Source organism: Artibeus jamaicensis, unplaced genomic scaffold (genome assembly GCF_021234435.1).
Source record: "Artibeus jamaicensis isolate MK-2021 breed Jamaican fruit bat unplaced genomic scaffold, CSHL_Jam_final contig_354, whole genome shotgun sequence".
Classification (NCBI taxonomy): domain Eukaryota; kingdom Metazoa; phylum Chordata; class Mammalia; order Chiroptera; family Phyllostomidae; genus Artibeus; species Artibeus jamaicensis.
Genome location: NW_026521803.1, coordinates 35,387,960 through 35,530,960, shown reverse-complemented (window position 1 = coordinate 35,530,960; position 143,001 = coordinate 35,387,960). Strand labels below are relative to the sequence as shown.

The 143,001-nt window shown below is 46.0% G+C and overlaps 3 protein-coding genes and 1 pseudogene across 7 annotated transcripts in view; 3 read left to right on the top strand and 1 right to left on the bottom strand.

The window, feature by feature from the left end:
• Positions 1–2,368, top strand: part of NARS1 (asparaginyl-tRNA synthetase 1) — a 14,101-nt gene extending 11,733 nt beyond the window's left edge. For both annotated transcript variants that reach the window (XM_053664370.1, XM_053664369.1), the window contains exons 13-15: positions 937–1,068; positions 1,285–1,416; positions 1,902–2,368. In XM_053664370.1, the coding sequence (XP_053520345.1) occupies positions 937–1,068; positions 1,285–1,416; positions 1,902–2,033 (396 nt within the window). In that variant the 3' untranslated portion in view covers positions 2,034–2,368. The remainder of the gene's footprint in view (positions 1–936; positions 1,069–1,284; positions 1,417–1,901) is intronic.
• An 8,472-nt stretch (positions 2,369–10,840) lies between these two features.
• On the top strand, positions 10,841–42,335 carry FECH (ferrochelatase). Its single transcript, XM_037151971.2, has 11 exons — positions 10,841–11,082; positions 16,106–16,235; positions 21,727–21,846; positions 22,619–22,767; positions 26,954–27,088; positions 30,186–30,292; positions 34,419–34,517; positions 36,247–36,354; positions 36,750–36,914; positions 40,294–40,353; positions 40,845–42,335. Exons 1-11 carry the CDS (start codon positions 11,016–11,018, stop codon positions 40,977–40,979), a joined length of 1,275 nt encoding a protein of 424 aa, XP_037007866.2. The 5' UTR covers positions 10,841–11,015; the 3' UTR covers positions 40,980–42,335.
• A 29,165-nt stretch (positions 42,336–71,500) lies between these two features.
• LOC119054133 (pre-rRNA-processing protein TSR2 homolog) lies at positions 71,501–72,581 on the top strand (annotated as a pseudogene).
• A 16,893-nt stretch (positions 72,582–89,474) lies between these two features.
• Positions 89,475–134,327, bottom strand: ONECUT2 (one cut homeobox 2). 4 transcript variants are annotated; one of them, XR_005083448.2, is made up of 4 exons: positions 132,774–134,327; positions 97,873–98,064; positions 95,901–96,013; positions 93,248–93,335 (listed from the first exon to the last, which is right to left on the bottom strand). XR_005083448.2 is itself a non-coding variant. In XM_037151938.2 (2 exons), the coding sequence occupies exons 1-2, from the start codon at positions 133,999–134,001 to the stop codon at positions 93,049–93,051; spliced, it is 1,515 nt and encodes a 504-aa protein (XP_037007833.1). In that variant the 5' UTR covers positions 134,002–134,327; the 3' UTR covers positions 89,475–93,048. The 4 variants fall into 4 exon arrangements, 2 of the variants coding, with proteins under 2 accessions (XP_037007833.1, XP_053520203.1); XR_005083449.2 differs by lacking the exon at positions 95,901–96,013 and having other exon boundaries at positions 93,245–93,335; XM_037151938.2 differs by lacking the exons at positions 95,901–96,013; positions 97,873–98,064 and having other exon boundaries at positions 89,475–93,335.
• Positions 134,328–143,001: the final 8,674 nt, after the last annotated feature.

The window sequence follows — 143,001 nt, the reverse complement described above, 5'->3', positions numbered from 1 at the left end:
GTGGTCTTCAGACTTTTGGAAATGTGCAGTAAGACCCCTTCCCCCCATTAGCCCTTTTGCAGAACTTCAGGATGTAAAGCAGATCAAAGCTGAGAGACCAGAGGTCCCCACTCACCACTCAGCTCCTCCCGATACTTAGAGGGCGCCGGGTTTCAGGGACGGGGGCTTGCAAACAGCGGGGCCAGGAGATTGCTAAGCCCCAGTTCAGTTCCTACACTAAACAAATCAATGAGTTCAGTTCTTTCATCGGCTCTTACTGGGACAGAGTTTCTCGTTTTCACTGGAATTTATGTGTGGTTTACTGAAGGATGTTTTGAGAGAAACAGATTCATCATCATTTAACAGTTCTTGGCTAACTATTCCTGGTGTGGTTACACTTAAAATTTGATATTGGTTATATGTCTTATGGTGGTGTCTTATTACCAAAGAAGGCATTTAGATTTATTATAATAGGAAAGAAGTGCAGATAGTAGGAGAGTTTAAAGATTGTTGTTATGAATAACATATGAGATCAATGATATTGTGGAGAATTCACTGATTAGCTTATGCCTTACGGGACTAAGTGGGCCGCGTTTGCTTCCGAGCTGGATAAAACTGGCTGCTGAAAAAATAACTGAGCAGTATCTAAGCACAGTAATAATGACATGGGTGATTCTTTTGGTTTTGGGGGCTTTCTATTCCTCAAGCAGCGTGGCACGTGAGGTGTATTGTGGAAGGAGGCAGATCTTTTTACAGTTCATTTAATAACTGTGAGTTTTTTTAATACATGTGTGTGTTTTTGAAAGAAGCGTCCATTCCACCGTGTGTGTGGGTTCTCGAGCCCACTCGCTCCTGTGCTGCATGAGGAAGATGAAGGGCAGCTACCGGGTGGAGGAGCTGCTTCTCTCTTGTTGCCTTTTGAGCTGTAAATGTTAACGAACTCCTGTTTATCCTCAGGACATCCCAGAAGCTCCTGAGAGACTGATGACGGACACCATTAATGAGCCCATCTTGCTGTGTCGGTTCCCTGTGGAGATCAAGTCCTTCTACATGCAGCGATGTCCGGAGGATTCCCGCCTCACCGAGTCTGTCAGTTGTGATTCCAACAGTACTGAGGGTGTTTTGTCCTCTGACAGGGTTTAACATACCTGGCTAAACTGTAGGATTTGAGTAGTATTTCAGTTCTGCATGATCATAGTACTCCTTTTGCTCTAGGGGCATTATTGTGATTTCGGTTTAGGTGCTAGAGCAGTGCCATGACTGGTAGCCTGGCCGAAACTGCATTTGCTTTTCTTGTTTCCAAAGGTCGACGTGCTGATGCCCAATGTCGGTGAGATTGTGGGAGGCTCGATGCGTATCTGGGACAGTGAAGAGATGCTGGCGGGTTATAAAAGGGAAGGAATTGACCCCACTCCCTACTACTGGTACACAGACCAGGTAGAAACATACATTCGTTTCGGTGTTAGGATTTTGTAGAAAGTAAAACTTAAAAGGAGTGGGACTTTCGACATTTAAAGAGCTGTATTCAGTTTCATGGTTATAATAGTGTCTCGTGAATATTGCTCATTTTGGTTTTGGCTAACAATATGTTAACTTCATTTGAAACACTATTTAACTGCTGGCCTTGCTCGTTGCTACTGAGTTTTTAAACATTTGTCATCAGATCTAACCAGTATCTAGTGCTGTCTTTCATTTGCCTCTTCTAACTGTAAACATTGGCTTAGCTTAAGAGTTTGAAACCCCCCCTTTCCAAGGTGGCACTTAATCCCTGGTTTATTTTTCATATCAAGTTGTTTCTTTACACCTGTGTAAATTAAGCGTTGACTTCTAAACTACAATAAGCTAGCTCATTTCGCAGTAGAAAATTTTAAGTATTTTAGAAAAGATTGTAAACTAAACACAGTCCTCTCTTTTTTAAACAGAGGAAATACGGCACCTGTCCTCATGGAGGGTATGGCTTGGGCTTGGAGCGATTCCTCACCTGGATTCTGAATCGGTATCACATCCGAGACGTGTGCTTGTACCCTCGCTTCGTCCAGCGCTGCAAGCCGTAACCGATCCCTCCCGACGCGCGACGGCGAGAACACGGCTCGTGGTTCAGGAGAGCAGCAGACTGCCTTGTTACCCAGAACAAAAAGCTAGGATCTCCCCTCTCCAGCCCATGGGGCTACACCTGGTTCCATTTTCTCTCTTTGTTTTCTGTTCCTGCCACCACAAAAAGCAGTCCAAACACTGGAACGTAAAGTGGCACTGCGGTTGTTGTTTTAAGAAAAAAATACCCACTACAAAAATTTGGGAGAAACACGTGGCATGTAGCTGCCATGACAAATACATTTCAGCGTTTTATAGAATTATAGGTTCTAATCTTCATACCATATATAATATATATATATAATATATATAATATATATATTATATATATATATAACTAAACAGTTTTTAATTATGGTCTAACACATTCCAGTTACTTGAACTCTGTCCTTTTAAGTTTAACTGAAATTCCTTAATTGATATCATTTTATCGTATCAGTGAGTTAAACATCTTGGGGAGATGGACACAATGGTGTAAAAATTTGCTAGTATTAGAACGGTAGAATTCAGCAGTGGAAACGGGAATCAAATCAATAGTCTCACATCAATTATTAATCTTTTCTAAATCTGTATAGCTGCTTATAATTCTGAGGCATACAAATTGCTGTAGAAGAATTTGTAATTTGAAGAGCAGAATTTTTCTTCAGTACTTCCGTGAACAGCATCCTTCCCAGCATTAATTTAGGCTAAAGGCAGACTGACCTTCCTTCTTTCCTGGTAGCTCCAAAATAATTAAGAGTAAATGTGTTGCAAAGAACTTCTTATTGACAACCGTAAGTGACGGTCATCCCCACTGTGACCTCTGAATCGTACATCCTTATTCACCCTCAGTGGACTTACTGAATGGCTTCATTTCAGAGCTGGTTAATATCCCCCCAAATGCATGTCATGTGTTCTCAGGCTGTACTCCCAGCAATCAATAAATGGAGACACGAGAAAACTCTTACTGGCTTAAGTTTTTTAAAGCTGAACATCTCTTTCTCACATTAATTCATGTATTCATGTTTTTTATCTTTATTTTTCATGATGTAATTTTTATGACTGAAATTAGATATTAAATTTAGTAGGTATTACTAACATTACATGGTAATGAAAAAGAATGGTTTTTAATAATCAGATGTAGGTCCACCCTGGCCCACGTGGCTTGGTTGGAGCATCACCTGGTAGCTGAAGGGTTGTGGGTTTGATTCCTGGTCAGGGCACGTACCTAGGTTGAGAGTTCAATCCCCAGGTCAGGTGCATGTGATCCTGCATATACGGGAAGCAACCAACTGATGCTTCTCTTGCATCAGTGTTCCTGCCTCTGCCTCAGCAGGGATGAAATGTCCTCAGATGAAGGTGAAAAATAATAAAAATTAGATGTGGGTCCTAGCCATATCTTTTTGTAATTTTTTCGTGTTATTTTTAACACATTATATTCTATTTTGCAATTAAGCAAAATGATAGATGGAAGTTGAGCATTGGTCATATTTTTGGCCTGTGTCATTAAATAAAAAGTAAGAATGTAAATGAGCTCCAATTGGATTTGGGTCAATTGGATCCGAATGGTAGGCCATCCATTTGATCAGAATTTAAGTGAAGGTGTTAAGTTCAATTATCCTAAATTTTAATTGTGGAAATAAGTTGAGAGTTTTATTTATTTATTTATTCTTTTTTAAAATATATATTTTATTGATTATGCCATTACAGTTGTTCCATTTCACCCCTTTATTCCCCTCCACCCTGCACACCATTCCCCCCTTTAGTTTATGACCATGTGTCTCAAGTTAGATTCTATATTTCCCATACTATTCTTGCTCTCCCCCCTATCTATTTTCTACCTACCATCTATGCTACTTATTCTCTGTACCTTCTCCCCCCTTCTCCTCCCACTCCCCTGTTGCTAACCCTCCATGTGATCGTCATTTCTTTGGTTCTGCTCCTGATCTAGCTATCCTCTTAGTTTGCTTTTGTTTTAGGTGTGGTTGTTAATAACTGTGAGTTTGCTGTCCTTTTACTGTTCATCTTTTTTATCTTCTTTTTCTTAGATTAAGTCCCTTTAACATTTTATATAATAAGGGCTTGGTGATGATGAACTCCTTGAATTTGGTCTTATCTGTGAAGCACTTTATCTGCCCTTCCATTCTAAATTAAAGCTTTGCTGGATAGATCAATCTTGGATATAGGTCTTTGGATTTCATGACTTGGAATACTCTCCAGCCCCTTTTTGCCTGTAAAGTCTCTTGAGAAATCCACTGACAGTCTGATGGGAACTCCTTTGTAGGTGACTGTCCCCTTATCTCTTGCTGCTTCTAGGATTCTCTCCTTCATTTTAATCTTGGCTAATATAATTATGATGTGCCTTGGTGTGTTCCTTCTGGGGTCCAACTTCTTTGGGAGTCTCTGAGCTTCCTGGATTTCCTGGAAGTCTATTTCCTTTGCCAGATTGAGGAAGTTCTCCTTTATGATTTGTTCAAATAAGTTTTTCGCTGGTTGCTGTTCCTCTTCCCCTTCTGGTACCCCTACAATTCAGATGTTGGGACATTTAAAGATGTCCTGAAGGTTCCTAAGCCTCTCCTCCTTTTTTTGAATTCTTGTTTCTTCATCCTTTTCTGTTTGGTCATTTTTTTCCTCCTTCTGGTCCACTCCTTTGATTTGAGTCCCAGTTTCCTTTCCATTACTATTGTTTTCCTGTGCATTTCCCTTCATTTCAATTAGTTTAGCCTTCATATGTTCCTCTAATTTGTGACTAAAATCAAACAGTTCTGTGAGCATCCTGATCACTAGTGTTTTGAACTGTGCATCTGAAAGTTTGGCTATTTCTTCATTGATTAGATTTATCAGCTCTGGGGCTCTGAGTTGTTCTTGAGTCATGTTTTGATCTGTTTATGCCATTTACGTTAGAGGAGCGGAGCCTTAGATGTTCACCAGGGCGGGTCCACCCAGGTCGCTGGTTTGTGATGCTGTATGTGGGGGCGGGGTCAGAGAGGGACAATGGCAGTCCACTGAGGGCAGTCAGCCCTCAGTGGGTCTACCCACTACTCCACACCTGGGATCTGCCCACAGCTGCCAGTGCGCCCGGGTCACATTCCCGGGTTGGTCCGGTGGATCTTTCCTGCCCAACCCCGCTCTGCTGCTGGCTCTGCCCCTTTTACCAGTTTGGCTGAAGGGTTCATTGTTGTCAGACTTCCGTATAGTTCAATTTTCTGTGGTTTGGCTGCGTTTTTGTTGCTAAATCTTTGTTGTTTTTAAACTTGGTTGTGCGAGAAGGTACAGTGCCTCCACCTATGCCTCCATCTTGGTGGAAGTCTGAGAGTTTTAAATAGGGAGAGCATGGGATTCAGTGGGGTCAGGGAGTCAAGGTCACGGTAACATCAGACCAAGGACCCATGCCTGCCGAGCAGCAGAATGCTCACTCACACAGGTGGGCGTTTGTTCCCTTCACTGAGTGGTGGTCGCGATCCAGGTGTCACAACCCCTTTCTGCCCCCCCTGCCCCCATCCCTGCCGAGTATCCAGCACACCCGATCACTGGTTCTGAGTCCCTGCCCTTGTGGCACTGCCCTCTCGCTGGACTGTTATTTCTCAACTCTTGCCTCCCTGAAAGCTGTTCCTGGTGTGGCTCTCAAAGCTGATGCTCACACCCAGACCCCCTGCGTCTTGGGTGCTTGTGCAGCAGACCTGCTCCGAGTTTTAGAGGCGGATGGGAGGCTAACACTGTAGCAATTCAAGCGACAGTGTCCTGTGGCCACAGCCACATCATCCCGGTTTTCTCCATGATGCTTCTTTCTGTTCATCTGGGTCTCCATTCGTTCTTCACGTTAGCCACTTTCCTCAGATACCCGGTGGTGTTGGGTGTGTGCCGAGAATTCCAAATGGGAGGTGAAAGTGCTCAAAGCGCATGGGTAGATGTGTACCTTTTGTCTGCTGGGGTGCCCGATATCAATGACCTTAGTCTAGGTCTTTCTTCTTGGGCTGGTTGGATTCCAGACCCTTCCCATCTCCTTGTGGGGGAAAGGAGAAGAGGGCTGAGTTTCTGCACCTTCAGTAAGTCGGCTAGTTCTTTTCATTGGGTCTCTGATCTGAGCTGTGCCTGCCACCTTCAGTCCAGAGCCCTCTGTTTCCTCTCCAGGACCCGAATGTCCAGTCTGCTGCTGGGTGGGTGGGACCGCTGCTTGCCACAGTGGGGAGAATCTAGGCAACCTGACCACTTCGACAAGCTTTCAACTCATCTCATTCCAGCATCTCTTTTCTTTCATCCCCAGTTCCAGAGGTATTGGTGCTACCTACCATCCTGAACCATGTAGCGATTCCGTCATGTAAATGTGGATGGTTCCTGTACTAGAATGGTCAACTTCATGCTCAGTTTTCTTGGGTCTGCTAAAAGCATGAATATTTATCCATCTCCCTTCCAGCTTCCCAAATGCTGTGGTTCGCTTCCCTCCCTGCCATACTTTTAAGTTTGTGGTTGAAAACACCACCAACAACAACAAAACCTCTACTGGCATTTTAGTGGGATTTGGGGGAGGGAGTCAAAGTATATTTGTTTCAGAATCCCTGTCTTCACCCAAAGGTCTTTACTCTGTACTTGAAGGCAAATCAAAAGGGAGTGGACATAAGCAAAAGGAAAAAAAAGGAAGGACAAATTAGCAAGGAGAGAGATGAGTTCCTGGAAATTGTTTTGGAAAAAGATGAATTAGCGAATGAATGAATGAATGAATGAATGGTGAGCTTCAATCCTTTTTACCTAGATGACTCCTAAAACTTCTGTGGGGTAGCTATACCTGGTCCTCCTGAAGCATGAAACCCTCAGGTAAAAACAATACAAAAGGACAGATTTTAGAGGGAGCGTGGCCATGTTGACACCTTGACATGGGACTTCACAACTGGAAAACAATAATTTCTATGATTTGAAGCCACCCGGTTTGCTGTACGTTATTCTGGCAGCCTTGGGAAACTACTGCAAGTCTCAAGTGTGTGCCAGCCCTTGCTGGTTCCTCGGCTGCAAAGCCCCTCCAAAGGGCCTCCCTCACCTGCCACAGCTCCCTCCTTGCTCTGGTGCCACCTTTGCAGAAAGGCCAGGTCCAACCACACCGCCGAAACTAGCCATTCCTGCCTCTCTGCATTCTTTGGCCTCTTTTATTTTTACCCATGGTTCCTAGCCATACTCGACTTTACATTGCATATCTTTTGTTTACTGTCTGCCTTGCATTCTAGAATGTAAGCATCATGAAAGTAGAGACAGTGTCGTAAGTCATGGCTGTAGGCCAGTGCCTACCACGTGCCTGGCTTAGGTAGGCTCTCCGTACACAGTGTATTTGTTCCCTTAATGAATGAGCTACTTGAGAGTCCGGGTTACTTTTTAATTGTGTCGCCTTTACGTTGATTTGCTCACAGTAGATTCTCAGTAAATATGTGCAGATGCACCTTAATAAACCCATCGCCACTGGGGGGCTTAAAGGCTCTGCAAGGTTAAGGAGTCAAAATGTGTGTCACACTGGCTTGGGTTGGGTGGCCTCTTGGCTGTAAGACGATTGTGGGGGCAATCGATCAGATTTCTCTGAGTAATCATCTGTTTGCCTCGCCCGGCCGCTGTGTCTCTTGCCTGGAACACCACCCCCACTTGCCCGCTGTTTTTCTGATTAAGGAAACAGAATTGAGTAATCTAAATGTAGTTTGTGTAGCTCAGAGGTGCCAATCATGGCAAATAATGAATTAAGCAATTCCCCCCCTTCCCTGAAGCACTGAGCTGAAACCAACAAATTCATTTCATTTAGGACCACAGGCCGAACTGGCAGTTCTGTCTGTGGCAGGAAGAGTGCTCTCTCTTAGTTAATGAAGTCACCGGCTCCTGCAAACCTCCCGCAGGGAGGGGCTGCTTATCTGTGCCGGCCCAGACGCTGCTTCCCTCTGTTTGTGAAGAAGCAGTTACAAATGCGTAAGCCAGGAAAAAATGCACTTACATAGCATAAATATGTAAATAAAACACATATATACATATGAATCTCATATAGTTTTGTAAATGTCTTTAGCCTTTCAAGGGCCTTTCTAATTTTCTTAGTAAACCCATACTTAGAATTCACAATTTCTGGGATAAGGGATGTTTTCTAATCAGTTTTGAAAAGAAACGATACAAAGCACACTTTATTGGCTTTTATTTCTTTTTTTTTTTTTGGCTTTTATTTCTGAAGAACATAAAAATGTACTTGTTGGAAAGCTGTTCTATTTGATATTTGTAAGAAATAAGCCTTAGATTAGAAATACCCATTGTTATAGTACTTTCTGTTGGGAAAAAAATAACAAAGTTCTGTTTCCATTTATAATCTCTGACTCTTTATATGTGAACAAGGAGGCTTTGTTTATTTTTGTATTTGGAATATTTGTAAAACTCTTTCTGAATAATGATTCATCTACATTGTTGCTCGTATCAGTACTTCATTCCTTTTTTTTTTAATTTTATTTTTCGATTACGATTTATATTCAGTATTATTCTGTGTTAGTTTCAGGTGCACAGCATAGTGGTCAGACAATCATACACCTCACAGAGTGTTCCCATCAGTATTTCCTGCGCCCACCTAGCACACCCTACACAGCTACTACACTGTTATTGGCTATATTCCCCATGCTGGACGTTACATCCCCAAGAACCAGGAGGTTTTATATACGAGGAACTTTGAGTTTTTTTTAGTCAGTAACAATGAAGATACAAGATGTGAATAAAACGTATGAAATGGTGCTACTTCATTTTTAAGATGTCATTATATTGATATATTTAATAAAGCATGTTTTGCCAGCTCCTTTTTCCTTTCTGGGCAGATACAAATTTACCCCTTCCCAGCTGTCGATGATGTGAGACCTGGCACCTTTATGCCTTGTCACTAATCATCAGCATTAGCCTGGGAGGGGCCAGAAGACCCCTGGTTATCTCCACCCAGCAGGACAGGGCACAGCACCCGGACTGGGAGGGGTGACTTATCCAGCGCTCCCAGAGGTCGCTGAGAAGAGCCTGGTAGCCCAGACACCTGAAACCTTTGGCCTTTTCTAGAAAGTTTTCTGGCCTTGTCTACACTTTTTCTAGCCCAGCACTTCAGAATGTTAAGTGTTTTTTGTGTAGTTTATCTAAAAGAAATAGATTTAGGCTTTAGGTAGAGAAGTATATTATCTATAAAGATTATCTTAATGTTTGTTATGAAAGTAGAGTTAGCAAAACGTATATGTAGGGAAGCAGTCTGATGCTTGGAGCAAGTTTTACCGTGTTTTTCAAGAAACATCCCTTGGCCCTGATTGGTGTGGCTCAGTGGCTTGGGTGTCACTGGTTCGATTCCTGATCAGGACACATGCCTGGGTTGTGGGCCAGGCCCTGGTTGGGGGCTTGCAAGAGGCAACTGATTAATGTTTCTCTCTCTCTCTTTTTCCCTCCCTTCCCCTCTCTCAAATAAATAAATACAAATCTTTAAAAAAAGAAATATTTCTTGCTTGAATTTGAAGATCATGCAGGTAACATGAAAAGCAATCCCTTTAGGCATTTTACCTTGGGTTCATAACCGGAGGAGGGCTAACTTAATAAACTAGTAATAAACTAAGTCAATCAAAAGCACAAGTTTTAGCTCCAGCAAATTGGCTTTCTACCCAATCTAGACTTCATCTTTGTGGACTGTTGCACATGGCTTGCCCCCTTCCTTTGCCCAAATGTTACGGAGGACTTCTCTGATGCATCTATTTCAAATTACGTTAGCCTCCCCTCCCCATCTCCCTTACATTGCCTCATTTTTTTGTTCTAATGCTCATCAGCACCCAAATAATACACATTGTGACCACTTTGCCCCTCCCCTAACCCCAGTGTAAATAAACCCCATCTATTCTGTTCACCACTGTTGCTCCAGTGCCACACAGCAGGTGCTCAGTACTTATTCAATGAGTGAACGATGCCTGAGACTTTTCTGTCCTAAGGGTTGGTCTTGTTCTCCTCAGTGCACTGAACATCTGGGCAGGTCAGGGGTGTGGAGGTGTGGGAATTAGGAATGAGCGAGGGGCCTGTGGCCTGCGGGGACACCATTCCTGTAAGAAATGTGCTTGTACCCTGGCTGATGTAACTCCGTGGATTGAGCACGAGTCTGTGAAGCAAAGAGTCGCTGGTTTAATTCCCAATCGGGGCACATGCCTGGGTTGCAGGCCAGGTCCCCCATAGGGGACACGTGAGAGGCAACCACACATTGATGTTTCTCTCCCACTCATTCTCCTTCCCTTCCTCTCTCTCTTATAAATAAATGAAATTAAAAAAAATGCACTTGCTACACTGGCTTTCACTTCTCCTAATGCTCTCATGTTATTAGTGTAATGTTTGCTTTCTGGTCTCACCTGTCAAACTTGACTACACAGAGGCACTACAGAGAAATAGAATAATTATGTCATTTGTCTCTAGTAAAAAATAATTCCTTTTCCTATTCGGAAAACAAAGCAAAACAAACAAAATAAGTTCGGCACAGCTGTGTTGTAATTAAGCAAGCTAACTAGAGAACTGAGCCCACGTCCTTAATATCTAAGTAATAGTAAGGGAAAATGTCTAGAAATCCTTTGCTGAATTGTGGCTGCGGGTCCTGACTTAGGCAGGTTAGCACAGGCAACCAGGACATTTGCCCAGCGCGACATGGGCTGTAGTGGGACTTTAATGCATGGATTTGTTTTGGTGGCGGAGAGGAGGCCACTAGCGCAGTAACCGGCCATTTCTGGCCCCGGGGGCGGTGCTGGGCCGGGGCGGGCACCCAGAGGGGGCGTGTCTTTGCCCGGCCCCTCCCCAAGCCCCAACAGCAAATGAGTGGGCGCGCCACGGGGTCGCGTAAGAGACCACGCTGGAGATAGCGGTTCCATGGGGTTTGTAGGGTCGCTCAGTGGCTCGGAGCCGTCGTGACCCCTGCTGAACACGCCGCGGCAGCAGGAATCCAGGCCCGGGCGCAGGCTGCCCCGGGAATGCTTTCCTCCGGCATAAACATGGCTGCGGCCCTGCGAACCGCGGGCGCTGTGCTCCGCGATCGAAGTAAGTAGAGCTGTCGCTGCAGTCGCTGATGCTGGGGTCCCCGTGACAACGGGGACCGAGAGCAGCTCCTTTCCCCAGCCCCCATGCCCCCAGCCCCCATGCCCCGGCCTGGGGGCTTCCGGGAGCGGCAGCATACTGCCCAGGAAGTTGCGCCTGGTCGGACGAGGGACAGAGAAGGAACTGGAAAGGGACCTTTCCTGGGAGGGTCTGGAGTAGGGACATTGGTCACCCGAGGATACTGGTCACCCGAGGATACTGGTCACCCGAGGATACTGGGAGGCCGCGCGGGGAGGGGGCATGCTGTCCCACCGGTCAGCTGGATGGCTGTCAGCAATGGCTGTATTTATCAGAGTCTTGGTTTTTAATCTGCAAAGTCAGAATAATGATAGGCACAGGATTGTTGTGAGTATTACGGAGGGACGACGCGTTAGGTAAGGACCTGCCACCGGGAGGATTGTAATGAAGGCGTTGTCCGCCCAGCACAAAAGCGTCCAGAGGCTTTGGTTCGAAGTTAATATAACAAAGATTTACCTAAGGATCTTAGAGTTTGCAAAGGGGAAACACAACTAGGCAATACGCAGAGTGTTCCGAAGGAGAAAGAAGTCAAAGAGTTTTTATAGTAAAAGCACTTTTGGAAAAAAAAAAAATCAGTCCTGCATTCTTAGCTGGTGGATTGGCCTAAAATGGGAATCTTCCAGATGTCCAGTGCTTTGAGTAATGCAATCTTTTCTTCCTGAGGTCATTCTGATGATTCACTGAAGGTTCGATGTATGTCCAGACATCGATGCATAAGGGACTAATGTGCATCCAGGTATTGACACAGGATTGGGAAGATCAGAAATTTAAGTTCCCAAGCTAATTAAGTCAAGAACAGAATCGTTTCCTTATGCCTCAACTTACTTTCTTTTAATAACTTAGCAGCTTGACTGTAGTGACTCCATTTTATTTCTTCACTCTTATTCTTCAACGCATCATCATCACCATTGGCATCTACCCTTGGCTTGCTTCCCTGGTGGTGGAGGGAAACTACCTGGAGACAAAAGGCATGATCTTTAAAGAGGAGGAAGCACAGTGGCAGTAAGGGGGCTGAAAGGAGTTCAAATTAATCTTTTCTCTCATGGACCCTTCTTGTGGCAAACAAAGTTGGACAGTCTGTAGACCCAGGTCATGGAACAACATGAGGAACTTTAAATGGTGTACTGTTCGGGTTGTAAGTACCTAAGTGGAAGGATTCAGAAACTAACAAGTAGATTTGATGTCCACTTGTATTAAGGACCCTGATTTTAGGATGGAGTTGGAATACTTGAATCATCTTGTTTGGTATGAAGGATTTAGTGTTATCTGCTTAGAAAAAATTCAGTAGCACTTCTGAAAACAAATCGGAAAGTAAGAGTGGAAAAGCAAAGTTTTACATTCCATGCTTTAGGCATATGGCTCCCTGGGGTGTATTACCTGCCATATATATAATATATATATTATATATATCATATATATAGTATATATATGATATATATATAATTAGAAAGTTGGTACAATAATGAATTATTGTTTTTCTTTGTGACTCTTTCCAAATTTTCTACATGAGCATGTATGTATTTAGTAGTTAGAAGAAAAAAAAACTAGAATAAAGAGTATCAGATTTCAGCTCCATACCAGAAAATAACAATTGTTTTTTGACACTTCCCCTCCCTAAGTGCTTATCAATAGTCACAATATAGAACCGTATTTCTGTTAGTTATTTAAATGATATATACAGGGTCTGGTTCAGAAGTAAGGCCTGCTTGGGTGGGGTTGGTCGGGTAATAATATGGGCCCGATAATTTATGGCTTTAATATGAACATTTCACCTAAAATGTCATATGGTGTACTTGAATGTGATATTGTTATGAGTTTGCTTATGCTTATGATTTTGTAATGAAAATGAGCATTATTTGTGCTGAACCTTGTATTTTTATAAGTCCCTTTTGAAATAATCCTCAACTCCTATGTGGCAGAAAGGGATTGTTCTTTAGCTGTGAGCTGAGTATATTGAAGTGCTGTGTACCTTGCTTTTTCTATGCTCTTCTACCCCACCCCAATCATTAAAAAATTAAATATCATTAAATAATTAAAAATCATTAAAATAATATTAAATAATTTGGTTTTAGAGGACCAGTTGATAGCCAGGAACTTCTGTAAGTCACAGGTATAGTTTGGAATGTTTTACCTGTTGGGTTTGTCCAGGAGTAATGAAGTTTTTTGTTTCTTCCATCATTTTCTCTTCTGCAAATCCCTCAGTTTGATAGCCTTTATTGTTTGTAGATCTTTCAAAGGTAGACCAGTTGTCCATGTCAAGAGTAGAATTACCTGGTCTTAGTTCTACTATTGAGTAAAGCACATCCTCAAAGAACATTGTTTTGTCCAACATCATTTTGTTACAACGTCGATGAGATGCCTTGGGGAGTTAATTCTTGTTTATATCAGTTAGTCTATGGTAAAATTGGTTTCATCATACGTTGTTTTACTTAAAGTTGTAGAACCTATTGATGACATTAAGTGAGGACTTGCTGTGTTCTTACCTCTTGTTAAACCATATGCGGTTTGCTGGGCACTCTTGATGGGGCTGGACATAGATTTTTTTCCCTAATCTTCACCACAGCTCTGCAGGACTAACCTTATCACCCTTTTACAGATGAGAAAAGTGAGACGTGGAGTAGCTCAGTGGGTGCCCAAGCAGTGCCACGCAGCTTGTTGGCCCTCCCAGGGGTTTCCGCTCGGATCTGTCTGGCTCCAGGACATGTACTCTCTGTACCGCACAGTGCTGCTTGGGCCTTTGGGTTACTCTTCAGCTGTGGGCTAAGTCTCAGTCGGCCCTCTGAATGATCTCTTCAAACTCTGTTAGCTAGATGAACACTAATCTTTTGGTAGGAGACACTCAGTGTTTTTCCAGACTCTTCAGATCATTAGGGGAGAGGTGTGTTCTAGAGACATCTTTGGGGGGTGAGTGTAGTAACTCTAAATCCTGGGCAGACAGGACCCATGATCAGTAACCTCACCATCCTCTGAGGATTCGTTCAACTGCAGAGAAGAGAATTTTGTAAGTAGTGGGCAGTGCAATAGTTCGGCAGTTTGAGTAGCTTCCTGCTGCCGAACTGTTCTCGGTTTCAGTTGGAGAGCCTCATCTCACCCTTAGCCCTTTTTCAGGTTTACGGGAGCAAATTTTATTTTATTACTAGCAGTCCTATTACGGGGTGCCAAAGTTCTGTTCTCATACTCCGTGGGATCTGCTATCGTCTCATTCACACAAGGGACTGCAGACGTTGAGGCGTGGTTGAGGATCTGGTTAGAGCTCCTCAAGCAGGTCGGATTGAGCATCTCTGAAACAAGGCTGTGTGGGTTGCTGGGAGACTTCGCTGGAGCAGAACTGAACTTCTTTATGTTGGCCTTGGCACTTCCACTTCAGGTTAGGGTTATTCTATTCGGCACAAGCTCCTGAAATTGGCTCTGTTGGGAATGGGCACGATATGGATAGTTGGAAATCTAAGTGGCCTGGGGACGCCATTCTCCTGTACTTTGTGGGCATTCTAGGAGATAAACATCAGCAGGTGTTGTCCCTGTGCTCTAGACACTTAACAAATGAAACTAATGCCAACGTTAATCACATGCGGCAGAGCCGGTGCAGAATGCTTTACTGATTGTATCTGCTCTAACCCTCACGAGGGTCCCGATAACAGTGTGTCATCATCCTACATGGGGTTTGGTGGGTGGCGGTGGGAACTAAGGCTCAGAAGTGTTACAGCCCGATCCCAGTCACATTAAGTAAGTGGCAGAACTGGGTTCTGAGTCAGATCTGCTGGTCATCGGCCCAAGTTCCTTACTAGGACACCTAGTAAGGAGGAGGAAGGAAGGAGACTGACCTACAGGCTGGCCTCAAACCTGTGGGTTTGAGAATATGGACAGGAGATCAAGTGTGCAGTGTGCGGCTGCAGCTGAGCGTGGCCCATGGACTCCTCAGTTCCAGTGGCCTCTCCAGGCTCACCACTAACTCTTGTGGGGCCCAGGGCAAGAGTGCAAGTGGAGAGACATATAGCCTCTGGAGGGCAGCAAGTTAACAAACTGTGAAATATGTTCTGTTTTCCCACGCTGATAAACAGACCTTCACAAGGACCTGGAAGGGTGCAATCTCGAACTCTTCAGAGTTCCTGCAGAATGTGGAGGCCCTGGGAGACTTGTGTCTGGCCTGCAGGCTTCCCTGCCTCTCTTCCCACTGCTGGCGCATCCCCTGTGTGCTTCTCCAGCTTGTATGCTCAAGCTCCATTCTTGTCCCTGTGAGCAGCCACTCGTTGGGTACCTGTCAGGGCAAGAATGGCGTACGCTGGCTGCACACTCAGCCCTTAGGAGGATGGATCCAGGAGAGAGGCCTGTGCAGACCTTGGAAGTGGGCGTGGGGCTTTGGGGCAGGGATTCTGGGGTCCTGGGACTCTGGTCAGGAATAGGGGGAATCTGGGGGTCCACGATTCCTTGGCCCTGTAGACTGTGTACCCCATTGGATGGGGCACAGCTGGGGGAGCACCAGAGTGGGACTCTGAAGGACAGGCTCCCTGTTGTCAGGGTCCAGGGGCCGCACTGGGGCCCTCAGCACTGCTGCTCTTTTGGAGAAGGTGTGCAGGCTGATGGCAGACCTGCGCGGCTGGTGGAAAAGCAGCCAGGTTCCACTCCTTCGGCCAGTGGCTCTTGCCCTTTCTGCAGGCTTCTCACCTTTCATCTGAGCAGCACTCGGTCATCAGTCACTTTCATAAGGTGCAGTGATTCTCATGAGGCTCCGGGCAGGTCCCGATAAGCCATCCTAGGGGGCACCGCCATGTCCCCTCAGAGAGGCCTTCACCCACCTGCAGAGAAGCTGGGGGTGGGGGAGGCAGGGGTCTCACCTCTGCCATAGCATCTCCTTAGAGTTCAAATGCAGGAGTTCTGCTCTGCAGGAGTTCTGCTGAGAAGAAATCACGTTCCAGCTGCACTTCATGCTCCAACTTTAATTTTGTCATAGTGGTGCCCGGCAGCTTGAGGGCCCGTCCGCCGTGGAGGTGCCAGTCGGGTGCAGCAGCCACAGCGGCAGCCGCCACACAAACAGCCAAACGTGCCAGAAGCCCGGAACCTCAAGTTCAACCAGGGAACAGGTATGTGTCCAGTCCGAGGTACTGTTAAGGTGTCTCTTGACGGATGCTAGCACCCGTGGAGACCAGCGCCGGGAGGAGTGGGCTGGGAAAATTGGTAATACGGGCAGCGGGATGTCGTTTTTGTGCCTTCCTTTCAATAGCCGTTAAACTATGCAACAGGTTTCACCACCCCACCTCCCATGTAGGGCTTTCAAAGTTTTTTTTTTCATTTTTACAGATTTTCAAATAATTGATTGATTGGTTTTCCAGCTTTGTTGAGGGACAGTTGACAAATACAAAAGTCCCACAGGCTTTTGTCAGAGGACACAGAGTTGACTCCCAGCAGTCTGCAGGTCATGTGGTACTTAGCTCTGGGACATGTCACATAACACAAGTTACATGTATGCTAGAAATGTATTTAATGAACCCAGTATAATTACCCCTGTGAAATGTATGTCCCATGCAGGATAAAGAATAATGAATCTACCGAGAAGTCCTGTAGTGAACTCTACCATTGCTTTTCATCTGTCAACACAGTGACCATAATTACAGATGACGTAATATGATTGATAATTTATTGAAGAAATAGAGTACGTGTTTCATACCTCGCCCCTGTGTTTGTGGGTGGCTGTCAGCAGGTCTGCCGTTGTTGCTGGGTGTCCTCTTTCGTGACAGGAGTCATGGCTGTTCTCAAGTCTTTCCCTGGCAGGGAGGCAGCAGCAGACTCTGAAGACAATTATTGGAATGAGTGCATAGCTAGAGCAGTGCACTTGAACCCTAAGCACAGTGAGAGAAAGTAGTGGTGAACTATTTAACCCCTTGATCTCCCTGGTAGACCAGGTGTTCTATGAAAGTTACACGGCTATGAAAATAAAATAGTCGTGCTGTGTGTTTACTGTTCTTCATTGTGTGACCAGGGGCACACTGCTTGAGAACTAGTAGACTGAGGTTTGCAAGGGATAGGCCATTAGGGGTGGGGCCCCGAATCACCTCCTTTCACTTCCTCACTTCCTTGAAGATTGACTCAGGCACAGAGGACAGGACGCACAGACGCTGGCTCCGGCCTGGCGTGCTGAGCAGGGCACCGCGCGGCCTTGTCCCCCATGGTCCCTCTCCTCAGCCACAGTACCCAGTGCTCTAAGTCCTTAGGGTGTGTGGTGTAACCTGAAGAACCGATTTGATGTGGACCCCTGGAAAAAATTACTTCATTCTCATATTACTTCAGTGGCAAAAGTCAACAATAGAAATAGCCTTAATATTAAATTATTCACATTTAATAAAAATCTTAAAATATAGAAATTCTTGATCAAACATAGTATAGGTGAATAAGGTAGGACTCTAAATTTGCAGACTAAATGTATATAATCATATGATATTAAATGGCTATGTCATTTATACAAAAGAAACAGGTTTATTTTAGGAAATGCAGACAGGCAAAAAAAAGGTTAAAAAAAGCAGTAATCTCATCATCTAGTATTTGTCTCTGTATCTATATCTATTAATAGTCACTCAGTATATGTATGTTTACCAAAATGTGACAATACTGTTCATGTTAGTTTCATAACTTCCGCTCTTTATTTAGTAATACGTCACCATATAAATATAAACATGACACATTAAAGTATCGCCAATTCAATTCCCAGTCAGGGTTGCAGGCCATGTCACCAGTAGGGGGTGCCCTAGAGGCAACCACACATTGATGTTTCGCTCCCCCTCTCTCTCTGTCCTTTTCCCTCTCTCTAAAAATAATTAGATTAAAAAAAAACCAAAATACTATACATTATTCTAATAATGTAAGGGTAGTAAATCATAATTTATTTGTCCAGTCCTACACAGTGGGGCATGTAGATTATTTCTAGTGTTTGGATATTGGAAAGGATGAAATGGTGAGTGTCTGTGGATTTTCTGGTCGCAGACACTGTGAAGCCGTTGTGCTGCCTCCTGCCCGGATGAGAGTTGACAAGACCAGATGAAACGCTCGCCTAGACCGGGGGCAGCTGGCTTGTCTGTAGAGGACTCGGGAGTAAATTTTAGGCTTGGTGGGCATCAGCTCTGTTGTTGTCATGTGAGAGCAGCCACAAACGATGCCTAAGTAAATGAGCTGTGTTCCAATAAAGCTTTATTTAAAAAACAAGTGTGGGGCAGGCTGCCAGCTTGGTGTGTGGGCTGTGGTTTGCCAAACCCTGCTCTAGAGGCGGAGTGGACCCTCCGGCCAGTCGCACCCTGCGGGCCGACCACAGGACATGGGGTTGAATTCCAGGTATTGCTGAGCTGAGTTTTTGTGAGGTACCATTCATAATTCAAAGGAAAAAAAACTAACATTTTGAGAGTCTCAGAATATAAAAATGGCAAACCATTGACACCTTTCAGAGTGAGGAGTGTTAGATATGTTTCGCTGCAGGCACTTTTCCATTCAAACAAAGGGACGCTCGCTGGCTTTTCAGACCTTGGTCTCAGATGTGCTCCGTCTGGAGGGGCGCAGGGACAGAGACCCTCGACTAAAGCTTTGTGCTTCACACCCTGGAAAGGGCGTGTCGGATTAAGGCTTACTAATGCGCCGTTTGTCATGCACAACACAGTTCGGAATTAAGTGCGTGTGTATTAGGTATTTTCATCTCTCGCATGTGTAAGATCAACATGCTTTGCAAAACACGGGTGTGCAGGGCAGGGTAGCATCCCATTTAAAGACACTCTGGTTCGGAGCTCAGGTGTAGATGAAAACCAGCTTTGAATCCCATTTGCCCATCGACGCCCTCTGGGGCTTAGGTGGGTCTGCTCGCCGGGGGGTTTCTTAACCACTAATCTGTCAACTGGCAGCGATCCACGGGAAGATGCACTTAATTTATTGTGAATCACAGATTTTGAAAGTGAAAGACAGTATCCCTGGAGAATATCCCTGGGGATCTCAGCAGAAAGATTAGAGGAATATTTCAATTTCACAATAAAATGAATCTGGATTTTCAGGTATCAAGAAAAGAAAACTAAACACCTGTGTTAATTCATTGTGAGGACTTCTGGTCAGAGGGGGTGGAAAAGTTGTAGAACAATGACATCTGCAGTGTAGTCATGTGATTTAATAAGAAGGTTACGCCCCCTTTGTCTAACAGAGTGGTCTCAACTGAGGGTGGGGGCATTTTCCCCCCAGGACGTATGTGGCCACATCTGCAGACATTCTTGGTTGTTGCACCTGGGGAGGGGCGTGTGCCCTTGCCGTCTGCTGAGTAGAGAGCAGCCATGCTCCCGAACCTCCGAGGTGCCCAGGACGGCCCTCCACAACCAAGGCCTGTCCGGCCTGAAACGTCAGTAGTGCCGTGGCCTGCGACGATGATGTGAAAAGTGAGTTAGTGCATCTTTGTAATGGGGTGTAAGTGAGAAAAGGCCTGACTTCATTGTGATGCACCATTTTCCTTTCCCAGGAGTTGGTTCTGATTTTGAAAATTTAGTCTGCGAATTTAGACTTCTACCTCACTCATCTATAATGTGCTTGATCAAGAAGCAGCTTCCACCTGTTCAGATTTGACATGCTTTGCTGCCTGCCGTTGCCAAGTGTTGGCAACAGCTGTTTAACAGTTGCAAATAACACATCATCATGGCGTCATTCACTTTAGAGCACATCGAGGACAGTTTTCCCAACAAGAGCCGTCTCAGCAGGGAGTGTTCAGGCGGCAGCTAGCGGTGGTGTAACGTAGGAGGTGTGGAAAGTGTGTTCGTGGTAACGGTGTTTCGGGTGAACCTCAGACCTGTGTTTCTCAGCTGCTCTGTGAGAAGTGGCTGGAGAGTATATCCATACAGTAGAATATTATCCAGCATGAAAAGGACAGAAGTACTGGTTGATGCTGCGATGCAGATGAATCTTAAAAATTTTATGCTAAGTGGCCCTGGCTGGTGTAGCTCAGTGGATTGAGCGCGGACTTGTGAACCAAAGGATCAGAATTCGATTCCCAGTCAGGGCACATGCCTGGGTTGCAGGCCAATTCCCAGTGGGGGACACATGAGAGGCAACTATACATTGATATTTCTCTCCCTCTCTCCTTTCCTTCCCCTCCACAGATAAATAAATAAAATCTTTTATGCTATGCTAAAAATTTGTATGCTAAGTGAAAGAAGCCAGACACAGAAAGTCACATATTATATGATTCTGTTCCTATGAAATGTCCTAAATAGACCACAGACCCAGAAAGTAGATCAGTGGTTGTCAGGCATGGGGGGGAGGGAGGAGGAAAATGGGGAGCGGCTCTAATAGATACAGGTTTTCTTTTTGGGGTGATGAAAGTGTCCGAGAATTAGATAACTTGTGATGGTCACGCGACCTTGCGAATACATGAAAAACCACTGAACTGTACAGTTTAAAATGGCAAGTTTTGTAGTCTGTGAATTTTATCTAAATTGTTTTAAATAGAGGAAAAAGAATGGAAGATACACTGTGGTGTTCCCTTTAGTTTTCCCACTGCAGGCTCTCGCACTGTCACCGTGTGGCTACCCAGTCATGGGGACACACAGGCCTCCAGGTCAGGGCCCCGCCCGGGCTCTGACCTCGTAGTTCCCCGTCTCTGGTCGAGGTCTTTCGGAGGCTCCCAGGAGCCCGTGGTGGCACTGAGTCCTGTTCCCGTTCCACCTGGCCCCTGGCAGGGGCAAGAACAGAGAATTCTGTCTGGCCTGGCTCACTTTGGGCTCTGCGGGCTCCCGACTTGCTCTGCACTATAGAAGTTTACATTTTGCCTAGGCCTTCTGTTTTCTGATCTCTCAGATGCTGCTTGACTGAAAACTTTTATTCCAGAGTTTTGTTTTCTTTTTAGCTTCTTCTTTCTCATTCAGTGCTTAAGTCATTATTAGCCTGAAACCACTTTGAGTAAGTTAGATAGTTTCTTACAGGAATTACCTAAAGGAGTCAAGGTAGATGCTGGGTTAGGAAGCAGGGTAGCAAGAAATAATTTAAGTCAGTAATAATTTAATTGGATAATGAAATACAGAGAAGGTAAGACAAAGGCTGGAGAGACAAGGGCTGGTATGCAGTTACAGGGAAACCCAAGGCTTCTCTGTGTAGGAAAGAACTCACTGTGCTAAGTGACTAAGTGCATCATCCATTTAATTCTCAAAACAACCTTCAGAGGCAGGTGGTAGCCTCTCTAGTTTACAGGTGAAGAAACTGAAGTTTGAAGAGATCAGATAACCTGTGTATTCATGAGGCTTTCCCATCACTGGGTGCTTCTGCCTCAGAATGACTTTAGGGCCATACCTTGACCCTCATTCCACAAAGAATGGGGTCTTTGTTCAGGGCTGCCAGTTTAACAGAGAGACATTTTGAGGCCACTGAAGACCCCTGCCAAGGACAGAGCTGCGGCCACCCGGACCTGGAGGCCTCGTGAGCTCCTTAGCAGGTGGCCACGGGGTGGCAGTGAACTGGCCTGTAGGTTTTCACCGTCGCATAGAACAGGTTCGATGAGGGTTTGCTAGCCACGCCAAGATCGTGCCGTAGAGGAAGATGAAAAGTGTTGCATTTCATCTTACGCAGGAAGCCGAAAACCGGAATACTGATGCTCAACATGGGCGGCCCGGAAACCCTGGGAGACGTGCACGACTTCCTTCTGAGGCTCTTCCTGGACCGAGACCTAATAACGCTCCCCATCCAAAAGTAAGGTGCCCGTGAACGCCAGCGTGTCCTCACAACTTGTCCAGTGCCTTTGGCCTTCCTGTATCTCAGTTCCGTGGTTTCAGAAGCTTACTGCACATCCGGTAGTGGCTAGAGCAGCACTATGATTTCTAGTGGGTGTAAGGAGGATACGACACTAGAGGGATTGCAGGAGAGATGCAGCGAGTTGGCCTGTGTTCTGCTCGAGCCCTCGCTCCCTCGGCTCTTGAGATGGCAGTTGTTCCGACCCGGCTGAGGTGCCTTTGAAGGTCTATAGAGATGTATTTGTACTTGGCACGTAACAGCTGGTTGACACTCAATTTGTGCTGTGGATATAAAATTTATACTCAGCGTATGATAAAATGCTAGTAGGATGTAAGTGTTTGCGGTGAAAAGCAAGTGTCGCCTTTACCTGGGACTGCAGCCTCCCAGGTACCCACGCTGGAGGTGGGCACTGCCACACCCACCAGCAGTCCGTGCGTGCCCAGGCACAGCTGTGCACACACGCATATATCCCCCCTCCCCATTTTTGCACAAATGCGAACGCAGCCATGTGCGTTCTTGGGTACGGTACGATTTTTTTCAAATTTATTGTACCTTGGAGAGTGTTCCATAACAGCTGACTCTTGTCGCTGACCTGCAGCTGCTGTTCTTAAAGGCTTGATCTCGTTAGGTCCGTTTTAAGATTTTGCTTATCTTTTTTACTGAGTAGAAAATGTTTCTGAGGTTGCTAAGGTGGAATAAAATCCACTGACCTGCATGTTGGATGATTTAGTAAGCTGGCTCCAATCATCGCGAAACGCCGGACCCCCAAAATCCAGGAGCAGTACCGCAGGATCGGAGGCGGGTCCCCCATCAGGATGTGGACGTCCAAGCAGGGAGAAGGCATGGTGAAGCTGCTGGACGAGATGTCCCCGCACACAGGTACGTGCTCTGATTCCCATCCCACGAGGCGTGCTCTTTCCAAGTAGCCACAAAGTTCAGAGCTCTGCGGGGGCCAAATGCAATTCTGGGTCCCGGCAGCTCTCGATCTGTGGAGGTCCCCAGGTGACGCACGGTCACTAGTTCTCGAGGCGTTTTCTTTTGTCCTTGGCCGGATTCCCCTTTCTGCTACTTCCTTATGTTACAAATGAAAAGGCTAAAGATTTGGAGCATTCATTTCAAACAGCAGTTCCAGGCATGTGTTAAGTCGTATTATAAGGAGGAGACGGCACGTCCTGAGTAAAAGATGCACATGTCCCTGCTCTGGGAGGAACTCTTTGGGGAACGGATGGAGGCTGCTGCTGTTCCTGTCCTTTCTGTGCGGGTAGCCGCTTAGGAGGTCAACATTCAGACCCGGATTAGCTCGTGGTTGCTGCGGCTGTGAGACTGGGCGGCTTTCAGCGACTGGTTTTAACTCCCGGCCCTGCCGCCGTTGGGAGGCATCTGTGTGCCTCGTTGGACGTGGCACCGAAACGAGGACTGCACCCCTCTGGCACCCGTCCCCTGGACACCTCTAACACGGAAAAATAAGGTGCAGAGCGAAAAGCTGAGTACACACGTCAACCCTAAGTGCCCTGTTTGGTCGCATTTGAGGCACCGCTGATTATAGGACATGAAACTGCTGTTTTCATGTAACAGCGAGCTACACACACAAAAACTCTGCTGGTTAATTTTTAAAAACTTAAAAATTTTACTTTAGGGAAAGAGAGGAAGGAGAAGAGAGGGGTGGGAAGAGTCAGTCATTGGTTGATTCCTGTCTGTGCCCTGACCGGGGATTGAACCCACAACCTTGACATAAAGACGATGTTCTAACCTCCTGAGCTACCCAGCCAGGACCTCTGCTGGTCGATGTTAAGACAGTATCAATTGTAGGTACAGACCAGTATGAGAAATGTTAATGCTAAAAGGGGCATCTTAGGCCACACGAAACACATTAACTGCAGATTCATTTGGGGGCTTCAGGCTCAGGACAGGAGCGTGACACCGTGGGGACCCCCCCAAGGAGAGCAGCCCTGCTGAAAGGCGGGACCCCCGCCTTTCACTCACACTGCACACAGACGGGGACAAAGGGCTGGAGCCCTCGGCCAGTCGTCTCACTTGGAAAATTGCTCAGTTGAGCCTCTGACTATTAGGTTTGCTTCCTGCCCTTCCTTGCGGCTCAGAGGCATTTCTTACACAGTTGAGCGACACGTGCCACAATGTAGCTTTTAAAAGGCTGTGTGGAGGAAACCTGGCTGATCTCTGCTCAGGCCGATCCCTGCTTGGCAGAGAACAAACCCTGTGGTCACTGAGTCGGACCTGCAGTGGCTCTGCTTCCCCAGTGGAAACAGGCGGCGGGAAGATGGCACTTTTCCTGCCGACGAGTAGTCGTGCCCGTTCCCATAAAGGGCCTTGGTAGAGCTGTCAGGTGGGAAAAGGGAGTAGAGAGAGGATATCCTTCTCACCCCTTCCGCTCTCCGGGGGGAGGCTGCTGGGTCGTCCACACCACACAGGCCAGCAGGCGCCTCGGCCTCCCAGGCTGGCCCGGAAAGAGTCCCGGGGAACGAGACGTCCCCACTCCGGGCTGCAGGACGGCAGGCGGGTCACCCACCCGCTGCGCCTCATCTCAAAAATGGCGATGGTGACAGAACCCAAGCCGTAGGTCGTTGTGAATATTTAATAGGGTGGTCCCGAAAGGCATTGGCGTGGTGCGTGGTGCGTGACAAAAATTCGGTAAATGGGAGCTTTGATTATTGTTTGTCTTATGTCTGACGTAAACAAAAAGCATTGTGCTTTGTATCACACACCTCTTTCTCAAAGAGTCAGGTACAGATCAGACGTCTGAACTATTGTGCATGCTGAGTTCATGGGCTGGAAATCAATGAAGTTGTCTTGTTTTAAAATCCAGTTTCTCCGTTCCTTTTCTCCATTTTCCTAGTTCTCACCAAAGCGTGTTCACTGGGCAGCCAGTCCAAGGGCAGACTGGCCAGGCCAGCGAGTTCAGCATTGTGGTCTCGCTCTGGCAGATGTGGTGCTGTTAGCACCCAGGGGGCCCCTCCCCGCCCTGCAGCCCTTCCCAGCAGGGAACCTTCCAGAACCTTCGTGTTGTTTGCTCAGGATAAGCCCAGTCACAGAGGGCGCATTGTCACTTTTCTCAGTGTGTTTCTGCAGGCCATCTTCAACGGAACAGTTTAGCAAAGCCTTATCTGTCCTTCCCAGAGTGTTGTGCCCTCTCGCACTTCAAAACGCGGTCACCACCCTGCCTTTATCTTCAGGGGCAGCCTCTCCAGCTCTGTTAGTTGTCAGTATTGAGGAACTCCCGAACACCAGGCAGTCAGTCTGCAACTTTTCAAAGGTGGAGGGAAAACATGAGAACCTGTCGCACCTGCAGCATCCGGGGTCCTGCTGTGTCGGTCTGATAATAGTGTCGCCTCAAAATAGTCGAGAAAGCCAGCACCACTTTGGCTCACCAAGCGCTCCCTAAACATGGACTCGATGGTGTTGTGGTGTCGGTTTCAGGATGAGCCACATCATCTTGGAACAATCAGTCATTTGAAGTTTGTTCACAGGGCCGTTTCCTCAGGTACATTTTAACTTCAGTTCACCGTATTTTATGCCAGGTGTATAAGGTTGGTGGTGTAGGAGGGACAGACAGCTGGAAATGATTTCATTTATACCCTTTCCTCCATCTCTCTGTGGTCCCCAACCAGAGATTGCGGAGTTAGACGGTCCCTCCCACATTTAGACTTGCTTGTCTCCTTTCCCTGTTCTGTTCCTGTCCTGGGTAACGTGCTCTGTTGCTTCAGGGTTTCCTGGGTCACGTTACTGAGGACTGTTCTGTGTGTGTGTATGTGTATCTGTAGAGATAGACAATAAGTGCATTTATCTTTTCCTTCACTTTAACCTAGGTCTTTCTTGTGTGGCAGATCAGTGTTATATTCTTAGTTGCAGCCCCTGCTAATGGTGGGACAGTGACATTAACTTGGGTAATTCACTGTCACTTCATGTTGATGTAGTGTATTCCTGATTCATCCCTGAGTGTGTAGGTATAATCCTATGATAGCACAAGGAAGCAAGACTCGGTAGATTTAGGAAATGGAGTTTCATGATTTTCTGTATGCCAGAGAAGTATGTGGTTGTAAATGCTTTTCAAGTGCAGGAATAAACCCAGGCTGCTGTGGCTCAGTTGGCTGGAGCATTGTCCCAAAAGGCTGCAGGTTCGCTCTCTGGTTGGGGCACATGTGGGAGGCAACCAGTGGGTGTTTCAGCCTTACACTGATGTTTCTTTCTCGCTGGCCCCAACTCCTCTCTCTAAAATCAATAAACATATTAAAAATAATTTTAAAAGGGGGACACAGGAGCAGACAGGAGGGATTGTCAAAGCCTCGTGGGCGGGAACACAGACGCAGCTGACAGGGGTCCTTTAAGGTGCCAAGAACAATTATTTAAAAGCCACTCGGTACCACTAATTGAAGCATCGCTGTTGGGTGTTTTTTATGTATTAAACAAGAGGAGTCATTTCAGTCACTTGTTATCAATGAACTTGCATGGAGTGTCCCAGAACTTTTATATAAGCTAAGTGACCGGGGGCCTGAGGGCACAGGAAGGAGGAACTTGGGCGGTGGAAGAGGATGGGGGCGGAGAAGGAAGGACCGTGGGCTCTGGGGTGGGCGGCTCCACCGTCTGCTGGGTGTGACTTTGGGCAGGTCCATTAACCTTGGAGGGTCTCTGTTTCCCTGTCTGAAAATCGGGGTTTAAACAAAAGGGAATAAAAGGCCAAGTGTCTACCGGGGTGCCCGGCACGTGAGGGGAGGTTCCTAGTTCTTATCTCCCTTCTCATGAGTCTCTCTTCTCAGTAAAGAGCAGAGAAGTAGGCACAGAAACTTGAGTTTTAAAAGTCAGCTGTGCTAAGTGAAGTCGTGTGTATGTGAGGGGGGAGGTTGGTCCCGGACAACAGTGATTGAAGGTCCGTGTACCAGCTGATGACCGGATACGGTCCGGGGAATAGTCTCAACTTCCTCACATTGCCCACACCACATGGAATCAGGTGAACTGTTCCTGTGTTCTGGACATTGTGTTACATTTGGTAGCTCAGAGGAATCTGTATAAAGATGAATACTTTCTCCTTTCCACACATGCTTCCTCATAGCCCCGCACAAATACTATATTGGATTTCGGTACGTCCACCCTTTAACAGAAGAAGCGATTGAAGAGATGGAGAGAGACGGGCTGGAGAGGGCGATCGCTTTCACGCAGTACCCGCAGTACAGCTGCTCCACCACAGGTAAGGGCTCCGCTTTGCAGCGGAGGCTGGAAGGGCCCTGGCAGAAGTGACCGGGGAAGGCGAACGAGGAAGGACAGCGTAAGTCCTCCATGATTTGAGCAGCAAACCCAGCCTGTGTGCTTTCTGCTCGAGAGTGCAGGTCAGTCCGTTTGAAATCTCGTGGCCCATCTGTCCCTTGAGTGATTGGCCAATCTGCTGAGATTCCAAGTGGCGATGGAAGGTGGGGCTGCTAGTGTTCGGGACCCCGGTGCAGCCGTTTAATGCAGGGATTTCCAACCGGCGGGCTGTGGGAAGTTTTAAAACACGCAGAACCTGACTGTTTAGTCAGGGGCACCGACCTCTTTTCCCTTAGATTGCCAGATAAAAAAAATGACAACAGCTAACGTGACAGTAGCCCTCTGGTGTGAACAAATCAAAGTTTTACCTGTCAGCTGGGCAAAAAAAAGTAGTATATTTTTTAGTGTGCTGCAGAATTTTTAGTAATTAATTTATGTATGCCATGAGATGAAAAAGCAGGTACAATGAATGAGTAGATCAAGAATGAACCTTAAAAATAGGTTGTGTGATAAACCTATTTTTATGGCTCCCCTAGTATTCCTATTAATGTAGCAAAGGTGATCACTGTTTGCATTTGGAAAGCAGAGGTGCCCAGATAACATTGGAAATACTGGTATTTTTTTTGTTATGCTTCACTTACGGGTTGGTTACTAATCGGACCGAAGCCCGGTTTGAGGTTCCCTCTGCAAACGTAGTATTCTCGATTTGGGGACATATTACTGTGTGTTATTTATCTTCTACGTACTTAACCGGAGCAGGAGAATAACCTGCGTTTGCCCACCCCTGTCTCATCGATGGTAGGGGAAGCCTCTACGGTCCCCCCCAAGTACGTGTGTTTGTGTTCTGTTTCAGGGACTGGGTCAGCACACTGTCGCCCCAGATTGTTTTTGGATATTAGTGTCTGTTATTTATAGCTAGGGGAGCAACAGAAGGGCCTGCGGTGCCCAGGGCACCCAGGGAAAGGCCCGAGTCCTCAGACACCTGTGAGAGTCTGAATTGTGATTTCTTTTGGAAATGTACCTCTAAAACTTCCAAGTGTCTGGTACTGTGTTATTGGACAGTGAATCAGATTTTATGAACTTGCACTTTTTTCCCAAATTTTTGAGGGAAAAATAAGGGTACGCATTATATATACATTGGTATAATAATCCCGTGTATAATGCGCACAAACACGCAGGTGTGCATTATACACAGCAAAATATGGTCTGCTTGTGCTTTGCTTTAAAAAATATGTCTCCATGTGTAAATGGCTGCTCTCACAATTAGAGGAGATTGTCACTTACGTGACAGAGGATTGATGCTGGGTCTCGTTTCACAGCTGGTTCTGTCTGTGTGTCTAAACCGCCAGCATCTGTGCAGCTCTTGTCCAGCACACGTCACATGCAAGGACGTGTCCCCACAGAGACAGGAGAGCCTCTGGGAATCACAGTCCTTCTCTGAGCCTGCTGAGTGTCGCTTATCTGCTGCGCGTTTTCGACACGCATTGTGGCAGAGCCTGTGCTCAGTCCCCAGGGACTGCTTTCGTTACGTTTTCCTCTTAATTACGTCCAGTAGTTCATGGGATGTTTCTGAGTGACCCCGAATAGCTAATGTGGCTTCCAGAAGTCCCTTTGTACATCTGCAAATGATGCTCACCTGTAGATCTGGTGGTGACTGCAATTTCTGGAGAGATTGTGAACCTGGGATGGACTCCGTTTGGACCCCTCTCATTCACTGTATTCTACTCACCAAAGTGGAACTCACTTATTTCCTGGAAGTTGAGTCTTAGCCTCAGAGCACTCCTTTGATTGACATGTGGCTCTGCCCTGACTTTAAGTTGGAAACCCAACTGACAAATAGTTCTCACCGTTAGAGAAACCAGCAGATTGGTGTCGGGAAGCGTTCAGTGCTTGGGAACGTTTGCAGTGAGTGAAGACTGAGGGAGAGGCCGTGTGTTCACACCCATCTCATCCCATCACGGCCGGGCCCCGGTCCAGCTGCCCTCAGCCAGGGTCACACTGCACTGGGTTGGGACCATTTGCCTTTCTTTAGGTTTTAAAATCTCATGGTTCCCATCTCTTGTGTAGAAATGCAAGGTGGGTTTTTTGTTTTTTGTTTTTTAAGATTTTATTTATCTTTAGAGGGGACGGGAAGGAGAGAGGGAGAGAAACATCAATGTATGGTTGCCTCTCGTGTGTCCCCTGTTGGGAACTGGACTGCAATCCAGGCATGTGCCCTGACTGGGAATCAAATTGTGATACTCTGGTTCTCAGACTCACACTCAGTCCACGGAGCTACACCAGCCAGGGCAGAAATGCAAGTTTTGTTAGATTACCTATAAGGTTTTAATATCCAGTTAACTTATTCTAGGAAATGATGGTAATTTTGTAAGAGCAGATGAAAATAGAGAGTGCTCGTAGGAACCTCAATAAGCTGCTGTTTTTATGAACAAGCCAGTAAAAAGGATGGTTAGAAAGCTTTCATTATAATGTGGGAAGTAAGTCATCTCATAATATTAACTAAAAATACCCAAAGGACTTGGGATGCAAAATTGCATATACACTAAAATTACAACTTTGTAAAACAAGACACCTAAAAATAACAATGGGAAAGAGCGATGCTAGAATAAAACAATGACTGTGTTACTTTGTGGGAATGATGGGCAGTTTCTCCTTCTTTCCCGCCCCCTGCACATCCATAATGGGGTTGGTTACCTTCACAGTGGGGAAAAGAAGTTCAACATGCTTTTAATTGTAACATTTGGTCCCTGCAAATAACGACTTCTTGCATTTCATACATCCACTGTGGCCATGTTTCTCACTAGAAATGACCTCAATAATCTTTGAAAGGCTGTTGAAATGGATTGCTTTTTAGGGATCTTCATTTGCAGCGTGGTTAAATCTATATGCATTTTCTGGTATTGAAGTGAGTGTAATTAGACTGATTCAGTACAGAGGCAGTTGCTTCTTTTGAACTTACAGTGACTGCCTTCACTAGTCTTGTTTTTTTATTTTCACCATAGTCAATATGCAGGTGCTAAGTGGCCCCCTGTACATTGCAGGCAGCAGTTTAAATGCCATTTACAGATACTACAATGGAGTGGGAAAGAAGCCCAGGATGAAGTGGAGCACGATCGACAGGTGGCCCACACATCCCCTCCTCATTCAGGTAGGCCCGCCACCACCCGCAGCCCCTCCCCCGGCTTCGGGTGGAGCGCAGGTTCTTACCCCTGTCTCTGAGCCTCACCCTTCTCTTGCATAAGTTGTATGCTGGGGATTTTAAAAGAAGGGGAGGGGGGTTAGAGTCTTGATTTATTATGACAAGAGAAAGTAAATCGAACCTTTCGTCTGACTAAAGTTAGACTCTCTCCTTTCCTTCGGGTTGATACTGTTGGTCACACACCACAGCAGAATCGCACTCTGAGTGCTGGGCTCCCAGTGACCAGAAGAGCGTCAGAGGTGATGCTAGGGTGCGTTCATAGAGCGAATGACGGACGGACAGATCCTCTATGCTCTAAATCCTTTAAAGTGTCACGAGTTTTTAAAACTTAAAGGTAATATATCTACATGTTCTGAGACATGAAAATAAATTTAACATTTCCGTTGAGAAAGTTTCATATATTAGAAGAAATTTCAAAATTCTTCTACACAATTATGTTTATATTAATAGATGCTTGATATTAGGAGAATCTGTGAAAACTACGATTCTAAAGCCAATGGCTTTTTGTTAAAGATTTTATTTATTTACTTTTAGAGCGAGGGGAAGGGAGGGAGAGAGAGAGGGGGAGAAACATTGATATGCGAGAGGAACAGTGATTGGTTGCCTCTTACGTGTGCCCCCACCCAGGACCAGGCCCACAACCCAGGCCTGTGCCCTGACGGGGAATCAAACCTGTGACCTTTCGCTTTGCAGGAAGACGCTCAACCAGCTGGGTCACTCTGGTCAGGGCACCAATGGCTTTGTTTTTGTTTTTGATTTTATTTTTCAGTTGTAGCTTACATTTAACATTATTCTGTATTAGTTTCAGGTGTACAGCATAGTAGTTTCACACTCACATACTTGACAAAGTGGTCTCCCCAATATTTCAGGTGCCCACTGGCACCGTGCACAGTTACTGCGATGGTATTGATATAGTCCCATGCCGCGCTTTGCGTCTCTGGGGCTGTTGCGTGACCACCAGTGTGCATTTTTAACCCCTGCCCCTTTCCTCAGCCCCTCCCCTCTGGCAACCGTCAGTCTGTTCTTCGGTATCTATGAGTCAGTTTCTGTTTCATTTGTTTGTTTATTTTGTACCTTAGATTCCACATATAAGTGAAATCATAAGATATTCGTCTTTCTCTGCCTGACCTATTTCACGTAGCGTAACACCCCCTAGGTCCATCCATGTGGTCATAAATGGATGGATAACCTTTGTTCCCTTTCAATAAGAGAGTGTTGTTGGTAACCGCCCTAAATCATACAGATAGAGTTCTTTTCTGTTGGTAGAGTTTCTGCCTTAGGTTGAGATAGGAGAAATAGTAGGTGATTCAGATTTCATCCAGTTTATGTTTCATTCCTCAGACAATCTCTGTGGAAATACCAGTTTAACACTTTTTAAGAGCCTGGAGTCACCTAAAATCTGTAACCACTAGATGGTGCTAGACATCATTGAAAGCAGCCAGCCCCCTCCCCCGCCCCCCTTTGGCTGACAGTGTTCTTGGGCGTGTAGGTGATGTCAAGGGTTAACCCTTAGGTTGAAATCCAGTTTTAAGTAAGAAGCAAAAAGTAGGTGCCTTCCCTTAGGGATGCGTGTGGTTCGGGTCTGGGTGTCCCCCTCCCACTCATTTGTTCTGGGACTGGTCCTGAAGCCCCCCGGCTTGCCAGCCCTTTTGCTCTTGCCCTGGACTGGAAGTGAGGGCCGTTTCAGGTCAGCGCTGACATGTGGTAGCACAGAACTGCGGGTCTGCGCAGCATCTGCCTGCCCCGATCCAGTGAGTAATTAGGTTTGCATTAAAATTCAGCCATTTGAAAAGGGGGGAAGCAGAAAGACGGAAAGGTCTCTTAACTGAGGAAGTCTCCGTTCATAAAATGAAAGGGGATTCTAGAGGCATTTATCTGCCCTCCTAGATGGTATGATTGAAGGCTCTGAGAGCTGCCTGCCTCTTTCGTTCTGCTGAGGGACTGCGTGTAGAAAATACCACAGATGGGCTTTAGATGATTTAAGCAGCACTTGGACTTGCCCACAGTGCCTCTGTTTTGACGATGGCTTAGGGTCTGTTGTAAGCCACAGCAGACTGCGTTTGTACTTGCAGGTTTGCAAGATGAGAAAAGGAAAGATACAAAAATGTTTTGGAGACAAAATTTTATACATAGATTTTATTCTTAGTCTTGCATAGGTTGATTACATGAGAAGGTGATTTGATATCTAGCAGAAATAGAGGGGAAAAAACCCTAAGCTAACTAAAACTAAAAATATAATAAAAGACCAGAACCGTGACTGAGAGAGAGAGAGAGGAAGAGAGTGGGAGAGAAACATCAGTTTGTTGTTCCACGTATCAGTGCGTCCACTGGTTGGTTCCTGGGGTTTAACCTGCAGCCTTGGTGTATTGGGAAGACACTCTAACCAACTGAGCTGCCTGGCCAGGGCTAAAACGATAAATATTCTGAATCAACATTCCTATCTGTTACAGGAGGTAATGAGTTAAAATAGTCATTTTACTTCTGTTGCCTAGCTGCTGGGACAGTTGAGGGACACGGATGTCCCAGGCTCCCGTGTGAACTCTGCAGTAGGCCTTCATATCTGGGCTTTTGTCCAGAATATCTCTTTCTGAGCTTCCTTATTTTCCAAACCCTGCGAAGGCTACCAGAAAATACTGCTTTTGTGCCTCATCCTACCACATCCTACAAGTAAATTAGAAATTTTGAAAAGGGAACTAGTTCTCTAGGCACTGTTTTGTGCCTTAGGTCATTTACTGAATTTTGGGGGTTCTGGAAAGATTAATACTATCTCAGTATTTATTGCAGAATAATTCACTCATCCTAAATTGGTATGAATCCAGATACCAACAAGTGTAAATTTACATAGTTCTGGTAAATTGTCCTTTAGAATGATATTTTTTCTTTATAATGTTTTAAAAACCTTTTTATCTGGAAATAATTTCAAACATGCAGAAAAGTTACAAGACTAAGACTAGTATAAGGAACTTTCATTTAGTCTTTACCTAGATTCACATATTTTTAATACCATTTATCTCTGTGTGTATGGATATGTGTCTATATATAAATATACACACGTAATTTTTTCCTGAACCGTTGGAGATACACACACACACATATATATAAAATATATATCACCCTTTACACCTAAGTAGTAGGGGTATGTTTTTCCATAACCATGATACAATATTCAAGTTCAGTAAATTTAACATTGATTACTTTGTCTAATCTATGTTTACATTAGAATTTTGTCAATTGGTCCCGTAATGTTCTTTGCAGCATTTGCTTTAGACGTGAAATGACAAAGAATGATTAAAGTGTAAGATGAAAGGGAGCCTCTTCAGAGCTGGTATTTCAGCACCTATTGATGTGAATCAGAAAGTGCCAACTAGACGGAGGGAATTAACTGGTCTGGTCGACAGAGGTTTGGGGGAGGGGGCGGGGCCTGCGTTCCAGCCCAGGTTCCGCACATGTGACTGAGGCAGCCCCCAGGTCGGCGCATCTTTCCCCCCTCCGTGAACTGAATGGGAATTTTACAACCTCTCATCTGTTGTTATGAAGGTTGTTAGGAAGACTGACTCAGTGAGGATACTGGGCTCAGAAGGAAGAGGTCATAAAAATAGATAATATTTTCTCGTTCCTTTACTATTTCTGTCTAATGTATTTTAATGCAATATGCCTGAAAGCCAACCCAAGGAGATTTAGAAAGACCCTGTAAGCTGTTTTTTTGCTAACCGAGCAAATGAGAGGTCTTAAAACAAGTTCTCCTTCCCATCTGTGTTTCCTTCCCATCTGGAAGCGTGCCCTGTTCCTCCCGAGGGGCAGCGGATCCAGAGCCTTCATGCTCAGTGAGCCATTAGCGAGCTTTAGAAGTTTCCCATCAAATTCCCCAGGCCCCTGCAACCGTTATGAGCCATTCTGATGACGGAACCAAAACAAGAGAGACTGTACTGTTGGCGATTTTTTAAAAAAGAGAGTTCTGATTTTTGGGGATTGCTCTGACATTGTTGGCGCGGCTTTCATTTTTTAAAAGCTGTCTTTTCCTTCCACCCCTTTCTCCCCGCTTGCTCTGGGCCCTCCTCTCCTGGTGTTTCCGCAGTGCTTCTCGGACCACATTCAGAAAGAGCTGGACCATTTCCCGCCGGAGAAGAGAAGCGAGGTGGTCATTCTTTTCTCTGCTCACTCACTGCCAATGTCTGTAAGTAAGAGCATTTTGTGGGGTGACCTCGTGGGAAAGGATTTCTAAATGTGCATCATGTACCCAGCTTCCACAACGTCCCGAATTCTGGAATCTGAGACTTAATGTGGTTGGTGCTCATTTTTAACTCGGGTCACTTCTTCAAACCTAATAATAGCTCATTCAAATGACAGTATTTATCATTTATGACACAGGATGGGGAAAAATCAGGTTTGCAGTTGTTCATGTAGAAAATAATGTATGTTATATGTTACCTATAATATGTAACACGAGGATAAACTCGTAACTACACACCCAACTTTGCCCCACCCTGCATAAAATGATAATTCCTCGAAGAGACGTGCACAGTTCAGGGTTTTTGGTGAGTGGAACAGGGGGAAGGAGGCTGCCCTCGCCTGCCTGACGTTTCAGCAGGTTGAATCGCAGGCCCTCCAGACCGACACGCTCAATCTCATTTTTTGGTCCTCAAGACTTGATAGGGGCTCTCTGAATTCTGGTGAGCGACTAGGGTTTTAACTGGCCAAGACTAAGGACCTGGCCGTGGCAAGCGAATGCAGAGTGTGCAGGAGCCAGAGCGACCCGGCAAGTGTTGCGCTGTGTGATGCGGCGAAGTGCTGGGAGTAAGCAGCCAGTTTCACCCGCTCAGACCTGGCAGCGTGTGCTGCAGACACTGCTTTCAAAGCTGGAGAGGGAAGAATTCGCTTTCTCTGGTGTTGTTAAGGTTTTAACTCCACGGTTAATGGAGCTAATGGGCGAGTCTGGGCCACGCTTGCACTGGGTCTTGACTGCCACCTGGTGGTCACTAGGGTCGAGCCCTTGACAGCTTTTCCACCCACACCGCTCAGTGAGAAGTTGCCCGTTCAGCAGTTTGTAGCCCTGGAGATAAGTTTCTCTGCTGGAAGCCTGCCTGCTGTATTTGAACAGGCTCCTATTCTCTCTCTCTGGCATTATGCAAATCCTCTTCACGTGTCCATCTTCCTTCTCCACCCTCATCCTATTTATAACTGTCCTGCGTGTGATGAGGCCGTGTCTGAAGTGTCAGAAGGGAAGCTCTTGAACTGGGAGAGGAGGAAACACATTTTTATGCGTGAACGTTTCCAGGTGTTGCCTCCTCCCCTCTCCCCCTCGGCCTCGCTCCTCTTTTCTCCCCTCTGGGTCTGAGCATGCTGCGTCCAGGTTTCTTGCTGCCCCAGGGTTCTGAGTGGGACTGAGGAATGCCATCAAATCAGGAGGGTAGGGAGGGGTGGGGAGTCCCAGAGCACATTTGGAATCCGTACTGGACTTGGTCTGGTGGTGAGGAAAATGAGGTTCACACAGGAGCACCACGGGGAGCATCCACGGTCACACGTTGGCAGAAGCGGCCGCTGCAGGCACCATGCCGCCTCCCCAGTGTCCTGTGACCCATGGGCCTGGCAAAGAGTGGGAACTGCATTTACTCAACTATGTTCACTTACAAGCACAACAGCTGTATACACGAGACTTGTAAACAGATCTCCGTCATACTGACAGCCCACAGGGGGACTCTCTGTCCCATGCAGGAAGTTTTTTGGGCAATAAAACCAAAATCTATATTTAAAATATGTGTGCGTCTCATAAGACAAAATTTTAAAGCTCATTTTCCAAGTAGCCTAGTGGGTGTTCCAAAGGAATAACCTCACCCAAGGAGAGAGGACATGGCGCCCACTCTGCCGGCAGGTAAAAACAGGAAGCCCGTGTGTCTCCGCTGCAGGTGGTCAACAGAGGGGACCCCTACCCTCAGGAGGTGGGCGCCACTGTCCACAGAGTCATGGAGAAGCTGGGGTACTCCAACCCCTACCGACTGGTGTGGCAGTCCAAGGTAGGTGTCTGCCATGCGTCCCCAGGCAGTCCGCTCTTTCGAAGGTGTCTGCTTTTGAACTTAACTATAAAGGGGTGGGATTCGGCTCTTTCAGATAGACAGGCTGTTGTGTAAGCTGATTGCTCACCATGGACAGGAAGAACTCTGCCAGCAAGTAAGGCAGAAGGGAAATCAAATGACTATTGGAGTTCCATTGACTTAAAATGGTATTGTAGTTGTACTGACAGTAATTGTTATTTATTGTCTGCCAACTTCTAGAAGGATTCAGGCTACAGTGTGGGAATACTCAACCCTCTGGAAGCAGATAGGCAGCATGGCCCTTGCTCTTAGGGAGGGGCGTGTGCCAGACACGGCGGGAGAGGTGGGGCTGTGTGTACTCACCCTCCTTCTCCCAGGTTGGTCCGATGCCCTGGCTGGGCCCTCAGACAGACGAGACCATCAAAGGGCTTTGTAAGAGGGGGCGGAAGAACATCCTTTTGGTCCCGATTGCATTCACCAGCGATCACATTGAAACACTGTACGAACTGGATATCGAGTACTCTCAGGTCCTCGCCAGAGAGGTAAGTGCTGCCGTCTGCCTTCTTAATCCTGCTGGGATTTGGTTTAAAGGGAACCTTTCTCGGCTGGGATCTCATTGTATCATGCAGAAACATTGTTTGGTGTGTGTGTGTGCGCACATGTACTGTGTCCTCCTTGATCTGAGTAATGCTCAGTCTGAGTGATGAATCTGGACACATCGGTCAGATCTGCGTCAGCAGGGGAAGCGCTTTGGTGCCTTTCTGAAATCAGGTGGCCCGCCATGGCCACGTCAGTTCACTTAGTTTGAGCAGTGTACTACTTGAAAATAGTAACTACATTTTTTTAGGAGCAAATCATTGTATTCACTGATCTGAAGGAAAAAACTTGATTGTTCTTTAGTTTCTTTTCTTCACTTAATAATGTCCTTTGGGTGTCTGAGGTGCATGGGAGTCATCATTCAGAAAAAGAGCATGGAATTGCCCTGGCTGGTAGAGGATTGGGTGCCAACCCATGGCAAACCAAGGGGTCACTGTTCCAGTCCCATTCCCTGTTGGGGCACATGCCTGAGTTGCAGGCTGGATCCGCAGTGTGGGGTGCACAAGAGGCAACCACACATTGATGTTTTTCTCCCACCCCTCCCCTCTGTCTAAAAATAAATAAAATCTTAAAGAAAAAACAGCAACATGGAATCCATACCGGAGCCATGTATGTTGTAATTATTTTGACCATCTTTTTTATGCACTTACCGTACTTCGCCATATACCATATAATGCATACCCACATTTTTGGCCCAAACTTTCAGGGGAAAAAAATCTTTCCTTTTAATTTTTTAATTCAATATACTTCTTTATATTTAGAAACAAACCAGTTATTTTATTTCAGGGTATTGTTTTACATACGGATGTCATTATTGCTTTCTAGAGTTTACTTTTAATGCATGAGCATAAATAAAAGAATTGAAAACATTTGTATAGATGCAGAATTAGTACTACCTATATATAACACACATCCTTATTTTTCCCTCAAAAACTTGGGCAAAAAAGTGCACATTATACACAGCAAAATACAGGTAATTTAGCTGTTTGCTCCTGTGTTGTTATCAGTCTGATTACTGAAATAACAAATATTTCTTATTTGTTATTGGTCATTTAAACAAATGGTCAAGGTGGAGGTGAAGGTAAATGCAACTCGCCTCCCTGCATAATCACAGCCAAATTACAGCTAAACTACAGAACAGCTGTCTCCCAGAATTGTCAGAAAATTGAGCTGTATGGAAGTCCGACAACCAAGGAATTAAAGAAGCAATTCATTCAGACAGGTAGGAGGGGCAGAGAGGCAAAATGACAAATACCATCCTCGGTGTCTTATTATGTAAGACGGATGTGGGTTGTCATTCAGAGTGGAGAAAAACTGGCTCACTCGTCTCCTGGCTGCTGAGGGCCAGCTCTGCACCCGAGTCTAATTTATAGCGTGGTTTCTGTGGGGGTTGTGCAAGTGTTGGGACCTGAGGAGCCCTTACCCCTCATCTTCCACCAGAACTCCTGTCCCTGGTCATCCAGGTGTGATTGAGGGAGGCCTGGCCTCAAAGGACTCTTCACCCTCTGTGGAACTGGGTGGCAGGTGCAGGGCAGAGTGGAGAGTGGGCTGGCGGAGATTTTCAGCCAGTACCCACGCCTGCTGGTTTTTGTGCTCGTGCTGGTCACCAGTCCAGCACTGATGAAGGTCGAGGTGCCACAATGACTCGTCAGTAGTTCTGGTAAAGAACTCATGGGAAAGTGGTAATTGGCTAAAATCAGGTTGTGGGGTTGTCTCTGGACTTTATTTAATGATGCTTTCCATACCCCACCATAACTGAGGCTAGTTGTGAGCTTGCTAAAAAGACTTAAGTGCAAATATGTTCATAGCAGTGTGTTTGGAGAAGTTTTTGTTTGCTAACTCACATTCATTCATATTACTAAACTGAGGTCATTCCTTGGACTATTAGTGACTAATAAATTAGTCCATATAGAGAATAAAGAAAGTCATCTACCTAGAGTTTGTTTCATTATTTTGGTGGCAGAATATCTGTGTTTCAAACAACTTTCTTTAAAAAGTACTTTGAATATTTTCTTCGAATAGAAATAACTTTACTGCTTTTTATAATGAAAATAATAAAGAGCTTAGGTAGCTGAGGGAAATATAACAGAGAGAGTAGAACTCACTTAGAATCTTACTCCTCAGATATAATATGCAAATACTTTGGTTAATATAAGATCTTTTTCTCCTGTAAATATGTTTATATTTTCATTAAAATAGCATTCTTCTACATGTTTAACAAAAATCATATTTTATTCATATATTTTGTAACCTTTTTTTCCTCCTTAAAAATATAGTGTGGACTCCAGTCAACACATGTAATTAGATTTATGTAATTATTTTAACAAATCCTTAATTAACACACATTAAAGATGTTTCTAATTTTTTACTGTCATAAACCGCTCTTCAATAAAGCTCATTTCCTTTTTTCCTTTTCCCACTATTTTCTGAGGATAAATTCCTGTATGTAGAATTTAAACACTGACATGATTCACTGGCTCACCCTGCAGAGGCGGATCTGAGAATTCTGCTGTAGGCAGTGGTGGGGAAACCGTTCTGGGGCTGGCCCCTCGCTGTCGCTGATTTGTCCGCGAAGCTTTAGCGCGCAGTCTCTCTTTGAGAACTCTGTGTTCACTGAATCTCAGCATTTCCCCCTGCCGTTAGTGCTAATGTAAAAGATAAAACACCTGGAAAGCCCTTGGCATTTTGGAAAGGGAAAGAGAAGATCCTAGCTACCTGAGTAAATAATAATTAAATATTTCTCCCTTATTTGGGGGAGAAGTAACTAGATATTTTTGGAGAGGAGAGCAGGAATGGTAGTACAGCGGTCCTCAAATTTTTATTTTAGATGTTTTAATGTAAGTGTATTTAAAATCCCAACTCTGAATTATCCAATGTAGGTTCACTGTACATGAAATTAATTTACTTCTTTTCACACTTGGAATCAAAACAGGTTTAAAAATTTACTTAAAGCAACATTCTGCTTAGGTAGTTTATAAAGGCGTGCATTAGAAAGGTAGTATAAAAAAAGAATGATGAGCAGATTTAAATTACTTGGGAATCCCATCCAATACAACCTCAAAAATGGTTTGGAAACGAAGTACCTGTGGGAAGGTGATGGGGTTGGGGGGAATGGGAATTGAAGAGCCATCTCACGATAACAGAGGTGAAAATCAGCATATGGCTTGGTCCTGTGAATATTTTTCATTTCTGAGCAATCTGGGAACTCTTTTGAAGAAAGCCTTTGAATTGTGTGTGTGTGTGTGTTTTGTAGCTGTCAGTTTCTTTTAAAAACAAAAGGATAAAAATGTGTCTGTTTTTCCCCCTTTTTCTCATTTGATTCAGTGTGGAGTGGAAAACATCAGAAGGGCAGAGTCTCTTAATGGAAATCCATTGTTCTCTAAGGTATCCGTAGCGCCGCAACCACTTTAGTAGAACATATCGGAGAGTAATCCTCTGAGAAGCTCTTACAGAATATTGGTTTTCTCACATATTAGAACATTTTGAGTTCCAATTAATTACAAAAAATAAAATCGAATTCCTTATACTTTCACTCTTTTTTTCCTTGAGATAACCCCAATTTTCTGATTTCTACCCACCCATCCTTATCTTGGGCTTGAAATCCGCCTTTCTGAGAAAAACAAGGTCTAGCAGGTGGGGTAAGAGGGTTTCATTCTCTAAAGTCTATATTTTAAGTTTTCTCCAAGCTGAGGATTCTTGGGAAAGAGAGAGATTACAGAACTTGGTCCAAAGGGTGCATAGCTCAGATGAAAAGAAACGAACGCCAAGCCACAGTGATGAGCAGGACCGGTGGGAGGAGCATGTGCGTGGCTGGGGGGAAGGCAGGCGGACTTCTTGTTCTGATGTGTCTGTGCTTCTTGCCGCCCGCCCTCCAGGCCCTGGCCGACCTGGTGCACTCACACATCCAGTCAAACGAGCTGTGCTCCAAGCAGTTGACTCTGAGCTGCCCGCTCTGTGTGAATCCCGTCTGCAGGGAGACCAAATCGTTCTTCGCCAGCCAGCAGCTGTGACTCCACCAGAGGACCCAGGGGGTGAGGCAGATGCCGACCTCCAGGCTCCTCCGGGGCAGAGGATGTGGAAGTGGATGCATTTAGAGGTCAAGGACGCGAGTTACCTTAGTATACGCACAGCCTTTGGGCACACATCATGTGATTTCTTAAGGATCGGACTCTGAAATCCTTATTGAGAGTTTTCTATTTTTATATGCCAATATAGTAAGCACTTATATTTTTTCTCTCCTTGGGTAAAATTGCTCATTTGGGATGGCCAATAGGCTATTTTAAAAATGAGTTTTAAAAATTTATCCTACGAAATGCACACCTATTTTAAATATGGATTTTGGCTTTATTGCCCGAAAAACCTCCTGCAAGGGGACAGAGAGCCCCCCTGTGCACTGTCAGTGTGAAGGGGATCTGTTTACAAGTCTCTTGCATATAGTTGTTGGGTTTTTAAGTGAATATAGTTGAGTAAATACAGTATAACTTGCAAAGGAAATGTTGCCCACCCTTTGGCAGGCCCATGGGTCACAGGACGCTGGGGAGGCGGCGTGGATGGTCCCTGTGGTGAGCCTGTGTGAACCTCACTTTCCTCACTACCAACCCAAGTCCGGGGCAGACCCCAGACATGCTCTGGGACCCCCCAGGCACGCAAGGCAAATAAACGTGTCAAAATCCAGTGTTTGTCATACGTCCCTGGGCAGGAGTCTGTGAGCCACAGGGAAGGGGGTCCCGCTGCTTCTCGCCTCCAAGGCCAGGGGTGCTGGGACTCCGATGACCGAAGCCGTTGTTAAAGCTCCTGCCAGGCCCGGTGAACCTTTCCCTCTGGGATCTTCTTTATCTCGGGTGACTATCTCCTTACAGTGTGTTTGTTTGAACAGTTGTTTTATAAAGTCATCTGTGCTTTGTAACCTTGAATTGTTTCTTAATTTATAAATTTTTATTACAAGAATTGCATAACATGTAATAGGAAATTTGAAAAATAGAGAAAAGAAAAATAACCACTCCGTAATGCAACAACTATTCATCATATTGTCTTTCATGTCATTCTTTTCCTGTGGATATTTTAAAGGCCATTGTAACCTTGAATTTGAGTGGAGAGTTCTAAAAATATAGAAATCATGTAGGATCAGAGTCTGACCTTCTATACTTGGATTTAAATGGATTAAAAAAATCTTTGATGGATTCATAATGAATTTATAATGATTACTTTGTCTTTTTGCATTGTCCTAAAACTTTGTTCTTCAAAAGAGCATTTCTTTGATTTTTTAAAAATCCTGTTGATAAAGTGGAAATATTAGAGAAGCCATACATCTTCTATATTCAGCATTTACTATATTAATAAATGTTACGACATCAGCAAGGTTTTAACAGTGTGATCATGCTCTCTGTTAAATCAAAACTAATCCAAATTAGTTAATAATCAGAATTACTTAATGGGGATTTACTTTGTAAAAACAAGAAAGGAAACATACTGTCTACTTCAGTTAATAGTTTGCTTATGCCAATAATGGCTCTGAAATTTGAGTCGCATCTGCATTTTTTTTCAAATTGGCTTTGCTATTCATAGATTGTCTTTCCAGAGAAAGGTACAAGGCATAGGTAGTTCTTCAGAATCTTCCTCATCTGTTTCCATCAACTTTGGGGGATTAGGTTCAGGGCAGACGGAGTGACTGCCACCCGCATTAACTGAATTCTCTGGGTTGGTGGCCTGGTGCTGAAGCCAGGTCATACTTGGGGCCATTCTGCCTCCCTCAGGAAATATCCTGAGGGCCTACCTCACTATGGTTGCTTTGGAATCAAATATATACATATTTATTAAGAAGATGTTAAAAAAAAGACATTGCACAAAACTCCAATTCAGGAGCTCTTACTAGGGTATCTGAAGCCCCTCATTTGCAGAGGAAGCTTCCAAATTCACCATGGGCTATCTGGGGTCATGGCCTTGATTCTGAGCCGGGACCAGACTGGCCTTCGTAGCGGGAAGCTAAGGGGCATTTGTTCTCGGAAGTGTTGCCTTTGACTTATTAACCAAAGATGGGGAAGGGTCATACTCGAGGGTAGCAGTTGGTAGGAGGAAATCAGCAATTGCTCTTTTAGAACTGATAAGCTTTGAAAATTATTGTCCTGTGTGTAAACTTTGAAACACAGATGTTTGCCCCGGTCATCAGCGATGATGCACTGTTGGTAGGTTCTTCCAGCTTCATGTAGGTGCAGACCTAGCTTTCACTGATGAACCAGCTTGTACAGAAAAATCACAGGCTCTGTGATGAGGGGCCAGTTTAGCTCACCGAGGTCACAGAAGGCCCAGGTGTCCGCAGGGGTCACACAGAAGGAAAGGACTCTTGTTAAGAATATGCACTCTGTTAAGAATAAGAATACTCACCTTTTAAAATTGAAAGACATTTTCACACTCAAAGAAAATAGGCTTTGTATCAGGAGAAACGAAACTTGTGAAAAGCCCTTTAAAAAAGGTGTATCAGTGATGTGTTGGTACTGACTGAATAGTAAAAATCCATCCCTCTTCCCCAGAGTACACAGGCTTGCTCAAGGAACCCCGTGCACGGAATGAAATGCCCCTCTAGGATTCCTTTTCACTTCCTCTTATGGCTGAAATCATTAGACGATGTTACGTAGGTATGAAGAGAAAGCGGGTTTTCTGCTCCGAGTTGACCAAACCATGCCTGTCAGAAGGTACTTTATGTTAACAATCCTGAATTTATGCCATTTGCGTGTTTAACTGCTCTTTGAAAATAGACTTGTTTTTCTTCTTGGGGAAAATACAATGATTTGGTGGAAGGAGCCTCAGAGTGTGAAGTCACTGCATTTTTTTCCCCCTCAGCTAATCTGTTCTCGTTAATTAGGTAATTAATTCAAGAAACCCTAACTTAAGATATGCAAGAGGGTTTGCTCAACCCGGTGCCATTGTGTTTGCCCCAAACATGTTATGCCTCCGAGAGCCGAGTCTGCACTGCCAAGAACGGGGAGCACGTGGTCTGCGGCCCTGGGGCCCTTCCATGTTTGCCCTCTCGCTCCTCCGTCCCGGGCTGGGTGCAGCCAGGGCCAGGCGCCGGCTCTCGGAGCTGTAGCTGGAGGGCAGAATTCAGAGCTGATGATCCGAAGACAAAATTAACTTCTGTGAGCACGCGAGCGTGCATGCCTAAGCCTGGAGCCTCTGAACACATCTTCAGTAGCACAGCTCTGACCTTTTCACCTTGGCCGGAAGACCCCCTCTATCAGAACCCCGCTGCAGGCATCAGGAACAGGCTACCCAGCATTCAGTGGAAAGTGGAAATCTCCCGAGATGTCACAAGCTGGGGAAAACAACTCTGACTTGGCACTAAAATTGGTGTGCTCACGTTAAAATCGTTCAGCTTTCTCAGTCTCACTAGCAACATGGGCAAATCTCAGAGGAGGAGAAAGCTAATCCTTTCTTTCATGACTTATAAAAATTATAAAATTAAAAACATTCAATCAAGGTCACACTGCCGGAAGCGCCTGTAAAGACCACCCCATGGAGTTTTGCTCTTCATGCCCCATCATTGAGCTTCCATTGCAAGAAGCCCCTTCTGTAACTTCTTCAGTCCCGGTGGCTTTTTGTGGCACAAAAATTTCATTTTATAGCAACAGTCGTCATAACTTTTCAGGGAACATACATCAAATGGGTTCAATCTGAATATCGGATGGCTCGAGAAATCCAACTTGTGTGTAAATCACCGCCAGCTGAAATATTCGTTCATGCCATTGGTATATTGAGATTTCACGAGCTGACTTTCTATCCAACTGGCACCTGAAAACTTGACTTTTTAATTTTCTTCTTTAGTAGATTTTCCCCAGCTGGACTGTTGTGTGCTATGGTTTTATTTTGGCCTTAAAAGTAATTCTCGTTTTTGCCCCTGCTGGTGTGTCTCAATGGATTGAGCCCCAACCTGCACACCAAAGGGTTGCTGGTTCTGTTCCCAGGTGGGGCACATTCCTGGGTTGCCGGCCAGGTTCCCAGTAGGGAGTGCACAAGAGGCAACCATACATTGATTTTTTTCTCCCTCTCTCCCTCCCTTCCCCTCTGTCTAAAAATAAATAAATAAAACCTTTTTTTTTTAAAGGAATTATTGTTTCCAAAATTCACTTATTTTAGGAACTTTACAGGGTGCCAAGCGCTATGGCACCGAGCTGGGCACGTGGGTCTTGGTAGTGCCCGAGAAATAAGTTGATCCCGCCAGTATCTGCCGCACGCCACCCACTCAGGGAAAATAGCAGGTGGCCTTCTGTGGGGTGCCCACCCCCCGCGTGGGATGAGTCTTAGCTGAGCTCTGGGAAGTGGGTGCTCTCCAGAGAACACATTTGTGATATTCCAGGAGCCCAGGAGAGGAAGAATTGCTTTCACTCTCGACGTGCGTCTATTAGGCCTTCCTACAGGGAAAAGGAAGTGGAAAACAAATGTGCCCCGTGATAATCAGTTTCTTACAATAAATATACTTTGATAGCGCCGGCTTAGTTGTTTTTAACTGAAATCATTAGCTTCTATTTTTAGTATAACAACTACTGGCTAAATGAGTCTACAGTAAGCCATTAAGATGGATGTTGGAATTAAAAACATTTTTGGAAAAGAGCCTGTGTTAGGAGCCTTGGGGCAGGAAGTGGGCCCTGTTCCTTCTGGTTGCCTGAGAGCCGTCACCCTGGCGTTCCAGGCTCACGGTCCCTGCCACCTGCTCCCGACATGGGACCGCACGGGCCGGTGTTTGTCCTTCCAGTCTGCCCTGGGGGTGGAAGCTTTGCTTTTCTAACATGGGAAGATGTGATAGATTTTACCCTGAGAATTCATAAAGTGTTCTGTATTTTTATCTTTTCCTTATTTAAAACTTTTTAAAATATATATGGGAAATAATTGTCTGCCCAAGGGCACAAGCCGGGGGTCTGCTGGCTGGTGAGAGCTGATGGTTAAATTTCCAGGTGGTGAAACATAGCAATCATTTTTAAAAATCTATAACTTGCAATAAAATTGTATAAAAAACAAAGGTAACAGATACTCAAATTTTACCCCTTCCCAATTATTGTATTATACTTTATTATCTTTGCTGTAGAGACTGTCTATGTCCTCTGGACCCATGAAGTGGAAATACTGTATAATCATCAGTCCCTGTCCCTTTTACCTGCTCTGCTCAGTGACATCCCATTGGTGGCTTGACACTGGCTGCCGTTGGACTGGTTACACTGTGGAAATCAGCAAAAACTGCACATTAGCAAATGCTGCAAATAAGGACTTGATTGATTGTTTTGCTGATTATCTGGACTTAAGAGCATGATGGGAAGAAATGTTAATACTGCAGATTGAAAGTCAGGTCTGTACATTACATGGTGAATAGCACAGAAACTCAAGGAAGTATTCTTTCAACGTGCAAAAGCGGCTCACGTTTGCACTGCTGATTCACGTGAATGTTCACGTCCGGGCTCCGTGGTTCACCAGCAGCAGCAGCCGTGGCCTGGCTGCAGACATTAGACTGCATAGAAATCAACAAAAGCATTCTTTGAGAATTGACTGAACGGGATTTATAGTAAAGAGCATTTATTTGTGAATCATGTTCCCTACCACTTTCATTCAGGTAAAATTTACAACAAACATGCCTGCACAGGTTGTTTCCTGAGAGCTGGTGGGTGACCGTTTCCCAGCACAGGCCTGCCCTGTCTGGGCCTCTTCTGGGATGACGGGAATGAGGTATGTGGGGGCATACTTGTATTGTTCTTCTGCTTCATTATATCTACAGAGGCAGCACTCTCTATCTATCACTGTCTATTTAGAGTGGGAGCCGCCCCACAGTGACTGGATATTGTAATCTTTTTAGTAAGATTGTCCTTGTCTCCAACCAAGTCCCCTGGGCCTGCTGTTCTAACGACATCCCTGAGAACTTTCGGGCAGCAAAGTTCCGAAGAGTGGGGTTTTCTCCCACGTCTCCTCTCACTCAGTGCCGTGGTACCACACGCAGCAGCTCAGGGCCTGCATCGCTCCCCCTGCAGATCAGTGGTGGTTCTCTGAGGGCCTGGTCTTGTTTCGCAGGGGCGGTTTCTTCACATCTGTTGCTCCGCTGGGCCAAACCTCATGACACCCCTGACGGCCAGAAAGAATGAGGTTGAGCATGGTGTCCACAGCAGGCCCCAGAATGCCACCAGTGTCCGCCCGGAACCCGAGCGCCCCCCTGAGCTCCGTGTCACCATCATACCCAGCCTACGGCCAATGGTTTCACAGTTCCTATCTTTCCTGAAGCTAAGCGACCTTTTCTCTGGGCTCTGCAGACAAGCAGGGTTTTTTTGTTTGTTTGTTTTTAATCTGTGTCTTTCTCATGTCAAGTTCTTGGCAGGGGAAAAAAAAAACTGTCAAACTGAATTCTAACCTCTTCCTCTGCCTCAGAACTTGACCAAAATAGAGACAACTTCTCTGCAGCCACTTCAGCCCTCGGCCCCACCTGCGTCCCTGCTGGGCCCTGCCGCACCCTCTGTGCTGCTGGCTTTTGTTTCCAGTCCCCTGTTATCCTTTGCCTCAATCCTTTGATCCTCCGGAGCTGGGGATATCTTCAGGGTTTTATGCTGATCCCTTTGGTATCTCCCCAAGGCCACGTACCCAGCGGAGCCGCAGTGCTATCAGATAGAAAGGGTTAGCCAGGCCTTACCTGCCTGAGAGCCAAAGGTCTTGGCCCACATTTATGGCAGCTGAACAACATGAGGTCGCAGCATTTTGAGGGTATGCGGCAGCTCGGTTACAGTCACTTCTCAAAAAAATTGAAATGCATTCCCCCAGACTAAGGACTCGGGCTGCCCAGGGCTCCTGCCTGTTCTTTCTGCCCGCGTTAGCAGCATCTGGGCCAAATTATCTCCTGATCAAGTTTCACTCCCAGCTGAGTCGTCCACAAGTGCGGAAAGCAGAGATGGCTCCTGAAGCCTCAGTGGAGGTGGCCCCGGGGGCTGGGAGCCAGAGCAGAGGCAAAGCCGCAGCCTCCCACGGGGACCCGGAGTGAAGTCCAGGGCCAACGTTGTCCCATGCGGACTCCGAGCCCACTCGGCAAGCAGGGCACGCCTGTGTGGGTCACGGTTTGGATCAGGTCTAGACAGAAAAGCACTGCTGGTACTTCCTGGGGTCCTGAGAGGACACCGCAATAGGAAACAAATTTAAGTGGCCAGAGAGAGGGTGACGAGTAGGCACGTTGTCGAGGTTTGTAAATACTGAAACTATTTTCTGAAAAGCATGTCATCCTGTCCAAACCACATTCCCATCTTGCTTTAGTCTATGCAGGCGCAATCCTGTTTGAAGCGAGGGTCTGGACAGGCTGACCCTCATTTCAATATATAGATTTCTACTTCTGAGATTATGCAGCGGTGGGCTGGTGACCGTTCGACAACTGGCTCTCTGGGGGGAAGCGCCCTGATTTATAGCGTTTGCCGATTTCCGTGGTATCAACTCTCCCACTGGGGCCCAGTCCAAGCTGCCTTTTTACCGAGAGCAGAGCTGGGAAGAGGTGGTGGCTTTCAGGAGCCAGCAGGGCCAGAGCCAGCTCTGTCACACCAGAGGCTCTGCTCTTCATCAGAGGCTTGGCCTACCACGCATTCCAGAATGTTCCCTCGCCCCAGTCCTATCCTGAGCAGAGCAGAATCCTGGAGAACTTAAGCACTCATGGAGGGGGGGAGGCCAACGAAAGAATGAGGCCCACTGCTCTCCATGCTCGGATGCAGCAGTTGGAGCTGCGCTCCCCACGGCAGGCGGACAGCGTGGAGCAGACAGCCAGGGACCGCAGTCAGGGGCAGCCTTTCTCCAGAGCAGCCTGTGCGCTGTCTGCTCCAGGCGTGAGGGGCTCTGGGTCCTTGGCACCATTCTCTCTCTCTCTCTCTCTGCATATTGGAAGATCTCCAGGATTCTGAAACCTCTGCTCTGTCCACCTGAAAATGTCACCCTAGGGCTCAGCTGAGACAGCGCATAAATCCATGTTTCAGACAGAAAGGGCTTCGTATGCGTGACAGGCTATTATTAAGTTTTTTAACATCTAGGACTATCTGGGCATAGTACCTAGGTCAAAATTTTTTAAAAATATTTTTCATATAACAGATTACTACAAAGTAGAAAGAAAGACATAAAAAATAAGGGGGAAACCACCCATAATTTTAAGACACCTTGATGGCTCTCGTACGTGAGGTGAGACACGGGCTGCCCAGCCCGCATCACATATTTTATGCCTGTGTACAACGAGCTCCGCATTCTGAAAACACATTGTTCCTGTTCTGCATGCTCTGTGTTGCTTGCTGAATGTCTCGTGGGTGTATTTTATGTGTCATTATATATGCTTTTGCAACATAGTGTTAAATGGCTACACAATATTATATTTTATGGATATATTGTGATTTGCTTACTTCTCTCCAATATTGGGACTCTATTATTTTTATTTGTTTGCTCGTATTTTGGTAAACACCCTTATAGACAAAAGTCTTTGGGTATATCCTCCATCATTTCCATAGGAAAAAATTTTTTAATTTCTTTAAAAGTTTTGATTTGGTTTTAGAGGAAGGGGAAGGGAGGGGGAAAGAGAGGGAGAAAAACATCAATGCCAAAGGCTCACATCAACCCACAACCCACACATGTGCTCGGACTGGGAACTGAATTGGTGACCTTTTGCTGTGTGGGACAACGCCCAACCAACTGAGCCACACCCCACAGGAAAAATTTTTAGAAGAAGATTTTTTAGATCAAAGATATTTTGCACGTTTAAAAAAGGAAAGCACGAGATTATATGCATTATACATTAGTACTGTGCTTGTGTGTGTGTGTGTGTGTGTGTGTGTGTGTGTAAGGCTCAATAAATGGTAGCTATTATTAACTTCTGTCATTCGCTTGGTTAGCAGACTGCTGCTGTGTTGTTCTCAGTGGTGGCTTTATTCCAGGAGGTGGAATTTTACTGTGTTTTTTGGGGGGGCATCGTGAAGAGAGGGTGATGGCAGAATGGATGTTATATTAGAAGTTCAGAACACTCCCAGAGCCTCCAGGAAGTAGGGATCAATTCTCCAACCCTGCCTTTCATGTTCCTTGTTACTGTTTACTTTCGGTCACTTGCCCTGAGCGGGTCACGGGTAGAGGGAGAAGAGCCAGACTATAAAGCTGTCAATCCTCATTCATCAATAACTTGGCAAAGAGTTTGAATGTCCGGAGAAAGTTGATTTTCAGGTGAAAATGACTTGGGGGATTATGTGTGGATTTCACTTACCCTTTATGGGTCTGCGGGTACCTGAGTACCTGCCTATGTGTGTCCCTGAAGCCCTCCTGTCCCTGCGTGGCTTTGAGCCAGCTCCCAGAGGGCAGAGCCATCCATCAGAGCCAGGCAGGCCTCCAGCTCAGGTGACCAATGCGTTTGCACAATTGTCTCTTTAAGAAAGGTCAGCGGGGAATGTGTTTCTTTCTGCTTCTACACTCCTGAAGGTTTTCATGTCCACTGCGGGTCTGGGCCAAGGCCAAGTTTCCCATCAATATTTTAAAGTAGCAGTGTTATAAAATTTATAGAAGACAGACAAAGGACAATTCCCTGAAGTGACAAGCCCGCTGAGAGGGGATATTGGCTCAAAGATTTCCCACTCTGAAACAGTGTGAGATCAAGTGCCAAGCTGGGGAGACCCTTTATCTGCACAGGGCTCGGGGCTCGGTGGAGAGGGCAATCTGACCTGGTTTCAAATCCCACCTACAACTGTTAATTTACTTGCTTATCTATTAACAGTCTCCTGGCAGCTTACTTTTATGTTTAAAATTAAGTGCTTGATTGATTATTTTCTAGAACAGTGATGGGATGTTGTTCTATACTTAAGCCAGTGCATTAGTGGGCTCTCATTACTGCCTTTCTTGGTTCATGGTGCGCGTGTGCACATATGTGTGTGTCCCTGAAGGCTGGGGAAGTTGGAGGCTGGAGGGAAGGAGTCTTTATTTGAAAGTAGAGGAAAGGTGGGCTTTTATCTATGTATTCCAGAAACGACATTTTCAGAAGGATTTCCCAGTGTCCAAGGAGAGGTGGTTAATTCTTGGCATGATTCAAGCAGAGTCCCAAAGAATTTTTATTATGGTGATTTTATTTTATCAAAAAGCATAGCATAAACTTCTATTTGAAAAAACATCTTCTAGTCGTGACTGGTGTAGCTCAGTGGATTGAGCATGGACCTGTGAACCAGAGTGTCGCCAGTTCCGTTCCCAGTCAGGGCACATGCCTGGGCTGTGGGCCAGGTCCCCAGTAGGGGGCATTCAAGAGACAATCACACATTGATGTTTCTCTCCCTCTCTTTCTCCCTTCCTTTGCCCGCTCTCTAACAATAAATAAATAAAATCTCTTTTTAAAAAAAGAAGTCTTCTCTCCTTCTGAGGATTGAGACTTCATTATTCTTTAAAACTGATATTTTAGAAAGAGAAGAAAGGAGAGAGTAAGAGAGAGAGACACTGATTTGTTATTCAACTTATTCGTGCATTCACTGGTTGATTCTTGTATGTGCCCTGACCAGTGATCTAACCCACAGCCTTGGTGTATCAAGATGGTGCTCCAACCTACTGGACTACCTGGCCAGGGCCAAGACTTCATTTTTTTTTTTTTTAACTGAGCTCATCAGATATTGAGTAGGTACAAAAAGCGACATACGTGAGGCAGAGAGAGCCTCCTGACTCTTGTGCTTGGGCGGGTTTCTCCATGTTCTGGTTGCTCGCTGGTCTCAGAGTGTCCGTATGGGGCCTGACCTCCCAGGAGCTCACCACTGGCCCTGCAGAGCCCGGCTCCTGGGGGCAGCACAAACGGAGCAGGAACTGACCTGTGTTCTACCTGAAAAAGGTTGGGGAAGACCGGAATCCAGGGTCCAGGATGACAACCAAAAGAACCCCTGTGTCCACAGTGCACAGCTTAGGAAATAGTCTGTCGTGCCTTTTTTCACCTGCCTTTGCATGGGGTGAGTGGCCCTTCTGATTTATAGATGAGAAACGTAGGTGCAGGGAAGGATGATGAAACCAGCTGGAGGCGGCGTGGGGAGGAGCACCCGGCCGCATCAGAGGTGCGTGTTGTCACAGAGCCACCGATGAGGAAGGCCAGCTCCTCTGTCCTTCATCTCATAAGGCCCAGGGTCCCCAGGCAACGTGAACCACGGACCATGCTTCCCACAAGGGGCGTGTTCCTGAGCATGTCCGTGGAAACAGAAGTTTTGTAAATCTAATGACTCTTAACGTACATCTGGGAGGGGAGGGGTCTAAAGGAAACCTTCGCTGAAGGTTAGGACCTTCACTAACACACTCCCACCCTGCTAATTCGTCAGACTAGATTTCTGACTCAGGCTAGAATGCATCAGTATGCAGTTGAGAAGTGCTGCAAAGAGAAAGAAATGGTTCCATTAGGCAAAAGGCAGATGGAATGAGAGTCCAAAATGACCTGGCTGGAAGCTTTATGATGGCAAAGAGCATGAGGCTGTCAGGTTGCAGCTTGGGCTGTGGTTGGTGCCAACTTACTTGATGGCCTTGAAGCTCCCGTCCTTTCCAGAAGTGTGGAGATTGCAGTTTCACAGAGCCTACTGGTTTGGCCTCAGAAACTGAAGTAACCAACTACGCAGGCCTAGTGAGAACCACGGTATAGCAGGCAGATGAGGTCGGCTCCCTCCGGATCCACACCTCCCAAAAAGGAACACGACTCCTCTGAAAGAAAACCCTCATCCCACTGTGTTTTGGTGGCTTAAAAAATTGAAAATGTATTCTTTCATAGCTCTGGAGGTCGGAAATCCAAAGTCGAGGTGTTGGCAGGGCCATGCTCTCTCTACAGGCTCCAGGGGAGGGTCCTTCCTGCCTCTTCCAGCTCCCAGAGGCTCCAGGTGCCCTTGATTTGTGGCTGCATCACTCCCATCTCTGCCCCATTGTCACATGGCTTTTTCTGTGTCTGTGTCTTCTCCTGGCCTATTTCTTATCAGGACACTTGTCATTGGATTTAGGGCCCACCCAGATAATCCAGGATGATCTCACCTCGAAACTTTAAATTATATCTACAAAGACCCTTTTTCCAAAATAGGTCACATCCCCAGGTTCTAGGGATTAGGATGGGAACATATTTTGGGAGGGGGTCACTATTCAACCTTCTCTGCATCCCCTTTTTGCCTTCCCTAGAGACCAGTTCCTACTCCTCCTGGTCTGGTAGGCTCGCATCCCTGACTTGGGAGGTAGCATTGTGCGGTCAGAGCATAGATGTGGGTCTCGGGGCTGAGGTGGTGGGTATAAGCACTGGCCTGGAATCTGGCAGAACCTGGAGCTTAAGCCCAGATCTTCATGTGCCAGCTCTAAAACCTGAGCACGTCTCAGGACTGTGGCTCTTCATCTTTAACATTAGGAGAATGAGATTTACCCACAGCTTGCTGTAAAGATGAACCGAGATGCCATGTCAAGAGCAAATAAACTGACCAGGACAGTGGCTCACTGTGTAGCCATTATCATGGCTGGGAATGGGGAAACCTGGGCCTCACTCCCTACTGGCCCCAACTAGCCTCAGCTCCAGGGGGCGCCCACCCGTCTGAGCATCTCTGGAATGTACAGAGAGGCACTGATCTGACCCGCCGACTTCTAGCCTTTCCAGCCACGGCGGCCTTGCTCCCTCAACCTGGCAGAAACTGTCCAGGAACCCGCGGAGGCTCTGCCAACTCTCACTTTGGTGTCGTAGAACTCCTTGGGCCGGGCTTCCAAAACAACACAGAAAGTTGTGAAGCACATTTAAAAGTAATGTTTGCTGCTCAGGCATCATTTGGAAAATGGTTTCATGGGTTGTATTTCACTCTTCCTCAGAAGGAAACAAGTTGTGGACTCCCTGAGTTAAAGAATAAGGTGATTTGATCCAATAATTCCACTTCTAGGTATTTATCTGAAGAAACAAAAACACTAGTTTTAAAAGATACTTGCACCCCTGTGTTCACTGCAGCATTACTAGTAACAGCCAAGAAAAGGAAGAACCTGATGTCCGTCAATAGGTGGATGGACAAAGAAGAGGTGGTGCACATATACAATGGAATATTATTCAGCAGTAAAAAGGAATGAAATCTTGCCATTTGGGACATGGATGGACCTAGAGAGTATCCTGCTAAGTGAAATAATCCAGACAGAGAAAGACAAATACCCTATGATTTCACCCATACGTGGAATCTAAATAAACAAAAACAAGTGAGTAAAAAAACACAAAACAGAGACAGATGCATAGGGAGCAAGCTGAGGGTGGATGTCAAAGAAGAGGTGGAGGGGGCGATGGAAATAAAAAATAAAAAATAAATAGCTCTGCCTGTACAAGTTGAGGGTATCGTTAAAAAAAGAAAAAGAAAGAAAGAAAGAGCAGGGCTAGAGAACCAAGGATTCAGTCAATTCTCTTGTATCCAGATAAGACTGTCCAGCAGCAGAGAAATCATGGCAGGTCAGGGATGGTCCCAGCCCCTGGGCAGAGCCCGTGCAGAGCAGGCCCTCAGACAGCACAAGTGCAGTTTGCGTGTATGGGCAAAGAAACTGAAGTTCAGAGAGGTGAGGGGCCTGCCCAAGGTCAGGTCATTCTTTCTAGGATTTTTATTTCGTCAGAACTTGCTTTTGGGTGCCAATGTGTTCACGGCACATTTTTATTAAGCATAGTTGTGCTATATTGTTCAGATATAGTTAAAATACACTTGCACCTCCCAGTGAACTTATAATTTGATGCCCAGTTAAAAGGAAAGCAGGCACCTGGATGAGACAGGGCAGAGAGGAATTTTTGCAAAGGAAGGGTCTCATGGGGGTCTCGATGCTCCTTCCCAGTTTTTCAGCTTCACTGTAGAAGGGGACACATTTTATTTGCAAATGGAATCTTTGTTTAAAAGATAAGGTATGTCTATCTTTTTCTCCTCAGCTCTGGCCTTTGTAAAGATCTTCCACTTTTGCTCATACAGACTTAGGTATTTTGCAAAGTCCTCAAGATCTGTTTTTCCGAATTAGTGTCTTATCTACTTAAACTAGATACACATGCTTAGGCATTTTTAAAAGAGAAATAAAGCTTCAATCGTCATGAAAAACAGGCGCCTCTCCTGCCCAGCTCCCTAACAATTTGAATAGCATTGCTCATCAATTCAGAAATGAGCCTGACCTTTGCCCGGGGGCATGTGTGCCAGGTATTAAGGACCATTGAGGGACAATCTGTGCAGGATGGGAGGTGACATCTGTTCTGCAGAATGTGACCTGCTTTGTGGGGCCAACCTTTCACCTATCTGACAAGTCCTCATCTTTTTTATCGGCTGCCTGTCCACCGACTTTCAGTCTGTCTCCGAGGATGGTTCTGGCTGCCACGGAGAAAGCACTGGGCCTTTGATGGGCCTCACACAGTTGTCCACGGCAGCCTTAGCCACTGGGCAAACCTTCAGAAAGGGAAACACTTAATTTCCAAATGATGGCGTGGTATGGACCAGTGAATGTGTGTGCAAGTGTGTGTGCTTGTGTGTGGATGGGGGCAGGAGGAGGGGAGGGAACCAATTTATAAATCACGCCTTGCAAATCCTTCCATTCTGAGCTGGTTGTAAACTCATCGCTTTGCTTTCCTCAAGCTCTGATTTATGTATTGGGATCATGGGGTTTGTGTCCCTTCTTCGGGCTATAAGTTTGGATTTAGCAGGGCGCTCCATAAAAATGTTCGGTGATTTGCATGCTCTGGGCTGATTGAGTTGCATTCTTTATACGACCATTTTTAGATGGATTGTCTCTGTGGGCCTCTGTCCTTTTGTTTTCTGAGGTTCAGAGGTTACATCAAAAACCTCCCTGCCTGCTGCCTGATGTGACCTTTGAACTCCAAAGGGCACAAGATCACGAGGCCATAAAATCAGGCACAAACACTAAAGGTGTCATTCTGATTGTCCTCTGAGGACAGGAGTTTAGGGCTTGATCACATGATTTGGGGTAGAGGACATCCTCAGAGGGCAAAAAGCAGAGAACACCGTGCATCTGAATCTCAGTCAATAGCTGGGAAGGATATAAAAAAGCCTGGGGTGAGGGGAGGGTTGGTATCAACATTGCACAAATTGCTAAACGTAGCAGCTGTATCTTTCTGCAGCCGTTTCTGGTAGGATGGCCCTGGGAAGGTCAAGCGTGGCAAACCTACAGACCATCAGGTGGAAGATGGCAATTTTTTTATCATGTCACCAGGCAGCAGGAAGCTGTCAGGAAGAGGTCTAGCTTCAGACTCTCAGGAAGGGCAGCAAAGCCAGATGAAATCTGAGAGCAGGGCTTGGAAGGAAGAGTTCTAGATGAGCTGTTGGTTTGTTAAAAGGGGAAGAAGCTCTGGCTCCGTGTCAAACCTCCAAAGAGTGTGTCATTAGAAAGGGGAAGAATCTAGTTGGAATAATGATAAAGGTCTCCTTGTGGCTGGCTAGCATTTCAGGGCAAACCAAAACAAACATGCAAGGGGAAGGCAACGGAGCCCTGCAGGGCCCAGGGTGACAAGGGAAGGCTCGGCTTGGGATCCTTGACACCAAATAAATTATCCAGAATATTCTAAAACCATAAATGAACTTGTACTGATTTATGCAGGGGTTTCTAAGGTCTTTCAAAAATGCCTGTGAAGAGCATTTACGCTCCGCAGTGGCACGGAAAATGTTCTGCAGCAGCAGAAAGGGGCGAAGCTGAGCACAGGGGCAGTCTGCAGCTACAAATAAGATGCCGTCGTGGAAAAAAGCCCACAAACAGGAGAAGGAGGAGGCAGAGGGCTCACCCTTGGACAGAGGTCAGGGACTTCTTCAGATTGCACAGAAGGGGAACACAGCCCCAGGACGAAGGGGACCCAGAGATGTCTGTCCCCAGATGTTATCATATGTATAAACCTATTGGAGGGAAAGAATGTTCTTAAAGAGAAGTGAATGTGTAGAAATCTGAGCTCCGCCCCACCTCCACCCAAGGTCAAGGAAAGCGGACATTCCTGACTTGAAAGTCCTACCAAAAGCTGTAGGTTTGCAGGCCTTACAGGGCCAGGCAGATTTTTGAGAATTTTAGGCTAAAAACTCGAGTGGACTGCAGCAAAGAAATGAGGGTCCCGGAGAAGAGGGAGAATGAGGGGCCTGGAGGTGGGACAGTCAGAGGAGAGGCGGTTCTCACGATGGAGGGTGGCTGGTTCCTCTCAAGCTGGGGAAGGCTGAGACAAATGCGGGAAGCACGTCTTCCCTGGATTGAGGAGGTTTTATGCTTCAGGGCCTGCACTTTTAGGGATTTGTTCCTGGGATGAGCTGAGCAGCTGGAGCAAAACTCTTGTCTGTCTCTACCTGTTAGAGCAGCTATTTTGAAGGGGCGGGGCACGGTTCAACTGTGAATGGACTGGGGAGTTCAAGGGCTTGATGCACCGGTGTCTTTGAAAGCTGGCATTGGCCCAGGGCTGTGACGACCAGGTCTCCTGTCTTCTCTGATCATCGTCTTGTCTCTTGACACCGGCTCTAGGAGAGGTCAGGGGGTCTGCCTGGGTTCTTGCCGTTCTTGGATTTAGACCAGGACAGTTTAAGCCTCTGAGTTTTTCTGATGGAATAGAAGTTCACCTTGTGGGGGAAGGAGATGCATTACAAGGTTGGAGGACAGTAATGAAGGGAGGACAGTGTAGATTCAGGAAAGCCACTGGGAGCAGGTTGGGGGAGGCCTGAAAATACCTGGTGGGGCTGATTTCTCACAGAGGGGAGGAGAAAATGCTTCTTCCAGCCCCCACACAGCTGGTTTCCCAGGTCCACAAGTTTGAAGCCCAACTATCCTATAAAAATTAAAGTAAATCCCCCACCTCCAGGAAGTCTTCCAGGTCCAGCCAGCCCAGAGTGAGCTTTCCTCTGTGATCACATGGAGTACCATTTGTCCAGCGTGTATTATACTTGGTTTCCTACTGTCAATCAAATGGACTGCACATGTGTACACATATTTCTACATGATTATATGTATGTCGATGTCTAAACTGCTTCCACACCTTGATGTGAGACTCCTCCATAGCAGAAACCCGGTCTTCCCTCTCATGCATCCCCTTCTCTGAAAACAGGTCTTGGTTCTTTGACATCTTGACTTCTTGGGGGCACCACATGTGTTCCTTTGAGGGACATTCATTGCATTAGAAGCTCAGTGGGAGAATGATAATTAAAAATCCTCCCAGTTCCCGACTGCAGTGCTCCACGGGTCCATAACGTATAGGACAGCCACAAATGACAGCACAGTCCCTTGTCACTTCCACACACTGGTGCTCTCAGGGGACCTGGGGCCCCAGGGCTCATTGTGATGGGTGTTGGGGTGAGGCAGGCCGGGAGCGGAGGCTCTGACAGCTGGGCTCCACCCTCAGAGATTCTGGGGTGAGGCGTACCTGTTGCGACCCTGGAGTAACTACTTCCCACAAGCTCCCCAGGTGGCCGTGCTGTGTATGTAGCCAGGGTTCAAGATCACTGGTCTCCATGATGGAGGCAGACTGTCTCCTGACCCCTGGGATTACCTGTTACCACTCCCACCTGCACAAGTCAGCAGTCTCTGAATCTCAATTCCAAATGAGTGGGCGAGGACATTTGATTGGCTGAGCTTGGGGCCAGGTGTCCACTTTGGTCCAATTAACCGTGGCTGGAAGGCAGGGGTTGGCAATGAAAGGAACAATGAGCCCCCCACTATTGCTATTCCTTTAGATTTTTTCAAGATGGACCCTCTAGGCCACGGGTGTCAAATTCATTTTCACGGGGGGGCCACATCAGCCTTGTGGTTGCCTTCAAAGGGCCGAAATAATTTTAAGACTGTATAAATGTAATCACTCCTTAACTGTTAAGGAGCTGAAATTACATTCGGCCCTTTGAAGGCAACCACGAGGCTGATATGGCCCCTGGTGAACATGAGTTTGACGCCCCTGCAGCAGGGCCAGCTGATGGGCTGTGGCAAACTGTCATTTCATGGTGGTCATGCCCTGATCTGGTTGGTGGCCTCACGGCACCTGAATCAAAGCAGCCTCTCTTGTGCATTTTAAAATGCCCCAGCACCTGGCCTGGTTCCTGGTGCACAGAAGGCTCCTGATAAATATCCGCTGAACTGAATAAACGGATGGATGGATGGATGAGCAGACCCTTGAAAAGTTAGGGGGCCTGATCCAGCCCTGCGCGGTGGATGCCCGGGTCACTTCTCCCCTGTTTCTTCTTGCATCATACAAGGAGCCACTGGCAATGACAGTGGAACTGCAGAATGAGGGACCAGACGACTCCCTGAAAAACAGCAAAGAGACCGCAGACCCGGGGAAGGCGAGGGTGATAGTAGCATCAGTCCGTGAGAATGATGCATGAGCGTGCCCTGACATCGCGTCTCTGTGCCCCGCCTTTCTGTCCGCTTCTCCTCGCATTCTCTCTCTGGATAAAAGGTGCCTGCCACCACAGAATGGCTGTCCCTTCTAGTCAAAACTGGAGGGACATGGACAGATGCCACCCTGGTTCCTTAGACCCCTCCATGAATTATGGGAAATGGGGGAAGCCATGACTGGGGCACGCTTACTGAACCCCGGAACTCCAGGGGCGGATGGATGGAAATGCATATTAACCTACTCTCACTCACCCTGATGATGTCATTTTTGACCAACCATGAGCCTCACCCAGAAGCCAACCTGGAGACAGAGCAGTGCTAGTCGGGGTGGGGCAGCCGAGGCACTGATGCTAACCAGGTTTCAGAATCTGGATGGCCGGTCCAGCTACAAGTTCATTTAAATGCCCTGTTTAGCTCTTGAATGAAAAAAAAGACAGGGCTAAAACTGTAATCAGTCCAGAGCAGTTGCCACAGTCAGAGCAGAGACTAACATGAAGGTCACAGGAGAAGTCCTGGGGAGAGGATTTGCCAGTCTGGGCGGACGAACAGGGTAACACCAAATGGCCTTTGAGATGAAAAGGAGGCCCAGGCTGGCAATTCCTTTGGAACCGGAGTGGCAAGCTGTCGATAGCTGGGGCCAGATTCCTCGTCCCTGTTTTTCTAGAGCGTGGAGGGTGTGTGTGTGTGTGTGTGTGTGTGTGTGTGTGTGTTTACCTGCCCACATGGAAAAATAGGTGAGAAGCCTCTTTGTAAGGGTCTCCTATTCCATGTCCACCTAATTAGAGACTTATGTTAGCAACTCATTTCCATGGGAGCCTAATTCATATTTTGATGTACCTGGTATGTCTTCACATAATCAGATGGCTCAGTCTGAGTTCCTGAACTTGGGAAGGGGCGGGGGTTTTGTAACCAGTACATATACCTGGTAGGACAGGTCTGAGGCAGCGTGAGGGTAAGCAGCTAAATGAGGCAGCGAAGGAGAGGAGAAAGGGGCACCAGGGTCCAAAGACCAGATAGTCCTCGGGGCTTTGCTTACCAAGCCCCCACAAGGTACAGGGGAGGCCAATTGTCCTCTGTGTCCTTACCAGAGGCCCCGGAGTTGGAGAGAGGACAGTGTGTAAAGAGGCCTGGTGGTGGGAAGCCAGGAGGATGCTATGGAGACTTTGGAGACCATCGGTCACATCTGGTGTAACTGCAGCCCAGACACACCCCGATGTGACACCGCACCGTCACTGGGTTGGCCTCACTGCCCTGGGGAAGGGGAGGAGAGGCCCCGAGTTGGGTAAGGCTGCCTCCGTCCGTTCTGCCCGGGTAGGTCGATCGTGCGCTGCCCCCAGCAGCCCCTGCGCAGTCACCTCTTCCTCTCTCTCTCTCTCTTTCTGTGTTCTTCCTCTCTTGCTCCACTCTCACCAACCACACTGGCCACCTCACGGGTCTGTCTATGCCAAGACACACTCTGTCTCAGGGCCTTTGCACTTGCTGTTATCACTTCCAAGAATGCTCTATGCCCGAGTATGTTCACAGTTCCCTGTCCACTGTCCAAATGTCATATTTTCAAAAAACGTGAGCGTTCACTACTCTCTGCCCTGTTTTATTTGTCTTCAGAGCACTCAGCACATATATAACTGATGTTATATATGTATACATATATAAGCTCCCGCAGATACATAATATGCATTTATTTATTTATTGTCTATACCCTTCCCTGCTCCTCCCCCCTCCATTAAGATGTCAGCCCCACGAGAGCAAGGACTCGGTCCATTTGCAGGTGCAGTGCTCAGAATGGTGCCCGTGTACAACCACTTCCTGCCTGAGGGGTGGATGCAGGCAGCCCTCTGCACTCGGCTGCCTGACTTGTGGGCAGCCAGCACACTCTGCTGCAGTCTGCCCCTCAGGGCTTCTGGGACACACCTCCGCCTCGGAAGCTGCCCTTGACACCCTCTGTTCCTTCTCTGCTCCTTCGCTCCCTCAGCCCAGAGGAACTTTATCTAGCCTGGGGCAGAGCCGTCTGGCTCTGACAGATCACGTATTCTTCCAAATCTATTATTTATGCCTCAACCTCATGCCCTGAGTCCTTCAGGCCTGAGGCTCCTTATGCTCAGAAGCCAGGCTTTGAAACACAGAAAGCTTTTTTCACCCTTAAACCTATAGTCTCTGCTATGAGTTTTCAAAAGCCTATTTTGTAACGTAGAAGTGGAAGCTTGATTCCCTCGACTGCAGTGTGCAGGGTCCTCACTTTCCAGACGCAGGGTGTGCGGATGCCCCTGCGGCTGCCTCTACCCGAAGGCAGGCGGAGGGGGAGGGGGGAGGGGGAGGCTGGCAGAGCGAACTGTTTGTTGTCTGCCACATTCAGTTCCTATACAGTAGAAGAACTCCCACTATGTATTGTAGGTATAAATGACCTCAGTAAAATCTCCCTCAAAGCACGAATTGGCACCAAGGAATCAACAACTATAACTGAAAATCATAAAACCCAGCGTCGCTGGGAAGTGGGGGGACACATGCATTGCTGAGGCTGCCCTCATCCGCCCCAGCATTCCTAGAGAGAGCAGTCTGGCTACAGCCAAACACAGGCCAAGAAAGAGTTAATCCACCGGTAATGCATTGATAATGTCCCTGGTAATCCCCTCTGGGGAATATACTCAGTGAGTATAAGCCAGAAGGAGCAAATGAGAAACCATAATTTGTCCAAAGGTAATCACGGCATTATTTAGCAACAATGAATACACCCAAGACAGCAACGTGGTTGAGCACAGCGTGATCTGTTAAGACGATAGCAGTCGCTAAGTTTTGGGGGTCAGGGTAAGACAGCTGCTTTAACAAACGACACCAAGCCCGAGTGGCTTGTTGCAGTACAAGTTTTTGTTTTTTGTTCTTTTCTTGAAGGTGTGCACTTTATTGAACTGGACTCGAGTCCGTGTGCAGCAAACCCTGTCTGCCTCCACACCACACCTCAACCCTCTCCCAGGGGCACCAAAAGCCTTCATACACCTTAAGTTGGGGACAAAAAAGGGGGCTATGAATGGCTGACTGTTCAAAATAAAACAAAAAGAAGAAGTATGAAGGCGAAGAATGCAAAATTCAGGTTCCCTGATCCAGTGTGGGTCAGTTGGGGGAAGCCATTTCTCTTCTCCATTCGTTCACTCTGGGACCCAGATTCCTGCCATTTTGTGGCTGCACCACTGTCTCTCCGAATCTGATAGGTGGATGAGGGAAAAGAGGGGTGACAGAGAAGAGCAAGGGAGATTCATGGACCAGATCTGGAGGTCTGGAGGCAACATCACATCTAATCATGTTCTAGCAGGGAGTATTTATCTGGTCACACCTCACTGCAAGGGAGCCTGGGAAATGTAGTCTCACTTTGCACCCGGGAGAAAGGGCAGTGGGGTTCAGTGAGCACACGGCACCCAATGACCACCACATGATTAAATGATATGCATGCAGACTCCACTGACACACAGGAATGTAAATATTACATAATGCTAAACAGAAAGTGCAGAAGACTAATCAGGACTAGTTACTAACAACTATGTAATTGCAACTATATATATTCACCAACTTAGAAAGGATGTTAGGGCACTGTGGGCTTTGTAGTTGCGTGGGGTCTTTTTTTTTCCTGTGACTTGAAAAAGAGTGACGTTGTGGAAAGAAAAGAGGCTGTGGAACTGTGCGACAAGAAGCTGAGTTCCGTTAAGCCGTTTACCTTTCTGAGACTTTTTCATGAAAAATACAGAGGCTTTTCCCAATTATTTTTTGTGTGGCTCTAAAATCAACCCTATTCATTGTAAACCATTAGAAATATATACTTTTAAACTATGCAGTCATTGTTCAACTCACTGGTAACTGCTTCGACATCGCTTCCCAGTCTTGTTTTCGGAGCCAATGTTTACGTATTTGAGACTGTACACAATACACGATTTTGCAGCCAGCACTTTTCACTTAACATGATCTCGTAAACATGTCCCTTGCCACAAAAAATATTCAAAAATGTTCCATTCTATTGATGTGCCATCTCTTAAACCACTCTCCTCTTGGGGGTCTTTGTTTCCGTATTTTCCTGGTATAAGTTACTCTCTAAGGAATGTCTTTTCTGTACATCTCAGCCCACATTTCTGATTACTTCTTAGGTGAGGTCTTTTAAGTGGAATTACCAGGTCAGAGAATGTAACTGTTTTCAAGGTTCTTGATACACATTGTCAAACTGCCTTCCAGAAAAGGTCATATAATGTATATTCCTCTCTCACTCCACCTCTGTAGCATCTGGAACTATCAATTTTTCCACTTCTCATTTATTTGATAAGCAAGAAGCTGTATCCAGTGACTTCTTAAAAAAATTCTTTGATTACTTTTTGGGGCTGAATCACTTTTCTTATGTGTATTGGTCAGACATTTGTATTTTCTCTTTTGTAAATTGTCTATTCATAACCTTGACCCATTTTTCTGTTTCTTTTTCTTATCGATTTCTATGGATTCCTTATATAGAAAGAATATTAACCTTTTGCCTACCATTTATGTGGCTAATATTTTTTTAGTTTGTTTGCTTTTATTTTTTATACATAGGCATTTAAAATATCGGTGTGATATAATCTGGTTTTTACCCAAGTCTTATAAAGATGAGGAGGGAATGGTTTTTTGACAGGGGGAAGGGGAAGTAGGAGGCAGTCCAAGACAAAATTAAAATAAATTACATTCAGGCATTGCCCAGAGGTTTCAGTTTTCTTTTGTCCCCTTGTCCCCCGTGTCCGGATTCAACAGTCAGTCAACTGACCAGGGATGTATTGAGCTTCTGCTCTAGGTCTTGGTGAAACAGTGACACAGAACAAACTGTTTTGTAGCCAAGGAAAAAAGACGGTAACCTACAAAAATCCAAGTGAATGAGGTAATACATGGCCAAGGGCCACAGCAGGTCCCAGAGGAGCTGGTAGGAGTCCTGCGTGCTCCTGGAAAAGTCAAGGCCAATGGATCCACGCCCCTTTATTGGGTGTGAGGCTAGGTTAGGAAATCAGATGGAGAAATCGCAGCAGTGGGCAGGTTCAGAATACAGAGAAAGTTGACCTGGAATGAAGTGTAGGTCTGTCCCTCCTTCCCTGAGCGGGAACAGGCACTCAGCTAAGCCAGGGACTAATGCGGGCCCGGAGGACGTGAGAAATAGGCACATGTGTTTGTCGGCCCTAGACAACTATCTCCCAGGAGCGGAACCTTAGGGATGGGTTTGAGGGGAGAAGGATGGGGAGAAAGGGGGCAGGAGGAATGCAGGAGACCTGGCTGGATGTTTTGGTGATATTTGAGTCCATCAGAGAGACTTTTAGATGACAGTGGTTTTCAAAAGATCACATGTTCCCTGTGTCTAATCAGCTCCGGGTGAGCTGGATCTGTGACTTTTCTGGAATTTCTGTCACACCTGCGTTTGGACAGTGCCCTGTGAATGGAAAGTAGCTTCCCCTCTTCCTTTCCTTTGGCTTTGACACCTCTGTCCCCGAAACATCAGCCTCCGGGCTCCAGTGCTTCCAGCCTTCCTGCTTCCCCCGATGCTTCTCCTTCCCTTTCAAAAGCCAGCAGAGTCAGGGTGCTCAGCACTCAGAAAGCCGTGAGTCTAGACAAGAGATTATTAAGTGGGTTTTTTTTCCCTTGGAAGACAATGGTGAGAAAGCTAATATTCACTCCACGTGGCCCTGGGTAATTTTTTTTCTGCCACCTTTAAGGATGATGAACAATGTGTGAATTTGGCCCCCAACTGAGGCCTCGTCCGTTGCACTCCTCCGGCGAGGGTGCTGCGTTTTGGAGGAAGTCTAAAATGGGCACATGGGCAGTAATGCCCCTGAGCACACCGCTGCGGATTTGGAGGGGAGCTCCGACTGCTGCCCCAGGGGCGGACGTCTCCCACGCTGCTCCCACAAGTGCTTTTATCACCAAGTTATTAGACCATTATGGTCTCCAATGGTTTTTTACTGCTGTTGATTTTTTGTTGTTGTTGCTGATCAGACATGAGGAAAATGATGTGTAATTTGATCCAAAATGCTCTTGTTTGTTTTAATCTACTGTTTTAATATACTATGGCACCCTGCCATTGCCCTTCTCTGGCAGGGTCCTCGGGCCTTGTGGAGACAGGGCGAGCCTGGAATGGGCCAGACGCTTGGGGGCTTTGGTTCAAAATGGGTTGTGTGTGTCTCTGCCAGGTGGGCACTCAAAGCCAGAGTGGACCCTGGAGCTCACTGGGAAGAGGCGCTAACAAAACGCAGAAGAGATAGTTGGAAATGTTACAAGCTAAATTCCTTCTCTATCAAAGAGAATGGAAATGACTTGATATTATCCCCTGCTGTAAACCAAGACATTGAGATCTAAGCATATTGTTTAGAATTGAGCAACTTATCAGAAGAATAATTTTTTAAAAAGGCTAAAAGGAGTTTTTTCTGAAGTGGGAAAGGCGAGATGAAGAGTTTTAATCTTTTATTTCATGCCAGTCTATACTGTTTGAATTTTTTAATTGTATGCATGTATGATTTTATAATATTTTTAAAAATGTATTTATAAAAATTGGTGTTAATAATCAATGGAAAGAAAGCCCTAATTGTAGGATTGTTTTCCCTGCTGGTGACATTTGCTAGCTTGGGTCTTTACCACATGATGTGTCTCCTGTCCTTTGGGGGTCCCTGCTCTGCATCTGAGCTCCCACTCTTTGCGTTGACACTCTCCATCATTCTCAATCAACGTGTGCACAACGTGTGCACACTGTGTTGAGTGAGTGCACTCAACAGTGCTATTTAAGCCTTAATAAATATTGTATCAACATTAGCGGGATGGTATGGAAAGAAATGGGAGCTCACGAGAGAGGGACTTATCTTGTCAGGGCCATTGTCTCTATATTTGTCTACAAGATGGACATAGAGAGAAAGCAAATGTTCGCCGAGACTGGAAAACCAAATGGAGAAGCTTACAGCTTCCTTACACATTTCCTCAGGAATGGCAGGAAAGTCAATGGCTCTCTGGGATGCCTGGGGCTTAGGGACCTGGCCCCAAGTAAATCTGCCTTAATCTGTCTCCTTCATTTGGTTTGCAGCCCCTAAAAGTCCTCAGCAGCCTGGTCATTTAGAGGCCACAGTGTCCGGGCACTTCTCGGAGCCTTTCCCAGGGGAAGTCAGGTCTCTGCCTTTCCACTCTAGCTGGCATTGGGACTTGCCTCAGCCCTGGACTGGTGCACTCTCCCAGGAGCTGGCTCTCCCTGACTCAAACCTGAGGCTCAGGGCCCCCCTTTCCAGTTGGCACTCTGCTCATGCCCACTCTCCGTTTCCATCGGTTCTCAGGCAACGACTGTGCTAACACTTGGCTAGTTCCTGATGTCATTTTGGCTTTGTTGGGTGGCTTCTGGCTTCTCTTTCTCCTGAGCCTGACTCTTCTCATTCACAGATTCCCACTTGCCTCTAAATCTCCTGTCCCACCCTGTGCAAGATAAGATGCTGGCGACACAAAAATAAATAAGGTTCAGCCCTTGTTTCCAAGGAGCTCCCAGGGTGGTGAGGAAATGGGAGGTTGTGGGGCAGGTCTCAGGCCAGCAGGAAAGCGAGGCAACATGGGAGGGCACAGCTGAGACCCCCCGATCCAGACATGTGTCTTAAAAGGTAAGTAGGAGTTCATCAGCCAAAGAAAGGTATTTGAAAAAGAAGGAAGACCATCTATAAAGGGCTAAGGACAAAAAAGCCTTTTGGTCCCTGCTTGTGGCTCTCTGAGACTGGGCTCTAGGATGGGAGGCTGGATGGTAAGAAGCTAGGGAAGTGGACAGATTTCAGATCAAGAAAAGCCTTGAAAGACATGCTAAAGACTTTGGACTTTGCCCTAAAGCACTGGAGACATGTTTCTGCACATACGTGTGGTGGCATCAAATGCTTGGCTCTCTGCTGTTCTTCTTGTGAGTGGGGACCCAGGTGTGGAGCGGAGGAGGCAGGGAGCAGGACAGAATATGAAACCAGAAAACTTGCTGTTTGTGCTGCCAGTCAGTACCAGAGCCAATAATTAGAGACAGGATTGAATCTTTATGGGTGCTTTATTCAGATAGCTGGCAATCTGAGGAGATGGGGGGTCATGCACCCTCAAAAACCATCTTGACATCTCATGTCAAGCTGAGGTTTTTGTAAGGAAAAGAAAGGGTAGGCAAGGGGGTGGGGAAAAATTAATTGGATAAGAGTTGCACTTTGGCTGTGGTTTTCCTAGCACTTCTTTATCTATTGATCAATAATTCTTTATCTGTATCACAGGTTCACTACCTGGAACAACAATGGCTCAGGTACCATCTCCAGGGCTTGCAGATGCCCTGGGGCACAAAGATTGAATTTCTTGTGGACCTCCTGGGGTCTCAGGGAATCAACAGGGTGGATGAAAAGTGATAGCAAGGTTGATGGAGAATCAGATACAGCACCAGCCTGTGGTCTCTGTCAGGGGTGGAGGAGTGGGGGATTGGGAAGGCTCAGAAAAGGAACAATGTCCTCTGCCAGAACTTCTGTCTGGGAGAAACCTGCCCTTCCAGCTCTCCTTCTGCTAACAGACAATTCAGTTCCTCCCCTTATGTCCTTACTGCCTTTAAAGCTGCTGTCCCTGCACTGGCTCTCGGAGCCAGTGATTTTGAGTAAGTCTGGGGGTGGGCCCTTTAAGAGGAACTGACTGGGATTTTAGCAGTTTCTGTCTTCCACAGCTTCAATCCCTGTGGGTTTTCCCAGCCAGAAGTTATGGGGACTTTTCTTTCTGGCACTAGAACTTTGGGCTGGGGGCCTGGTGTGGGGCTGGGACCCCTGGCTCCTCAGGGGAAACCTCTGCGGCCGAGACACCCCTCCCCATTTTTATCTGCAACATGTGGGTGTGGGACCAGCCTGCTCTGAGTCACTGCCCTGACCTTTCCTTTAGCTAGATTGCAGGCGGTTCTGAATGATTGTGTTCTGTAGGTTAGTTGCAGTTTTGATTGTTGGTCAGTGGTGAAATAGCTATAAGAGTAAAAATTAAGTTTTAATGTTGAAGTAGAAAACTTGGTGTTCTTTTGTGATTATTGTTCCCCTGGCATGAGCCCTACAAAAGATCCAAACACATTAGGACCATGGCAGTGCCGTCGGAATGAGCATTTTGCTCCTCAAGGTGATTACTTTGGATGTGTACACCTGACATTGTGATTTACAATATGAAGGTCATACAGGATTTAGTCTTCTTTCCTTGACACAGAGCTCCAAAATGCCATTGAATGTCCTGAGTGATGAGAGCTTAACCATGTCTTAGGTTAATGAGGTGACTTTTGGAAAGCACCTGAGGAAGGGGTTCGATTGCCAGGAGAACCAATGAAGTGCTGAGAGCATGAGAACTCTCAGTCCTGCCCCCTGGGAGGAGTGAAGGACTGGAGCTCAAGTTTAATCACCATCTGCTTAGTGATTTAATGAATCATGCCTGTGTGAAGGGGCCTTCATGAAAACCCCACAGCAGGGGCTTCTGAGGGATTCTGGGTGGGGAGCACCTGGAGTTCGGGGAGAGTCTGTGCTCTCGGAGAGCACGTGGAGGCCCTGGGTCCTTACCCACACCTGGTTTTATGCGTCTCTTCCATTGTCGGGCTGTTCCTGAGGCCAGTAAGTAAAATGTTTCTCTGCCCTCTGTGAGCTCCTGCAGCAGATCAGTTGAACCTGAGAAGGGTGGGCATCTCCAAACTATAGCTGGTCCGTCAGAAGCTCAGGTGGGAAGGTGGGCTTGTCAGTGGAGTCTGAAGCGGGGCTGGGAGCCGGCTTGTAGGACCCGAGGAACTGAACCCTCAGTCTGTGGAGTCTGAGGTTATCTCCTGGTAAATCATTTCGGAATTTAGTTAAATTGTAGGACACCCAGCCGGTGTTGAGAATTGCTTGGGTGTTGGATGTGTGGGAAAACCACCCTGCCCGACATGGGAATTTGGGTATAAAGCCCCATGGTATGTCTTAGCACAGGTGGCAAACAGAAGGCCCACGGGCCGAATCCTGCCCTCCACCTGGTTTTATCCAGCCCAGCACCTTGTTTCTACCCGGCGGCAGCACTGAGCTCCTTGCCCCTAGCTAAGGAGTAGTTAAGTTTATACCGTCCTAAAACTGCATTCAGCCCTTTGAAGGCAACTGCGAGGCTGATGTGACCCCTGGTGAAAGTGAGTTTGACACCTTTGCCGTAGAGTATTTGTTTAAAACAGTCACGTTACTTGAATGTCATTTAACCCTACCGTATATGTATGTGCCTTGTCTCCCAATTGGACTATGAGCTTTTGAAGGAAGTGGCTTGTCTTACCTTCAGGAAAGCTCCGGAAATGGACATTTTTGATACTCTGTTGCCAATCATTGAACTTCAATGGCAGTGTGCCAGCACATTCGAAAAAGGTCTGATAAAAATGCAAGCTTTTAGGCTGTTTCCAGTGACTTCAGCTCAGTAAAAACAAGTTCAGAGGGGAAAATAAATGTTTTTTTCCCCCTAAAACTTCACAAAGGGAAAAAGCAAAGCTTCCCCAATTTTTTGGAAATGGAGTTGGATTGGGAATGTGAGAAGCCACAGGTGGCCGTGAAAAAGATCTCGGGAGGCACAGAGGGTAGCTTCCTCGGGCTTGGAGGGCAGGCGATGGAAGTGCGGACCTCAGCCTGGCCCTGGTCCCTCGGCGGAATGTTAACATCCAGATGCAGGATCAATTTCATGTTAGGTGATGACTGTGTTTCCCCGTCTTCCTCCCCCACTTCTTTCTTCAGGGGTGCCAGCCTCCTAAACTCTAAAGCAATGGGCAGCGGGCAGCTTGTCCCAGGCTAGTCCGCTGAACCTGTCCCTAAGCCCCCTTTTCTGTGACTTCCCAGTGAGCTAAGGCAGCCCAGCCAAGGCTTTCCTATTGCTTCTTCTGTGCTAAGCCCTTCCTCGTTTCGCTGTCCCCAGCTTTAATAAACTACCCTCATAATAAAAAATAATAATAAAAGTAACCCACCCAATGGGTGGTAGCAGATTCACCAGTGAAGGAAATTCTCCTGGGGTGGAAGCCTGCCTTCCGGTTCTCCTACCTGCCTCCCCTCCTTGAAGACTTTCGATCTGAACCTCCCCCCAACCCGGGGCCATTTTGGTCACTTCCAGGGAGGAAGCTGGTCTGCTGACATGTGTCCATCCTAACTGTGATGGTGATTTCGTATGTATCTTAGCACAGGGTAGGAACATTTTCAGAGAACCCCTTTGAAATGAGGGCCCCGGGGAGCCCCTTCGCCCTGCTGGCATGAGTGTGGACTGGGGTAGCCTCACGGATCAGCCATCTGTCCCTGCTTGGCCAAGCTAACCATGCACCAACCTGAGAGCCGGAATTCCAGTCCCGGTATTCACCCCATGGTTAGTTATGTGGAAAACAGTACCAGAATCAACTGTGCTTCAGGGACTCCCAACTGTAAGCCTACTTTTGCCTGACCCTGTAATTAACCCTAAAGAAGGCCCTGTGCACAGCGGGGGTTCAGAGCAGTCAGCATTGTTGTATCACCCACCACAAAGGCACCCACCCCTTCTGTGTGCATAAGATTTTCCACTGCAGGAGGGACAAGGTTATTTTTGGCTTTTCAGACTTGTGGTTAGAAAGGAGCTGTCCCGGGAGGAAATGTCTAATGTGGCTTCATCCTGAGTGCCGTGTGTCTAGATTTGTTCTGGGAAATGTACCTCCTTCTCTGCAGAGAGACCAGCTGCCCTTTGGGCTCAGTGGGCTGTGAACTGTTCTTCCTCAGCTCATGGCTGACAAGGGCCTGGGGCCTCTTGTGCTCTGCTCTGCCCGGTGGGTGGAGGTAGACCCCCCTAACTCAGCATCTCCACAGGGCCTACACTCATGACTTCCTGTCCCTTCTGCTGGACCTGCCGTAGAGGAAGCTGAGGCTCAGGCAGAAGGTGGGAGGGTTGTAGATGGTTCTCCTGAACATCCAATAAGAGCGGTGAAAATGAAAGTATTAATAATAGCAATGATAATGATGACTTTGAGGATCATTTAAAACTCAAATGAGGTTACTCAACACTAATTCTGTTAGAAGATACACTTGTAGCCATGGGTTCCTACCAACACCAGGTACTATCTTTGCGGTTTTACCTTTGCAACTCTTAGCATCCTTTAAAAATTCATTTTTATGGGCACTCTGAGCACAACAGCTCACAGTAAAATCTTACTTGCCCTTCTTGATGCTTCTTTGTGTTCTGGGAAGTCCCAAATCATTGGCCGGCAGCTCCAAGGATTTCCATGCCCATGCCCAGAGTGGAGTTAACACTGTGGGCCAGCGTGGTGCTGGGGGCCTGGCCCGCCTTGCAGGTTGCTGTGCAGAATGGCATCGGGGACGTGCGCAGCCAGGAGGAGGCCACAGGGCTGGGAGGCGCAGGGGAGGAGCACTGCTTCCTCAAGGCTGACTTGGAGCTGGAAGAGGCGGAGGGCTTCCTGGGGAAGGTGTGGCAGACTCTGGCCCGCAGAGTCCGAGTGCTGTGACTGAAGATGAAAACAATGCACACATTACAGCTGTCCTGTGGAGAAAAAGGGAAGGTGAGGCACTCTCTGAAAATGAGAGTCCTGCAGCCGCTTCTTTCAAGGGGAGAGCGCGCCGACCCTTGCCTGGACAGGCTTTTATTGTTTTTCTCAGGTCTTACATCAGAGAAGGATTTATTATCTATTACATAGAATATCACTGTCTACATTTTAGGTACAATCAAGGAAATGAAAATAACAAATGCAAAAGGGAAAGGCAGCGAGCTGATGAGCTCTGTCCTTGGGAAGATTTACACAGGCTTTGGAAATTACCTTGAAGGTAGACAGCAAACATCTACTGTTTCAGACCAGGGTGAGGGAGTTCTAGCAAGAGCAAGCCATACAGTCTGGATGCATTTTCTAGGCCATGGGAAAACCCAGTTTGAGGGTCTGGCTCCTGCCCACCACATCGCTTCTGTAGGTTTTCCATACAGGGCTGAGTCCCATTTGCCAGATCAAAACAAACCAGAGCTCATGACGAACAAGCTTGATACAGTTGTGGATGATGGGAATCTGCCCCAGGTAAGCCAGCAGCTGAAGACCTGTTCCACCACTTCCCAAGGGCTGATGGGGCAGCTCTGAAGAAAGTGCAGGGTGAGAGCCACTGCACCGATGACAGCCAGGGTGACAGTGAGGATGATGCGGACATCGTGGAGGATATGGAGGTCACAGCTACAAATGATGGGGCAGCTACTGACGGGGTCTGCTCCCAGCCTAAACCCTCTGGTCCAGACTCCAGACTCTTAAGGAAGAGGATATAGTGGAGGATGGTTGGACCATTGCCCAGAGAAAGAAACAAGTCGGGGGCTAGAAATGGTTTGGGCCCTGTTTGCTAGTTGTCTTAAGATGTTTTTGGAGGCTTGTGCACCTTTGGACTGGCTATCCCATCTCCACCCCCCCGACTCCCCCGTCTAGCTTCCCCCAAGGGAAGAAGAACCCTAGGGTCCTTGGCCTTGCGGTGGTGGGACCTGGTTCACCCCCTTCAGCCATAAGTTATGATCTGAATGGTGAATGATGAGGCCTGGCTTCCTAGCACAGTGGCATGGGTGCAGTCAGTGTGAAGAGAGGATGGGTGGATGTGGCTGGGGCCGGAGAAGCGGAAAGCTGTTGGACAGGCAGCAGGTAGAGTTATGAAGGCAGAGGACCAGCAGCACCATTCCTTCTGCTGAGTCAGGAGTAGTGAGATGGACATGCAGCTGGAAGAGGACACATTGGTGATGTGAATGAGAGTAGCTGCAGTACCTCCTTCACTTCCCCGCTGCCTGTACACACACACACACATACATACACACACACAGCAGCAGCAGCTCTGTACCCTAGTCCAGAAATTGGAATCTCCCAGAACATGCCCTTCCAGCAGCCCAGCCTCCAGCCCTGGGTTCCTGCAGGAAGTCTAAGACCTTGGCAAGGTGATGAGCCTGGGGAACCTGGGCTCTGTCTTTTGTCTCTTCCAACCTCTTCAACCAGTTCTATCTAGTCCACGGATGAAGTTTAAGACCTGAGTAAATAATACCTTAATGTTTAGTGTGCTGCGTGACCTGTTGTAAGTAGCCTTGGAGTCTTCCTTCTGGGAGCTGAGGTTCAGAGCTCAGTGAGGGAGCCAGTCTGGGCCCACCCTTGCAGTCTGGCCCTTCGGACAAGCAAATGGGAGAATAGAGCACTCTGAGTTTCCATAAGCCTGAATCAACTATATCTTTCTCTAAAAAGCAACAAAAAGTGAGCCAGCTCTGAGCACTATGCTCACAGCTCACTGTAAGCTGACTTTGTGGAGGTGTTGGAACAGTTTAATGTTACTCCAATTACTGCTGCTTAGTACTTAGGACTTCCTGTTGAAAGAACACAGGGTCTGCATTCCCCCCAACAGTGCACTAGGGTTCCCTTTTTTCCACATCCTCACCATCACTTGCTGTTTGTTGATTTATTAATGATGGCCATTCTGACAGGGGTGAGGTGATACCTTGTTGTGGTTTTAATATGTGTCTCTCGGATGGCTAGTGATGTACAGCATTTTTTCATATGTCTATGGGCCCTCTGTATGTCCTCTTGGAGAAGCATCTATTCAAGTTTGTGGCCCATTTTTTAATTGGATTGTTTGACTTCCTCCTGTTGAATTGTATAAGTTCTTTACATATTTTGGAGATTAAGCCCTTGTCTAATGTATCATTGGCAAATATGTTCTCCCAAAATATGTTCTCCTATACTATGGGTTCCCTTTTTATTTTGATGACAGCTTCTTTTTTTAATTTATTATTATTATTTTATTTTAGAGAGAGGGGAGGGGAAGGAGAAAGACAGGGAGAGAAACATCAATGCGTGGTTGCTTCTCACGTGATCCCCCCACTAGGGACCTGGCCCATGGCCCAGTCATGTGCCCTGACTGGGAATTGAACTAGCAACCCTTTGGTTCTCAGGCTGGCACTCAATCCACTGAGCCACACCAAGGGCTGGGATTATTTTCTTAGTTTTTCTTTCTGATAGTTCATTATTGATATATAAAAATGCCACCAATTTCCGAATATTAGCTTTGTATCCCACTAATTTGCCTAATTCATTTATTGGGTCAAGTAGTTTTTTGGGTGGAGCCTCTAAGGTTTTCTATGTATCTTATCTTGTTGTCCATGAACAATGACAGTTTTGCTTCCTCCTTTCCAGTTTGGATGCCTTTTCTTTCTTTTTCTTGTCTGATCTCTGTGGCTAGGACTTCCAGTACTATGTTGACTAGAAGTGGTAAAAGCGGACCTCCTTGTCTTATTCCTGATCTCAGTGGGAAAGCTTTTAGTTTTTGCCCATTGTGTATAATGTCAGCATTAGGTTTTTCATATATAGTCTTTATTATGTTGAGGAATGGCTCCCTCTATTCCCATTTTGCCAAGTGTTTTTATCATAAATTGGTGCTGGATTTTATCAAATGCTTTTTCTGCAACTATTGATATGATCATGTGATTTTTTTCTATCGTTTTGTTTGTGTGATATATTACATTTATTGATTTGCAAATACTGTACCATCTTTGCATTCCTGGAATAAATACCATTTGATCGTGGATGAGGGGGTATGATCTTTTTAATCTATTGCCGGATCCAGTTTGCTAATATTTTGTTGAGGGTTTTAGCATCTATGTTCATCAGGGATATTGGCCTATAATTTTCTTTCTCTGTTGTGTCTTTACCTGGTTTTAAAATTAGGACAATACTGGCCTCATAAAAAGAGTTCGGAAGTCTTCCCTCTTCTTGAATTTTTTAGAATAGTTTGAGAAGGACTTAGTTCTCCTTTGGATGATTGGTAAAATCCAGCTTGAAGCCATCTGGTGCAGGACTTTTGTTTGCTGGGAGTTTTTTGATTACTGCTTCAATTTCACTAGTTGTTATGGGTGTATTCAGGTTTTCTGCTGGTGATGGGTAAGGTTAAATGTATTTATAGTAAGGAGTGGGAGATCCCCCTCCCCCGCCCCTGCTATTCTCACCCTCCCCTGCGTCCATAAGGTATAAGAATCCAGGAGGTCTGATTTCAAAAAGATCCTGCGTTCTGTTCTCCGTTAGGAGGTGGCCTGTTGTCTGAGGCTGCCCGAGGGCAAACAGAAGCTTGCCTCGGGAATGTGGCTGGGTCTGTCTGCAGTGTAGTTAGTGCTCCCGACAGGACAGAGACCTCAGACCACACTGAGCTCACACAGCACATGGTACACACAGCGTTATGCCTGGTCTGGGAAACAGAATTTGTTAAATTTGACTTCACTTCCTTTTAAATCAGGCAAACAGCCCTGGCTGATGTGGCTCAGTGGATTGAGCACCAGCCTGCGAACTGAAAGGTCACCAGTTCTATTCCCAGTCATGGCACATGCCTGGGTGGTGGGCCAGGTCCCTGGTTGGGGATGTGTGAGAGGCAACCAACTGATGTTTCTCTCTCTTTCTTCCTCTCTTCCCCTCTCTCTAAAAATAAATAAGTAAAATCTTTAAAAAACTAAATGAAATCTGGCAGGCAGTTTGGGGGAAGTAGGTAACTGTTACCCACCTCAAAGCCTTTAGGTGCCTGTTGTTAGCTACTGTGAAGAATTGAAATGTGTATGTCCTCAGACTTGGTCCATGATCGTTTTTATGAATAGTCTTTTCATGGCAGACCGAGCAAGTTTATTTATCTACCAGGAACAGCTGTAACACCAAAGCTAATGGCTGAGTAAGGCCATGTGATCTGACATTCAGAGGTGGGCCCTGCCACACGTGCCATGACAGGGTTCCCTCCTTTCCCTGGGGAATCCACGTGTAACGAGCACTTTCATGTACTTGTAGGTGGGTATTAGAGTGGACGGTTCTTGGCTCAAAGCCTTGCTCCATTACTGTTATGTAAGGCAGGTTACTTAACCTCTCTGAGCCTTAAATCAAGAATTGTTTTAATTAAATTTATTGGGGTAACATTAATAATGTTATATCTGTTCCATGTGTACAACTTTATAATATGACGACTGTATACTCTACTGTGTGCTCGCCACCCCAAGTCTAGTTTCTTTGTTACTATGCATGTGACCCCCTTGACCCACTTTGCCTCCCGCACCCACCCGCTTCCTGTCTGGTAGTCATCATTCTCAGACTTCCTTTTTACAATGGTAGCTATCTTTATTAGCACCACTGTAAAGCCTACTTTTTCTCCATTTTTACCCACAACCTCAGCTCTTACCTGTGCCAACTCTTCCAAATGCCTTCATTATATAGCTCGGTGTTTTACAAGTTTAGCGGGACACTAGAATCTCTAGGAGAGCCTTAAAATGTAGAAATCATAGCAGATTATAAAAATGGCTATACTATTTCACTATGGCAATGTGATTGTGCAGCATTTCCCCATTAAAAGGTGGACTCTCTTTCTACTCCTGCATCTGTGAATGTGGGCTCTACCTATTATGGTTTTCTTTGGTCAATAGGATACAGCTGAAGTGACTCCCCAGTTCCAGGCTTAGGCCTCAAGGCTGTCCAAACAAAAGCCATCTTAGACTGGCCAGTCCCAAGGCATGTGGGGAGCTGGCTCCAGATGTACCAGTGAGCCCAGCCTAGACCAGGAGAACCACCCAAGTGAGACCAGTCCAAAGTGACAACCAACAGGACTGTAAGCTGTTACAAGGTTCTTTTAAGCCACTATGTTTTAGAGAGGGGGTACACAGCACAAGCTAACTAATCCATAAATCTGATAGGTCTGGGTGGGACCTGAGTATCGGTACATTTTAAAAGCTCTCTGGGTAATTCTAATGTATAATCAGAATTGAAAACCACTGTCTAGATAAAGGCACCTACAGCTGGGTCCTAGGTGGGACTTTCACTTAGACCAAAGTTTACTTAGTGGAAGTCCTTTCATGCTCAGGGGTATTTCAGTTTAAAATGAATAAAAGTACTCTTTAAGTATTAATTTATAGAAAATAATAAGCTAATCCCTGGCTGGTGTGGCTTAGTGGATTGAACACTGGCCTGTGAATGGAAGGTTGTGGGTTTAATTCCTGATCAGGGCACATGCCTGGGTTGCAAGCCAGGTCCTTGGTGGCATGCAAGAGGCGGAAAAAGAAGATAAAAAAGATGAACAGTGAAAGGACAGCAAATTCACAGTTATTAAGAACCACACCTAAAACAAAAGCAGACTAAGAGGACAGCTAGATCAGGAGCAGAACCATAGAAATAAAGATCACATGGAGGGTTAGCAACAGGGCAGTGGGAGAAGGAGAAGGGGGGAGAAGGTACAGAGAATAAGTAGCATAGATGGTAGGTAGAAAATAGATAGGGAGGAGGGCAAGAATAGTATGGGAAATATAGAATCTAAAGAACTTGAGACATGTGGTCATAAACTAAAGGGGGGATTGGTGGGGGAGGAGGTATGCAGGATGGAGGGGAATGAAGGGGGGAATAGAACTGTAATGACATAATCAATAAAATATATTTTAAAAAATAAAAATAAAGTTAGTAGCTGGTCAAAAAAAAGAGGCAACCAATCAGTGTTTCTCTTGTACACTGACGTTTCATTCCCTCTCTTTCTTCCTCCCCTCTCTGTAAAAATAAATAAATGAAATCTTTAAAAAGACAAAAAAGAGAGAAAAGTACTTTTTTAAAATTTATTTTTAAAGATTTTATTTATCTTTAGAGGGGAAGGGAAGGAGAGGGGGAAGGGAAGGAGAGAGGGAGAGAAACATCAATGTGTGGTTGCCTCTTGTGTGTGTCCCCTGCTGGGAACTGACCTGCAACCCAGGCATGTGCCCTGACTGGGAATCGAGCCCTGATTGCCTGGTTTGCAGGCCCGTGCTCAATCCACTGAACTACACCAGCCAGGGCAGTACTTTTTTTAAAAAAGAGAAAGAAAATAATGAGCCAAGAAGTGACCTATACTAAACATTAAAATATCTTCAAAATCTTTTGACAAAAGACAGAAGGGACTTTAGATATAATCTTTAGATATAAGCTATCACAACCTAACCTTGTTGGAGAAACTGAAGCCCAAAGAATTCAATGACCTGCTCAAAGCCATGTAACTAATTTGTGGCGGAGCCTAGAATCCAAGTGAGGTCTCCTGGCTCCAAATTTGTTTGTTTTCTTCATTCTTTTATATGGTGACAACAATGTGATCCTCTTTTTGACTTACCACACATGGGCTCCTATGAAATCTGTACAAGGATAATGTTAGGGTGACTTACCTCTAAAGTTTTCATGGGTTAAGAATAAGGCTGTCTTACAGAGACAACCCTAACAGTTTGAGATTGCTAACATGAATGGCAGATTTGTTCATTATAAAGTGGGCCTTGTATCCTGGCAGTCAGAAGAAGTTGCAGTCCTACTAAGCAGAGCAACTTTGCTGTTCTTTATAAAACCACAATGGGTCACACACAGTAGTGGGGGAAGATACTTAATCTTTTCCATGAAAAAAGAAAAAAGCCAACTGAGCCATGGTCAATGAATGAAAGCAGTTTATTTGACATTAATTGCAGAATTTACAGCACTACCATTTAATGATAGGAATAAAAATAGAAAGAATCCAGTGTAAGCAATGCTGCAGACAAAACATCAGGGTGGGAAATGAGCAAACCGAAAATGCAATTGACATTCAAAGAAATCTTTCAAAACACTGGGAGTTTATCAAGCAGTGGGCAGCCCCTTGCTAATGGTGTGTGGTCCTCATCCCCACCAGGATTTCAGGGTTGCCACCGAACATACACCCTGTTGACCATCCCTGGAAAATCCTTCAGCACAGTCTGACTTAACATGTCTGAGACAGGGCAAAATCTGGGTTATAATATGCTTTGGAAATTTAGCTCAGGGTGAAAAAAAACGAGAATGTGAATTAACTAGGGGTTTCTTTTTTTTTTCCAAAACAAAAAGGAATGCCAATTGGAGGGTCATGTTTTCCTGATGTTAAATATGAGCAGTAATGTCAAAAGAATTGTCTATGGAAATGAAAGTTTAAAGTTCCTCCCTCCACTATAATTTTCTTGGAAATAATATTGGTAAAGGCAAGGAACCAGAATCAAAGGTGTGCACGTGAGTCTTTGATCTCTTGTCACCTTGGAATCTGGAGAGACCTATGAAAGGTACCTGGATTTCTATGAAGGCTTGGGTTGCTGGAAGAACTGACCTAGAAGCCACTCAGAGAACATGGGCTCCCACAGGGAAGGTTAACCACTGTGTAGCCATTTCCCCCATGGCTTAAAGAGTCTCTTCTTTCCATTTTATAACTTTAAATAGAGCTGGGGCAAATTCTTCTCTCTTTCCCTCTTCCTCCCTTTCCTCATCTGAGTCACCTTGAAAACCATAAAGTAACCAACAGATTGGAAGAAAGGGTTCAAGCCACACAGGCCAGCATGTGAAATGAAAAGGACTGACTTGATCCAGAGAACAAAAAATCAATGAAAGAAAAGATACTGGGACGTGTTCTCACACCAGTGGGAGGATGGCCTCTCTAGTAAGAGTTCACTGACCAAGAAAAAATCAACAGTTCCTGTACTAATAAAATGTTAATTGGTGTAGAAAGATCACAGTAGGAAGGATGAAAAAAAATGGCCAGGCTCTTTCTCTGTAGTCTAGAAAAAACACCTTCTTGGAGAAAAGCAAAGGCTAAAAGAAGAGAATTAATCGAGGTTGGTCGATCTTTTATTGTCTTTGCCCATGAAATTCTCTGGCATCCTACCTCAGGTAGAAACTGCAGGGCTGTAGGATTAAGGGGGGAGGGATAAGATTTGGTGATTGGAGGTATGGATTGGAAGAGAAACCAGCACCAAGAACATGCCTGTACCATCTTGGTCTCTGCCCACCAAACTTAGATGGTGTCAGCCTTCTTTTAGGAATTCCAATTCGCCAGGCGTCTTACAACCTGTCATGGTAGGAAGTTTCCTGGTACCATTTAGACTAGTGTAGCACTAAACAACACAGTAAAGAAAGGAAGTAATTTAGCTTTAAGTATCTATTAATGATATAATTACCTAACCAATAGTCTTTGAATTCTTAACTTTTCTTACTATTGTGGCAGGTTTCCTGTCATAATCTGAAGAAAAAAACAAAAACCCAACCTGTCCTAGACAGTGTATGGATGCTTAAGCTAAATGCCAAATTGAGACAAAGCAAGGAAAATGGAGGGGAAACCCCCAATTTCTATAGCTTTTGAATAGGTCTTTCAAGCAGAGATAAAGTAGGCTTGATGGGCTATTTTCTTGGCTCAGTAGCTGTGGTCCAGCCTGTCCCCTAAGCAAGACGCAGAGCATGGGCAGCATTAATGGCTCTGGAGAGAGCGGCCAGGCATGAGAGGCAGCGGGGTCTCCTCTCCCCACTTGTATTTCCCCAGACCAAAGACCTGGGAATAGCTAAAGCATAAGTTAGAAACTAAACAACAGAAAAACCCATCCATCCCTTTCTTTGTTTTCCAAAGAATCATCTGCACAAACTATAGATGGAATAACTAAACCAGTGTGCAGAGGAAGAGTGATAAGGGGGGCTGGATTTGAAAGAACCTCCCCTTTGGGCCATGGGGATCTGGACCCTTTGCAGTAGTCAAGGTGGAGGAAGACACTTTTGGCGATGGCACAGGCAAAGCCAACCAGGTGGGCCACCCACGGCCTTGGCTGATGGAGCCCAGCTTGGGGAAAGGTGAGTGCCGTGTCTGGTGGGGCGCAGAAGCTTGAGGATTACTATTTTCTCTTCTTGCCTTTTCTGTAAGAGTGGGAGCCTGCCATCATGCTGGCATGTGCTCAAGGCCAAGGGATCTTGGAGAAGTGCTGGGGTCAAGACAGGGTGAAGTGAGAAGGTTTGGGCCCAGCTCTGTTTAAACAAACAGATAGTTATGGAGATCTCTTCCTAGTGCCAAAATCTACCTTCTAGCCCCTGACCTTTCATTTCCCAGGCCAGGCCCACATTCCCACCGTGAGCAGGAGCGAAATCCAGGCCAAGCTGAGGTCAACTCCACAGCTCTGTGTCTCCAAGGAAAAGGACACCCACGGGCACAAAGCATCGAGTAAAAACCCTTTAATAACAAAATAACATTCACCATGTAGCTATGTCAGTTGTCTGGGAAACTCAGCTTACACTTGATTTAACATATCACTTTCCACAAAGTTTAAAAACAAATTTTAAAAAAGGACATGAGATGGCATAACAAAATATACCTCCGGTTTCATGAGACAAGTCTTCTTGGCAAATCTTAGCGGGCCAGACCCAGGTGTTGCTCCTAATGAAAAGGGCTGGGCCCCTTCACATCTCAGACACTCCTCTGCTTGCTTCGGATGGAAAATGCATTTGAACCTTGCAGGTACTACAGTATCTGCATCAGGAGGAATAGTTTGTGGGTTTGTGAGTGTGAGGAGAACTTGACTGAAACAAATAATCGATGCGGTTTATTGCAGAAGAACACATAAAGCTTTCTGGAAGATTAAACACTATTACAATCATTAACTGTCTTACCTAAGCCAACTTAAAACTCTTGTATCCATTTCCATCTTTGGCAGGTTCATATGGGGAAAAATTTAAAAAAAGCAGCTATCTATTACAAAGCTTTCATGATCACAATCTACTTTATAAGGCCAAACAAATGTTTCTTTGTGTTATTAATGAAAGCGCACTCCCAGCAGAGTCTCACTGACAGGTACAGCGAATGCTCTACTGTTGGTGATTTCTGATGTTTTGCATAGCAGACTTCTGCTTTCCCACCACTGCGCTACAGTCTCCTGTGCACAGTGTGCTGGGCAGTTGATTTGGCTTTATGTCAAGCATTTCGGTTTGGAAAATAGGAATGAAACTTGAGAGTAGGTCTCAGAACCGAAATATAAGACAGTACAAGTTGGCCCAATCCAATGCAACTGAAAAATACTTTTTTGAGATAGGCCTCAGATAACTGGGGAGTTTAAACCAAAATGGTTTCCCTAAACTGGGGTTTAAAGCTTCCTTTAGCACCGCCTCCCCCCACAACTTAGGATAGAGGTGACACTGTCCAGCAGGGAAAGAGTGAGTTGTAGAGTCATCTCTGACCCAAGGGAGGAAGAAGCATGATATAGCTACACAGGTGATGGTGTGGGAACGGCCATCTATTTTTGCCCAAATCACGGGAATAGTTGGTAAAGTTGTCCAAGAGAATGGACCAAAAAAAAGCCATAGAATAATTATTGATATTGATGCCATTGGAGGTTCTACTGGGAACTGACCTGACAACAAAATACTAAAAGAAACCAAGCACAATCAAAGTGGCCATTCCTAAGCAGGGATCCAGGAGAGGCTTGAGTGGGATGAATTCACATGTCCATGTACATGGCCAGTTAGGTCTGAGGTCACGGACATAAAGCCAAACTGATGCCTTTTAGTGGAGACTGAAAATGCAGAGTTGAGCTGTCCTTCAGTGCTTGTTTCCAAGCCCCCCTCGCATAGTGTGAGACAGCTGGGTCCTGAGGATCCCAGTTGGGGACCACAAGGAGGCTAACTCAAGCTCCGAATGACCTTTCTCATAAAATTTGAACCTGGTCCAATCTGACTCATTCTGAAATCCAACAGATGTACAGGTATTTTTGAGGTGAGACATTTCCCAACAAAACCATTATGACCACCGTCTGAGGCTGAACTGTGGACATGTTCACAGTTTAATGTATACACAACTGTTCCACGACTGCTAACAAACGATCGGCGCCCATGCATAAATAAAGTCCATTGAACCAAAGGGGAGGGTCTAGTTCCAAATGAAATGCTGCTAGTAAGACCACAATGCATCACACTGCTAACTTTTTAGCCTCATGCATAAAATTATAGCACTGATTGGCAGTTGCTAATTATAATACTACACTGTTAACACAGAACAATTAATTGTTCAGACCAAGTAGCACAAATGTAGAAAATAATCATTTCTTTTTCAGCAGAGCAAATGAACACAGATTGTTTCTTCAGCAAAATATGAAACTGTAAACTTTGGGCTCATTCTGCAACTTTCCCCAATCCAGAATAAATAAAATCCAAAGGGGGAAAAAAAAGAACATACATTGTTTTTTAAGCGCACCTTTTCGTCTATTACAAAAGCACAACCTAAAATGTATAAAGCTTTTTTTTTCTTTTTTCTTTTTTTAAATCACAGTTACCAAAAGAAACAGTGAATAATTTATTACATACGCTATAATAACATTACTCTAAACACTATTATCTATGAGGTATATCTGAGAAAATTCGGTAAGGAATTGCGCGGTCTGCATTGCCAACATGCCCAGGTTCATATTAAAGCTTTGGAACCATGAAGAACTAGAAAAGGGGGAAGGGCGGGGGGAGCAGAGGAACAGAGAGAGAACCTTTGGTATTAGTACAAATCTTGTTCTTTGCAGGGTTGCATTGCAAAGCACCACAGTACAATAAGCCCACCAATTTACCTTATGGAGGCCCAGTTGAAGCTGAGGTATTCACAGGAAGGATTAAAAAAAGCAGAGAGGTCCAGACTGGCTAAATCGTTGCTTTGGTTCAAGCAAGGCACTCGTCCTGTGGTTATGTCACACTTTGCAAGTGAAGCATGAGGCTGAGGGGGTTGCTGAGAAGGGGTCTGCCAATTAGGGATGTTTTCTGTGTTCAGGCTGCCGTCATCCTCTTCAGGTTCCCTCTTGTAGGGGCCTGGGGGTGGGAGGGCGGTGTTGGCTCCTGGGGGAGCGCTCTGATGCTTTACGGTCAGATCTTTATTGTGCCTCCCAGGTGTTCTGTGAATTGGTTCCAGTAGGAACTGGGCAGGAAAACCAATGCAATTTGCTGTTTGGAAGGAAGGCCTTACAAGTCTGCCATGGACAAGGGGAAGACGGAGCTTTCAGCTTGTTTGGACAGGAGGGAACTTTGACATGTCACTTTGGTGCTTGGACACTACAGAAAGGAGGTGAGTGAGTTTCCTAACAGAGGCCAATCTGTCTTCTAAATTCCTCTACCAGCTACACTCTGTCGAGGCACGTGCTAATTGGTCTTTTTCCTTCTTAGCTTCATTGTCTAAATGGTCCCTTTGAAAGCTCAGAGATAACCACATCATGCGAAATACAAAATAGTAGTGCTCAGTAAAGAGCTACAAAGATGAGGGCGGGCCTTTGCACGTGTCTCAAATTTACTTGGTCGGACGCTGAGAATGATTCATTGGCTAACATACAAGTCACTCTAATGAATGGGTCTTAATGGGGACTGAATTATTTTATGAAATCCAAAGAAGACCAATTAATTTCATGAGTAAGAAGGGAAGAGAGAAGCAACTTAAGTAATCATTTCTTAAACTGACTCATCCTTTCCTCTGAAATTTTGGGTCATCTTTCATTTACAATAAATAATCTTAAATGTAAGGCTTCATTTTCTCTCAGAAACACAGAGTTGGACTAGAAATGAAATACAAACACACACAAGTCAAGAGGAAAAGGGAAAAGCTGAACAGCTGAAATGTCACATGTGCAAACAGTGATCCAATTTCTCTGATACTGATCTAAAAGATCCATAATAATTAAACCGAGCAGGCCCACTCTCTCCTCTCACTGCATGAAAGGAGTGTGCACGCCACACTTTGTCATGGGGAACTTCAGCGGGGACCCCCCTGGATCAACGTGCACTTCCAACATTTCAAGCCTGGCCACCTTTGCAGCCACAGACCCTGTGTGTCGTTCTGGTGCGATTGTAACTAGACAAACACTGAAATTCCTGGGACTGTTTTTACCCACTGAAAATGTTAAGTGATAAGTCCCAGGCCCTACTTCTTGCTAAAGGATTGCCACCTTGCTCTCTGCCCATGGGTGGCCCATCTCGTGCAGAGGCAGCACTGGACCCTGGGACAGGAGGCTTTTGCCTCTGCGTAGCTGTTTAACTCAGATAACTATTTCATTCCTCCAGGCCTCCAGGAGTGGTGGACTGAATGACTTCTAAGGCCCCTTCTACCTCTGCTGTTCAGTGATTAGAGTTTCTATGGTCCAGTAGTTGGAAATCTTTACCCGGATAGCTCCACAGCAGGAATTAGGTCACGGCTAGGATGGAAGGCCACTTCCAACCAGACTTCTTTGCCCATTTGGAATTGGAATTTAAGGAATCCAATTACAGCAGCATTGGAACTTGCATCCTGAACATGTGACCGGGACAGTGAACGAATGAGAGGAACACAGAAAATATCCCTTTCTGATTGGCAGCCGCTGTCGCACAGACAATTCTTTCTGTGGGGAATCTGAGCTGTGGCTGTACATACCATGTGTCAGAGAGAAGAGTTAAAATTATAAAAGAGCACAAGCAAAATGCAGACCGCACAGAGAAAGAAATCTTTGGTATCTTTGGTGTCTCAACACGATTAAAATTACAAATGGAAAAAGTCAGTGAGGTAGCCTTCTTTGGTTCTCACTAGAAATAGAAAGTTTTTCCTTTTTTTTTTCCTTTTTTCTGCTTTTTTCCCCTCCTTTTTTGTTTCGTTGTTTTACACACACACAGAGTTCATTCTTGGAAGCAGCTAGTGTAAGGGTTTCTCTCTTTTTGTTGTTATGATTTTTTTTAGTGTATTTTTCCAGTTTCTGTATAGAAGCCCCGAAATCCAGGCTGGCGAAGCAGGGTCTTGGCTTATGTTTTCTGAATGCACGGGTGCAGGTTGGGTCATCATTGCTTGTCCACAAACTTTGCTCTGTTGTTCTGACTGCAAACAAACTATAGTACTCTCTGTTGTTTTAAATAAAAAATATAAACTATACAGTGCACCTTTCACAGATGCTGAATAAGTTAAATAAATAAGTTACACTATGAAGACTCTGTGGGCCCCAATAATTAAGAGGTGAAGTTCTCCTGGTACCACGTGGGGCTCTGAACTTAAGTTAAATAATTTAATAACTGTTATTTAAACTATTTTTAAAGTTAATTCAACAAGGAAACATAACTCAATTCTTTTTTCTTTTGTAACCTGTATTTCTTCCCTGTCTGTAACAGAATGCTACTGCTTTATAAAGCAAACTAAACTTCAAGAGAATTCTACAAGTGATTTTTGCATCACTGATGCACACCGCTCGCTGGTCTAGGTTTTGATATAGCACAAGGAGTAAAGTCAAACTAAGGAAAGATGATTAAATAATTACCCGAATCCTATACATTTCTGTGCTAGAAACTAATTTAAATAAATTAATTACATTAATTGTACTTTGCTTGTTGGGTCATAACCCAAAGAGACAAGAAAAACAAATTTTTTTACTGTCTTCATTTTTTGATGGACAAAATGTATTAACCTCTTCAATAGTCTAAATGAAAATAAAGCAGGAAATTATAACCTCTAAAACTTATTCATGTTCGTAAAGACCATTCCGATGTGACAAGCATGAAATAAAATCACCGCCCCTCCCCTCTAGCTCGCCCAGCTCCCACAACATCAAGTCACCACTGTCTCAGCCCTGGGAACCAGGGCCCACTTCTTCCCTATTAGTTTGTACTTTGTTTTGCTATTTTTTTCCTTCTTTTTTGTTTTTTTTTTTCTGTCTTGTCCCTTTTCAGGTCTTTGGATTTAGCTTTAGTTATGAGAGATCCAGAATAAAGCTATTCAACCGAAGTACTCAAGCATATGTACCGTTCTTACACAGATGATTCCATAATCCAAGGTCTCTTGAAAGTCTGAGCTGATCTTGGATGTGCCCAAATGAAAGCAGTTCCAAGTGCACACAAGGAAGATGTTGGGATACTCTTTTTTCCCCCTGCATTTTAGTTTTTAGTGTTACAATAAATAATGAAAACAATGTACATTGTAGAAGTTCCACATGCATGTGAAATGATCATTTAAAATTTATTTATTGTAACAGATGACAGTATGGCGATGTCTGCACACACGAGTCTGCGCAGTCTACACACGCACGGTAAAGTGTGTTGCTGTAAGGATGTCTATGAAAACACATGGAGAGATGTATGTAAATCTGGCTACACCCGACTGACAGACTGACTGTCTAGGTTTTAGACAAGCTTATCTACGAAGGTTTATACTGTCCGAAACGCCTGCTGTAAAAGATGGAGCAGAGTGGAAGACTTCCATGGGATGACCAAACCAGTAGCAATGTGCTTTTTCCTACACACATTATCTTTACTAAAAAGGGATTAACTGGCCAATTTGGCATCTGAGAACCATGAGCATTTCTAGTACCTGTGGGATTCATGCAACGGCCCATCCGTTATAAGGCCTCTGTTAGAAGCTTTGTGTCTACCTATGTGAAACCATATATTATTTTAATAATTATTTTGCATTTTATAATGCATTCTGAGACTCCCTAACACAAATAAGCAAACCCTCCTTTTTACCTGCCCTTGGAAAGAAACGAATCGTGGGCAGAATATGGGCATTGGGGCAGCTACATTTAGAGCCAATGTCATTAACTTACGAGACTTATACAAATTCAAGCGTCCCTTTTTCCTTGAGTAAGGGTTTTGTGGCCTTTTTTGACAACTAGAATCTGCTGTCTGAGAGGTAACTTAGTCTTAGGGAAGGGCACAACATTACGAAGTCCTGCAGGTAAAGATCAGAAAGTTACAGGCACCAGCCCTTCCCCCCGCCCCCACCTCCTGGTTCCTCCTCACTCCTGGGTAGGTTAACAAGTCTGAATCACAGCATCAGCAGCAACAACAACAAAAAATCAGCTCAGTCTGTTAGGAATCAGGACAACTATCATCATAGTACACTCGTGTCTGGATCTTGGGGTCCACCTGAACCACATGTATCATTTCTTTTTCTCTATTTTCTCCATTATTTTTCAACAACACAGGAGGCCAGCCTGTTTTGTTTTGGGTTGTTTTTTTTTGGGGGGGATACCTGAAAAAACTCCTGCTCTACAACTTCCTAGAAACCAGAGTTCACTGCAAAGGCATAGTGCTGTGATGCTATGCTAGTGATAGTCACACGGACACTTGAATAATCCTGTGAACATTTTCAAGTGGGGAAGTATCATCCCCTGTAGATCCAGGTGACAGCGGTTTAAAAAAATCCATTCATCTTTAATTTGTTGGCATTAATAGGTGGGTATCCAGCACAGATAAGGTAAAAATAGTTGATTATATAAAAGGTACTAATATTTGACTTTAAAACACACTGTTTGACTTACAAAAATGCGTGTGTGTGTGTGTGTGTGTGTGTATGATTTACCTTCCTGATTTTTATTTTACTTTAGTTTTAAATGACAACTAGCTTAAGGTTCCTAAACATATCATTGCCAAGAGCCTGCAGGCCCAGAGATGTGGAGGATAGAGAAGGAGAGGTCCCAGTGCTCTTCAGACAAAGCCCCAGGCTGGGTCCGTCACTCCTCCTCCTCACCTGTACCTTGAAGTGGTACATATAACCTACACACTATGTTACATTTCAAAAAGCCTTTAATATAGGGATTGAGTTTTTATTATTGTTGCTGTTTTCCTTTTAAAAAATATTGGCTCTTAATAAAAATTTTCTGGAGTGAAAGAATTCTATCCCCAGTACCAAAATCACATTGAAAATAAAATTAAAGCAAGTCTCTTTACCTAAAGAAATAAAGAAAAGTATTTTTCCACTCAGTAGCCTCTAGATTTCTGGTGCCTTAAGAATGTGAATTTTGGTTCAGAACTGTCCCTTCTGTTGCTGATGGCTGAGGCGTGCCTAGAATTCTTCCTGGGGATTGAGGAAATGGATCCTACACCACAACAAGATCAAATGATGATTTTTCCCCTGAAATTATTAACTTAAAATATGATTTAAAAATGCTTGAGGAAACTTATGGGTGAAATTCTGTTACCATTCAATTTGCAGGGATTTTTTTCATTCAGATTTTTAACAAATTGAAATTCTGTAGGGCTTAAGTTTTTGATACACAGATATATAGATACAGACATGTATTTATATATGCATGTACATAATTTTCTAAAAGCAAGCATTTCTCTCTGGTATGATGCTATGTGGTGAGATCTTTATCAAAAGTCCTTGGAGGAAAGTTCTTGCCTTTCTTACATACTAACATCTTCCTCAGGTCACCAGGAACACACAGGGTGTATGTATGTTGAACTCTCAGGCCACCAAGGCAGCCCCTTTTGGTGCTGACATCTTCAGAGGGTGCCAGAGACTCGAATGCTGAGATCAGAGTACTGAAGAATCACTAATCAAACCAGACAGGCTTGTTTCCTCAATCTACTCTTGGTAAGAACAACCATTTCCATTGGCCACGAGTCACAAGAATTCATTTGGAAACATGCAAGTTGGAAGTCATTTTTATCAACCAATCTGGAGCCTTCCCCTGTTGAAATAAGCTCTCTCTTTTTGTTTGTTTGTTTTTTGTTGTTTTTGTTTTTGGTCATTTGACAAAGGAGACATGGAGTATGAGCAAGAGACAGAGACGCAGGGAAAAGTCAAGGAATATCCCCAGGTAGGATGAATGACAAAAGTTATGGAGAGTCACATTCTTTCACGGCTCCATGGCTGCTGCCCCTGCAAAGGGAGACCCACATGGTGGGAGGGAGAGATGGGAGGAGAGACAATGGGGCTCCCAGGTGCAGGACTCTGGGATTCCTCCCAAACCCTGCTTGGTGTTTTCTCTCCAGGACCAACATACCCACCCCACCCCTAACAACACCCCTGCATCACCCCAGTGCCAGCTGTGGTTACAAATTGGTAATTACCACCCTGAGGAAACATGATCTACGCAGTGCTATGGGAGTTGGACTTGCCCTGTGAGGAGTTCCTTTAGTGGATCTACTCACTGAGGAGGATCCGGAGCACCCTGATGGGGCAGGGAAACTCCTGTAGGGCATATTTCAGGGCTGGCATCATCTCCATAACTGGTGGGAATGGACCACTGAGCCTTCCGGCAGTTATAGGAGATGAGCCCCACACTGGCCCTGGCCTGGTTATGGGGTGGGTCTGATGCATGAACCTCCTTTACCACCTTGGTCATGGTTGAGGCATAGATTAGAGGTGACTTCAAATACAAATAAAACCCCCTTTCCACCATGAATCCACTTAACAGCTTAAATGTTGAAATGCGTGAACTTGACTTTCAACCTTTCCCAGGAATTTCCACAGAAATCTGAACACTCCAAATCATCCACAGCGGCAAATGAACTCTGGGATGGCATGAGAAATGAGCAAAATTCTGAACTGAATACTTAATAAATGAAGCACTTGACAAAAACAGGACATGAATTTGGACAGCAATAATTTTGGGGTTATCACCAATGTCAAGTTGAATCTATATATGTGTTCATATATTATATATATATCTTTTTTTAGAAATGCAACTTTACAGCTGATTTTTAAAAAGCTAATAGAAAAGTAGAAATTGGCAATTATTTTTACATGTTACCCTCCCACCCCCAAATGAAGCCCTGTTAGGATGTAGCAATCATATGAAGACGAGGCTATCAATTCCTCTATAAACTCTTTGGTTCTGTGGCTCGGGCAAGGATGTGTCACCAAGACCCCTGACCCTGACCCTCATTCCTCTTCCCTCCCCTGATGATGAGACTGAACACAGAAGGAACCTTAAGTCTAAAAGAAAAGCAAAGAACATTCAAGTGACAATATTATTCCCCATACTCTGTGGAGTAGAGAAAAGAGAATCTGTCACTATCCCAACATCTTAAACTTGGAGTTTATGGAACTTGTTGAGAGATTCCATGTTGGGGTAGAAAGCCATAAAACAAAATTAAAGGGAAATAATAAAATCAAATAAATGACCCTTTCCTTTCGTTGCTCAGAAACAAAATTGATTACCTTTACACAGATCAATGGCGCTACTAGTATGTTAGCCAGGCAAGAGGACATAATGAACTGAAACAAAAGGTGTGAGAAATCCTCATCTTTGGTATTGTAGCTGTTGAGGTTTCTGTTGCTCTGTTCCGTGTTCTTTTGAAAAACTGCATAGGCACAAATTAAAGACAATCTTCAATTTTAAGATTACCGCGTGAGTTGTCAAATGAAGCAGCAGCCAGTGAGGCTTTTCCTTATTTCCATTCTTGTCTCAACCCTTTCTTTAAAATCTGCTTCCAAAAAATGTCCCAAGAGGTCTGTTTGAACACAGTGTGTCTCGCTGTTTTTTGTTGGTTGGTTTTTTGGCGTGCTTCCTTCTTGTTGTTGGTGATCTTCATTGATTTACGTATTTATTTATTCATCTTAGCGGGACAGTTCTGTTTGTTGCAGAAGTAGGTGCAGAAAAAGTTTCTTTGGTTTCGATTAAGTAATTCATAAAAAAGTCAGTCTCAAGTGTCTGTAAAGAATCATTGCAGCGTTTGGCTTGCTTTGAACACCCCCATGGTGCCCACCTGGGGCCATTCACTGGTAAATATGCACATTGTGACCTTCGCAACCTCCCAGAGTTCTGTAGGCGCCCTCCTGCTTGCTGTTGGAAGGTGACAGCCAGAAACCACAGTGGTGTGGCAAAGCCACTCCCTGGTGGCTTGGCTAAATGTCCTTGGCATAACCTGTCCGCTCAGCCTGACAGTGAGCCAAATGCAAGAGCTGAATGCCATTTGGAGTTGCAGAGGTTTTCTGATTTCTAAAAGTAATCACAGTATTTGTAGGCTAGAAAATGGCAAGTAGTGAATGTCTTTGGTTTGCAGTATTCTGCTTCTTTGGTGTGCTGTGTTTTCTCCAGTTTATTTCAGCTGTTTTGCTAGGATGACAACAATGGAAGAGATTTAGAACTAGATGGGTAACATGTATGATGATTTGAATTCTTTATTTTTTTTTTCTTGCTAGAAAACACTGAAAATATCCCTACCAATGGGATGGACGAAAGAACTACCCAAATCTGAAAGAGTGAGAATGAGTTACGAGGCGGTCAGAATGCACAATAGGAGGAACCAGGTGACTAACAACCAAGAAGGATACGCTAATGATCTAAAAAAATCTAGATCTTTTTTTAATGCTGCATTTGCTCCATGTACCGTAACAGTTAAATTGGCCTCCTGAGTGTGCGTCTGCATTATGTACAAACAGAATTTGTAGCAAACTGCAAAATGTGCTTGAAGTCGTATTCCCAATGATTCCCTAATGACTTCACTATCGGCGTCTTGAAAATCCAGATGCGGTGAATCCAAAACCTTCTTTACTACTCTGTTCATCTTTGTTGTGCTTGATACTTTGAGCTCAAGTGAACTGATTTGTTGTTTTGATGGATCCAAGACCACGTGAGATTTCCAGAAGATAAAGAAAACTGTAAACTGGATCAACTTAAAGCTTTCAAAACCATTCAATGAAAAGATGCCTGAGTTGGAAACACAGGTCCTTAGATTTTTTTTGACTTCCATATTTAAAACTTGTGCTCAGTAATTATCACTCTGATGTTCTTTATGTTATGGCTGTGAACTTTGGTGTATTGTGGTGGAATGAGGCTAAGCACTTGGAAAGCAAATGAGGTCATTCTGGTTGCTAGATTCTTCTCTTAATGTAGCATCTTGGGAGCCCAAACTCAGGCCAAATTCCCACCTTTCCATCTGGGAACATGGTCTGTAAGAGGTTGATAGGACCTGAATGAAATAGGACTGTTGATATTTTAATCAGTCCTGAGCTTGGCTGACACCACACTGAAATGAACTTGCTCCAGGAAGGCCCCATTTGGGCTTCTGAGATGCTTAGCATGCTCAGAGGACAATGTCCGGTTCAAAGAGATTCATTTTCAGCTTGCACGTGGACTCCATAGCCATTAAAAACAAAATAAAAAAGAACACCTGGCCTATGATTACAGCTAGAAGTTTCTTTTCAAGAGAATTGTGCTTTCAAATCACCAGTGAAGGGCCCCAGCTAAGAATCCGGTGTCTTTTTCCTTTGTATTTTTTTTGGAATCTGTTGTCCTCGGTTGGAGGTGACTTGTGCCCAGCTGAGAGTCCTTCCATCATGCTTTGGTACAGGTGTTGGCAGTCGATGAGGAGCCCCCTGTGCTCAGGTCATCCTGCCACTTCTCTAGGCTGCGGCGCCGGGCGTTCATGAAGAAGTTGCTGACGGTCGTGAGCTCTAGGCCCAGCTGCTGGGAAATGGTGATCTGCATCTCTTTAGATGGACGCTTGTTCTCCTTGAAGATGGCAAAGAGTGTTCGGCGTTGGAGGTCGGTGAACACCAGGCGGGACTTCTTCTGTGAGTTGTTCCTGTCTTTGTTTGGTTCTTGCTCTTTGCGTTTGCATGCTGGAAGGGAAAGCGAGAAAGACAGAGTCAGTGCTGGCACCTGAGAAGGGAATCCACTGAAAGCAGTAACCACGTGGTACAAGAGGAGGTAAACCGTGAAACTCTACTGTGCAAACTGCCCAACAACCAGGCTTCCTAGCTCCTCTCTAGTGACAGGCGGATTCAGCGAGGGGGGGGAGGGAGAAAGGAGACAGTGGCAGGGCTGCTCTATGGGCTGGTGTGGAACTAATTGCTTTCTCCTTCATCCCACCCCCAATCCCCAGCACACCCTTCTAAGTCTTTCTGAAATCAGGTGCTGTGAAGGGAGCCAGGACTCCAGGTCCCCAGGGGAAGCCTGGTTAGGCAGTCCCTCTTTCATATTCGCTTTTGAGAATTGTTTACAGCTGATCCGAAATTACTTTTAGGAGTCAAAACTTAAAAGTGCGTAATTTTTCAAAATCAAAGCTTCTACCCACAGGACTCAAAAAAATTGTTAACAGAGTAAAATTAGAAGTGACAGAATGATGGTATCATCCCAACTCAAATCTCCTCCTTCCAGACTCTTGAAAAACTAAGAGGAAAAGGCTGTGAAAAAATTGGTTTGTCCGATTCTCACTGGGCTAGTCTGAAGGAAGGCCAGTACAAGACGGCCGGGGCTTTCCTCACAGGCCAGATGCCAATCCACTCAGGCAATGGGACTGGTCACATCCAGACCGATGTCCATCTGGAAGGCCAAGAACAGACAGGGAAGACATACCACACAAATGGACCTGCACCCATTTTCTGTCACTGGGATTTCGTCCCTCCCACCACTCCCTTCTGCCCGTGAGTGCAAGCACAGCCCTGGTGAGACAAACCTCTAAGCCGTTTGTCAAGTTCTCCTGGACAGCCATGGGGAAGTACTCGGGGTGAACAGCCTACATGCTAGGGAGAGAGCTGCTGTCAGCTTCCTAGAGCAAATATTACGGGCAGGGGATGCAGGAGCAGGAAGGAAGGAGGGGGCGAGAGGAGAAGGGACAAGAGAGCAGGGGGGCATGCACACCTGTGCACATGCCCACTCCCCTCATTCCGGGACTCCAGAACAGGGTCATGTCTGAAGTACAGAAATGCCAAAGCCCAGAAGGCTTACTTTATAATCCCCCAACATCCTCCAACACCTGAGCAGCACCTTGGGCTTCATTCTGACTCAGGGCAGGCTTCAGCCTACCTGGGTTTCCCGGCAGTACCTTCTTGCTCTCCTGTCGATGATAAATGATAAACCTCTGCTCTGCCTGTACACTCCTACCCCCACCACCTTCCCTCGGGTATGGGGTTGCAAGCAGGTTGGTCATGACAAGCGTCACAGCAACTACCCAGTGTGCATTTATTATCAAATGAAAGCCAGCCAGCCATCGTTATCAGTGTTGGCGCCCCAGAGGTAGTCTCAGAGGAAAACATGTTTTACTTCCTTTCCCTATTTTTACTTTCAATACAAATCCACTGAAGGGGACTCAGGAAATGGGGGTTCTTTGATGTCTGCCAACTCGGTTACACAGAGACAGGGCCTGGGAAAGGCTCAGGGTGGCCCCAGAGGGTGTATGTCCCAGGGGAGGGTGCCAGGCACCCCCCCACCTTGCTCTTCCAGGGGGTCCCCCCAGGCAGGCTCTGCTGAGCACGGGAACTCACATGCCCAGCACAGATATACCTCCTACCTCAGCCTCCCTTTCAGCAAACTCTCAGAGCATAGGGGAGCCCCAGGGAACAGGTTTCTAATCACAGATACTCAGACCAGCTGGTTTAAAAAAAGTCCTAGAGTTGCAGGAGTTTAGAGACCATTTGGTCCAATCTTTTATTTTAGATATAAGGAGAATGGCACTCTAAGAGGCAACAGGGTTTGCCCAACACTGACCACAGCTGGCCAGTGACACTCCCTGAGAACCCAGATTCCCTCACTTCTGATCCAGTGCAGCTTTTGCCTCCCACTTGGCTATTAGAAGGTATCTTTGGGTCCCTGAGCCCTTGAGTTCACCATTCCTGGCCATCTGTTCTGCCTACGAAGAAGGCTGGCAAAGGGACACCTGTTGTTCTGCTGCACAGCTGCATGCCTGCAAGCTACCTAGGAGGGTGTGAGTGCCTAAAAACAAATATTTAACTCTGGGTGAGAACATTGGCTTGAAATGGCTAAGAGAGCCAGGTGCAGCCTCTCCCTACTTCCCACTCAAATCATCTGCTAGAACGGTGATTTTTAAAAAATCTTTTAAAAGTATTTGAATTAAATTTATTGGGGTGACGTTGGTTAATAGGATCATATGAGTTTCAAGTATACATTTCTATGACATAAGACCTGCTTATTGTACTGTACGTCCACCACCCAAACTCAAACCATCTTTTTTGCACAGTATATGAGGCCCCACCCTTCAGTTGCCACCACCCTTCCCACCACCCCCTTCCCTCTGGTGACCACCACACTGCTGTCTGTGTCTATGAGTTTCAGTTTTATATGCCACCCATGAGAGAAATCAGATGATTCTTTGATTTCTCTGACTCATTCTCATAGCATGATATCCTCAAGGTCCATCCATGTGGTTGCAAACGGCGGTATTTCACCTTTTTGCAGGGTCAAGCAGTGCTCCATGGTACGCATGTACCACATCTTCGTTACCCAGTCCTCCATCACAGGACACTTTGTTGTCTCCATGACTTGGCCACCATGAGTAATGCTGCAATGAACACAGGGGTGCATATATCTTTGCAAATAAATGTTTTTGAGTTTTTCAGGTGATTCCCAGGAGAGGGATCGCTGAGTCCATGGTACCTCAATTCTTAGTTTTTTGAGGAACCACCAGCTGGTTTTCCACAGTGGCTGCACCCGTCTACATTTCCACCAGCTGTGAACGAGGGTTCCTTTCTCTCTGCAACCTCTCCAAAACTTCTCACTTGTCTTATCAATAACCGCCATTCTAACAGGTGTGAGGTGGTATCTCATTGTAGTTTTGGTTTGCATTTTCCTAGTAGCTAGTGAGGTTGAGTGTCTTTTCATATATCTACTGGCCATTTGCATGCCTTCTTGGGAGAAGTGTCTGTTCAGGTCCTCTGCTCATTTTTTAATTGGATTATTTGTTTGGTGTTGAGTTTTATGAGTTCTTTATATATTTTGGATATTAATTCCTTGTCAGAACTGCTGTTTACAGATATCTCCCATTTGGTCGGTTGCATTTTGTTTTGTTGACGGTTTGTTTTGCTCTGCTGAAGCTTTTTAGTTTGATATAGTCCCATTCATTTATTTTTGCCTTTACTTTCCTTGCCTTTGGGGTCAAATTCATAAAATGTTCTTTACAACCAAGGTCCTTAAGTTCACTACCTATGTTTTCTTTTGTGTTATTTATTGTTTTAGATTTTATATTTAGGTGTTTGACTAATTTTGCATTAACTTTTTTAAAGAAACACTTCTAGTTTTTTTTTTTAAGATTTTATTTATTTTATTTTTAGACAGAAAGGAAGGGAGGTAGAGAGAAAGGGAGAGAAACATCAATGTGTGGTTGCCTCTTGGGCGCCCCCTACTGGGGCCTGGCCTGCAACCCAGGCATGTGCTCTAACTGGGAATTGAACCTGCAACCCTTTGGTTCACAGGCTGGTGCCCAATCCGCTGAAACACACCAGTTAAGGTATTTTGCATTAATTTTTATCCATGGGGACAAACTGTAGTCGAATTTCACACTTTTCCATGTGGCTTTCCAATTTTCTCAGCACCATTTATTGAAGAGCTTTCTTTTCTCCATTGTGTATTTTTGGCTCCTTTGTCAAAAATTACTTTCTTTTTAAGACATTTTAAAATAGATTTTTAAAGAGAGAAACATCACTTTGTTATTCCACTTATTTATGTATTCGTTGGTTGTTTCTTATATGTGTCCTGACCGGGATAGAACCTGCAACTTTGGTGTATTGGGACAATGTTCTAACCAACTGAGCTAGCTGGCCAGGGCTGGGTGCACATATATTGAGAAGTGTTATGTGTTCTTGATGTAGGGTTCCCTTTATCATTATAAAATGTCTATCTTTGTCTCTTGTTACCTTTGTTATCTTGAAGTCTATTTTGTCATATAAATATGAGTACACCTGCTTTTTCTGTGGATGATGTGTGCTTGGAGTCACCCCAATAATTTTAAAAAATAAAATAAAAACTACAGTGAGATATAACCTCATACCTGTTAGGATGACTGTCATTAAAAAATAGAGATTGTGTTGATGTAATGATACTCCTATGGATATCTGGGATGAGTTTAGCCACATAGGGCTGTTGGTCAACTCATGTTCTTGAACTTTTAATTATGTTCCATGTAAGCTGGAGTATGTCTTCAGTTATTTTTCTTTTCATAAAAAGGACACAGATATACTCCTTGAGTCATTATAGAATTGAGACTGCCTTCCTACAGGATATACCACCTGAACTACATAAATTCGAGCATTACAACTACAGTGTCAGTTTTGCTCTTAATTTCCTCCAATATTATTTATTCCTCATTTTCCTGAGAGTTTAAAAGTCTTTCTCATTTCTTACCATTTTTTAAAAATTACTTACAGCATCTGCTTTCTTCTTAATCAGTTTCTGTCTGTTTCACAGAAGTCATCTCTTTTGGCATCATGTTGACATACCAAGTGATTCTCTAAAATATTCTGTAATTTCTGTAAGACATTTTCAGATGAATTTCTTCTGATTTCAGATGATTGTCTCTTTTTCTGTTTTCCATGTTTCCTTTGGTCCTGTTTATTCCTTCTCAAATGAGAAAGAATCAGTCAGGTCTGATATGGTCCAGAGAAGGGGTATTTGTGTTCCTCTCAGACCTGCACTAAGTCACCACCAGATACAACTAACCTAGTGCCTAACATCTCAGGCGGTTTCCTGTTGTTTGGTCCTGCTGGACTGCTGTGGATCCACCTCCCACAACCACTCACAGACCGCTAACAAGCTAGTGAAATGGAGCATGTGCTTCAGTCCCAAATATACTACACACCAAAGCCTCTGCTTGTCCCTACACTCACCCAGTGCACTCAGAAAATGACACCTTTCTGGGTGTGACCTGTCACTACTGTCATGCGTCTTCCACAACATTCCCCACTGCCCACCACTTTTTGGCCCAATTGTTGTCTGAGATTGCAGTTCTCATATGGACAATGCTCTGGCTATTTCAAAAGACATCACCTATCAAGAGAGTGATGGCTGCTTAATTTGATTTTACGAACAGCTGGAGGAGTCAGGTGTTATTTTTTTTTCAGTCCAGTTGTACTGACTGGCCTGTGTTTAGGTAGGTAGCAATTTTCAACCTTTTTCATCTCATGGCAAACATAATTACTAAAATTCTGCAGTATACCTAAAAATATACAATATTTTTGCTGATCTGACAAAAATAGGTGTAATTTTGACTCATTCACACTGGAAAACTATTGTGGTGTTGGCTGTTGTCATTTTGTTATCTGACAGTCTAAGAGAAAAGAGGACAGTGCGCCGGACTAAATAGTCAGGTATTGCAGGTTTTAAAAATTCTTGCATCATACCAGTTGAAAATCGCTGTTCTATGATGTCAGGGGAACAGTGGTATGAGAGATCCCCTTGGTCTCTCCCCCTGTAATTTCAGTAAGTTCATCAGCTATAAGTCACCAAAAGATTCTGTGCTTAACATACAGGCATGCGTGAGGGGTCCACACATTGAAGCATCTAAAGGTGGGCAAGTGAGAACAGAGGAGGTGAGAGGAGAGGGGAGCTTGAATTGGCCATGGATGTAGCCCCGCAGCCAGGAGCTCACGGTAGGCTCAGCTGGAGAGAGAAGGAAGTCAGCAGTGGCTGGCACTTCCTTCAGCTGGGAGGAGCAGAGAGACTTGGTGAGCACTCCTATAGGAGTGAACAGTGCAAACTGTGGATGAGCCCAGGAACTTGGGCAAGCACATAGATCAGGGGTCTGCCATAGCTGTTTGGATTGTTGCCATTCCAGGCAAGCAAAGAAAGCCACAGAACCCTGCCAACCCACAGACTCCCAAAACTCACCTCCAGTTGCCCTTGGTGGTGGGTTGCAGAGCACAGTATCTGCAAACCCAAGAACTGTTACTACAGAATCACTATCTCCCCTGAGTAAAGGGTGCTCTGTGTGACTGATCACCGGCTGGGGCACACGATGGGGGTGCCCTGTGAAGGTCCAAGATCGCCATTACCGAGAATGCCAAACAGAGAAGGTGTCCAGATTGCTCCCCACAACCCCACCCCCAAGCATCAGGGCTATACTGATGGTCAGGGAAGTCAGCTTTGGGATTCCACAGAGCTAAAGTAACTAGTGATTCAGCACCACCTATTGGAGAATATAAAAAGTCCCTTTTTGGGCCACCAATACATAGATACCAGGACAGAAAAGAAACCCTCAAATACTATGAATAGCTAAGTTAGCAAGGCCTCTCAGGAAAAAAAATGAAAAATCTCTAGAAAGCAAACTTGAACACATGGGAATATGTGATATAAATGACAGAAGTCAAGACTGCAGTTTTGAAAATGCTCAATGAGATGGGAGAAAATACAGACAGGCAATTTAATGCACTTCGAAAACAAATTAGTGAACAAAACAAGTACTTTACCAAAGAGACTGAAACTTTAAAAATAACCAACAGAAAGCCAGGAGATGAAGAATTCAATAAAAGGGATGAGGAATGAACTAGCAACCACAGGAAATAGAGATGACCCAGATGGATGAAAGAATTAGTGATATTGAAGACAGAAAACTAGAAATGACACAGACAGAAGGAGAGAGAGATCTGAGCACAAAAAAAGAGAAAGTGCTCTATAGGAACTCTCTGACTCCAAGAGGGAAAGCAATTTAAGAATAAAGGCATACCAGAAGAAGAATAGAGGGAGACGGGAACAGAGAGCCTGTACAAACACATAATGGATGAGAACTTCTCCAACCTATGGAAAAAAATAGATCCTTGAATCTGAGAAGCAAACAGAACATCTAGTTACCTCAATCCAAAGAGGTGTTCTCCAAGGCATATTTTATTAAAACTGTCAAAAAGTAGTGACAAAGAATTCTCAAAGCAGCTAGGGAAAAGAAGGGAATGACCTTCTTAAGCAAAGCCCCTCAGGTTATCATTGGACTTCTCAGCAGAAACTCTACAAGGCAGAAGAGGAACCAAATACTCTAACTACTGAAAGAGAGAAACTACCAACCAAGAATAATATATCCAAGCCCTGGCTGGTGTAGCTCAATGGATTGAGCACGGGCCCGTGAACCACACGATCGCGGTTTGATCCCCAGTCAGGGCACATGCCTGGGTTGCAGGCCAGTTCCCAGCAGGGGACTCATGAGAGGCAACCATACACTGATATTTCTCTCGTCCTCTCCTTCCCTTCCTCTCAAGATAAATAGATAAAATCTAAAAAAAAAATAATATATCCAGCAAAATTATTCTTTAAATGTGAAGGAGGTATAAAGACTTTTGCAGACACACAGAAACTGAGGGAATTTATTACCAGAAGATTGCCATTGCAGGAAACACTCAAGGAACGTTATTTGACTGAAACAAAGAACAAAAGGTCACAAGACTATGAGTAAGATCACCAACAAACTTATAACATGAGCAGGTATAATTTGTGACAACAAAAAACCATGAAAGGCAGATAAAGGTCTGAATTTGAAAAGGAGAATGGAGATCAGATGCATTCAAAAGGAAAACTGCATATATATACAGTATACACGAAACTTTCTTTTTTAGAGACCTAATGGTAACCACACACAAAAACCCAACACTGAGACACATAGCTCAAAAAAGAAAACAGAGTTAAGGTATATGGAATATCACCAAACAAAAACAACAGACAGGAATACAAAGCAAAGGAATGGAGGCATAGAGTGTCAGAAAACAGGATATAATGGCTATAGAAAATCCTCATACATCAATAATTACCCTAAGTGTAAGTGTACTGAATTCACCAATAAAGAGGCACAGAGTAGCAGATTAGATACAAAAAGAAAAGCCAACCAAATGCTGCCTTCAGGAGACACATCTAAGCTGCAAAGGCAAAAGTAGATTCGAAGTGAAAGGGTGGAAAATGAATCTCCAAGCAAATAACATCCACAGAAAAGCAGGTGTAGCCACACTTATATCTGACAAAATATATTCAAGATAACAAAGGTAACAAGAGGCAAAGATGGACATTTTATAATGGTAAAGGGGACGCTACATCAAGAAGACATAACACTTCTTGATATATATGCACTCAATCAGGGAACATCGAAATATATAAAGCAACTACTCACAGAACTAAAGGGAGAAACAGACCAAAACGCAGTCATGGTTGGGAACCTAAGTTCCCCATTGACAGCTCTAGATAGATCATCCAAACAGAAAGTCAATCAGTAAACATCAGCCTTAAATGACACATTAGATCAAATGGATAAAATTGACATATGGAGCCTTTCATCCCAGAACATCAGGTTAGTCTTTCTTTTCCAGTGCCCATGGGACATTCTCAAGGACAGACCATAGGTTGGGTCACAAAACTAGTCTGAACCAATTTAAGAAGATTGAGATCATACCAAGCATATTCCCTGACCATGTGTTTTGAAATTAGAAATCAACTACTAAGGTACTAAAGAAACCCATAAATATGTGGAGATTAAACAAAACACTACTAAAACATGACTGGGCCAAAGAAATAAAAGTTGAGATCAAAAAATATTTAGAGGCCCTGGCTGGAGTAGCTCAGTGGATTGAGCACGGGCCTGCAAACCAGATGGTTCGATTCCCAGTCAGGGCACATGCCTGGGTTGCAGACCAGTTCCCTGCAGGCCAGTTCCCAGCAGGGGACGCACGAAAGGCAACCATACATTGATGTTTCTCTCCCTCTCTCCTTCTCCTCCCCTCTAAAGATAAATAAATAAATAAAATATTTTAAAAAAATTTAGAGACCAATGAGAATGATAAAGCTTCTGGGATGCAGCAAAGGCAGTAATAAGGGGGAAATACACATGCAAAAGAATGAAATTGGACCATAAGTGAAGTTTGTTCCCATGTACAAAAATTAATGCAAAATGTACTAAAGACCTAAATATCAGAGCTAAAACAATAAATTACATAGAAGAAAACATAGGTAGTAAACCAATGGACCTTGGTTGTAGAGAACATTTTATGAATTTGACCCCAAAAACAAGGGAAGTAAAGGCAAAAATAAATGAATGGGACTGTACGAAACTAAAAAGCTTTGCACAGCAAAACAAACCATCAACAAAACAAAAAGGCAACTGACCAAATGGGAGATGACATCTGTAAACAGCAGCTCTGACAAGGAATTAATATCCAAAATATATAAAAAACTCACAACTCAACACCAAACAAACAATTCAATTAAAAAATGGGCAGAGGACCTGAACAGACACCTCTCCCAAGAAGACCCACAAATGGCCAACAGATACATGGCCAACAGATAAACTGCAAACCAAAACTACAATGAGATACCACCTCACACCCGTTTGAATGGCTGTTATCAACAAGACAGGTAATGACAAATGTTGGAGAAGTTGTGAGGGAAAAGGAACCCTCATTCGTGGCTGGTGTAATGTAAACTGGCACAGCCACCGTGGAAAGCAGTCTGGCTGTTGAACGGCACCTCTTCGGAAACGCTACGCCAATGAAGCTGTGGAAGGTGGAAGGGCTGGTGCCTTCTTCTGCAACAGGGTCTCTCTCAGTGATGTTTTAAAACAAGTAACTCATGTTTGCAATCACTATGTGAAAAACAGAGTTTGAAAAAAAGAGTTTCCTCTGGAGAAATATCTCCCTCTTGAAGAGTTTAACACAGATTCACAAGTCCATCAGATGAAAAATAAAACAAACAATAATATCTACAAGAAAGAACTAGAAGGAAATATTTCAAAGTGTTAAGTTTCAGGTGAGGCTGAAAAGGACCACTGCTTTTCAACATTATGCTGGAAAGGTAGTCAATGCCATAAAATAAGAAAAAACAACTATGAAGTGAAAATTTAGAAAGGAATGAATATAATAGATAAAATGACAAAAGGTGACAAGAGCTGAGTGCTTGTTATATACAATGGGCACAGTTCTAAGTATATTAACTCATTTAATTTTTACCATCAACCTATGAAGTGGTTTATAATTAATGATACTGAGTCACAGAAGATGAAGCAAATTACATAAGGTTATGTAGTAAGTAATGAAGTTGGGATTCAAACTCAGGTAGCCTGATTCCAGACTCCTTAAACCTAACAGCTACCCTATTCTGCTTCTCCAGGCAGAAATAACCCTCATAATTATAAGTTAATAGGATTTTTTACCTTGAAAAAACCAAGAATTCCAATATTCAAATTGTTGAATAAATAAGAAAGTTCAATAAGGTGGTCAGTTATAATATGAACATACAAAAATCAATATTGTGTATACATAGAAAATCTAAGATAGTACACAGATGAACAATTAGAATTAATTTAAGAATTTAGGCCCAGGCTGATGGGACTCAGTTGGTTGGAACATTGTCCCGAAACCAGAGAGTTGCAGGTTCAATTCCCAGTCTAGGTGAGTTTGATCCCTGTCTGGATGCGTAAGAGAAGCAACCAGTTGATGCTTCTCTCTCACACTGACACTTCTCTCTCTTCCTTCCTTTCTCCCTTCTTCTCTCTCTAAAAAAAGCAATGAAAAAAATGTGCTCAGGTGAGGATAAAAAGATTTTTTAAAAAATTTAGCAAGATTCTTAGACTCTGTATCAGTAGACAAAAATCAATTGTATTTCTACAAAATACAACAAACAAAATGAAAAAGATACTATTTACTCCAGGATCAAAAATCAAGTACAAAGAAGTAAATCTAACAAGAGTTATGCAAGACTCAGAAAAAAACGATAAACTTTGTTAAATTCATGAATACCTAAATCAAAGGGTTAAAAGACTTAATATTATAAAGAGTTTAAGTCTCTACATATCAATCTATAGATTTAATCAAATCTCTAATCAAAATCCCTGCAGATTCCTTTCCTTCCTTTCTTCTTTCCTTTCAGTTTTGGGGATTTGACAAACAGATTCTAAAATCTGTATGAGAATGAAAAAGAAATAAAAGAATAGCCAAGCCATTCTTTTTTTTTTTAACATCCTCACCACAGGATATGTTTTCACTGATTTTAGAGAGAGAAGAAAGGGAAGGGGGTGGAGAGATTGCCCTGACCAGGAATTGAACCTGTGACCTTTTGGTGCATGGGACAATGCTTCAACAAACTGAGCCACCCAGCCAGGGCACCAAGCTATTCTTGATGAAGAAGAACAAGATGAGAGGACTTGCTGGGTCAACCATCAATACCTTCAATAAGACCATAACAATGTAGTATTAGAACAAAAATATACAATAGACCAGTAGAACAGAACAGAAAACCCACAAACAGACCTATACACATATAGACATTTGATTCAGTGACAAGACTGGTTCTGCATAACATAAGTGTGTGTGATATTTCCAATAATGGAGCTGGGGTAATTGGATACGTATTTGGGTGAGGCTTAATTCTTGACCCCTGCTTCATGTTGTACAGAAAAAAATAAGTTCTGCATGTGTCACAGACCTTAGTGTAAATGACAAAACAGTAAAGCTTTTAGAAAATAATATAGAGTAATGCGTTCATAATCATGGGGAATATTTCTGAAGACTGAAAAAGTACTGACCCAAAGGTTATATATTAGAGCACATTAAAGTTAAGAACTTTGTGTATCAAAAGAAATGAATAAGAGAGTGAAAGGGGAAAAAAGAGAAAGAGTAAAAGGAGAGCCATGAATATTTGGAACACGTATGACACACAAAGGGCCCGAGTCTAAAATACATAAAATGTCTTAGAAGTCAGTAAGAAAGAGTCAGACATCCCAATAGGAGAGCAGGCACTTCACAGAGGAAACTCAAATGTCCAATAATTATATAAAGAGACACTTAAGCCCCGTTCACGTGGCTCAGTTGGTTGGACTGTTTGTCTGTACACCAAAAGGTGGCTGGTATATATAGCTCAGTGGGTTTGGCGTCACCCTGCAAGCTGAGAGGTTGTCAGTTTGATTCCCAATTCAGGGCACATGCCTGAGTGGTGGATGTGACCCCAATTGCAGGTGTGTGGGAGGCAGCCGACTGATGTTTGTTGGGACGTCTCTCTCCAACACCAGTGTTTCTCTCCCTTTCTTTTTACCTGCCTCCACCTCTCTCTAAAAAGAAATAAAATCTTTAAAGTTTTATATATAAATATATATAAAAATATAAATATATAGAGATTGCTGGTTTGATTTCCATCAGGTCACAAGCCTAGGTTGTATATGAGAGGCACCCTGATTGATGTTCTGTATCCAATAGATCTCTCTTTTTCTCAAATCAGTGGAAACATATGTTCAGGTAAGGATAAAAAATTAAAATAAACATGCCTAAAATTATTAGTAATCCAGGACTTACAAGTTTAAAACACCATATTACATGTCCACCAACATGGCTTAAAGTAAAAGTCTCTCAATACCAAGTGCTGGAAAAAACACCGAAAATTCTCCTAGGCTGCCAGTGGGGATGGAAATTGGTACAACAGGTTAGAAAACCGTTTGGCAGTATCTGCTACAATTGAAGATGTGCATGCCCGAGTCCTCTGTAGATAGACTGCCCTGGTGCAGATACTGCCCGGGGATGGCACCCTCGCTTGGCCTTCACTGTTGCAATGCGTGTCAGCCCACTGCCAACTGCTAACACCTTCACCTCACTGCCTAAGGGCTTCCTCTGGTTGCCAAGGGCTGCTCTGTCCATATGCAGGGCAGGCTGGAAGGGCTGTAGAACCTCCCAGAAGCTTCTCCCAATATGTGGATGATGAGAGCTGCCAAATAAATACCCCAACACCCTTGTTCTCCAAGTGAAAGAACAATGAAATGTTTTCCAGTTTCCCATGGTGGAAAAGTGCTTGATGAAGCAAATATTACTGGGTTTCTTCCCTTCTGTTTTTTGTTTGTTTCTAGAACAAACAAAAAAAGTGTCCTTTCAGTATTCAATCTGTTTTTCATTGTGTAAAGCCATACATGCCCTGACCAGGGATTCTACCCACAACCTGGGTAAGTGCCTTGATGGGCAATAGAATCCCTACACTTTCGATGTACCAGATGATGATCCAACCGACTGAGCCACACTGGCCAGGTCTTCCCTTCTCTGTCTTATTTCTTCACTCCTTTATCAGTGCTTTTGGGGATTGCCTTTCAAATAAACTACCTGTTCTTGAATTCTTAAGACATATATATTTATGTAAATTAGAACACATGTTCAAGATGTTCAGAGTAGCTGTTTGTAACAATGCTAGAAACAGCCTAAGTTCCCATCAACAGGAAAATGAGTAGACTGTGGCATGTCTCATAGCTATAGAGCATGAACGTAATACTCTATAGCTATGAGAAAGGGTGAATCACCACTACATGCAGTATCATGAAGAGAAAAATAAAGCCAGGCACAAAGAAATAGACATAGAGTGAATCCATTTTTATGAAGTTTTAAAAAGCTGACAAAACTAAACTAGTGGTTAGGGGTACTTACTTCAGTGTTCAGAACTTTGAAACTAAGCCAAGAGGTGATTACCATAAAAGGCAGAGTATCGCTTACCTCTATGGTTGAGGGAGGGTTTTTTGATAAGAAAGGGGAAAGTGGAAGACGTCTGGAGCACTGGCAATATTTGGTTTGCTTCTCAAGAATTAATTAAGCAATTCATTTATGTTTCATGCACTCCCCATAAGCATGTTTTCTTTTACAATAACACATTTTAAAAACCTATAGCTTTCCTATACACCAAAAGTAACTGATTGGAAAATGCAACAGAAAAAAAAATTCACAGAAAAACAAGTACCTAGGAATAATTTTTTTTAAAGGAGAGATCAAAACTACCACTTTTCTTTTCCTACTGAGGATATAAAGACTTTTTTCTATTTTCCAGTTTTTTTAATTAAGCAAGCATTACAACATTAGTGACAAATAATCTTTTAAAACAATTTACAATAGCCAAGAGTTGGAAGCAACCTAGGTGCCCATCAGTAAATGAATGGATCCCAAAACTATGGTACATTTACACAATGGAATTATATGCAGCAGAAAGAGAGAAGGAGCTCCTACCCTGTGCAACAGCATGGATGGAACTGGAAAGCATTATGCTGAGTAAAATAAGCCAGGTATTGAAAGATAAATACCATATGATCTCACCTTTAACAGGAAGCTAAACAACAAAACAAACAAGCAAGCAAAATAAAAACAAAGACACTGAAACAGAGAACAGGGGAACAGTGACCAGAGGAGAGAGGGGAGGGAATTTCAGGGGAAAAGGGGAAGGATTCACAGGAACAAGTATAAAGGATGCATGGACAAAAACAAGGTGGGGGGTGGGGAAAATGGGAGGGGAGGGGAGGAGCACTGGAGGGGGGCTGGGATGGGAGTAAAAGACAGAAAACTGTACTTGAACAATAATTAAATAAATTTTAAAAAATAAAATAAAACAAAGTGTGATAAAATACACATAAGATTTACCATCTTAACCATTAAAATATTTTTTTATTGATGAGGTGGGGAGGGGGAGAGAGAGAAAGAGATTTGCCATTTCTCTTACCTATGCATTCATTGGTTGATTCTTGTGCATTCCCTGACCGGGGATGAAACCCACACCCTTGACATATTGGGAAGACACTGACCAACTGAGTAGCCAGCCAAGGCTATCTGCACCATTTTAAGTATGCAGTTCAGTAGTGTCAAATATATTCATGTTGTCGTGCAACCAACATGCAGAGCTTTTTTGTCTTGTAAAACAGGTAGCCATATCCACTGAACAACCACTCTCTCCCCAGGCCCTGGTAAAAACCACCTTTCTACTTTTTGTTTTTAGGAATTTGACTACTCTAGCTACGTCGTATAAGTAGAATCACAGAGTATATGCATATATTTTTGTGACTGGCTTATTTCTCTTAGCATAATGTCTTCCAGGTTCATCCATGTTGTAATGTGTCAGAATTTCCCTCCTGTTTAAGGCTGACTAATGTCACATTTTATGTTTATACCACATTTTGTTTATTCATCCACTGAGGGACACTTGGGCTGTTTCCACCCTCTGACCACTGTGAATAATGCTGCTATGGGTATGGGTGTGCAAATATCTCTTTGAGACCCTGCTTTCAATTATTTGAAAATACACCCAGAAAAAAATGAAATATATGCCCAGAAATGGTACTGCTGGACCACATGGAAATTCTTTTTTTAATATTTTTGAGGAACTGCCATATTCTCATAGCACCTTCACCATTTCACATTCCTACCAACAGTGCACAGGTTCCCAGTTTTTCCACATCCAATATGATACTTTAATCTGAATGGGTGTAAGGTCCAGTGAACTGGCCATGAGAAGAACCGGTGTTAGAATTCTGAGAGACCCAGGCTTCCGGAGTCTAGGCGGCCCCTGGCCACACATTTGCCAAAACTGAAGAGAGTTGGCTTGTCTTGTTCTCTTCCAGGTACAAGTTCTCAGGACAGGTTTCTCTTGGCACCATCCTGTCCTTACCTCAGGTTCCAAAAGAGATTAAAGTGATGTTCATCTACCACCAAGAAGCTCTGCACCCAGTTTTTTCTCTTTAAAAGGCTTCCTCCCAGCCCTGGCTGGCATAGCTCTGTGGATTGAGCGTGGGCCTGCAAACCAAAGAATCACGGTTCAATTCTCAGTCAGGGCACATGCCTGGGTTACAGGCCAGTTGCCATCAGGGGACTCATGAGAGGCAACCATACATTGACCAAAAATACATAAAAATAAAAATAAAAGGCTCCCTCCCCTGTGCAGCACCGGAGCCACCAGGGGACCCAGAGGGCCTGTCCTCACTGCAGGACTGGCCTCTCTCCCTGCATCCAAAGGGCGGCAACAGGGCGCAGCCGTGACCAGGCCCACAGAGCCACCCAGGATGCACCTGTGGATCAGAACTAATGGCATTAGGCGATCACTCAGGGAATAGAGCTGCAATTACCCCTTGGATGCTTTCTCCAGGATGACCACATGCAGAACACCAAGAGGGAGAGTAATGAATCACCAAGTGAATTAACTGGAAGCCACTCTAATTAGTGTTACAATTTTTCATGAAAACACTAATGAATATGAAATAATGTGGCCATGAAACCACTAGGACAATTAATCCTTAGGAGTAATTTGGGGTCAGGAAAGGATTCTAGAGACTATTTAAATTGACTTGCGTGTTGAGAATGCAGAGGGTGCCAGCTTCAAAGTCTTCTATTAGCAAGTAAGTTGCTGCTTCAGAATAAGCAACTGTGGGGTATCTGTAGGATTCCTCCCTTCCTCTCTCCCTCCCTTCCTCTCTCCCTCCCTTCCTCTCTCCCTCCCTTCCTCTCTCCCTCCCTTCCTCTCTCTCTCCCTCCCTCCCTCCCTAAGGCAGAAACCCTTCAGGGCATTAGAAGAGAACCCCAGTGAAAGCACAACAGACGGATTTGGGGATCATGACAAAGAGGTAGGGCCCACACACACTGAAACCGGGAAAGATGCTGAGGAGGAAGTCATTCTCGGCACTCTCAGCCTCACGGCCGCCTGGACGTCTGGGAAAATAACTTTTTGATGTGACGACCCCCTCAAACCTGCGATCGTGATGGAGATATAGAATGAGTTGAGTCTTGTTGGCTGGGCTGCAATTTTTACATGTACAATCATAAAATTCTGTCTAATGTGAAGTTTGTACTCAGCACATACCACAGTCACAAAACGGGCTCTGTCCCAACATGTCAGTAAGGATTCTGTCAGGACCTACTGTGCACACAGAAGGCTTCCGTGCTCTAAACACCAGCTTAGTAACGTGCCCTTAATTGTTAGGAGGGTCTTCAAAGGACACAGGGGTGAGGAAGTGGGGTGGTCAGCAATACTGCTGTGTGTTCCACCAGTTTGGAAGGACCCTATCCGGGAAGCAATGTGAAACCTGGCAACGTCTCTCATCACAAATTCCACCAGTGAAAATGATGCAGAAGTCAGGCTGAGGAATAGGGTGTCGCCTGTAGTGCGGAGGAGATGAGAGATAAATGTGTCAGGTGCAGCGCTCAGCGCTTGTGGTGTCTCCATCTGCACGCCAGCTTGATGGTGTCGGATACCAGCCTTGTCCCCACTCTACAGAGGAGGCAAACTGAGGCTCTCCAAAGTCAGTCACTGGCCCGAGGTCTCGTAGCCAGCGAGTGATGTAGTGGGACACAAACTGGATCTAACACCCATGCTCATGCTCTCAACCACCAGGCAGGACCCTTGACATAAAGACTATGGGAGAGCTGGTGACTTAGGCCAAAGCCTTGCTTATATACAGAGATGTTACCAAATGTTATTTAATAATAATGCTAAATTAGCAAGCATTCACAATGCTTCTTCTAAGCATCTTTATGCACCTTGCAATATACTATTATTTGAGGCACAGAGACTGCTATGGGCTGAATGTCTATGACCCCACAATTCATATATGGACATTCTAACTTCCAAAGGTGATGATATTGGTAGGTGGGGCCTTTGGGACAGGAACCTTTATGAACAGGATTAGTGTCTTATGAAAGAGGCTCTGGAGAGCTCCCTAACCCATTTGGCCCTGTGAGGACTCAGAGAAAAGTCTGTGACCTGGAGGAGGGCTCTCACCCGACCACGTTGTCCCCCTGATCTCGGACTTCCAGCCTCTAGCACCTCGAATAATACATTCCTGTTGGTTTTAAGCCTCCGAGTTTGTGGTGGTTTGTTACAGCCGCCCGAAAGGACTAACACAGTGGTAAAGACACACTTGAAAACCTTGAAGATTCTAATGAGTTCTGAAATGTTTACAGGCCAATTAACAATGCAACATAAAGCAGGTCTTTGGGACTATTTTTCAAAATATTAAACAATGCTCATGGAATGCCAACTCTCCAGTTAAGGCTCTCTCACCCTAGGTTCCCTTGCTGCTGAATTTGATGGAATGGCTGGCTGTCTCGAGGAAAGCCAGGGTATAAGATGAGGAGGGGCTGTTTTGCTCTCTTCAGGAGCAGGGTGGGTGGAGCTGAGAGATAAGGACTTCCCCGTGTCTTGCTTCCAAAAATACAGGACTCTGGGAATCTCACCTCTTCACTGGGGATGAATCCTTAGACAACTCACCCTATTTGTTTTCAAACCCCCTATTTGTTTTGCATTGCCCTGGGGCTAGTTTGCAATTCTAGCCCCATGGCAATGCAAGTAAGACTTTTGTATGCCCCAAAGGAAGCTAGCTCCCTCGGACTACAGAGAGTTTGTAAATAAGAGTCCCAGGACTCCTGCTAATCCATGAAAAGAGTTACCAATTTTGTTCACGAGGCTCAGCATCCAAGTAAATCAGCCTGCCAACCTGCAGGCACAAAACGCTAGGACTTTCTGGAGCTGCAGGGTAAACAAGTTCGGGGACAGCTCATCAGGAATAACAGGAGACTACATCTGCCGACTAAGGGTGTCACCGCTTCATATCCGTGGGAAGCGTAAGCACTGGATATTGATTCACGGGGTGCCATTTCACATGTACGCAGAACTAACCCAGCTAAACAAAGTTATCTGCCCAACGGAACGCAAAAATATTTCTCAATTTCATTTTAAACAGACCTCGATGTGAAGGAAATTTAATTAAGTAAGTAATATAGAGCACAATGAAATGTCCATCACAATTGCTTCCAAAGGCTTATAATGTTTTCCTTTTCAGACAATGCAATCAGAGCAGCTGAGACATCTATGTCAGTACAATGTCTTGAAAAGTAGGGCGAGGACATCAATGTGGTCGCCTCTCTGAATTCAGGATGCACAAGTGAGAGCCACTGAGATCCATGTAAATCAGTTCAAGTAGCCCTCTGTGTACCAGACCATTAGGGGGCAGGCAGAGAAGGGTGACACAAACAAACACATTGACGAGGGACACACGCACTAACAGGAGGCATCTCTGAACACCCTCACTGAGAATCAAGGCAAAACTGCCCAATATTTTTGAGCACTGCTTATGATTTTTAAAAAACATGCCCTAGACATAGAATGTAAGGTTAAAAACCAACAAATGTGAGGCACTGTTGGAGTCACAGATAAGCACATCTTTTGATCTTTTTGCTATACCCTTTGAATTGCTTCTCTAGTCACTGGCGGACCCTCAGCAGAGCATTCACATTGTTTGGATTTTATAGGCACAGAATAACTGAGATCTGAATCAGACGGCTAACTTTCTGTAAGTGAAGGATGTGGGCTTTTGCACGTTGGATGTTTGATGATTATTTCAATGGGGAAAAAAAGCAGAAAAGTTAAAAATGAAGCCTTATTTTGAAATAAGTGTAGAGCCACATGTGGTCACCTGATGGGGCTGGAGGGGCCTCCTCGTGGACACTACCTGCCCATCAGACACTAGAGTGGGGATCAGTGGCATTCCATGTGCACTGAGTGCCAACTACGTGTTAGGTACTGTGACAGTGTTAGCAATAAGGTGAAGAAGGCAAGGCTCAGAGTCCCTGCCTGCTATGATCTACACCAGCAGGTTAGCCATGTCCACAAATGGTCATAATGCAAAGAAACATGGCTGCTCTCAAATTGGGCAGAGGTTTGTTACTTGAAGATAGTGTAAAATATTAAAGTATTTTGGAATACTTCTACCTTTATTTTCTGTTTGTTGCCAATTTGTTCCTGTCCTAGCCCTACCATTGAAAGAGCTTCCTGCAAGAAGGTGCAGGATAAAGGTGCACCAAAATATGTGGTATGAAGTAGATAGCAAAAGGGAAAAAAAGCTCCCAATTCACTCTTTCTCTTACCCATGCACCCTACCACGTAACCTTGGAGTGCCTTTGCGCTCTGTCGCTGGGCTCAGTCACATGACCTGCTTTCACCAATGGAATGTGAAAGCATGTTGTTGCTTATGCTTGCCCCTTTGCCATTGCTATGAGAACATGTCTAGGTCCCCCAAGTGGTCCCAGAAGAGATGGCAAACATGTGGAGTAGAGCCACCCACACACACATGATCAAGCCCACTGAACCACGGATGCATTGGTGAGTCCTGCTGGGATCAGCCGAGATCAGCTGAGTCATGCAGATAAGTGAGAAAAAAATGCTTACTGTTGCATTCCATGAGTTTTGGAGTGGTCTGTTACTCAGCATTATTGCAACAATGGGTAACTGGTACATAGCACATAATAGAAGTTGCATAAAATCTGAACTTAATTTTTTTCTCTCTCTCCCTTCCCAACACCCAAAGCCATCTTGTCCCTCGAGTCACCACTCTAGGCAAAGGATTCTCTAGGGACAGACTGAAGACAGTTCATCAGTCTATTACCCAACAGCTCCTTTATACAAATCATCTCTAGTACATACACCTGCTCTCCAAAGTGGACAGATTATTTCCCTGTTATAGAGGAGGAAACTGAGACTCAGAGAGGTTAAGGTAGAGCTAGCAATGGCAGTTAGAATTAATACCCAAGCCTGTCTGGCTCCAAAGCCAAAGACCATTCACTGCACTGCTCACCCGGCTGGAGGTCAGCTCTGAGAGAGCAGGGGGAAAGGAGTGCTGGGTGCCCCCAGTCCCTTCCCAGCAGTCTAGGAGAGAGGACTCTGGGTCCTTCAGACCCTGTTCCCAGGACCTGCTCCAGACTTCCTCTCTTCTGAGTTTGGGCCTCTTTGTCCATATCATATAGGAATGCATTTGTACATATCGCATGGACTGACTAAGGAGGCAGAACACAGGCTCCTGGGCTGCTATGGCTTACGAAAGAAAAGCCCACTTATCTCTGTGAATTTCCCTCCCTCTCTCCTCCGACACAATCATCTATCTATTCTGCACCCTTCCCTTTGAAGTGACTTGCTGGAATCTGCCTATGGAAGCCCAAGGCAGAGGCTCTAGGTGGAAAATTGGTCAGGGAGGGGGGAACTCAGCAGCGCTGACTCCTTCTGCTTCCACCCAATTCCTCTGGGAAGAAGGTAGAGGAGGAGGCAGAAGAGAAAAAAGGAGAGCACATGCCCTTTGGTGCCAGCTACACACGGGACACGATGCCCCCGCCAAGGAGAGTTCGCGCTGCAGCTGGGAGTCTAAGGCTCTCTGGGGAGGCCTCGGAGCTGTGTCCTGCTCTGCCCCACACCCCCTGTCTCTGCCTCCTCATCAAAGGAAACTTGGTTCGGAAATGCAAGGCACATAAATGGCAGTCACTTACGTCAATTGCTTACTGAGCATACCCATTTATCACATGGCACAGCAATGCATTCAATTAAAGACATTAAGAAAAAAATCTACGTGGTTTTAGTTTTAACACTAAATTCTGTTCATATATGCTTGATCTTCATAGTTTGTTACTCATGTAACATGAATGTCAAAACATAACTTTAAAAAACATAAACTACCACAAGGCAATATATAATTTCCACATAAGACATAGAGCAAATTAAAGTTTCAGTTTCTTATTAAAGTTGAGATAATCATAAAATCTGTTTTCACTCAATTTTATATGGATATTATGAAGGTAAATGAGGATTTATCCACTCAAATCTTTAAAATCTAGTAAAATCTAACATGAAAATAAGATTAAAAAATCTTTTTTAATTCTTAACTGCTTTGCAAAACTGTGTCTAACATCCCTGAAAATTGTTGAACTACTTACTAGGTCTCAAGGATCTCAAGTAACTTTATTTATGTTCTCATTTGCCAAAAAGATAAGGAAATGGGAAAGGAAAAGGGTAAACACAGCAGTATAACACGTTGACCTCTGGCTTTTTCCTTTACAAGTAAATTTAAATCAATAACAATCTAAGAATTTGCAGTATATCAAGTAATGACCATTTATATGCAAATTTACTGATAATTAAAGTCCCATAAAAGGGGAAACCACTCCCTCTGATTTGCCAATGTGTTTCCAGGGTAACATTTTTGGCTCTGGGTGGAAGCAGGCAAACTTTGTCATTAACCAAGCCGTTGTGAGCACTGTCTTATCCATATCAAGTGTATGTCTCATTTCCGATTAGCACAGAAATCCATTCTTTGGCTTACATTATGTCAGGAAATATTTCTGTCAAGGAGCAAAACATTTATAGAAAAGAATATCCCTGCCCTGGCTGGTGTAGCTCAGTGGATTGAGCGAGGGCTGTGAACCAAAGGGTCACTAGTTTGATTCCCAGTCAGGGCACGTACCTCAGTTGCAGGCCAGGTCCCCAGTGGAGGCCATGTAAGAGGCAACCACACACTGGTGTTTCTCTCCCTGTCTTTCTCCCTCACTTCCCCACTTTCTAAAAATAAATAAATAAAACCAATAAAATCTTTAAAAAAAAAGAATATCCCTTTTCAAAAAGGAGAGGCTACAAAGGAATGTCAGACATAAGTACACATATACGTACAACCCATTCCCTCACAGTGACTGAAATTAGGAGGCTTTATAAAGATAGGCAGCAGCCCATAAAATGACTTTGAAAAATACCTCCTATGGGTTCGCAATGGACACGAGGAAAGAGCCACAGGAGGAGACACAGACAACACAGGCAGCGGTGCAAGACCACAGCCCAGAAGCTGCCATGTGTTCTGGAACCGATGACGCAGCCAGAGTTCAGGAAAGGGGGAGAAAAGAACGGCTGGGGACACTGCAGGGCAGGTGATTCGAGATCTGAGGTCTCTGGAAGGAAAAGACGACCTGGACAGAGACAGATGCAAGCAGGCATTCCCGGTAGGACAGTGTGTGAAGGCACAGACCCGGCAAAAAGGACAATGTCTGAGCCGAATGGTAAGCAGAGCTCCCTGACTGGAGCAGATCACCGGGAGCAATGAGAGCCAACTGGTAAAACGGGGTCCCTGTTCTAGTGCCTAGCGGTCGTCATGTCGTATCTTTTGCTTCACTGGTGATAATCTGAAGTTTTGGATGAGACGTAAGCCCAATTCAAGATTCTCTTTAAACACATACCTGTGGTATCACAGCTTAGGAGTAAAATGCCATTGGTGAGAACTTGATAACATGAAATATGAAATACTGCTCCAAAATGGCGGGCCAACTCAAATGCTTTTTTCCCAATGCCATCTGTGAACTTGCAGAGTATCATGGGCAGAAGCAGTATCATATAAAAGAAGAGTACTCATTAATTTATTCACAGATATTTACTGGCTGCCCACTGTATGCCACCCCTGCTCTTGTGGGACTTGCATTCTAACATGGGGGGGGGACACTGACAAATCAGCAGTGATATCTATGTTCTACATGCACTGGGAGGACTAGTCCAAGGGGATTCTGATGTAGGAGAACAGAGAAGACTTCCTAAGGCAAGGACATCTAAGCTAAGACCTGCAATTGAGTTCAAGGTCGCTGAGTGAGGGAAAAAGTGTTGTAGACTGAAGGGCTAGCCTGATGTGTTTAGGGAGCTGGAGGGAGTTCTGCATGTCTGGAGCATAGAATGAATGGGTGGAGTGATGGGAGATGAGGCTGGAGGTAAGCAGGAGTAAGTCCGTACAGGGGCTGGTATGCCTACTCAGGGATCTGGAGTTTCCTCCAATTGTCATAGGGAACTAACAAGGAGTTTTAAATAAGAGTGTAATGTGGTCAGATTTAGGTTGCAGAGTAGTCACTCTGGCGAGGATGAAAAATAGATGGGAGAAGGCCAAAATGAAGGCTGTTGAAGTTGGTGACGGTCCCAACTAGGGTATTAGCTGTGGGGATTAAGAGATGAAGAGATGTAAGTAGGTGTTTAAAAGGTATAACCCACCTGGCTCTTGTAGCTGATGATGGGGAAGAGGAAATAGAAAGAGTCCAAGTTGATTTCCTGGTTTCTGGCTTGAGATTCTGTGTATGAGTTGATATTGTTGAAAGAGAAAAGGAATAAAAATAAGAGACTCCTATTTGGTGTCAGGGTTGAGGGGACAGAGACATGAGTTCACTCTGAGATAAACTGAGTTTGTGGACTTTGAGGCAAAGATGTCCAGATGCAGGAGGAAGTAGGGATGTGGAGCCCAGGAGAGATAGCAAGGCTGGAGAGAGACCTGGAAGTCTTCAGCATAGAGCAACGGTAAACAAATTCTGAGACACTGAATGAAAACATAAAATAGCCTAGGCCAGAATGCTGAGCTAGATGGGCAGAGAAAGGGGAATCCAGAAAGAAGACTTCAAGGGGAGTCATTGGAATGCTAAAAAGAAAAATAAGAGAGTATAGCATTTCAGAACTCAGGGGAAGAAAGGGAGGGAAGAGGGTGGTCAGCAGCGTGTCAAATTCGGTAGTGAGAACAAATTAAGACCTGAGAAGTGTCCGTTGGATTTCATCACAAAGACCTCCATAGTGACATTAGTAAGAGCAGGGTTAGTCAATAGGTGTGGGTGGAACCAGACTGTAAAATGCTGGGCCTGAAAGAGGAGGTAAGAAACAGATGCTGAATGATAGCAACTCTTTTTAGAAGTGAAGAAAAAGAAGAAAGCTAGAACATATTTTTTTTGGGGGGAGGGGGACATTTGAGAAAAAAAAAAAGAGACTAGAGCACAAAATACTGAAGGAAAGAAAGTAATGGAGAATAAATTGTTATAAGCACAGGAAAGCTGGGGGTCCTCAGAAGGCAAACGAGGCAGGGGCCCAAAATCGGGTCAAGGAATTGGACTTCAACAGGAAGACTCTCTCTTCCTTTTCAGAAGTTTTAGAAAGTGATGACAGAGGTTAGATGTTGACAGTGAATGAATAAAGAATTCATTCTTGTGCCTTGAATGTGAACTGAAGCAAACTCAGTTCCCTGAGTTCCTTAGGTATACATTAGGAAGCAATTAAATCCAAGATTTAGAAAAACTGTTGATTTAGGAATTTCTCAGTGTTTCAGAAAAGCAAAAAGTTCTTTTACTCCACACATCTTTTACTACTTGCAGTCAAAGAAGACAATAGGAGAGGTCCTGTTTACATGGTAGTCTTGTCAAAACATTGTTTTAAAACCACATTGAGCCCTGGTTGGTGTGGCTCAGGGGATTGAGCTCAGGCCTGTGATCCAAAGGGTCACTGGTTCAATTCCCAGTCAGGGCACATGCCTGGGTTGTGGGCCAGATCTCCAGCAGGGGATGTGCGAGGGCAACCACAGGTTGACATGTCTCTCCCTTTCTTCCTCCCTTCCCCCTCTCTGAAAATACATATATAAAATCTTTAAAAAAACAAACAAAAAAACCCCCCTCTACATTAAGTTCACTACAAGGAAAATGCATTTAGTACAAGCTCTTGCAGAGTGGACTGCCTTATTTTTTCTAAAGTATATTTTATTGATTATGCTATTACAGTTGTCCAATTTTTTTCTCCCCTTTATTCCCCTCTGCCCTGCAACCCCCTCCCACCAGGATTTCCCCTGACCCTTAGTTCATGCCCATGGGTCATACATACAAGTTCTTTGGCTTCTCCATCCTATATTATTCTTAACGTCCTCCTGTCTATTTTGTACCTACTGTTTATGCTTCTTATTCCCTGAAACTTTTCACCCATTCTCCTCCCACCCCTTCTCCACTGATAACCTCCATGTGATTTCCATTTTTGTGATTCTGTTCCTGTTCTAGTTGTTTGTTTAGTTTGTTTTTGTTTTTCAGGTTCAGTTGCTGATAGTTGTGCTTGTTGTCATTTTATTGCTCATAGTTTTGATCTTCCTCTTTTTTTAGATAAGTCCCTTTAACATTTCATATAATCAAGGCTTGGTAATGATGAACTCCTTTAACTTGACCTTATCTGGGAAACTCTTTATCTGCCCTTCCATTCTAAATTAAAGCTTTGCTAGATAATCTTGGCTGTAGTCCTTGCCTTTCATAACTTTGAATACTTCTATCCAGTCCCTTCTTGCCTGTAAGATTTCTGTTAAGAAATCAGCTGACAGGCTTTATGGAAACTCCTTTGTGAGTAACTCACTCCTTTTCTCTTGCTGCTTTTAAGATTCTCTCCTTAGCCCTGGCTAACATAGCTCAGTTTGAGTGCGGACTGCGAACCAAAGGGTCACAGATTCGATTCCCAGTCAGGGCACATGCCTGGGTTGTGGGCCAGGTCCCCATGGGGACTATGTGAGAGGCAACTACACATTGATGTTTTTTTTCTCTCTCTCTCTCTCCCTCACTCCCTTCTCTTCTTTAAAAGAAAATAAATAAATCTTTACAAAAAAAAAGATTCTCTCCTTATCTTTAGTTTTCAGTAATGTAATTATGATGTGCTTTGGTGTGTGCTTCCTTGGGCCCAATTTCTTTGGGACTCTGAGCTTCCTGGATTTCCTGGAAGTCTATTTCCTTTGCCAGATTAGGAAAGTTCTCTTTCATTATTTTTCCAAATAGATTTTCAATTTCTTGGTCTTCCTCTTCTTCTGGCACCCCGTTGATTCAGATGTTAGAACATTTAATGTTGTCCCAGAGGTCCCTAAACCTCTCATTTTTTGGAATTCTTGTTTCTTCATTCTGTTCTAGTTAAATGTTTATTTCTTCCTTCTGCTCCAAATCATTGATTTGAGTCCCAGTTTCCTTCTCTTCACTGTTGGTTCCCTGTATATTTTTCTTTATTTTCCTTTGCATTGTGTTTACTTTTTCCTCTATTTTGCAACCATACTCATCCAATTCTGTGAGCATTCTGATTACCAGTGTTTTGTATCTCTTCATCACTTAGTTTTTTTTTTTTTCTGAAGTTTTGATTTGTTCTTTCATTTGGACATTTCTTTGTCTCAGCACACCTGTAACATTGTAAGGGGAAGAGCCTTAGGTATTCACTGGGGCAGGGCAACCCACGTCACTGTGTTGTGTCGCTGTATGTGGGGGAGGGGTCTGAGAGGGAACAGTGGCACTTGTTCTGGCTTTCAGTCACTTCCCCCAATACGCAAATTGGGCCCTTCTGGTGCTGATTCCTGGGTAGGTGGGTTTGTGTATGTTCTAGGACCTTGTGGATCTCCCCAAATGAACTCTTCTGTGAGGCTGTGAGTTTGTCCCACTGCCACAATCCCCACAGTTTCACAGCCAGAAGTTCTGAGGCTTTCTTTCCCCATGCTGGAACTCTGGGTTGCACAGTCTGTCTCCCTTCCTAGTTGTTCCTCCTGGTTTATCCACATGCAAATGTGGGACTACCTACTCTGCCAGCTGCTGCCTCACCAGCCCTGTCCTCCAGCCACCACCTTGGCACATGTCTTCTCCACCCCGGCTGCCCATCTCTGCCCCTACTACAAGTCTGAATGAATGTTTCTTCTTTGATTCCTTGGTTGTCAGACTTCCACACAGTTCCATTTTCTGGCAGTTCTGGTTGTTTTTAGTTTTTAAATTTGTTGTTGTCCTTCTTTCGGTTGTGCGAGGAGCCAAAGTGTATGTACCTATGCCTCCATCTTGGCTGGAAGTACTTTTTTTAATTGAATGTATTGGGGTAAGATTGGTTAAGAAAATGATATATGTTCCAGAGGTATGATTCTATTTATTTATTATTTTTTTACTTTCTTTTTATTGTTGACACTATTACAGATGTCCCCATTTTATCCCCTTTGCCCACCTCCACCCAGCCTCCACCCTTCCCTCTGGCCATCACTACACTGTTGTTTCTGTGGGTTATGCACGTATGTTCTTTGGCCAATCCCCTCACTGGGTGTACAATTCCATAATACATTATCTGTGTATTGTATTGTGCACTCACCACCCCAAGACACCCCTTTACCCTCCTCTACCTCCCCCATACTCTTTTCCTTCTGGTAATCACCATACTGTTGTCTGCATCTATGGACTGCCTTATTTTTATTTTTAATAAGATGCAATGATGCATTGAAAATAGACATTTAAAAAAGGACTTTGCTTACTGCCGAATCCATGTTTTACTGGAAGAGATTTTGATAGTGTAACCCAACAACTACTAAGAAATGCATGTCTGCAAATTCAAAGATCATACAGCTTGAAGAAACTGCTTTTCTCAGTGCTTATCAAACAGACCTGAAACCTCTTCTTAGGTCTGCTTCAAATAGAGAAAAATGCTACATATTTAAAAACACAAAAATTATTTTTTTCAACAATAAGAATCAATGTTCTACCAGATTAGTTTTGTTTTGGGCTGAAATTTTTTCCTCCTTCATCCAAGAGTCACTTGGAATTTAAAGATGAATTGTCACGGGGAAGAAAATCTCATTTATCATAACTCTGACTTTCTTTTAAAGAGGGCACACTTGTCTGTTCTCATGCTGTACCTCCCTTTAGCAATAAATTAGGTTTGAAGTATAAAATTCCTTGAAATCAAACAAGAGTTTTACATATAAATTGGCTTTGGGAAGGCATGGCCTATTTTACTAGAAGACCTTAAAGATTGGAGTTGTGCCCAATCATAGGCCAAAAGGACCCACCTGCCTCTTTTCTCTGGAATAAAAACACAAAATAAAGCAGAGCAGCTAGAGTCAAGGGTCAGTGCCTAGTGTCAGCTCTCATCCTGGCCAGAGCCACAAGACTCCATTGTGTGGCCTGGGGGAAGTGACCCAAAGAAGTGGTGGAGAGGTACTTCTTAAAGAGAACTCTATCAAGGAAGACTCAAGAAATCAAACCCAGTTTCTAGGTTTATGGCAGGTAGTGATGTCCTGTAGTTGGCTCTCCCTGCAACATTCTGTTGATATAAAATGAGAGCATTGTTTGATCTAATAAAAGCCATGTTTTCAAAAATCGGGCGCATGTAAGTGGGGGAGAAAGCATTTGTTTGGGTACACCTGTGTGCGGCACAATGGACTATAAGCCTTCAGAGGAAATCCTAAATCTGAAATACCGTGTTGACAGCAGCAATCAGTGCCTGCTGGAGGCAGAACATCGTGAAAAATAATTCAGTCCCTCCGCCCCCACCGGAGGTAATGCTCTTCCTCTTGGGAAGGAGAGGGTCGTTTAGCATCTTTTGTCCTGTCTTCTCTACCGCCTCCTCTCCCTTTGTTATCCATGACCTCTCACAGAGAATCGAAGCCATGGGGTGCGAGAGGAAAATCTGAGGCCCTCTTTCGTCTGAGACGTGCTGAGATCTACAGCTGGAGCTAGTGATCAGGGTCCTGCCCGGATTTAACCCCGCAGAGGTCCTTTCTGCCTTCTCTGGGTTGAGATGGAAACTCGCCGAGACTGCAGCCAGGACGAGGGGCCTTAGGGGCACCGTGGCGCTGTTCGTGGTGCTGAAGCCCGCGCCTGGGAGTAGAAGCAGCGACCCAGCTACTGGCGCTCTGCTGCCAGGGGCTCTGGGCCGGGATTGATGTGAGGCGAGTCTGGGAACAGCTGCCGCCCACAGAGCTACAGCCAGCTCCACGGTTTGGCTTCAAGTCTAGCTCACTGGCTCACCTCTTTGCGACTGCAGAACGGCTGGTTCACTTTTTCTCTTCCCAGGGGACTCCACAGAGCCCACCTCTGGCTCGCTGCTTTGACACATCTTTTTCCTGATGTCCTCCCTGCCCATACCAATTCTCTCCCGCCCCTCGTCTTTGTACAATATTTTACCTTTGCAGAGCACCTTACCGTTGGCACAGCCCTCACTGGCACCATTTCTCTTACACACATAACCACTCCTCTCCTCTCCTACAGATATTTTTGCTTCCTCGGCCCCTCCTCCCCCAAACACTTTCCACCTAAGCAGGAGATTATTACCTCAATGTGCAAGGTGGGCGGATCATCTCACCCACCACGGCCTAACTGCTGATTTCTCCAGGACAACGAATGACAAAAGGCAGAGGTTAGAGTCCCAACGGACCAGGAATAAGTCCCTAAAGAAACGTCTAAAAAAATACAGGTGGTGGTCAGAGTGGAGACCCAGATCTAGGAACAAAGTGAAGGAAGGGGCGGGGCCTAATGGGAGGTGCAAGGCTCATGGCAGTGAGATGACTCCCGGCAGGTGGCGCTCTAGCTCAAGGGGCTCTCCGTGGACGCCTGAACTACTGCTCCACCTAGAACCTTCTTTCTGCTGAACAACCCCCTAGCTCTGTTTGGCGGTCTGTCTTCCTCTTGATCCAGGCACTTATCCAGACTACATTCCTGCTAAAAAGCACCGTTTGCACAATTCTATTTACTGTAATGCACAGGAATGAAGAGAACATAAATAGAAAAGGAGGGTCAGTGGGAGGATTTTTTTTACGGTGTGATTGATGGTGCTCAGATCAAAACTGTTTAATCATCAATAACATGATTCAGCACTTAGGAAATGTAAACAACTTGTGCAACTGCTTGCTTTGGTCAAAGCCCTGGCAGGACCCACCTGGGTTGGGCCAAGTTTGGGGAGGGAGATGCCAACAGGATGCACCCTCCCTCCTACCAAGGCTGAGCTAGCTGAGCCTACAGCCTGACTGGCGTGACCTTTGGCTTTTGCAGCACAAGCGTGGCTGGGCTGGGGTTAATGGCACTTTGCAGGGTGCTCCAATTGAGTAAACAAAAAATGCCTTGCCCTGTTCTAATGGAGCACATTATTCTAAGGCCTCAGCCTTCATCCAGGCCCCTGCAGCTGCTCTGCAGGTCAGTGCTACCAATAAAGCAATTAGCCAATGAGAAAACTCTTCTTCCCTGAGGGGGACTCGAGGGTTTTGTTGCAGTTGCCGTGCTTTGCTTTGGGGTTTTAAACAGGCAATCCAAATTGAGCTGTACCTCTTACATCAGACTCCAGGATGAGGACAATGAAATTGTGTTTGCTGAGTGTGATATTTTAAGGGACTGGTCCCTTGTTCAACACAGCCTGGAGAGCTCACTGCTTCCTGTTCAATTAACCTGAACCAAAGCTGAACTCTGCCCTTTGAACTCACTCAGCAGATAAATACATCAGCTCACCTAAGGAATCATTAATATTTTTCAATCACATAAAACAAACATGAATGTCTGAACACAACCCAAGAGATAGCCAATTAGGAATAGTACGTGCACCATGTTGGGGAAAAATCACAAATGGATGTTATTTACAGAACCAAAGGGTCAAGGAAAAAATGAAATGGGTCATGCCAACAGTTCTGGAAACAAAGGGGATTTTCACTTTCACATCTGCAAACATGAGTAATACTGAGCAATATTTAGTAATTCCTATTCCACCTCACACTGCTCTGTAAGAAAAGTTGTACGTTGCTCTTGGCTTAGTTTCTGTCAACTTGCATCAGAACACACAGTCCCAAGCCCCCACTCAGTGTCCACACTCACACGCAGAGTCCAAAAGATTGCACTTCCTGGGGGATCATTCTATTCCTGATTTGCTACAAATGAACCAAAATAATTTTGTGGACATATTACTGCTTTGAAGTGAACCAGGGTAAATGAACCAAGCTACTGGACTGAAATAATTTTACAGTAGAAATTATGTGCCTGAGATGTAGCTACTCTAGCATATAAACAGGTTTTCTTTGGTGGAAGAAAAAGAGGGGGAGAGAAAGAGAGAGAAGAGAAGAGGAGAGGAGGGGAGAGGGGAGGGGAGGGGAGGGGAGGGGAGAGGAGAGGAGAGGAGAGGAGAGGAGAGGAGAGGAGAGGAGAGGAGAGGAGAGGAGAAGAGAAGAGAAGAGAAGAGAAGAGAAGAGAAGAGAAGAGAAGAGAAGAGAAGAGAAGAGAAGAGAAGAGGTGCTAAATACATCCATCTTGTCCTTATCCCTGCATGTCACCTTGGAAGAATGAGAAAAACATCCCTAATCAAATCATTACACATTTCAGTTTGATTCAATTTCACTTCCCACAATTCCAGCTCCTGACCCCTCCCCTCCTACCCTCTTTTCATTTTTGTCTGGTTTGGAGTATGGGCTTAATGCCCAGCTATCCTAGATGAGAACACTTAAAGGAATATCACAAGCACAGGGTAAATCTATTGAACGAGGGTCTTTAACTATGTGGTTTCCTTAAAGGGAAAGGTTGGATCAATAGGATCAATATGAAAGGTTTCCCTGGCCCTGCATAAAAGGGTAAGGGCTTCTCTTTTCACTGGTTTAACTTTACTCTCTGACAAATGCAAATCAATGGATCTGTGTTTACAACAGATTCCCTAACAGACTCAATTTGGGTAAAGCCCAAAGCCTCGCCCTGGGGGTGGGGAGGCGAAGCTTGATCTAGAGGGACGCTCTAGGGCAGAGCTCCACACTCAACGCCCTGGGGATGCAGCGGGGAGTGAGCTGGCAGTGGCTACCAATCACCCTTAATGAAGGGGCTGGCTGTCCACTGGGATCCTGCTGCTGCTGCCTGTGGCCTCTCCAAACAGGGGAGAAAAAAAAAAAAAACAGGTTCTTCCAAGGATGTCTCTACCCCATGTAAATAGAAAGCCCCAATTCCCGGGATCTGGTGTGCTAGTCAACCTAGTTTCCTGCCAAGATAAATCTGGGAGGCTGACTACCCAGAGGAAGCAGAAGTGGAATATCCACAATTGGATCAGGCACAAATATTTAAGCTCCAAAATGCTCCTGCTGCCCTTTCTTAGGTGGTAACTGGCTCTCTTAGCTGTGACAAGGCAAACCACTAAAACTGTGGATTCTTTCCCCCTTAATTTTACCTTTCCCTTTAAAAACGCGATGCTTCCCAGAGATTACATGACTTCAAGTCAATAGCAGTTACAGAGAAATTATTTTTCTTCCTGCAGGAGAAAGTATATGTATATTTGATTACACGAGCCAAAGTCCAATGCTGATTAAATTACGCTGGAGGTGTGCTTCCAACCCAAACAAAGTCTGCTTTCTACAGAAGAGTAATGGATCTTCAAATGGCGAGAGAGGCGTCAAGGTGGAATGCAGAGCCTCCCTTCCCTCTGGGACAATTTGTGTGAGACAGTTTTTCATAACAAATGTCCACAGCTTCTAGGAACCCTGCTCCTCAAGTGAGACTCTCTCTACCTGCACGCCCCGCAGCCGGCCTCAACGCCTTGACCGGCACCAGATGGGCTGAGTTACGCAGTCAGCTGTCCCCCTCCTCCCTTCCTGTCCCTGAAAAACCTGTGCACACTTCTTTCTTTTTTTTTTCCCCTCCCTCCCAAGTCTTTGTCCTGTGCGAGGCATGGAAATCAAAAAGCCTTTCCCAAAGTCACTGAAGTGGGATAGAAGAGCAGATGGGGTGACAAGGGATGCCGATGGGCCAGCAGCCCACCTTAATCAGACTCTGCACCTGACAGCATCAATGACCCCAGTGGGCTTCTTCATCATGGTCTCCCCCCACCAAGACAAGTGTCCCCCTGGATGATGCGAGTTTCCCCGATCAGGGAAAACAAGGCTGTCTGAGTGGCCAAGTGTGAACATAATGTAGAGGGTCTTGGGTGAAGGTTAATACCCAGGGTGCCTCAGTAGACACCCCTTTCCCCAGGGCCCTTTATCCAGGCAATTATTTCTACTTAATTTCCTCCTCATTTCCCTTCCCTTGGCAGGAACCCAGAAGCCAAATCTTTCCCATTCTCCTCCGAGGATTTCATTCCTCCAGGGATCTCCCCCTCCATGATACCACTTTTCCGGAAGGCAAGTGTCTGCCACCACCATCACCAGCCACAGTGTGGTAGAGCCCAGGACTTTCTCCCTGAGAACTCTTCAACCGCCTCCCTCTGACCTTCATTTAGAACAAGGCTTTGACAGCTAGAAAAACAGTAGGTGACCCTAAAATGGACGTTGGGGTGAAGACAGCAGGAGACATAGGCTTTTGATCTCAGGGTCAGGCCTGGGGCTGGGGAAGGGAAGGTACCGGCCTGGGCCCTTGTTACGTCTGTGCAGATGGGGTCCGAGAGGGCAGTGGGGCAGCTCTCCTCTTGGAGACACGGTGAATCATTGGGGAATCCATTTCCGTTCCACCCTCATCATTCACCAGGATTCCCACCCTGCTTTGGGATTCTAAGATGGGGGTGGGGGAGAGTTTAAGACCTCACTCTTCAAAATGCCACTCAGCTCTCCGGGAAGGAAAATGTAGGAGCCTTTCCAGATAGGGTACGTGGGGAAGAGCCAGTGGTCTTCCTAACCAGAAGAAACCCCACCCCCCTTAGTTTCTGTATCTGTTCACTGACCACCTGACCTTGTTCACTGCAGTTTCCAAGAGGGGGATAAGGGCATGTTTTGAGGAGGAATCAAGGAGCTATATCCCAGCTGCCTTCTTTAATAAACACTACCGGAAAAAAGATGACTCCCATCTGGGAGCACGGACAGAGCAACCCACTCTCCCTCTGCCACACCTCAAAGCAGAACAATGCAAGGTTCCCCCACCTCCTCTTTCCTTCCTCTCTTTTCTCATTTGATTCTTGGAAAAGGAAGGAAACCATTCCTTTCCTTCCAGATTGAGCCTTTCTCTGGAAGGAAAAGCTTAGCTTCTCCATTTGGAGGAGTTGGAATTTCAAAAATCCAGACCCATTAAGCTCTCACCGCATCCTCACGTCTGTCTCACACCTTTCTTTCTTTCCAGGCACGTTCGATGTAGTGGTTCTTCTGGGAGAATAAACCACCTTTTGGCGACCGCACTTGGTCGGTGTGGAAGTCCGCGCACTGGACAGGTCGGAAGAGCCCAGACGTTCCTTTCCGGTCGGTGCAGGGAGCCAGGGCAAACTTCCGTGCCCAGCTCAGCCTGAGCCCCCGTTCTCTCCTGCTGCTGAGAAGGGGGGCGGGGGAGGTAGTGGGGACCCCCTGTCTGGTTTTCTTACCTTCCCGCCCCAGCCGGCTGGCCCAATTAGCCTGCTGCAGAGCAGACAATTCTGAGGAATGAAGCCCAGGCCTTTGTCACCAGGGCCGCATTTAATTGTCCAACTAATGCATCCGCGTAGAAAGTCTGCGAGCGACTTCTTTTAATGGGAAGAGGCACGGATGGGAAGGGGATCCACGGATCTGAGATCCCAAAGCTGCGCGGTTGACAGCTTTAGAAACATAATTTGCAAGGGCGTGATTGTTCCCTTGCAAGGGCATATCGAGAGAGTGACCGAATTTCCTAGAGTGTCGAGGGAGGAAGTTGCTCCGGGCCCTGCTCGACCAGAGGTGGGCCCGGGTGGACACGGCTCACGGAGGACTAGGAGGGCACGGGTGAGGGCTGCGCAATGCCTTCTCCACCCAGCCACCTGCAGAGCCCAAGGCGGGGAGCGCAGAAAGCGGTGTGTGCCTACGGGGCTGGGGAAGTGGGCAGGCAGCCCAGCGACAAAGAGAAAGCCTCGGGCAGGAAGGGGCAGGCTGGGGTTGCTCGGGGAGGAGCTGCGGCCAGACCCGAAAACCAGCCTGGAGCTGGGGAGGCGGCGCGTCGGGAAGCCCGGGGCAGCTGGGGAGCCGGGGCGCTGGCGAACGCTCTGCTGGGAAGAGCGCGCCGTCGGGCTTACTGGAAACGCGCCGGATCAGGTTCCAGATCAATGAAATCTGGGTCCACACGTTTACGTTATTGTTGCCAGCATTAATGCTCTTTTAATCTTCTAAACATTATCAGCATCGATCTCCCTCCATATACACATTTGTTTGAGAAAGTGACATAACCACACGGTAGAAAGTCTGAAATAAAAATAAATGCGCTGCCGCCGGTGTCGAGGGCGCCGGGCGGCCTGGCCTGCTCTCTCTCGGCCGCACTCTCCGCCCCCACGTCCCGCCTCCTCCGCCCGCTCCGCTCCCCCCAAAGCGCACTCGGGAGGTGTCCTCGAGGTGCTGGGGGCTTGACCAAGCAAGGACAGAAGCGAGAGCTTCTAAATTATTAATCCGACCAGCCAGCGGGCTGGAATAGCGCGTGTTCCGTATCGCCGTGGGTTGCCTGCAGCCTCTGGGGCCAGGATCCCAAACAACTGCAGCGAGAGAGGGGCGGAGCGGGGCAGGGCGCCTGAGGGGAGGGGGTGCGAGTTGCGCTGGGGGTCGGTGAGTGGAGTCCCGCCCCGCCCAACCCGGGCAGCGAAGCCTCAGGTGTCCCCTTAGGCTGGGAAGGGGACAGGCCGCCACCGGCGCGTCTAGCAAGAGCCCCCAGGCACTGCCCTTCCTTGCTTCGCAGCGGGCCTCGCGTGGCCGCGGCAACATCTGCGTGGGTTAGTTACAGGCCCTACGCTGAACGAACAGTGCTGGCTCCAGATCGGCCGCGGGGAGTAGCTGCCTGGAGAGGGCTGTGCGTGTGGGTCTGTCCGTGGCGGAGACCAGGGGCCGGTTCCCAGGGACCACCCCGGGCGCCAGGGTTACAGGATTTGTCATCGAGGGCTCTGCTCTTGTCACTCTTGCCGCTGAGGCCTTGATTTGCCTCCGCGGGACGCCCGTCCAAGTTCTTGCCTGGGTTCTCTCCCTTTGTTCGCGTTTGTGCTCGGTTCGGGGGCTTTTCTTGGGCTCCAAGCTGAAGACGGTTGGTTCTCGAACCCGCGGGGGTTTGTCCTCGCAGCCGCTAGCCCAGTGAATAAAAACTGCCCCCAGGAACCTGCCCTGAAACACTTCTGAAGAAGCCCGACTGGGCGCAGTTTCAAGCGCTCGCGCCCTTACCACCCTTTCCGAATGAAACAGCGCACTTGGAGTCCGTGTCTCGGAAATCTAATGCTGGGGCGATCTTCGATTCCCGACACATCCTTTCCCCTTCGAAATGCCACCTTGGATTGGGGACACAAGGAGGCGGTGGGCAGGAGGGAAGGGAAAGAACTGTTCCTGTTGTGACATTGTGTGCTTCACCTAAGGGTGAGATTTGCAGGGTAATGGCCCAGATCAGACACCTTAATTCTGAGTTCCCTCGAACCGTTGCCTGCTTGGGCCTCTGGCAAGACCCAGAGGGGCCCAAAGTGAGAAAGAGAAAAGGAAACTAAAAGGAAATACACAGAAAGAACAGGCCTGGTCTGGAGGGCGGGCGGTGAAGGGGTGCCCCTTCTTCCAGGTGTGGGTCTGGAAGACAGGTGCAGCCGCCCCGTGAAGCTGCCCTGACCGCACGGCCCGAGAGGGGAAAGGTGTGGGTCCACAGCGACCTGCCGGCGGGGACTCCGATCGATACTCCTGCTCGGAGAAGCCCTCCGCTTTCCTTCTCCATCTGCCCCCGCCCCTTAGCGCTCCGGAGCACATAATACCTACTCACCAGTCCAGGCTTCCGCGTCAGTGTCTGAAGAGACTGATCTGCTGACCCCAAACTGAAAAGCCTTCTATGTAATAATAAGCACTCAACACGCTTGTAGTTGCTGATAAAATGACCAGATAAAAAGGCTAAAGCTCTTGTCCCTTTTCAGCTTGGGGTAATAAAACAGACACGCATTTGAATGCTTGAGCAAAACGGGGTCCTCAGCAGGAATTCCCCACTCGCCGAAGGAGGTTGTTAGTTTCCCTTATAGGTGGTTTCAATTCTTCTTCCCCAAACACTCCAGGAGTCACCCCCAGGGTCGGTGGTAGGACTGGGGAACCCCGGAAATGCTGTAGTTATCCTTCAAACCAGCAATGCTTGGGGCCACTGTAAACGCTGAGAAGCGCTACCAGGTAAAGACCATTACTTGCCACTTCACTTTCAGAGACAGAGGTGGGAAGGCACGTGTTTTTTCCCCCCTCTCTGTCCTTTTCGAGACTGGCGTGAGGGGGCGGCAGCGCTCTGAGATGCGCTGGAGTAGAATAGCCGTCATCATGCCTTTGACGGTGGCCCCCAAAGACCAGCTGCCACATCCCTTCTGGACGCCTAAATCCAGGAAGTCACCACGTGCTAGAGAGAGACTGGCATGGGGTGGGGTGGGGGTGGGGGTGGCTAAGACAAAAGGGAACCACATTGTTGGGAACTGTCAGTAAGTCTCCAATTTATTTCTCACTGCTATTCTTTGTGTACTTCTTAATCCTTGCTAGGAACCAAGAGCAAATCAGAGAAAAATGTAGGAGCGAATGAAGAGTAAGCTAAAGGAGAGATAAAGTAGATTTCTAAGTCCAAGCAAAAGCACTTTGGAGTGCGCCGATCTGAAGGAGCTAGTTTTCTGCATCTTCTCAGATCAACACTCCGGGGTGGGGGCACTGGAGGTAGGATTCCTCCAACAGCTGGCCAAGGCTGAGGTGGTCAGACGGAAACGCCTGCTCCCCCAAACCTGGGTGAAAATGCTGCCTGCCACACCCCCCAGCTCTGTCGGGCGTTGAATGCACAGTAGCCAGGCTCAGCGGTGCGAGGAAAGCCCAGGGACGCTGGAGAGGAAGCCGGAGCTCTTCCTGCAGCTCTCCCCTCCGGAAGCGTGCAGTGTGCAGCTGGCTCAGACACTTGCGCGTCCCACTGCCCTCGCCTATGTAAATGACTGCCACCACGACTTGTCTGTCCCCTTGATAGCCCACCGATCCTCAGAGATCGCCCAGTCCAAGAGAAGCTGCCCAACCTGGTTGGCAGTATGGTACTGTGTGTCCTCCCCAACGGGGTGCCTGGACACTTAGCACCTCTGGACTCGAGGCTGGATCCGGGATGGCAGCGCATCTGCCACACGCACCGCGCTGGGTCTGGGCGCACAAGAGCGCATAACTGCATGCCAGTCACAGCCATCGCTGCGTTTTTCTCCTTCGCTCCTGCCGCCCACGCAGGAGGTGTCTGTGCTCCTAGAACAATAGAGGGGTGTACCTCGCGGCTCCGCCGCTAGAGGAGGCACAAAGACCCAAGCCGGCTCCAGAACAATGTAACCAGCACTTCAACTCGTCCCCTCCCGCGGGCCGGCAGCCCTCCCCGCCTGTCTAAGCGCACAATCAGCGTCCGCTTAATGCAAAGGCGGAGCCTGGAGCCCGCGGACACGATGTGTTAACTAACCTGCGTCTTAATTTCTCAGCACCTCTTCCCGCAAACACCTAGCCTCTCTTCGAGCCTAGCCAAACCTCAGCAAATCCCAGCAAACACTCGGAGCGGGGCAAGGGTAGCTGGCAAGGGCAGCGAGGCACAGCACTCCCCATTCTTAGTTTCTCTTTCTCCATCCTCCCAGAGGTGAATGAGTGTGGCAGACCCAAACTTCGTCCTTGCACCCTCCCCTCGCTGTGGACAGCGACACAGGAGCTGGCTCAAACAGGCCCTTTGGGTCAGAAAGTCCCCACATCAATGCCAAGCCTGGAGAAGGGCGCGGGAAGTGCTGTTACTACAGTCTGGCCGCCCGGGTCCCGGCGCGGGCAAGGCTGTGACTCCTGCCAATGACCAAAGAAGTTTGCCTGATATGTTAAGTAGGAAAACAGTGAGATTTTTTTCCCTTGTGAAGAGCAAAGCCCCTCAACTGCCTCCATACAGGGAGAATAGGCAGCCTGGAAAACGGAAACATATTGTCTAAGCAAGAGTTCAAGTGCACAGGGTTTTGAATAAGGGCGATACTGTTCTCTGTGAGTACAGGAAAGAGAGGGCTCCTAGCGGACACCAAGCATCCCATCCCTCCTGGGAAAGAGAGGGCACACTGAGGGGAGGGCTGATGAAGTGCGTGCGCGCGGGGCAGTTGGTGGATGAAAGCCCGTAGACAAGGAGGTGGGAAGAAAAAACAAAACAAAACAGAAGAGGAGGAGAGTAAGAGGAAACTGAAGAGAAAATAAAGTCGAGAAGAAATAGGAAGTGTGTAGGGGGGGAGCAGGACGGAACCAAGAGAAGTGCTAGGGGCGCGGACCCGGGCCCCAGCATCCCGGAGCCCTCTCCCCAGCAGCCTGGCTCCGGGCGACCCTCTGGGCTTACCTGCCAGGCGTAAGGCGGACATGCGCTGGAACTCCGGCTCCTGCAGCCACTTCCACATCCTGCGGAAGGTCTCCCTGCCAGATTTGAGTTTACTCCACGGTTTGGGATTCCGGAGCAGGTCGGAGAGAGTCCCCTGAGACCGGCACAGCACCCTCTGCGCGAAGATCGCCTGGGGAATGCTGTAGCGCTTCAGCTCGGCGGTGATGCGCTGGGCCACCTCTTTGGTGTTGATCTCCTCCAGCTGGCCGGATGTGGCCACTTGGGAGCCCGAGGAGGATGAGGGTGGACGCTCGCGGCTGGGTGCCAGCACCGGCCCGTGGGACTGAGCGTGACCCGGGTGGTGCAGGCCATTGAGGTGCGACATCATGGCCGCGGGCGGGGTGCCCAAGCCCCGGGACAGGTGCTGCTCACCGCGGGTCAGCATGGCAGTGTGGTGCGCGTCGAAGTTGGGGCTGAGCATTTTGTCGTGGCCCGGCGGCCCGTAGTTGGGAAGGCTCTGCTGCGCGTTGTGGAGGCCACCCAGCCCGTTGCCCAGCGGCGTGGCGGCGAGAGGGGACAGGCTCTGGCTCATGCCGGGCATCTCCTTGTAGGGACTATAGAGGTTGTTCATGGCCGGGAGCCCGCGCTCGTCGCGCATGAGGGTGAAGCTGCCGCTGACGTTGCCGGACAGGCGCTGGTGGTGGTGGTGGTGATGGTGGTGAGGGTGGTGGTGAGGATGAGGGTGGTGGAACTTGTCCGACACCGTGGAAATGGGTGGCAGCGGCTGGAGCGGCGTCAACGTAGTGTAGGTGTTGCTCATGCCCATGCCAGGCGGGGACGAGTCGCAGGACATGCTCATGGCATGATGGAGCGGGATGGAGAGCTCGGGCCGGTAGTCGCCGCCGTCCAGGATTGAAGCCATGCTAGTGACCATGGCCGAACGCGACGCCGCCGCCGCTGCTGCTGCCGCCGTGCCCAGCTCCTGGTGAGCCGCTGGCGGTGGCGGCGGGCCCCGCAGTGAGCCGGCAGCGCCGCGGCCCGCGTGGTGGGGGCTGGGGCTGGCTAGCAGCTCCTGCTCATGGCCTGGGCCCCCGCCGCCGCCCCCACCGCCCCCGCCGCCGCCCCCGCCGCTGCCGCCGCCGGCCGGCCCGTGTAAAGTGCCCAGACTTTCCATTGTCAGCTCCGGGTTCATGGCGCAGCCTTCTAGTTCTTTGGTGAGGCATCGATAGGCGGTGTAGGCAGCCTTCATTCAGTCCATCGGGGCACGGGGGCGGCGGGGGCGGCCGGCGGGCTAGCAAGGCGCGCGTGGCGGAGCCCGGCCACGGGAGCAGGGGAGGGCGCCGGAGTGCGTGAGTGTGTGGAGGGGGAGCGTGCGTGCGGTGTGCGCCCCGGGCTGCGGGCGGGCGCGCCCGGGGTGGGGGCGGGGGTGGGGGTGAACAGGGCGTGAGTGCGGGAGAGGAGAGGGGGCGGGGAGGGAGGGAGGGATCACCGAGCCCCACCGCTCGGGCCGGCGCGCTGCCTAGCCATGTCCCAGCCCGCTCTGGCGCCGACGTCTTCTGTTTGGGTGAGCGGGAGCTGTCCAGAAGGGCTCTGCCGCTGGCCCGGGCAGCCAACCTACCCTCCCGGACCCGGGGCGGGGCAGTGCCCGACGAACGTTGCGGCCAGCCACTCAGAAGCCACGGCTGGCTCTGGGGGCGGGACTTATGCTAGAGTCTACCAATGGTTCAGGAGGGGGTGGGGCTGCGCGTTTCACGTTTGGCTGACGGCTCTGTGTCTTTTTTCCTCCTAAGCCACTGGAATCAAACGTCAAGGAGAAGAAGGGAGAGAGGGAGGGGAAGAAGGGGTAAAGGAGGGAGAGAGGCGAGAGTACGAGCCGGGGACCGAAATCGTGTCGAAGGTGCCGCGCGGTGTCCCTTTTGAGCGGCCGCGATCTGGGGATAAAGAGCATTGCTTTGATTCCCTTTGCCTCACCCCGAAGCTTCTCTCGCGGCTAGGAAGCTGGGAGGAAAGGTCTCCACTACCTGCTCGTGTAAAAACAAACACACGTCTCCTAGCAAGCCACTTCCTAAGTATCCTTAGCTGGGAGCCAGTAGTTTTTAGCCTTTTGAAATGCAGGCACTAACGTATTCTAATGCAGGGTAAATGCCCGAGACTGGGGCGTGCATAATCTATCTACCCGGCCAGAGGAACTCCAGCGCCCTCGCCGCCTGTGAGCTGCGGCCGGGGACGCAAACCCATGCTCCGGCCGGGCCGTGGTAATGCATGCAAAGTTAACACAATAACATTATTTAATTACCCAGCGAGCCCATAAATCTCCCAGTTATGAGGATTCAGAAGAGCCCTGCTGGGCTGCAAAACAAAACTAGAACTCCGGCAGCTGAGGTTTTAAGGTGACCAAACGCTCACCTCTTCAGACACTTGGAAAGAATGGGCAGTGGTGGTGTATGTGGGGGGTGGGGGGTGGGGGGTGGCGGGGGTGCGGCAGGATCGCTGCTGATGCCTATAGTGAGCAAACTTCTCCCGGGGGCAGGGAGTAAGTAAATCGTCCGGCACGACACTCGTAGATCTTTCCTCAAACACGGACACACACACACTTCCCTCGAATTCCGGGAGAGGAACGCCCCGCCCCGGGTTACGGCTGTGGGTAGATGCCACGAAGCCTACACAGACATCGGTGTATTCGAACCTTGTTTCTGAAAAGACCAGAGCCCTGGAGAGTTCTAGAACGCTCGCAAGCTGCAGCTTTCTGAAATACACCTTCTTTTACCTAGAATTTCCGTTGTTCAGTTAAGCCGGGTTGGGGACTAGGAGTGGAGCGGGGTCCAGAGAAGGTGCAGATTTCTGCGGCCCAGGTTGGGGGTGGAGTGGTAGTCGAAGACAGTGAGTCACCAAACATTGAAAGCATTAAAAGTAACAGATTCTTCCGAAGAAGGTTGCGCTCTGTTTGCCTCCGAAGATTCAAGCTAGCTGAGGTTGCGCAGATGTTGCCTTTGTTTAAAGAGACAGTAATTAAGGACAGGGTGGACATAAGTTTGAGAAGCGTGACCTATTTTCTTTTGATCAGCTGTCAAAAGAAGAGCAGGAGGTCTCCTTAAGACAGCCTCCTTCAACCACTTCCAGCTGTTAGAGAAAACTTGATAAGAAACAAGGACACTGCCTGGAATACTGTATGTACCTTCCAGGCGCTTGAGAAAGGTTTGAAAGTAGTTCTTAGTCTCCCCTGACCTTTTACAATTGTCCTCCTCTCTTCTAGCTACAGAGACACCCCCCCCCACAGAACCACCCCCTCTAAACTATCCTGTCACATGAAATGTACAGTGAGATTATTCATAGGTCTACTATTGAGCTCTGGACAATACCTTGCCAGTTATTCTTTCAAATAGCTGCTTCTCTGTGATTTCAAAGCTTAGATAAGAAAGTGGATAATTCCCTACATTGCTAGACATACTTTTCTGGATGCTCACCCCTCTAATGTTACAACACAAGAAAGGTAAAATACCTCAGTTTTCTCTTTCTCTGCCTTTCCTCTCCCCCTTCCCCTCTCCTCCTGCCTTCCCACTACCCACCTTATATATGGCGTCCAGACACTTGGGATAATTTGCAACAGTGAATGTTTGAAATACACACCGAATTGAACAAAAGTTAAAAAGAGTGCAACCTCTCGTTGGTCCAGAAGTGCTGAGAGTCTGACATAGAGTAGCAGAGGAGCAAGCTGGGAAAGGAGCTTGTCTGGCTTGCCTTAGTGCTGAACGAAGCCTCCTCTGCCCTGGCTTCAGCCTCAAAGAATGGCCAGTGACCCCAGCCTGACATCTATAGGCACAGCCTCTATACAGAAAACTAAATACATAAATTGCCATTTAAATAATTTTTCAAAATGATTAACTCATTTATCAGGCTAAGAAGGTAAATCTTCTGGGAATTGCATTTCGGTGTGGCTGGGAGCAGTCACGTGCTGGGGAGTTGAAAGGTGAGTTGCGTGTTCTCCTGCCTGGCTCCCTCCCCCTCCCTTTCTCTTTTCTCTCTCCCTCCGAGGCTCCCCTTTCCCTCGATCAATATTGGCGATCTCAGGGAAATCATGAAATAGGATTGGCTTCTTTGTGTATAATTTCATTGGGCTAGATTAAAGCAGATTTTTTCACGTTTTTTTGTAATGGCGGTTTGAGGTTTTACATTTCAACCAAAAACCCACTTGAACATGAATGTGCATGTTTAGTCAGCATCGCAATTTTTACTGAATTAGGTTTGTATGCCCTTCTCCCTTCCTTTCTAAAATGGGAAAATATTCTCGACTGGAAGATAATTTTAAGAACATCAGAGCTAATAAGCTTTTAGAATATGTTTTGAAATATCTTTGGTGTTTTTTCTCTATTGTTCTTTAAGACCACGTATGCTAAGCTTCACAAGTTCGGTGACTCAGGATTCTTTCTTTTAATTTGAAGTTACACTCTTGTTCTCTCCTCCCCTTGCCATTTGATTCACACAAATAGACTGTGTAGAAATGTGGTAGCAGGAGAGCTAGTTCATGACTATTAGGATCTGGACAAACAGTTGCACCAGCCACTGTGTCAGGAAGGGGATATCCATTTCTTGGTCTCCCACACCCACAGGTCTGATTTTCGTTTGATCAGACACTTAAATGGGTCGAAAGAAGCCTCTAAATAAAATGTAGCTTTATGACAAATGTAAGCTATTGTACTGTAGAGGAAAATAATCCGAACTTGAGTCAGCAACTGCAGAAAAAGACTAGAAATTTTTACTGTTAGAGCTTTTCATATGTTCTCACATAAATTTGTTTGTTTGGTTTTTTTTTTCTTTTAAGTCTCTGAGAGGAAGAAAGCCGTGAACATTCAATTAAAAGAGAGATCCTATAAATTATTCACACACACACAAAAATAAACAGACCACAAGTAAACCCAGTCTGGATACGGGGCCCAACAGCTTTGTTTTCCCCAAACAACAGTAACCACAACCCCAGCACCAGGGAAGAAGAGCAGGGCTGCTGATTTCCACCCAAACGCTCCAAATGCTGAAGACTGGTTTGTGTTGAGGAGAACATGTTTGTGCTACAGCTTCTCCAAGCAGCACACACACACACACACACACACACACACACACAGGACAACAACAACAACACATAATGGTGGGTTGATTTGAACTATTTTATTTTTGTCCTTCCCCAAACCATCTGGCGTGTGAGTGTAGGGGTATTGATCAGGATCTGTGAGCTGCAGACCCCATGCCAATCTATAGCGTTTCTGGCAATCAGCATCGCCCATGAATTGCAGCTGTCTGTGGAGCTCCCAAACAGAAATCTTCAAAAAAGCCCCCCCCTCCCTCATCAAACACATCATCCGTTCAGGGGTAAGTCAATATCTTTTCTTTGTCATTTCGTGAACCAGGATTATGCAGGAGAAAGTTTTTTGTTGTCTGTTGTAGCTGCTGCTGCTGCTGCTGTTGCTGCTGCTGATGCGCCTGTCCTACCCCCCCCCCGCCCTTTTTAAAGGAAGGGGAGCAATTTTCTAGGCATTGAATGGTAATGGTTTTCCAGAAAGGCCTCGAGCGTTTGTATGAATCGGACAACAAATGCTGTTTAAATATTGCGGGGGAATTCGAATAGGAGGGAGAAATTCCTATGTTGCAATACACAAATGATAAGTGATAACAGAGGGACCTTTTTGATGGCGCAGAATTTTCTCCCTTTTTTCTGGAGCCCCTGGTGACGAAGACACTGAGAGTCCCTGTGATTACACTTGCAGATGGACCATAAGGTCCATCTTCTTGTGTGGAGCACAAGAAGCCTTCCGAACGCTGGCTCTGTTTGACATCTCCATCAGCTTCAATCTTTGTCTGAACGCGTGGACTAGTTGAGCTCTGGGGGAAGAAAACTAAAACCAAAGCCCCACGAACTCCCTTGAGCCTCTCAGCTCAGCAATTCATGGATACATTTCTGATTCCAGTTCGGTCTAGGAAAGTCAAAAAACAAATTGTTTCAGTAGCAAGACTGAAATGGTCCTTTTCCATAAAGTGCCAGGTTAGCTGGCAGAGCTGGAAAGGAACTGACCACCCTTAACTTTTTGGTTACTTTGAGCTAGGGTGGATGGAGAGTTGGAGTTCGTTAGTGTTCTCCTCACCCTTGGCTAGTCTCTTAGGAAAAGAAGATGGGTTGGGGGAGCCCTGCTTGCCCAGGAACGTTCCCTTGGAACCCCAAGCCCAATGTCTGGATTCAGAAGTGGGGAATGGGGGTGACACCAGTGTGGTGGCTGGGCTGGGGCAAAACCCACCACAGCCTCCGTCTGCACGTGGAGTGGCCAGGCTTGAGGGAGGGAGAAGACCCCCACCCTAAAAAGCGTTGCCATCTGCTCCGGGGCCGGAATCTGGGGCTGGAGCACTAAGCTCTGAAGAGCGGGTGCGTCCTCCTGCCTAGTTCTGAAGATAGTCTGGGACTAGGTTGGCCAACCTGGATCGCCTCCTCCACTCCTATAAATACGGGACTGTTGGAGTTTTGAGGACACACACACACACACATACACATGTCCCTGCCCCTCCTCTCTGCCCTCTCTGGGTTCCATTCCCCCTCGAGGGAGGAGTTTGGACAGGAGTGGGTGCCCAGGCCTCTGATATGGACAGGAGGTCCCCGATGCCAGGACTGGGTGTCAGGACCGCATACCCGAACTTGGGGCCCATCACAGAACCTTCTCTGGGGAGCCCCGTTTCAGTTCCATTTTCGTGGCTTGCTATCACTGAGGAAGCAGATGGGAGACATAATTTGACTCTTTCGGGGGGAAATCAAATTTTAAAAAGTTAAAGGGAATTTGAGAATTCGTGAAACTGAAGACCAGAGGGCTCTTTTTGGGTGGGGGCACGGAGCTACCGTCACAGTTCTCAAAAGAATAGCTTTTTCTCTGAAATAACGTGACACTTTAGAAAAGCTACTTGCTAGCTTAAGAGCTACGGCACATTTTTTTTTTCCTCAGTGGGTTCCAGTTCATGTGTCAGGACTTTCCGTTCCTGCCCCTGGAGGCTTTGTGGGTCTTCGGTCCCACTTTCTTTTCTTTTACAGTGGATTTCCGAAAAAACAATGCCAATTCAAGTATGCTTAAAATAAAGTTTTTCTCTTCTCTGGTTGTTACCCTACAAAAGATAAACTGGCGTGAGGTCCTTTTGTTCCCAACAAGTTGTGCGTGAAATCTTTTTGTTGTCCTTTAAAAGGGAAGGCAAAAGTTGCACTAAAAAGGACAAATTTAACTTTGAAAGTGGTGCAGTTTTCAAGTTGATCTGAGACACCACTGAGCACAGGCGGCGCCGTTCATTAATCAACTTCTTAAAACGATAATTTATTTATTTGCTCTGGACATAACCATTTTGATTGAGGATTCAATACTGTTTAGGCGTTAATACAATCACAGCACTTCCACTTTCTATGAAAATGGAAGAGTTGAAAAGCCTTTTTGTATAATTTAAATTGTCTAGCTACCATGAATTTTTAAAAAGTATACGGTATCGAAAAGAAAGAGTTGGCCAGATTTTAAATATTATTTCCGATTTCAAAATATATTATTTCTATTTGAAACCAAGAAAACCAACTGAGGGATTTAAAATATTTATGTGAATCAGACCATCTTTCTTTTTTAAAATCACATGATATATTTTTTAGATTCCTCAGTATTACCTCCCAAACATATTAAACAACCAAGGGAGTCTGGGATGATCTTTCCAAGTAACGCGATCAAAAGAACACGTTCGGATTATTTTAGGAGCATTTTTATCTTTGGAAAATCGGTTCGATGACGCTTTTTTGATTTTTGATTTATTTTTGTTTTCTTCCAAACGTGTAAGAAAAAGCCACTCCGGCCGGCCGCAGGGTTCCAAGGCGGTCCTTTGGTAACTGCCGGTTGCGGTCGTCCCGGGACAAGGTCCCCGAGGGCCACACGAATTCGCCCCGGGGCCGGGCCTGGCCCGGCACAGGTGGTTTGGCTGCTTCTGAAGAACCGGGCCTCCGAAGGCACCCCGCCCCCTGGGCTGGGAGAGCCCAGTCGCCTGCGCTCCTGACTCGGGAGGAAGACCTGTTGGCGTCGAGGCCGTGGGCGCGGAGTGGCGGTGCGGGAGGCTGCGAGCGGTTCCCCCGGTGGGGCCGCGCCCTGGTCCCGCTCGCCCGGCCCGGCCGAGCCCGGAGGCCCGGGGCCCGTGTCGCGAGTTGGGCAGGGGCAGCGCGGCCCCACGGCTCGGGAGGCGGAGGGAGCCGGCCAGGATTGATGTCTAAATCAATGCCGTTTCTAAGCGCTTCTCTCCGCTCCTCTCCATCTTCCTCAAAGGCAAATCGCCTCCCCAGGGTGGACCTCCTCTCCCTTCGCAAAGTCAGCGGGAAGAGAGTGTCCGCAGCACACCGACCCCGCAGCCCCCGCCCGGGCGCCGAGGGGCAGCGGGTGGATTCGGAATGAGCACCAAAATGGAGGGAAAGTGCGGGCCCGGCAGCCGCCAAGCGTGGGAGCTACCTGCGGGCCCCGAGTCACCCTCCTTCCCCCAGGCTACCCCCGCTCGTTCCCCCCACACCCGAGCTTCGCTCCTCTGGAGCGCCGCAGTGCAGCCCCGGCCCGGACCCACCCCCCAACTCGGGCACTGGCGAGGTCTGGCCCCGTCTGCCCTCCTCGCTCCCAACTGGGCCCCCGATTGCACGGGATCTGGAAGGGGGAGACTCCTGGTTTCCAGCGCCAAACCGGGCCCTGCTGAGGCAGGCCTGGCTGGTTCTGATTTAATTATTCACTGATGAATCAGACAGCTGCGATTGTGAAAAATCCGCGGCCTCTATTGATTCCGGGAACCTGTATGGGGGTGGGGAGGCCGTGGTAGCAGAGACGGAAGTCGGCCCGGCCTTCGGGTGCCCCAGACCAGGCGACCTCGCCCGGCCCCAGTCCCCGCCGAGCGTGCGGCAGGGTCGGGCCACCGACACGCAGGCTCCTCTTCTCGCACTAGGCCCGGCGGGGCCCGGTTTGCGGGCCGGCCGGGCGCGCGTGGAGCCGACGGGCCTGGTTCCCGGCCTCGGGCCTGCTCTGGCCTCGTGCGGAGGAGACAAAGGGGAACCGAAGAGCAAGGGCAGGAGAGTTGATAAGTGCGCTTTCCGGGGAACGGCTCTCGAGGGGGCCCGGGGCCGGGGGTTGCTGCCCACAGGGCGCCCCCAGTCCGGGGGCGGAAGGGCGGACGGCGGGCGCTTCCGGTCTCTGCCACCCGGGCGCCGGGTTGAGTCCGTCCGCGGGGAGCTCCTTGCCCGGCCGGGCGAAGGTCAAAGGACTGCGACGGACGACCGACCCGGGACACCAACTCCCCGCACGCGCCACCCTCCTCGTGGGCAGGACACGCCACGTCCGGTCGGTCTCGGTGAGTTCCAGCAGTCGCAGCGCCGCTTCCGGGTGCCTTCCAGGCCGGAGACTGGAGCCGCGAGGGCAGGGGCTAGGTTCCCCTCTTCCATGACCCAGGAGCCAACTTGAGAGTGTCTTCCAGAGGAGCACATGTGTGTGCTCACGACAAGGCGCTGACACAGTGATGTAGAGAAGACGTCCAAGAAGCCATTATGTTTCTCTTGATGCAAAAAATGTAGAAGGATTTGATGTGGCCAGATAGTGTGCGAAACGCCTTTTTTTTTTTTTTTTTTGGAAAAGCACTGGAAGCCAGGGGGTACACCTTTCGTATATACATTTTATGCCCTCTTCTTTGCTCATATTCAAGTCATGTGGCTTTCCATTACAATTTTAAAAAATATTTATTCATTTTGAGAGAGAGGGGAAGGGAGGGAGAAAGAGGGAGAGAAACATGACTGGTTGCCTCTCCCACCCCCACCCCCTCAACAGCAGGGCCAGAGTTCTGGCCGGCAACCCAGGCATGTGCACTGCTTTCGCTTTGCTGGGTGATGCCTAACCCACTGAGCCACATCAGTCAGGGCCATTACAATTTGAAATTATTCTTAACATTACATTTTATAAGCATCACAAATCATACAGGAAATTTGTAGACTATTTAGAACAAAAATATTAAAGGTTTAAAGTTCTGCATCCCCGATGTTTCTTTTTTCTTTCCTCTTAAAACTGCTTTTCAGTATTTACTGTCTCCCTTTTCTTTTGGTGAAATGTGTTCTTCAGACTTTATTCTGGAAAGAGGTCAACACTGGCTCTCTGCAGATCAGATATAGAGTCAAAAAGGAACCTCAGCAACTCATCGCCTGCGTTGTAATCGGTGGGGCTGAGGACAGGTCACTGAA

What these genes read in the sequence shown, in the direction of transcription:
- FECH (XM_037151971.2), top strand. Translation starts at nt 11,016, where the DNA reads ATGCTTTCCTCCGGCATAAACATGGCTGCGGCCCTGCGAACCGCGGGC. An exon ending in ATAACGCTCCCCATCCAAAA is followed by an intron (nt 21,847 to 22,618) that starts GTAAGGTGCCCG and finishes TGGATGATTTAG; the next exon opens with TAAGCTGGCTCCAATCATCG. An exon ending in CGAGATGTCCCCGCACACAG is followed by an intron (nt 22,768 to 26,953) that starts GTACGTGCTCTG and finishes GCTTCCTCATAG; the next exon opens with CCCCGCACAAATACTATATT.
- ONECUT2 (XM_037151938.2), bottom strand. Translation starts at nt 134,001, where the DNA reads ATGAAGGCTGCCTACACCGCCTATCGATGCCTCACCAAAGAACTAGAA. An exon ending in GTCCGCCTTACGCCTGGCAG is followed by an intron (nt 93,336 to 132,773) that starts GTAAGCCCAGAG and finishes TTTCCCTTCCAG; the next exon opens with CATGCAAACGCAAAGAGCAA.